The sequence below is a fragment of the Ictidomys tridecemlineatus genome, unplaced genomic scaffold (genome assembly GCF_052094955.1).
Source record: "Ictidomys tridecemlineatus isolate mIctTri1 unplaced genomic scaffold, mIctTri1.hap1 Scaffold_108, whole genome shotgun sequence".
In the NCBI taxonomy this organism is placed as follows: domain Eukaryota; kingdom Metazoa; phylum Chordata; class Mammalia; order Rodentia; family Sciuridae; genus Ictidomys; species Ictidomys tridecemlineatus.
The window spans coordinates 220,218-364,396 of NW_027521026.1; the positions used below are offsets into that span (position 1 = coordinate 220,218).

Consider the following 144,179-nt stretch of genomic DNA (forward strand, 5'->3'; position numbering starts at 1 on the left):
AACAAAAAGTAAAATCTTGTCTTTTCCACATATCCCATCTTCCTCTGCATTTTCATGCTCACCTGCTTATTTTAAGGTACATAGTAGCTTCTAATTTAAGATTTAGCTTAAATGTGGCCCTAGAACCATATTTAACATCTGCTTGTTTTTGAATAGCTTGCTTGTTACAAATATTTCTTACCTTTTTATAGAATCATAAAACAAATAAAAAAGACAAAACAAAGAATAAATACACCGCTATGATTATATGTAGCACATGAAGTGTATACATACTCTCTGATCCTAAGGGGGAAAATTGCCAACACTGACCTGATTTTTCTCTTTTAGAAAATTGTGTGTTTGTTTGTGTGTGTGTGTGTGTGTGTGTGTGTGTGTGTAATTCATAAAATATAACATGCTGCAAAATACAATTCACCCAATTTTATTTTGAAATAAATATTGATTTTAGAATGGAAACCATCAATTTTATCTATTATAGTTTTATTTCAAGCAAATAATTTTTTTCCTGTTGTTCTGACTAAATAAAGTTCCCTAAAAATGCATTTAATTTAATAAGAATCATATGAGATGATAAATTTTCTCAATTTCATATTTATGTGTAGAAGGATAACAAGGACAAAAACAAACAAAACCAACCAACCAAACAAAAACTCATCCAAAGAAACCCCAGGGTAAATAACAGTAGTTGGTATTTACACATGGGTTTCAGAAGGGTCTTTTGCATTTTGACACATCTCAGTAGATGAGACCATCCAAAACAAAGAGAGAGTTAAAACCAGTGAGTTTCTGAGAGCAGACTTCAAGAAACCCTTGCATTCTATTCATGGGAGGGAGAAAGAAGAGAAGAAGTTAACAGTTGATTGATCGTTTAATATTTACTGAGTAGTTGTAATCCTAGGAGACCTGGGATACTTTTGAACAAGTACTATATTTAATGAAAAGATTTTGAAATCCTCCACCAAACTCTGCCTCCTGCTTAGGGCCCCTGTGAGGTTCAGCAAGCTTAGGAAATAAACAGGTCTGTTCAGTTTTTCATTTTCGTTACTTTAATTTCCCATTCCTAAGAATGGAAGACAAGAATTGGAGAATAAACAGCAGAGATCTCTTTCTTAGTGTTAAATTAATCAAGATTCTTTTTAATTGTAAGACTCAAAAAAATAGCAATAGCTATTTTTATTTGGCTTCTATGTAGGCATTTAGGCATAGTGGCCTCTTGGTTATAAGTTAGGGATGAAAACAATAGTTATTTTCCTTTCTTTCTTGTAACCCCTTTTATTTTAAACAAAACATCCCCCTTTTCTTTCCCTGGAAGAGCCAGTAGAGATCTCAGAAGTAGAAGACTGAGTCACTCTTTAGAAAGCTGGGTAACAGTGATCTAGCAAAACCTACAGGCAGGGGTGGGTTTTAGAAGGACCAGCCACTTCCAATGGGTGACCTTCTTTGTTTCTTCGGCCTTCTCTCCCCTTCTGTCCTCTGGCAGAGGCAGCCAAACATTAGTCAGCCCTGGATCTTATTTTGCCTCTGGTTGACCCTGAAAAGAAAGATAAATTCAAGGGGGCCTTCCCCACCCTGCAGCAGAGACCTGAAACCAGCCTGTTTGGAGGCCCCAAGTTGTTCTTAAAATGCGCAAACAAGTAAGGATTCACCCTTGGCCTCAGGTTGCTGCACTGGGGCTGCCCCCCCACACTCTCCTTACAGGCAAATAAGCAGGCGGTGGCCATGCCAACTCTGCAGCCTGAGCCTGCCAGGCTGGCCCTCCCCATCATGGTCACCTACCTACCGGCTGACACTGAGCCAGTGCCATCCTCGCCCTGGCTTGGCTATCATCTTTTCCTTTCTGCCTGCTGCCCATCCTGAACTCTCCTCCCAGCAAACCTGGGGCTCTTCTAAACACGTCTCCATCCTACACTGGGGTTCCAGGCCCAGGCTGCCTTTCTGGACTCTTTTTTTTTTTGCTTTGTCACTGTCTCAGACAGCCCTACAGAGACAGGATGTTCTTCTCTAGCCTTCTTCTTGCTCTGGCTTGAGTCTTCCCAATGCAAAACTCCAGCCCTGTCAGTTGGCGATACACCTCTTGCTCCTTGTGGAATTGTGGTCTGATGGAATCACATTCTGAGTGGTGGCTGAGTGGAAAGTTCTAGCACCTCAAGCCCTTCTTCACACCCATAAACTCAGGACTTCACTTCTTCCCTGGGTTTGGCTTGGGAGGTGGTATGGGGGGAGGATCTGGAATGGCCCAAGTTCCAGCAGAGAGGGAGAGAAGGTTCTGGAAGACTTTCCAGCTAAGGGTGCTTGCTTACCTTCCTTCTCTCCCTATCCCTGACTCTTGGCAGGGTCTTTCCTCATTCCACTTTTGTGGGGGAGGATAATTAAAGGGATAATCCAGAGGGAGCCAAGCCTGCTCTACAAGGATGCACCATGGGGGGTGGGGGGTGCATAGACCCCTAATTTGTGGAGTTGATGCTGATTGTTGGAATTGTTTTGCAACCAGCTCTTTCTTCTTCTAGTTGGTCTGGGCATATTTTACTACTTTGTAATTTAACCTGTATCATTTTTCCCCCTCCTTGTGTTCCTGCCTCATCAGAGAATTGTAAGATTTTAGCCGTCTGGGAAATACTCACTGCAGAGTTTAGAGATGAGAACTCTGGGAACTCTGCCAACCCTTCCAGTTGTCTGACTTTGAACCCAGTGCTGGCAGTGAGAAGCTTGTTTATTTGAAGGCTGGGTTCTCATGAGCCCAAAGGAGTAGGTTGTAATTGTGTATCCAAAAAGATTTACTTTTTGCATACCCAATAGCATGACAACTGAAATAGTAATTTGACTTAAAGAACCATCTAGTGTTTTAAAGGAGTCCTTTAGGAATCTTAATACTGTGAAATCAGGTTTGTTCTTTCCCCTATGGTGGAGAAGGATGGGGGCTTTTCTTACCGATGGGCTGTGGCTAGGCTTCTCAGCGGCTGCCCCCAGGCAGGTTCTATCCCTCCTAAACATGAACATAATTTACTCTATTTCAGCTTGGCTGAAGAGGAAATGAAAACTGAACAGGAGGGGGTAGAGGGCATGGATATTTCTACTGGCTTCAAAGGTGAGTAAAATTCTTGCATTATCTATTTCTGCACAAAGGAAGGAATGGGGTTTCTTTTTATTGTTGGGGAGCCGTGAAGGGTGGCCCTCTAAGCTGGCATTGCAACAGTCCGTGAATTGTGAGATGTGGATCCTTTAATGGCTGAACCTAACTTCTGGAGAAATCTTCTCATTATCTTTCCCCTGCATGTATGCTTAGGTATACCTAATTGTCAGGAATTGTCCCGACATTAGGTTTTGGGCATGTGTTGGGCCTGGAGATGGGCAGCTGCTGCTGGCTTCCTGATTTTAGCAACAGGTTTCTTTGGGATCTCAGAAGTGGGATGAAGTTGGCCTGGTGCCTTGGGAAACGGTGGTCTTGGGTCAGAGATGAGAAGGAAGATCTGGGCTTTCTGGAATGCTGGGGGCAGTGTTTGCATTTAGAGCAAATCGTGGCACATTAGGGCACATCCAGTTTGTTTGCTCAGGGTGTGAGCGGACTTTTCCCGCTACCCATGGCTGAGGGATTGGTACTCCTGGGCTAGTCTGTGAGACTCACAGGCCTCTGCAGAGGGAGCAGGACCTCACTTCTTCCTCATTGTGCTTTTAGAAGTGAGCTGTTGAGTCCTTTTCATGTCTGGTTGATGAAAATGCTTGTCCCTAAACTTAATAGCTGTACCAGTGTTTTATTCCTTTAGCACCTCCCTGAGTGCCTGCTCTGCATGCAGGGAGGTGCGGAGGGGCTGTAGAGAGGGTGCTTACAGATTATTCCAGAAGGACATTCTCATCTGGCCAGAGGATCACAAGTGACTCCCTAAAGGCTCCTGAAACAACAACAACCAAAAAAAAAAATGATTTGAGGATTTGTATAAAGCAGCATGTCTGTCTGTCTGTCTGTCTGTCTGTCTGTCTCTCTCTCTCTCTCTCTCTCTCTCTCTCACACACACACACACACACACACACACACACACACACACACACACACAGAGACACACACACATACACACACACATATACATACACATACACTTATTTACTCATTTTTTGCAGTACTGGGGTGTGACCAGGGCCTTGTGCATGATAGACAAGCACTTGACCACTGAGCTGCACCCCAGCTCTTTTTATTTTGGGACAGGGTATTTGCTAAGCTGCCCATGCTGGCCTTGAACTTGGTGATCCTCCTGCCTCAGCTTCCCTAGGGACTGTGATGACAGGTCAGCATGGAATTTTGTGCCCAGCTGAGGCTCAGATCACCAGCAAGGCTGGGCTGGCTGGGGGTGGCCTGTGCTGGGGAGTAGGGAGAGTTTGAAACTCCTTCCTGTGCAGGGCCATCAGGTTCCATTGTTGGGGAGAGTCACGGAGTGCCTCATACAGAGGAAGTGCCTTCCCAGAGCCGTGTTTAGAGACAGTTGTGCCCCTCGCCTGCTTGTAGCTGGGTGCAGTGAGTCTAGAGAAGTGTGGTGGCCTTTGTCCTTGCTCTGCTGCTTGCTGTCTGTGTCTGACCTGCTGTTTTCTTATTGTGAAAGAGGTCCTGAGTTTGAAACTAAGGCTCCTTCTTCCCCCACAGCTATAAAACTGGCACTGTGTCTATGAAGTGCTTATGAAGGCTTGGCCCATACCTGGGGCCTTCTCTTGATGAATTCCTCTAATCTTTGTCTTTGTGGTGCAGGGCTTGTGCACGTTAGGCAGGTGCTTTGCCACTGAGCCTCACTGCAATCCCTTTGGTTTCTAATTAATTAATTATTATTTTTTTGTTTCAGGGATTAAATCAGGGGTACGCAAATAGTAAGCCACATTCTCCAGCCCTTTTTAATATTTTATTTGGAGACAGAGTCTCCCTGAGTTGCTTAGGGTCTCATTAAGTTGCTGAAGCTGGCTTTGAACTCGTGATCCTCTTGCCTCAGCCTCCCAAGCTGTTGGGATTTCAGGTGTGTGCCACTGCGCCCAGCTGATTTTTTTTCTTTTTGAGACAGGGTCTTGTTATGTTTGAGCTTGTGATCCTCCTGCCTCAGCTTCCCCGGAGGCTGGGGTTCTAGGCGAGCACTTTTGTGCTCAGCCACCAGTCTCCTTCTGAGGTGGGAGCTGTCATTTCCCCTTGCAGATGAGGAACCTGAGGCTCCAGATGGTGGGGTCTCCTGGGTGGTCAGCAGCACAGCAGGACTGAACTGAGACTGGCTCCAAAGAGGTCCCTCCATCCTGGATGTGCCTGCAGTGGCCCATGGACCCTCACGGTGACAGTCAGGGATCACCATCTAGACCAGGGCATTGCCCTGCTAAGTCCCCATCTGCCTGTGGAGATGCCTCTTCTGGTCCTGTAAGCGTGGAGACCTCTTCTCTTCGTCTCATGCCTGGATGCTCCTGACTCGTCATCAGGTGGCAGCCCCTCTTCTGCCTGAGTGACTGCTTCAGGTAATCATGGCCTCTCCCTGCTGGAGCTAGGAGGATGTTAAAAAGCATCTCTTTTTTGTTGGCCCCTCCACTGACCTGCCAGCACCCTTCATTCCAGTCTGAAGTCCCTATGCCCTGCCTCCTGGGACGGCCTTGCTCCCTTCCTCTTGTGACATCCTGTTCTCCTTGAGCCATTTCTCCCAACTCCACTCTAGCTCTCTGGCCTCCTTCTGTGCCTTCCTTGGGGCTTGTGTGCCCTCTGTCTGGAACACGCTGCCCTAGGACCTGGCTGCCTGTGTCTTGTTGCTTGGATCCATCCCCGAGGGTGACTTTTCTTGGTCGCCTGGTTTGAAAGAGTCAGTCCTTCATTTTCTGTTGTTTTTTGAAATAAGCTTTTTGCATTTTAGAGTCACTTTAGATTTCCAGGAAAGTTGTGGAGACAGTGCTGAGAATTCCCACATCACCCAGCCTGTGCACCCACCCCACCCCGCTCCTAGCATTCTGGGTGCAAAGCATTTGTCAGAATCTGAGTCGGAGTGGCATGTCATTACCAACAAAGCCTTTGCTGTGTTCAGATTTCCTTAGTTTAGCCACTGAGGCCCCTTTCTGTTCCAGGCTCCCATCCACCATACTTGGTTGTCTTATCTCCTCAGGCTTCCTTAATTGGAGAATGGTATTAGAAATCAAGATCTGGGGCTGGGGACATAGCTCAGTTGGTAGAGTGCTTGCCTCACATGCACAAGGCCCTGGGTTCAATCCCAGCACCAAAAAGAAAAAAAATCAAGATCTATGTGCTGGGCATGCTCACGATTCCTGGGTGTCTGTGCTTCTAGGTTCTCTGATTGACAGCAGGGAAACATTTACCTGTGTGGTCACCAGGGCATAGGCACCTGTCTGTCCATACTCCTGCATATCTGTACTAGCTAAATGTGAGACCATGAGATCCTGCACTTGACTCCATGCTTTCCTATTCCTGCACGGATCAGCTCTAGCCTCATCCCCTTAGTGGAAATCTCCCCCTTCAGCAGTGAGAAAGGTGGTTCCTGCTGTCTGCCCTTGGTGTACCATGTCCTGATGCACAGTTAACATGATCTGTGACATACAGCTTGATGAGTGACCAAGTGAACACTCGGGGCTATGACTCAGGTCAAGATAATCGAGCATAGTCAGCATCCAGATGTTTCCTTGATCGCTCTGATATTGCTCTCATACTGTATTTGTTGGTTTTTGTGCCAGAATGCGGATACCTTTTTTAGAAGGGCCTGGGCCTCCATGCTTACTCCTCCTCTCCCTTCAGGGGTCAGGAACCACAGAGGTTTCAAAAGCCAAACTCCTCCAGCCAGATTCCCTAGTTCTGGGTTGCCTCCTCCCTAGTTCAGTATTTATTCTTTGTTGCTCGGTTTCCCCACCTGGGGATGACAAGGATATAGGGTTAGTGCTGAGGTGAAGTTGCCCACCTGTAGAGTGCTCAGAGTGGAGCTGGGCTGTGGTGAGGGCTGAGGGGCTGGCCACGGTTGGAACAGGCTTGCAGAGGTGGGCGTGTCCAGGTGGGCCACCGGGGCAGGTTCTCCTCACTGTTCTGCTCTCCCTGCATCTTCAGCCTCTGGGAAGAGGATGTGCAGGGAGATGGGAAAACGGTATCCACACTGACCCCTGCTCAACAGGGAAGGATCATGTAGGGTGGCCCCACAGAGGGCTTGGGACCTCTGTCTAGACCTCAGTCCCGGGCACCGCCCTGCACCTGCCTGTCCTGGGGCCCCCAAGGCAGTGGGAGAGAGCTGCTCTGCCACTGTTTGGGATGAGCTCCCAGGTGCTCTGTACCTTGCTTGGATGGGGAGTCCCTGGAGGGGCTCACCTTGTTTTGAGAGCAACCTTCCTTTTTACTGGGTGTTTCTTGGAGGCTGTCCTTGGGTGTAGCTGAATGCTCTTTCTTGGGGAGGGTGGCTGTGGTGGTGGCTTTTGTGTCCAGGACACCTTTCTCACAGATACACTGGCACCAGGTGAGGTAGTGACACGTGTAGTGACCTGGGCTTGACTGGGTTGCTAAGACTTCAAGAACCCAAGTCTGTGTGCACAAAGGTGTCATTTGTTTTTTTGGTACCAGGGATTGAACCCAGGGGTGCTTACCAACCGAGCCTCATTGCCAGCTGTTGGTATTTTATTTAGAGACAGGGTCTCACTGAGCTGCTTAGAGCTGTGCTACACTAGGTGGCTGAGGCTGGCTTTGAACTTGGGATCCCTTCCCTCAGCTTCCTGAGCAGTGGGGACTTCAGGTGTGCACCACCGTGCTTAGCCAGTGGGATATTTGTAAAAGTGGAATAGGACAGCTGTGGAGCCTGATCTCTCTTTAGCTCCAGTTACCTCCGAGTCCGCAACACAGGGCTCCTGACTCAATGAACACTGGCTACTCCTCCAGCCTGCTTTTCTGTTTGGGAAAGTCAGTGCTTTGGTTCCACATGATACATCCCATCTGTGTTCTTTGGTTATGAGCCATGGAAGCCAGCTCTCGTTCATTTGGATAGGAAGATGGTCAGCAGGCTCCCAGGAAGGCCAGTGGTCCAGGTGGCTCTGGGGAGTGGAATCACTCTGTGCCTCTCAGGAACAAACTGAGTCTATGTGTCATGTGTCTGTCCTTTGGTTAGGGAAGGGACCCACCAACTCCGTCCCCTCCAGGAAAGAGAGAGTTCTCAAAAGAAGCAGAAAAGACCATAGAATCTTCCCCTTGGCATGTGGGGAAGCTGGCAGCAGTACTCTGCTGACAGTTAGAAAACAGGCCTGGGCCGTGCTCTACTTGGGAACCTTGGACACTGGTGATTGGCTCAGAATCCTTTCCTCCTTCTCCGATGTCTGCTCCTTACACCTTCTAGGTTATCTGACTGGATTTCCATCTGTGCCCTCTGCCCAGTGAGCTCACCTGTTAACCATGTCACCCTTCCCATTATGCCAGCCTTGGCATTTTTCAGAGTGTTAACTTCTCAGAAGACAAAGCTTTCAGGTTTTCAAGATGACACTGGACATTCCTGTCCAAGGAAGTGTCATCTGGTGTTTGCGGGACTCGTGTTTTGTGAGTACTTACTGGGCTCACAAAAAAATTTCAGATGACCACATTTGGTTCTATGACAAAGGCTTTGGTGTAGGTATGCTGTCCCCATTTTGCAGTGAAGGAAATCGAGGCTCCTATGAGCTGACAAGAGCGCTGTGGTCAGACTTTATCTTTGGCTTTAAGCCTTTCACTTAACCATGGACCATATCCAAGGGTTCTGAGTTAAATACGTGTAGGGCCCAGCAAGTAGTTAGTTAGGGGCATGTGGGATTCTGGGTGCTTCTGTGAACGGGGGTGCTTCCATTTCATTGTTGACCCCTAGGGATATGGCCTACCTGGTTTAGAAATGTGGTAAAAGAGAGAGGAGAGATGTAGTCTAGGTACAACAGCTTTTCAAAGACTGTGGATGAATTCAATGAAACATATCTTGAGACGGAAGTGGCCGAGGACTGTCAGTTTGCATTCTCTGTGTTGGATTGGTCACAGCAGAGTTCTTGCAGGACTTTGGGCACCCTATGTGTGAGTCAAGACAAGCCCCTGGAAGGTCTGGCTCTAGAAGCTTGAGGAGTTATGGGCATGGGTTGAATCCTGTCTCTGTACAGGAGGCACGGTTCTGCCATTCATCATCCAGCCATGCCTGCATTCACAGCACTGATTGTGGTATGCGTTTGCCAGGCTGACAAAGCTGAAAATATTTTTTAAAAAATGTCTGTGCAATGTCACCGGCACAAGGGAATGAGCCACTTGGAAAGGAGGCACAGATACAGCAGAAGCCCGAGATATTAAAATCCTGCACAGTACTATTGTTGCTGAGATCTGCCTGGGTAGGAGATGTATTCGGAGACAGGATGCTAGAGAATATACAATTATAGCAATTTGCTAACCAGCCCCAGACCTTAATTAGTACAGGATCCTCATTTTCATTGTTGTATGTGAATTAAGATTCTCACAGAGGGATTGTTTATGAGGATGGCTCCGATATAGAGACCTTCTGTCATTTTTCAAGGAAACTCTTTTAAGAAAATGAAACCTTAAACACTTTGTGTAGAAGTGCTGAGAATTTTTTTCTTTGAAGAAATGAGCATCTGTGATTTCAAGTCTACTTTGCCTTTTTTTTTTTACTTCTCCAAGTAGCAACATCTGTGAACTGTGCACTAGAGTGTATTTGTGAGTTAGATAACCACCAGATTGTTCCTCTCCCAACAAGATCTGAACTATCCTGGAACTTGGAAGATGCCTGACTAGAAGCTGGGACGTGGTCCACCCTCCCTGCACAGAGCCCCGTTGGTGACGCCTGGGTGACTTAATTTAGCTTTGGGATTCACTTGCAGAAACCCTGCACCTGCTCCACGTTTGAAGCCTGACCCTGGAACTTGTTTGTGGGACTATTACTACTCTGAGGGACTGTGGTCAGAAATAGACCCTTTTCAGCCTTAAAAAGAAGCCCCATCTCTTTCTCCCTCCCAATGCTTTGAGTAAACCCCAAGGGCCTCCGAGAGCTTTTAGAGATCCTGACATTTTTTCACTTGAAGTTTTGGTTAATGTTACGGTTGAGTGTTCTTTGTCTGAAATACTTGGGACCAGAAGCATTGTGGAGTTGGAAGTTTTCTCCTCCCCTTTCTCTCCTTGACGCCCCTCCCCACCCCACCATTTAAAGCTCTAGGAGAGGAAGAGTTCTGCCTGTTGTTTTGGTTCATCCTCTTAACTAGTACTGTGCCTGTTGTAGGTGGTGCACAATGAATCTTTATTTTGAATGAATGACTGAACTTTGTCTATCTGATGGATGGAACTTTGATCATTTTGGCTTGATTTCTAGCATAATTCAGTGACTGGAAATACTTCCCTGGCTCAGGTGTCTGTCCTGTGTGCTATACCTTGTGTCTTCTCTTTTTCCTCCAGGGACATGGGACTGTTAGACATGGCCCCTTCCCTCTGATTGCTTTCCTTCTTGACATACTGTTTCTGCTGGGCTCTTTCTAACACACAAATCCAGGTGTGTGTCCTGCTTTGTGTCTGAGGGCTGTTGCGGATTGGGTGGTGCAGAGGCAGACTCCTTGTTGGGTTGGGGATGCCCCGCAGGGCTCTGCAGATTGGCTGCCTGTGGTCCTGTGATTGCGCCCTTACTGAGCTGCCCTTCAGCTCCTTCCAGCTTCCTCTCTCTGAGGACAACTTCCCCTTGTCTTCCATATCCCTGGAGACACAGGCCCTCCCTCCTGAGCCCTTGATTCATACAATATCACTCTTGAAAGTGATTAAATGGTTCAGGAAGGGAATCTGTTTTGATCAGAAATTCTTAGACTCACTGAAGGTCTGAGAAGTTTCAACCTAGACTAAAGGAGGATTGAAAGGCAAGGCCATGTCCACCTCTCTAGTCCTTGAGTTCACTTTCCAAACCCTCCAGGCCAATGGGGGAGGGGCTTGCCTGCCAGCCTGTGGCCTGTTCTGGGTCTTTGTATCAAGCTCCTACTGCCCAATATGGCAGCCACAGGATGGCAGTGTGTGTTTGATTCACAGTTTGCAAAACCATACCTCTTTCCTGACCAGTCCTAGCCCCACTTCAAGTGCACAGCAGCACAGCGGGGCTGGAGGCCGCCATAGTGGACAGCACAGATGCAGAAGAGACCCAGATCAGGGCCTCCATTATAGCAAGCGCTGCATGGCTGCCCTCCTCTGTGGCTCCAGAGGTGAATGGGCTCATTGTGAACTGAGCTGGACTTGGAGGGGATGTACACAGCCTGGCCCATTGCCGGGTGAATACTCCACCTTGTGTTGAGTTGACATTTTCCTTGATGAGATCTCTCTTCCTATCTTCCAAAGTTGGCATTTCTTGCCCAGGTCCTGAGCAACTGCCTTTTGCCAGACCCCGGCATCGAGGTTCCTTAGGGGGTGTGGAGAGAGCCAGCTGCCCTCTCCTTGCCTCCTTCCATGCTTTGGGTGTGTTTCCTGTCCCTGCACCCAGGGGGCTAGGCCTGCTTCCAGTCCCTGCACCCCAGGGTCCAGCCCTTGCATCTCTTGACTGTGGGGTGGTCACTTCATAGTAGTTGCTGAGTATATGCCTTTTTCAATGAAGGGTGTCTTCCTTTACCAATTACAATAAAATCAGTGTAGATCTCCTTGAAACAAGTCACACTGCTCAGAGAAAAAGTGAAGACCCCTCTTTTGGCAGGTGACCATTGTTATCAATGGTGTGCTTGTATCTGGACTCCCCGCCCCATGTATAGAAAAACCTGTTCAGATACTAGGAGGCTGAACCTGAACCCCCACTCCATGTCCCCCAGTCCCACTTCTCTGGCCTTCACTTTTTCTCATTGACCTCTTGGCTGCATCTTCTCCCTGCCCTGTGAGCGGTTAACAGTGGAGACTGGCCACCAGGGAGTCGATAGTACCACCTGAGGGGCAGCCTTGGCAAGTGGTCTGTGTGGAATGGGGACCCTGCAGGGCCTGATTTGGTGACTTCACATCTGGTTTTTAAAATTTAGTTTCTACTTTTCTTTCTTTCTTGTTTTCTTTTGTGGTGCTGAGGATTGAACCCCAGGATCTCACACATGCTAGGCTGGTGTTGTATCACTGAGCAACACCCCTAGTCCTACTTTCTGCCAATTTTTAAAAATCAAATCAATTAATTATTTATCTGGGGTACTGGGGGTCTAACCCAGGGGTGCCTGACTGCTGAGCCAGGTCCCCAACCCTTTTTTTCTCAATAAGTTGCTGAGACTCTTGCCAAGATGCTGAGGCCGGCCTCCGTCAGCCACCTGAGTCTCTGGGATCACAGGCCTGTGCCACTGTGCCCAGCTGATAATTTAAAAATTTTAAAATAGTGATGTCCAGCTGTGAGGGATTCTGTTGGCCACCTCTGGCCCAGGCCTTGCTGGGGTTGCCCTGGCCTGAGTGCCAGTGGTAGCCATCCTGGATCACTGGTTCCCTTGTTACCCTAGTAGGGCTCTCCTTCCTTACCAGGCTGACCTGGTTTGTCACCTCCTCCTCCCCAGTGAGCCTAATTCCCTTTGTGGCACTTTAGTTTTTGGGGACCATCTTTCAAACCAGTGGCTATTTTTGTGGGGCCAAAAACAGTAGGCTATGAAGAGCAAGGGACTGTGTGGTAGGGTAGGTGGGCATCTGTGAAATCTGGACCAAGTCTGGGGCCACAGATGCTTCGCCAGGCTGAGGAGGCCCAGCGAAGGCTGAGGAGGCTGAGCAGAGGCAGGAAGGTTGACTCCTCGCGGGGCTGAGATGGGGTGACAGGCTTGAAAGGCAGCTTTGGCCTTGTCCTGGCTATAGGAGGCATCACCATGCAGGTGCAGAACTGAGAATCCCAGTGGCTGAGGACCTGGGGAGGTGTCCCCACAGAGAGGTTCAAGCTTAAAAGGCCCCTAAGACAAAGGATAAAGAGGCTGGGGCCTCCAGTGCCTGGGGTCTCCTGGCAGGGAGTTTGTTTTCCCCAGGGAAAGTCACTTCTCTTTTTTACTGCCCCTGATTCTCCAGAACAATAGCTCTCCCCAAGAGTGGGATGAGTGGGAAGTGGGGACCAGGAAGCCTCCCAAGTCCCCCACTTTGGTCTTCCAGTGGTGTGTCTGAGCACAGCCCTGACACATTCAGGGTATAAATCCTCCCTTAATCCCTTTCTTTTAGGGGGAAATGGGCCCGAATGGCCCTGAGCCTGTGGAGAGGGGAATTTCCTGTTTTCAGGTCCCCTTTGGGCTATTGACTCCACATTCCTGCTCTACTGGATTTGCTGAAGACATTCCTGAATGCTGGGGAAGACAACCTAGAGTGTCCAGGTGGCTGGTGCCCCTCTGGTCCTAACCTCATCATCCAGATGTGTTTGGGGGCACCTGGCCAGGTTGTGTGCCCAGCTGTGGACTGCAGCAAAGGACAGACATGCTGAGATGGAAGTCACAGTCAGGAGGAGACAGTCAGCCAGTGAACTGGCAAAGGAGGAGAATCACTTATTTTACTTATTTATTTTATTTTTGGTCCCAGAGATTGGACCTGTGGGTGTTGAACCACTGAGCCCAATCCCCAGCCCTTTGTGGTATTTTACTTAGAGACGGGGTCTCACTGAGTTGCTCTGGGCCTCACTAAATTGCTAAGACTGGCTTTGAATTTATAATCCTCCTGCCTCGGCCTCCCGAGCGCCTGGCAGAAAATAACTCAATAGTCCTCAGTGAGGGACGGCGACCCAGGGAATACGCCACAACTTCTGGATACTGCAATGAGGAGGCTGAGTCCAGGGTGGTCAGGGAAGACTTCTCTGGGGAGCTGATATTTGAGCCCAAAGCCGAAGTTGGCCAGTATGGAAAAGATTGCAAAGAACATTCTAGATAAAGGTGCCTCCATGTGCAAATGGCTTGTTTGAGCAGCAGAAAGGGGGCCACTGAGCTTGGAGTTGAGTGAATGAAGAACAGAGGGGTACAGGGCTGCACACTGGCAGTGCTGTAGGTCTTGATAAGAGGCTCTCAGAGGAGGACTGGAGCAGGATTCACCCTTCCTGGTCTTGTTGAGGCAAGCAGACCAGCCGGTGGTTGGATAGTAATGGGATTGGAAAATGGCAGCCAAGAAGGTTAGAATGAACGGGCAGAAGTGATGGAGAGGCAGGAGCACCCTTTGCTGAGCACCTTTTAGGTGCCAGGCACCCGACCTGTCATCCTAACCTGCCTCCCTCACTCTCTGCCTTCCTTCCCAGCACTGGGGATCAAATCCAGGGTCTTGCATGTTTCAGGCAAGCCCTCTATCCCTGTTCTTATTTTGAGACAGGGTCTTGCTAAGTTGCCCGGGCTGGCCTCCAACTTGCAGTCCTCCTGCCTGAGCCTCCTGATTTCCTGGGATCAGGCCTGAGACCCCACACTCCCTGCACCCTGGGAGGTGGAGGATTCTTAAAGTAGCTTCTCAATAAGCAGTAACTTATTGTATGAGCCCTGTACAAAAAGAAAATAGAGAAGTACTTCCCTTGCTATACCTTCCTCCCATACATAATCACACATTCCTGATGTTTCTTTTTAAATTTCTTTCTTTTTTTTTTGTCTAGAATGCAGTCAGTCATTTTCAATTTACTAGCCATGTTACCATGGGGCTCTTTTCCTCTGGGCCTCAGTTACTGTATCAATAAAGTGGGGTTTCTGAAAACCTACTGTCTTGCAAAATTGTGGTGAGCTGGAAATAAGTTGATTCTTATTTAGAAAATCCACCCCCCCCAGTAAGTGTTCAGCAGGAGGCAGCTGTTTGTTTCTGGCTGTCCTCCCTGGAGGGCAGGCCCTCCCCTGATGCTGGTGGCCTGGATATCTGGAAGTTGCTCAGTGACTATCTGTGAGTGACTGTTGCCATTGTTTTCTTCCCTTTGAAATGCAGGTGAAACGCTGGGTGTCCTCAGCCCAGGCCATTTGCAGCAGCAGGTGGCATGTTTACTCAGGGTTATGCCTCCTGCAGGCTCACTGGAAGGTCCTTGATACAGAGCTTCTCAGCACAGTGGACATTATGGACCTGATCAGTCTATCCTGGGGCCGTCCTGTGAGGTGTTTGGCAGAGTCCCTGGTCTCTGTCCACCACAGGCCAGTAGCAGCCCCTCTCTTTGTCTACCGTATCAATAAAATGGGGTTTCTGAAGGGTTTGGCAATTACCAAAATTATCTTCAGATGTTTCTGCTGGGGGGAACCAGTTGATGACCTCTGTTCCACACTGTTTTAACATCTGAGTCCCTTAAAGGTGGCCCTAGATGGATGTGTGGTTGGGGGAGAACTGCCCTGAGCTCCTGCTGTATACTGGATCCTGGGGATACAGGGTAGGAGCACCTGGCATGTCCTGAGTGTTCCATCAATCTGTTGTCCCCATTCACCACTTAAAGTGTCGGAGCATTCAGGGGCCCAGCACTTACTGAGTGTCCTAGGTTTTGGCAAACCCAGTGCGTGCCTGACCCCTCCTGCACCTAGGTCTTGTGGCTGCCTGGTTTCTGAGGGCTTTATGCCCTGATAGCACACAGATGTGTCTCTGCATCCCACCATGTGGCTGACCCGTGATGCTCTGTCTGCGTCACATTCCCCGTGGGTGGGCACTGCTGTGCATCCTGTCTTGGGCTCCCATGGCCACACTGCAGTGGCTGCCCTGGTGCCTGCTCTGAGCGCGCCTTGCCTGTAGGAGGTAGGAAGGGCATCTCAACATCGCCCCACTGGTGTCCCAGGGATGGGAAGCCTCCCTCCCTCCCTCCCTCCCTCCCTCCCTCCCTCCCTCCCTCGGCTCCATGAAATGTAGGCCATGTTCTGCATCTGAAATCTTCCCTTCCCCAGATGGGTTCCCTGAGTTCGCTGTGGAGTGCTGTCCCTTCTTCCTGGTCAGCATGCTCTTGTCTTCATTAAGGGGACTTTCCAGAGGCCTGCGGAATGCTGCCCAGTTCCCAGCGGCTCCTCGGCCTTCATCACCTCCTTTCTGAGGAGCCTTTCTTCCCTTTTCTTCTCACAGAACCACTTCTGGGCTTCAGCTGCAGCCGCCACAGAATTGCCTTTTTGTGTCTGAACAGGCCCTTGAGCCGCCATGGCTTGCACTGCCCCGTTTGAAAGCGTGGGGCACCTGAGCTTCCCAGAAGCCCGGCTGCACAGTGGGGGTGGGCACGGAGTCCTGCAGCCACGTGAATCAGGCAGATGGGTCTCTGCCAGCAGAGCCACAGCCTTGGGATGGCCTGAGGCAAACGGTTCCTCCTCATTGCCTGTGTGGTCTGCCTGAGGTGGCTGGCCGCCCTCTGTGCCATGTTGGAGTGGCCTCGAGGCCTGGCCTCTGAGGGTGGGGGGGTCAGTCCTTTCCTGAAGCAAGTTGGGCTCTGTCTCTTGATAAATTGCACCAAGTTGGTTCTCCAGCAGGAGATGCCTGGCCTGTGCTCTTGCCTCTTCCTCCCCCGGGGCCTCGATCCAGCTCCAAGGAGAAGTGAGGTTGCTCAGGCTGCTGAGCTGAATACAGAAGCCATTTGTAAACCAGTCCCCATCCCTGGGCAGAAGCAGGTCCAACTCTTGCATTCATACTGCCCTTTGATCCCATTTTGCCCTGTGGAGTGTGGAGTGGGGGAGGCTGTGCAGGGGCAGGGTCATTCCTCCCGCACCAGGATGGGCTTCTCCCTTCCAGGAAGCGCATCAGAACTCAAAGGCAATTTGAAGCAATTATTAAGACAACTGAAAGCACATTGAAAATACAAGGCACTGCCCGCTGTGCCCTTCCCCTCCTCACTCCTGGCCTGCAGAACAACTCAGACTCCTTGTGTTTATTCACCTTCACCTGAATAAATGGCTCTTTGGTGCAGTGCACTGAGGACTTGCAACTTGGCTGTGCTGCTGTCGAGAGTGATAAATCAGAGGTGAAGGCTCAGGGACATGAAGGCAAGCCTCTGCCCCAGATGGCCTGGTTGCAGAGAGGTGGTGGTGTCCTTGCCCCATCAGGTGACCTAATATGTCCAGGACCAGGGCTGGCCTGGTAACTGGTGACTCTTAGCCTGTCCTCTGCTTCTTCCTCCTCCCCCTGGGAGAGGCTGCCGAGGAGCTGGAAGCAGGAATATCTGCAAAGTAAGACTCTGTGTCTTTGGAAAAGGACAGGCCAGGCCCTCAGAGAAACCAGGCTTCCTCCATGGTGGGTAAGCGTGCCCTCCCTGATTCCTGTGCTCACTTTAGGTCGCGGTGCCCAAGTTGCTGGGGAAGTGACCCTCTTATCCCACTGCCTTGTTTTCCCTTTCACCCCATCTCCCGGTTCTGGGTGGGAAGCTCCTGTCACCGAGGGCGTCCTGGAGGATCCACGAGGGCCATGGAGGAGGCTGCTGTCCTCTGACCTGGCAGGCCCAGGGGGGTGGGCACCATGTTCCCCATGGGTTCCTGTGGCTCTGAGGCTGAGTCTGCCCCAGGTCTGTGGGGACTCATATGCTTCTGGAGGCTCAACATTCTTTTCTCTAAGGACAGTTTCACTCCCTGCCCCCATCCTTTGCCCTGATTCCTGCTCTCTGCCAGGAGGAAATTCTGGGCCTTTTTTTTTTTTATTAGTAGTTGCTCCTCGTGGAGGCCCCAAGGTTCCTGAAGTGGGAGGCTGGTTGGGTCCCTGCTCCATGTCCCAGGAGGGCAGCCATGCTCCAACTCGCTGCTTCTGGAAGGACAGGTGCGGGTGGTCCCGTTTGAGGCAGGCTGTGCGAGGGCCTGTGCAAGGGCCGTGGTCACTGAGAGCTGTCTGAGCCTTGGTGCGGCCTTCTCTGACCTATTCTGCTTCTGTTACCCAGAAATTCTGCATTTTTATGGTCTGATTGAAATGCAGAAATCCATCCTGGCTCATTCCACATTCCACATAGACTGGTGTCTTTGATAACTTTAAACTGTTTGATTTAACATGTGTTTTGGAGAAGGCATGCTCTGCTTTGGGGGCAGGGTGGTGGTGGGGAGGAGGAGGAAGAGGAGGAAGAGAAGGAGCAATGATTGAGATATTTCCTTAATTGAGCTCACTTTGTGCCCAGTCTTCTCCTGAAAGCTGAGCAAAATCAACTCATCTCCTTCTTTGGTGACTCTGCCCCTTATCTCTGTCTTACAGAACAGCCTAGAGAGGCTGAATCGCTTCCTCACAATCACACTGCTGGGGAGAGCAGAACTATGTTCTGGAGGCTGTTATTGCCAGAGAGCAGTTTCCTGACCGCCTGTCTTTGTCATCTATGACCTGGTGCCTCTACTCTGTAGGATGACTAGTTGTTCCAGTTTGCCCAGGGTACCCTGCTGCAGTGGTGGACATGCAATGGTGGACATGCTTTTCCCAGTTATCTTGCATGCAGGCCTCAGCAGGCTTGTGCAGATGTTAACACCCACAGAAACAGGAGGCCTGGGACTTGGAGCTTCAGCCCTTCCCCTGGAGGGAGGCAACGATTCCCTGTAATATGTGTCATTTCTGAGACCCAGGAGAGCATCCAGTGCTGAGTCAGGCCCTGGGCATGGGTGGGGATGAGGTGCCTGGTGTGGTCTGTCCGGGAGGCCTTGGTGGAGACAGGAAAGGGAGGGGAGGTGACCCTGGAGCCCCCAGCCTCTTTTGTAACACCAGGCAGGTTCTGATGCCACCGTTGGAAGATTTGAAGGTGAATGTGCTCCTGGGCGACTGTCATTGGAGAGAATGTTGTGCCACCTTTGCCCAGTTCCCGCAACACCTTGTGGGACCTTCCCTGTCCCCACAGCTGTTGGGGAAAAAACAAAAACAAAAGCAAAATAAGAGCCATGTGTTCAACCCTGGGCCCTAACTTAGGAAGTCCTCATGCTTGGAGCCAAGGATGAGGCCCTGCTGGGGCAAGGTCCTTTGGTGCCAGGGTTGGCAGCATGGGCCTCAGAGCCAGCACAACTGCCTGGGTTCAATTCCTAGCCTGTCACTCAGCAGCTGTGCTGTCTTGGACAAATGACCTGGAGGGAACCACAGGGAAGCATTTTAAATGGTGCCTTGTGCTTATTGCATGTGACAAAGTGAAAGGGTAAAGTTTCTAAGTTGCAAAGCCTGAGTTAAAAAGTGAAGAACCTGGTATTGTTAAGTTCCTCTGCTATACCCAGAACCTGAAATTCCTTAGGCAGTTAAGACAATGCCCTACTAGCCATTTAGTTGATTAATAGCCTAGGGCCCTGTGCAGCTTGTCACATAGGCATAGAGGGCCCGAACCAATCAGTTTGAATGTGTATCCCAGAATCATTACCCTACCCCTACCTGGCCCAGTTCACCCAGATGATCCCTCACAGGCCAGACCTACACGGAGGGCGGGTGGGGGCCCAGGGTTGCTGGTGGGCCAGCCCCATAGAGTCACCAGTCTCCCTAACCCAGAGAGGTGGCCAGAAAAACCCAGACCGAAAGAGAACCAAGAAACCCTTCAGATCAAAGGTGAACCCTTCCCCATGCCACAGTCCAAGTGACGGTTTGTCATCCTTTCAAGTTCGTGGATGAAATGTGCTTAGCAATATGGCCTCGTCAGAATTAAATCATTAAAGGAGAAAAAAGAAATTTACTCAGCCTTTTGGAAAAGCTCCCCGTGGCGGCTTCATTACTATGACAACAGCCAGATTTCTACCACCATCTTGTCACCAGCAGAGGCCTGGTCTCAGCTAAGGGCTTGCGTCAGAGCTGACCGCCATCTCCAACCTCTGAAGGGTGTGGGGTCCAGCGGATGTTTCCTGAGGTTTCTACCTCAAAGGCTTCACAGAAGGCCCTGCTCTTATGTGTCTGCTGATTGGAGGCTATTAAATTTCTGCCCCTTAGATATAGCCACTCAACTCTCATTAACTCTGGGGGGAATCGGGGCCTTTGTAAACACAGACAATTTTTTAAAATCATTTATTTATGTTTAAAAAAATATCTTTAGTTGTCCCTGAATACAATACCTTTATTTTGTTGGTTTAGTTTTATATGGTGCTGGGGATTGAACCCAGGGCCTTGCATAAACTAGGCAAGCACTCTAACACTTGAGCTACAACCCCAGCCCACAATTGGGGTTTATATGTTTTGCTGAGACTGGAAAGTTTGGAATACTCTTCAGTGTGGTGACCCTGGGCCAGACCTGTCCTTCCACAGTTCAGGACCCCAGTTTCCTCTTGGTATCCTGGTGGACTTGGGCAAACTTGCGTTGGGCGCTCTAAATGGTTGATGGGAATATTGATTTCTAGTGTTTTTCTGAATCTTTCCCATGGAATTAAAGGATTTTGAAGTCCCAGAAGGACTTTGAGATCTTCTGGCCCTGTGGTCTTGATCTCTAGGACACCTCTGAGAAGCCTGAGTAGGCTGTGGCAGCTCGGACCAGGGAGTAGTGTCTGTGTGCAGGACGTGCCTTGTGTTGGTGGTGTACTCCAGGGAAGAGCTTCTACTTGGGTCCCTTTCTTTCTTCCTTTCCCACTTTGCAGACCAGGCACTGAGGCCCTGAAAGGGAAAAACACTTCCTAGGGTTCTTTTTTATGTAGCCTCATTTTCCGGCCTGGTCACCTTGCCTGGCTCTGTTTGTGGAGCCCCATACCAGCCCCCGCAGGGTGATGGGAGGTGGAGGAGATGCCTCCCCAGGCCCGAGACCTCACAGTACCCCCCCCCACACCACCCAGAGCATCTCCTGGAAGGCCATTGAAGAGAATGGCTGGGCCCTGCCCCAGTGTTTCTAATCCTGTAGATCCAGAGCAGGGCCCCAAAATTGTCATTTCTAGTGTATTCTCAGGTGATTCTGCTGCTACTTCTGCTGGTTGCCATCACCCCAGGGGACCTCAGTCACAGAGATAACAGGGTGCCAGGGGGAGCTGGCACTGCTCCGGCCCCAGCAGCCATCTGAGCACTGGCTGAGCTAGTCTGATCACCAGACCCTGTGTGTCTGGGGACTGACGGAAATGAGTGGCAGAGTGCTGAGGTGGTCCTTGCAGTGAGGATGAGCCTTCCCTTCCAAAATCCTCTTGAGAAACATTGAAAACCTTCACTCCCTCTCCCACTGGTGAGCTTTTCTTCTCTCACAATGCACTTGAAAACACACCAAGCAAAGCCTTTGCCTTATTGCTCTCTATGTATGTGTTTTGTGTGGCTGGGATGGAACCCAGGGGTGCTTTGCCACTGAGCTGTACCCCAGCCCTTTTAATTTTATTTATTTATTTATTTATTTTGGTTCTGGGGATTGAACTTGGGGGGCACTTGACCACTGAGCCACATGCTCATCCCTGTTTTATTTAGAGACAGGTTTTCACTGAGTTTCTTAGTGCCTCACCTCACCATTGTTGAGGCTGGCTTTGAGCTCTCGATTCTCCTGTCTCAGCCTCCTGAGCCGCTAGGATTATATGCGTGTGCAACCGGGCCTGGCTCCTTTATATTTTTTGAGACAAGATCTTGCAAAGTTTGGAGGCTAACTTTGAACTTGTGATCCTCCTGCCTCAGCCTCCTGAGTCAATGGGATAACAGGTGTGCGCCACCACTCCTGGCTCAAAACACCTTCCTTAAACATTTATACTCTGACACTTGAGCAGAATTTGGGGGTGTACTAGAGTCACATAGCGCAAATCCCAAGTGCCTTCTGTGGTTCTCAATCCAGTCCCAAATTTATCCACCTGGGATGTTTTTATCCTGAATTGGGCCTCCTTCTTCATTCATCAGGGACTTTCTTTCTTTCTTTTAAATGTGTAACTGAACTTTGTAAATACTTTTAATTTCCCTTATTTTGATAAAGTCATTCAGGCACATAGTGAATACAATACACAGAGGTGTACAGTGAAAAATAATCTCTCTCCGCTCCCTACACATCTTCTTCCAAGGCGGCCACCTGTCCCCATTTAGAGTCCTGCTGTACTTTTGTGTTCATATGGGAGTCTTCTGAGGATGCACAAGCACCGATGTATAATCACATCCTTATGGGTCCCTTAATGTGCTGGATACCTGTTGCTTTTACAATGTGGCACCGAAGCTTGGCAATCTCAGTTCATGGGGAGGTGCCCTTTGAATCCTTTCTGTTTTGCAGTGCTAGGGAACATGCTAGGGTCTCGAACATCCCCGGCCTTTTAAAATTTTTACTTGGAGACAGGGTCTCACTAAGTTGTGGAAGCTGGTCTCGAACTTGCCATCCTCCTGCCTCAGCCTCCTGAGTCACTGGGGATGACAGGTGTGGGTCACGGCACCTGGCTGCCTGTTTTTTCAAAGGGCTGGAGCATTCCATTGTGTCTGAGGACTGGCTCTTCGTGGACACATAAGTTGTCCAGGTCTGGGCACAACACACAGTGGCTGAGTGGTATTCTCTTGTTCCTGCTCTGCTCCAGGAGGGGTCTGTGGAGCCAGGCAGTGTGGATAAAGTGAGTTTTCCCGTCAGACAGTGGAGCGGACCTTTCTGGGAAAGCCGTTTTCCCTGGGGATGGTCCCTATTCCCAGAGCCTGCCCCAGGTTCTGTCTTTTAGCTTTCTCACTAACTAGCTCCTGTGCCTTGGGGGCAACCCTTTGGGCTTTCTGGGCCTCCAATTGGTGTCTGTGGGATGCTTCCCCAGACCCTGGGCTCTTCATCCTCAGGACACCTGTGGTTAGTATTGAATTTCCTCTGCTGATCATTGGTTCTGAACTTTCTGGAAGCCTGGTGGTGAGGCAGGAGTGTCCACTCATTGTCAGGCCTTGTGCACTTGCTAGAGGTTGCCTGCCTTCCCAAACCAAAGGGAGACACTTGGAGGCCTTGCATATAGTGGTGTTGGACCCTGAAGGCAGGAGATGTGGTGCAGGGTGATTTGCGTGCTGAGATTTGCCCCGTGCTCAGCTGCAGGAGGAACATCTTTGGGGATTGTCATCTTCCCATATCTTACATCTTGCCCCAGCCCTGGTGTGCAGGATGCACTCTCCACTCTCCTGTGTCTGTAGCTTCTGCTCTTCAGGATGCCAGCTGTGCCAAACTGTGCCACTATTGTCCATAACCCAGGAGGCCACCTTGGGGCACGGGATGGACTCTGGTCCTTGCAGGTGAAGACTGAATGGATGGTGGTAGAAGGATACACTGAAATTCTGACTGGGAGGGAGGCTAGAAATGAGGGGCGTCTGGTAAGATGGGGGCTGGTACTTTTCAGGCGAGAATCAATAAGAACGTAATTTGTATTGATTTCTTGGGAGGAAGGTCTCAGAGTGCCCACTGCTGAAAGCTGGGAGAACTTTCCAATGGGCAATGTCATTCTTTTTACCCGTTCTGTTTTGTCATCTGTGAGCATACACAGCAGCTATCCTTTTCTGCACAGAGAAAGGTGCTGTCGTTGCCCTGGTGTGTGGCCTTGGTGACCTGCCTTTCATCGTTTCCTGATTGGCCATTTTTGTGGGTGTGGAAAAGAAGTTCTTGGGCATGTGAACAGCAGCAGGCGCCTATGTGACGCCTCCTAGGAGCTTGGTTGCAGCCTTGTCAACAGGGACACAGTTGGGAACAGTGATGAGTGTGCAAGGTGGAGACTCATTCTCACCCCAACGTGGGATTGTTGCTCAAATTTATCTCATGTCATCACGGCCTGTGGGCCCTGAACTTTTTTGTTTTGGCAACCAACCAAGATTTCATAAAAATATCACGTAGGAGTGGAGTGTGGTGGTTCATGCCTGTAATCCCAGCTCATTGGGAGGCTGAGGCAGGAGGATCACAAGGTCAAGGTCAGCCTGGGAAGACCCTGTCTCAAGATAAAATTTTTAAAAAGGGTTGGGGATGTAACTCAATGGCAGAGTGCTCCTGGGTTAAATCCATAGTACCCCCCCAAAAAAAATAGTCATGCACATCCTTGACCTTGGACAATAAAAAGGGCGGCAAGTATATTCTAGGAGGAGGAGTATACTTTCAAATGACCTTTAGTTTGGGGAAAAATGTACCACATCACACTCACCCTCCTATGGGATCCTTGCTACCCTGGTGCTTAAGAATGTGTGGTCTTATGTGTCTCTTTCAGATCCTGACTCTGCAGACAGAACAGCCCAGAAAAGAAAGTTCCCCCAGCCCCCCACATTCTTCTAATGGCCACTTGCTGCAGGACACCTCAACAAGCCCAATTAAAAAGAAAAAGAAGCCTGGCTTACTGAGCAACAGCAAGGAGCAGGTAAGGCCGTGCAGCAGGCTGCCAGTGGGCAACAGTGCTCTTTTCCTCAGAGCTGGGTTAGCATCTGTTTAGCAGGCTGCTCTGGTGCTGCCTGTCATTTGCATGTGTAGAAAGAGCAGCTCAGAGGGGCCTGTGTGAGGTTTCTAGCGGGTTCTCAGATCTGTTTGGAGACAGAGCAGTGATTCAGAGGAGATGAGGATATAGCTCTTGAGGGGCTGGGGCTTCTCCTTGGCTTCATGTTTCCATACTCTTAGGACTGTTTTCCCGGGTGGCCTGAGGATTTCCCCTGCTGACCAGTGCTGGGCGACACAGCTCCCTGGTGGTCTCGTTTTCTCATCTGTAAAATGAAGGGTATGGCCCCTCATAGAGGCATGGCTCAAGGGTCACCTCTCCTTCCCCTGAGCACAGGCTCCCCATCTCCTTGGCTGACAGGATTGTCAGAGGCTTGGGAAAACCTTTTCACCATCCTGGGTCTCATCTAGGGAACCTTCTGGCTTTAAAATTCTCTGGTGCAGCTTAGACATTCCAAATAGGGAACGTGAGAGCACTGTGGGCTCACTGGCAGAAGTGTCCACCCCTTTGTGGACTGTGCGGTCAAGGGGCCTTGAGTGGTTCTTGAGCAGCAGTTCCTGGTGACCAGCTCATCTGTTCTGTGCATTATCAGGCACTGGAGTGGGCCCTGGGGATGGAAGGTTGAATTAGACGATATTGCTGCCTTCAGGGGAAGAGCCCTAGCCACGTTAAGTGCCCGGGCCTGGGAGAGGCATGTGTCCAGCGCAAATCTATTTTCATTCTCAAAATTGTAGAGTGAACTGCCAACTCTGCCCTTGGCTCTGTGACTATGGGCACGTGGACCTCCATGGGTCTGGTTTCCTCTTTCATGGAATTGGGTATCCTGGCACTGCTGCTCAGGCCCCAGGGCTGTCATGGAAACTCACGGGACTAAAGGACAGGGCAAGAGCAGAAACAAAAAGTGCAGCTGGGCTCCATCGCCAGAGAATGATTTGACATGTACCCTAGACCCTGACGTCTGGTGTCAACCCATTCACATGTGGCTCATGAGCCCTCGAAATCGACCAGTGTCAGGGAGCAACTTGGTTTTTTCATTCTGTTTAAAGTGATGTGGCTGCCTGTGGCTGGTAGCTGCCTTGTCAGTTAGGGATCCTATTGAAGGAGGAGCAACTGGGGAGTCCCACGTGTGTTTTCAGGGGCACTTGGAAAAACTACTTGGGGAAATAAAAAGCGTTCATGATGATACCAAAGCAGCATTTGCCCCATGTCACCTGCCATTGCAAACATTTATGTCAGTCTGAATGTTTGTGCCAGGAAGGGCCATGTGCATCACCATTTTACAGTTGAAAACACAGAGATTGAATTGCTCCTTCTGTCCCAGAAGCTGGTGAGGACCCGCTACAGTTGCCCTGGAGCCACCTCAGAGCTATCAGAAAGAAAATGGTGGTCAGATAACCCTCAGCCCTTAATTAAACCACCAGTTTGGCTTCCTGAGCCAACACTCCCTTTCCAGTTCCCAGGGAGTCCTGAGAGCAGATGTCCTTCCTGGCCAGAAGCTGTCCTTTCCTGTCTCCTCCCTCTGCCCATGCACACCCATGCACACTCATGTACACTCACTGTGGGAGTCCCTACTGTTTTCTAAGGATTTGCTCACAGTTCTTTCCTCTGGAAGCTAATCCACTCGGGTATTTGCTGCTTTGCCTTCTTACCCTGTGTGAAGACCATTTCTGTGGCACAGAAACCTCATGACCAACTGATGTGTCTGTAAGTTGGTGTCCCCTGCTTTGGACCAGCAGACTCAGATCCTGGCTCTACAGACAGAACAGCCTGAGTGAGTGTTCAGGGCTATGTTGCCACAGGGTGGGAACTTGTGGATGCAGAAGGCACTCGGCCATGGACACAGCAGGGCCAGGTCGGGGGACACAGGGCCTGAGCACACTTCCTGTCCTCTCCAGTATCCACAGATAGGGGAGGTGCTCCTCTTAGACACGGGATCTTTCCAGTTCATGGCAGCTGGGGGAATCACCAGGTGGCCACATCAGTGGCTTTCTCTTTGAGCTTCAGTTTATGTCCTAAAATAGGGTTTTGGACTAAAACATCCTACGGTCCATTGCACGTTTTCATTTCTGATCCAAAACTCCAAGGCACAAAGGCCCAGAGACTTTTGTTAGCAAAGATGGAGTGACCTTCATTGAAACTGGAAGATGTCCCTGACCTTTGACCCTGTCATTCCGAACAGCATTTTTTTTTAAATGCTGGCAGAGTAGGGCCAATATTCTTCATGTGCAATCTCTGTTTTCCTCATAGGGAATTTATAAGAAATGATACTGGATACCTACTTTAAAAAAAATTTTTTTTAGAAGTACTTGGACACAATACCATTATTTCATTTACTTATTTTTATGTGGTCCCAGGGCCTCGCACATGCTAGATGAGAGCTCTACCGCTGAGCCCCAGCCTCAGCCCCTGGATACCTACCTTTCCTTTCCCTCCCCTTCCCCATATGTTGTTTTGACCAATATGTCATGATTTCTGTCAGTCACCAACCTCTGAGGATCATGAGATTTCAAATAAAAGCTTGCATTTCTGGGTTCTTATAAACACTAATTGTCTTAGCTGTTTGATTGGCTATGACAAAGCACCATGGGCTGGGTGACCTACCAACAGCAGGAATTTCTGGAGGCTGGAAGTCGAGATCAAGTGCCATCACAGTTGTGTTCTGTGATAGAGGTGTGATAGAGGGTGTCCTGTGGTAGAGGGTGAGGGCCTCTGGTATTCTCCTGGATAAGGCCCATTCATCAGTGCTCAGAGGCCCTGCCTTCTGGAAGATACCAACTTGGGACTTTTGAGGGAGACACAAAGATTTAGACTAAAGCACTTAGCAGAATCCAGCAACCCCAGGCTGAGTAGAATCTTCCCTGCAGACACTGAGCTGAGCTAGTGTCAGGCTGAGCTAATGTCAGCCTTCAGCGTACTCCACATCCCTCCCTATAGGGTCACAAGCAGTCAGCTCTGCTCATCCCTTTCATCTCTGGTGTGTGGGGGGGTGGGATTAACAGTTTTCTGACTTTTGACTTATGTCCATTTCTCCCCCCACCCCCTTGGTTTTTTTCTGTGTTCCAGTGTTCTGAAAGAAAGCCATTCTGGCCTTGTAAGAAAAGCAAACCATGCATTTCCATTTTTGATGGAGACCTGTTATTATCAAGAGCTGAGCCAAGTTTAAGTGCAGGCACTTTTTTTCTGTTTTTCATATATTGGGAGTTCAGGACTTTTAGAGGGAAGCTTTCTGTTTTTCTGTTTTTTTTCTTCTATGGTGGTACTTATCAGACCCAGGGCCTCCTGAAGGCTGAACTACTACCCCTGGGGATACAGCTCTTCTACTGAGCTGTATCCCCAGGGGGAATTTAAAGGAAAAAAAATATTATTATATTTTTGGTATTGGGGATTGAATCCAGGGATGTTGAACTGAGCCACACCATCCCTAGCCATTTTTAATATTTTCTTTAGAGACAGGGTCTCCATGAGTTTCTTAGGGCCTCGCTAAGTTGCTGAGGCTGGCTTTGAACTTGGGATCCTCCTGGTGGAGAACACTTGGCCCCAGGGTGGGAATTTAAGAAGACCTTTAAAATACTTTATATTGGGCTGGGGACGTAGCTCAGTGGTAGAGCTATTGCCTGCCATATAGGTGGGTTCCCTGGGTTCCCTCCCCACTACCAAGAACTTGTGTACGTTGTGCTCTTAACCGTGGGGATGACATTGGTGATGGTAGCACTGTGTTAATTCCATACATTCTATCCTCTCATTTGAACACAGCCCAATAATCCCGTGATGTTAGGTATCTCACCTTCATTTTACAGATGAGAAAACTGAGGCCCAGAGGTGGGGAGACCCGTCCAAGGTCATGCGGCTGTTTAGTGGTAGTTAAAATTTGTACCTACATATGCCAGGGCCGCATGGTGACTCTGAGACACTAGTGTTCAATCTGTGGCCTTTTAAAATGGGAGGGAGAAAGACCCTCATAATTATCCAATGACCTGCTAATGTTGTGGACAGTAGAGGAAGTGCAGCTAGCTCGACTGTTTAGCAGATGTGAAATGCTGTGATTTTCTTGTGTTGTTATTGATGTACTTGTTCAAATTCCTCTTGAGAATGCACATTTGTTTTGAAACCAAATCTGTCTTTCTTGCCTACATTTCAGTCATAACTAAGACATGGTCCGTTTTACTGTATGAAGCAGCCACTCACCACAGACCCTGTTGATGTTATACCACAGAATGGACGGATTGATTTCTATTGCTGGGTTTGTCACTGGGAAGGCCAAGTCCTTTGCTGTGAGCTCTGTCCCTGGGTTTATCACGCTAAGTGTCTGAGACTGACATCGGAACCAGAGGGGGACTGGTTTTGTCCTGAATGTGAGGTTAGTTCCCAACGAATGAATACATTACCTGCTTTGTTTCCTCTCTTCTCTTCCTTTGACTTACAAACTTTCTAATAATCCAGATAAGGGGAAAAAAAGATATTTCTTGCCTCCCACCCTTTCTGTCCTGGCCACCCCTCTTTTGGTCCAGCATCTGTCCCTGGCTGTGGTCCTGCAGCTCTTGGAGAAATGATCACATGGAATATTGTCTGGGTTCTTCTTCAGTCTTTGAATCATTTTGACATCTGCTACTACCTTTCTTCTTCTGGAATGCACATCTTACATGATAACTTTTGAACCGCTAACAGTTCACATGGTCTGAAACACTCTTGCACAGCTTCTCTTGGGTGTGCCGCCGACCTGGGATGCCCAGTTTGGGCCCTGTGTTATGGGTGGTGGCTGTGCCATCTGAGTCTTTCTTTCATACAACAAATATTTCTAACAGAGATGGGATAGTGCTCAGAAAAGTAGGCACAGATCACTTTCCTTTTAACAGAAAAGGACAAAAGTGAAAATAAAGTTAGAAATATTGAGTTTGAAGAAAGGTGCAAATTGAAGAGGGGGAGTAGGGAGTTCAGGAGCCACAGGGTGTTCCATTTTAAATGTCCAGGCCTGAAAGGCCCCCCCCCTGAGATTTGAGAAGTAGCTGATGGAGGTGGGCCCTGCCTCCCTCTGTGGGAACCTTCTGGGCAAAGGTGCAGCCTGGGCAGAGCAGGGGGACAGTGAAAGTAGCGTAGACTTCGTGGGTAGCCAAGAGCTGCTTGAAGCTATCCAGTCCCTGGACTTGCAGCATTCTTTGGCAGCATCTGTTCTTGGCAACTATGGACTAGGAGGCTCTTTCAAATGCTAAAAACAAGAGAATCATCTGAAAGTAATTTGGTGTAGAATGTCTTTTGGATCCCAAGGCACGTTGGCCTCAGATTGCACATGAAGATGTGTCTGGGGAGCCCTGGAGAGGCTGCCCACATGTTTTCTGTGGAAAAAGAAAACAAGACACAGATAGTGTCCCTGCAGCTACTTCTGTGCAGGGAAAGGAGGAAAATAGAAAATAGGTGAAAAGCAATCAGGCATCGAGTTGGTCTGGTGAAGACCCTGGGATGGCACTCTGCCTCTGAAATGGCTGGAAGGTGGCTGCTGGTTCCCTTGGTCACTCTTCCACGGAGACAGAGATGGGCTGGGTGTTGCCCACCCATGCCCGCCTGTGTTTGGAGCCAGATCTTGTTCTCCTACACCTAGAACAAGACCTGGACCCTCCACCAGTGTTCTTTGGTCCTAAGCGACTGTTCCCACTTGTTTTATCCCATTGCAGAACAAGTAGTGGTCCTCTAAGAGGAAGATTCTTCTGGCATCTCTTTGTCTAGCAAAAGGATTTTATCCTCATTCTCCAGCTGATTTACCCTGGCCTCAGGGTGAGCTTCCGTTCCTCAGTTCCTATGCAACAAAGGCTTCCTAAGGGCTTCATATAGCACTTCCAGGCAGTGCCAGTCGGGAAGTAGGAGCAGGGGGTGAGGGAGTGAGGGACAGTTGGGCATGTAACCCGAGTGTTCTCCTTGGGTGGAGCCCACAAACAAACTGCAATTCAAACAATCAGGACTTCTGCGTGCATGATCCACAGCCTGATTTTCTTCCAGGGTTGCCTGGTAAGGTAGGCTGCTGGCAAGACTTGCTATTCAGGCTCTGGTAGCCCAGAGATGAGATGCGTGCATCATGCAGCCTTTCTAACTTCCTAGTGACTCTTGGGTGGTCCTTCTCCTCAACAACCAACCAGACACATCTGAGAGTTCCCAAAGAAGTGAAGAGTGGAAACAGTCCAAATTATCCAAGAAAAATTATCCACGCTCCTTTTACAGATGGCTGAGGAACATTGCATGACTTAGGAGCGGATGCTATTTTTGTTGTTGCTGAGACATGGGCCTTCTGAATCCCCAAGATATGATATCACAGTCCCATTGCAGAATCTACTTTCCATGATTTCTGTCTCCTCTTTGATGGGACTTTCCCATGTGAAATGACATCTCTTGCCTTTGTGGACAGACAGGTAGATTCTGCCCTTTGGAAATGTGCCCATGAATCCCAAGTGAGTTCACATCAGTGCTGATGAACAATGGAGTCCTATTAATTATTAGTCTACTCCCACTCCCATGTTCTTCCTGCAGGGAGCCCTGTCTCTTGCCATCAGACAGTGCTGGGCCATGTTCCTGCACAATATCTCTGGTCTCAAGAGGCTCGAGATAAGCAGCTGATGAAAGTTCATCTTGGGGGGCTGGGGATGTGGCTCAAGCGGTAGTGCGCTCGCCTACCTTGCGTGCAGCCCGGGTTCGATCCTCAGCAGCACCACATACCAACAAAGATGTTGTGTCCGCCGAGAACTAAGAAAAAATAAATAAATGTTAAAATTCTCTCTCTCTGTCCCCCTCTCTCTCTCACTCTCTCTTTAAAAAAAAAAAAAAAAAAGAAAGTTCATCTTGGGAGGAGATCCCCCCCCCAAATGCATCGGTGACCTTCCCATTCACATCCCCTTCTTGAGAACCGAGGTTGGGATAAGGATGCTTTTCCAGATTCCCATCTCCCCCAACCTTCCCCAGATCCTGTCATCTGTCTGAGCTGGAGACACTTCCTTGTAAGGTAGTCAGTGGGCTGGTTGCTTTCTAATGTCTACCCACAGAATCAGTATATTTTGGTCTGGTAGATTGGAGTCCTTGCCAAGGGAAACATCTATTAACATTTAGATGGAAATCTCTTTTTATGTGTATGTTAAAAAAAGAAAAGAAAATAAAAAGTAGAAGGAGAAAAACCCATAGCTCTGTGATTTTCTTTTTTCTAACCAGATGTGTGTGTATGATTTTTGACTCATAGAAGATTACAGTAGCAGAGTGCATTGAGACCCAGAGCAAAGCCACGACAATGCTCACCATTGAACAGCTCTCCTACCTGCTCAAGTTTGCCATTAAAAAAATGAAACAGCCAGGGGTAAGAGGATTGGTCCACTGGTGTAAGCGTAAATGAAGATAAGACTCCGTTTAGTTCTGTTAGCAGCTTTCCAAGTTGCTCATTGGCTTTGCTTTTCAAATCCCTCTCCGGGCTCTTTGGACTTGTCTTGTGTGTTCCCATTTTAAATCTGTCAAGTAAACATCAGGTACGGTGCCATTCAGTGAGTTCTCTGTAGTGAGCTCTCCATGTCCCCAAGGTCAGGAAATAGCATGAGGTTCAGTAGTCAGTGGGGCCTTAAAGTCCGGATGGGTTGAGAAGTAGAACTTCACAGTCCCTTGGCCCTGAGGGCTGTGTGCTCCTTCCCTCAGCCTGGATGGAATTCTGCTTCAGGGAGAGGAGGACATCCCTGTTTATTTATAACTGAGGTCTAGTGTGGAACCAGGGGGATTTCCATAATGGGTGAGAATCTGGTTAGTTCCGTCAATTGTGAAATGAGTTCTGCTGAATAGCCTTTGCTACTTTTGGAAACTGTATGACAGCAAGGCTGCCAGGCTTGGCTGTGCCTTCACATGGCACCCTGCTGGGAGTGCCTGCCATACCCTAGGTGTGTCTGTTATTATTATGATAGTTTTCAGGAAAATGGCAGAGGAATGTCTTCTGTCAAAAATAATATGATGACACAATGGACATATTATGACTCTGTCTCCCTCCAGATGAATCTAAAGAAGCTTAAGGATGGGTCCCTCCTTTATGATTTGCTTTCTAAGTCAAGTAGCCGAGTATCTCACTGCATTTAGTGACCACTATGGTTTTGTTTCTTTAAACAAATAAAAGTTTTGCTTTGAGATATTCTGAAATTTGTTATGATGAAAAAATTTAAGATGTGCCAATTAGATATTGAATTAGTTACCTATTTATCTCTTGAATTAAATCTCAATTGATGGAAGCAAAACTGTGCTAGTAGCTTTAGTTTAGTTAAAAAACAAAAAATCTTGGGCCAGGGAAGGAGCTTGCCTAGTATGTGTGAGGCCCTGGGTTCAATCCTTGGAACCACAAGAAAAGAAAAAATCTTTTAATTTCTTTTTTTCTTTTTTCTTTCTTCTTTTTTTTTTTTTTTTTACTGTGGAGTGATTGAACGTGATGACTATTTACAAAAAGACAGAGTATTTAGATTTGTCAACTCTGTCAAGTTTTAAACCAAAGGACACATAGAAAAAAGCTTTTACTTTCTCACCCTGTTTGGTGTAAAGTCACCGATTTTGTTGAAATCTCTATTCTGGAACTCAGGGCCTGGCACACGCTAGGCAAGTGCCTTTCCCATGAGCCATACCCCTGCTCTGGAGCATTTTTTAAATTTACAGTGGTCAAACTTTCATTCTGTATTGAAGTGAACACAGGTGATTGCAAAAGGAAATCTGTCCCAATTCTTTGCTTGGGTATAATTTGGTATTTAATTAAATCTTTGGATTTAAAAAGAAAAAAAATGCTAAATAAATACTACCCAGCCATCTTGAGCTGAGTCAAGTTAGAGCTTAAGCAAATGGGTGAAGGTAAAGACTTTTTGCACACTTCTTGTACTGAAGGCAATTTGACCTCTGAAAACAGGAACAAAATCTCACTGTCTAAATTTCCCATCGTATCAGAAACATCTGTTGGCACCCAAAAGACTTTTTCTGATGTGTCATCTTTAGGTGGTGATGAATTCCTTTAGGTGTGGCCTAGCTCTAAAGTGACCCCTGGTGTGTTGGGACTCTCAGCCTCACTGGAAGGGGACAGAACCTGCTACTTGGGTGTATGTTGATAGTAAAGCAAATAACAAAACCCCAACCAGTTCATCTGGGCCCAGGATTATCAACATCCAGGCAGCCTGGGATGGTGGCCAGTGGAGCTGCCTATGGCCTCCTCCTGGCAGTTTCAGAGAGGTTCTCTTCAGCTTCTCGATCCCATGTTGGTTGGAGCATGGTCTTCCTGGCCTGTGCATGTGTACCTTTTCTCTTACAGACAAATGCATTCCAGAAGCCCATTTCCTTGGAACAGTATCCCGACTACACAGAATATATTATCCACCCCATGGACCTTTGTACACTGGAAAATGCTGGCCTCTGTCTCAGAGCCTCCTGTGTTGGCCCCAGGTGTGGAGATGCCAAGGCAGCTCCTCACTTCCAAGTTAGATCAGTTTTATTTGGAGAGAAGAACTCTTGGTCCTCTCACTTTGTTTCCTCTGTGACGTCCTTCCAGAGGATGAGGGTGTCCTGGGAGATGTGCTCCCTGCTCTTCTGGGAGTGATTCCAGCTTCTACTTGAAAGAGCCATACTTCTAGGAATTAGTGATTTGATCAATTTGCGCCTTATGTCCTCTTCTCTTTCTTTTGGAGGTGCTAATGAGAGCAGCAGGAAGGAAGAAGAGAACATTTAAGTCGCTAGGAAACCTCCAGATTGGCAATAAGGACGTGGTTTCTTAGAATCGGCTTCTCAGATGATAAGGCTATTTTGTTAATGCCTGAAGGTGTTTTTCCAAGTTCATGCTAAAATTCCATGGTGAAAATTATACTTGTAACACTTTAGATCATGCACACCACCATGGTGCTGATATCAATATGGGTAATGAAAAGTATCTATGAAGAGGACATATTGCTGGGTATGTTGGTGCACACCTGACATCCCAGTGACTCAGGTGGCTGAGGTAGGAGGATTGCAAATTCAAGGCCAGCCTCAGCAACTTAGTGAGACCCAGACTCAAAATGATATAAAAACTGAATAAAAGGACTGAGGATGTGGCTGAGTGGTAGAGTGCCCCTGGGTTCTTCCCTAATAGTCCCACCAAAGAAGAAGAGGATACATTTTTCATACTGTTGGCATAGCGTTGTGTGAAGTGGGGATAGTGATGTGTGCTTCCTTGAGTTTTCAGGAGGCTCATGTGAGACCTGTCTTTATAATAAATACAAATAGAGAAATCAACCTCTTCTAGGAAGGAACCTCTTAACAAATGACAGCTGCGTTAAGATGACAAAATTCAAGTTCCTGTGATGAATTCAGTGGTGAATTTTTTAAAATTGGTTCATAGATCTCCCAGGATCATGGGAAATGAGTGGATGAGCCTTAATCAATTTGGTGAGTGGTGGTGAGAGGATGGGGTGAGGAGCAAGTGGTTCTGCTGGGTGTGGAGCCACTTCTTTCTGTGCCCCGTGGCTTCTGTTCTTAGAACACTAAAAAGAAAATGTACGGCTGCACAGAGGCCTTCCTAGCTGACGCCAAGTGGATCTTGCACAACTGCATCATTTATAACGGGGGGGGGGGGGGGGGGCGGTGAGTGGCCGCGTGGTGCTTATAGAGGGCACCCCGTGCCTGGTGCGCCCTCTGCTGCCCCTTGCAAAGAACCCGGCTGCAGAGTGGAGCATCAGGCTTCAGGTGACCAAGGACACTGTGTGCACATGGCCGTGGCATGTGAACGAGGCCAGTGCGACCTGCATGGTAAGGCATGAGCTGATGTCCACTGCTCCATGATGCGTGGTTTGCACTCTGACGGTCATCTCAAAACTCCGTAATTGAACGGAGGTAGAAATGTCAGAGAAATGCACAGGATCATGAGCACGTTCAGTGACTTGAGCACGTTCAGTGACTTGGACGGGTGCAGGGCCACACCTCAGGTCAGGTGGAGGCTTTTCAGTCCATCTCCTGTTTCTGCTGGAGCTCCGCTCTCCCTCCGTGGCCTAGAGTTCCAGATGGACGGGTTGGGGGTGCTCTCAGTGTCAGGGCGCACATCCTGTGTTGGGATGTGGCATGACCGAGGATCATGCCTTTGTTGTTGCCAGGTGAACTTTCACCTGGTCAGTATGCCGCAGTCTGTCCCTTCCCCTGGTTATTGATGGATGATCCTGTGGTCTCTGTCTTTGGGTTTCATCTTTGGGTTGTTGTGGAGGAAGCTGCTGGGGACTCCTGTGTTGCCCGTGGTCTGGGCAGGTATGCCCGTGGCTCTTGGATGTCTGGTGCTGGACCATCGAGTGCGTCATCTTAGCTTCAGGAGCACTCTTGTCCCAGTGTGTGTGCACAAGGCTCATGTCAGTGTGCAAGGCATGTCAAGGCGGGCATGTGCTGTCCAGCTGCCCCACATCCTGGCCCTGCCTAGCTTTTTGAGCTGGCCGTTCTTGGGTAATGTGAAATGTCTCCTATGTCACCAGGGGTTTTGATTTGCCTTTTCCCCATGGCCAGGAACTGAGTCATCATTTCATGAACTTCACAGTAATTTGTGTGTTAGGGTGAACCCCCGCCCCCCGACTGTTCACTCAGAAGCTGGGCTGTTGCGCTCTGTGGCTTGCTGCCGGTGTCCTTGATGTGCTGGATCTAGTGATGACAGTTGTGTTCGTGGATTTGGAGGATGGAGCCTTCTGGCCAGAACTGAGGAGAATTTCCACTGATTTTCCTCTGGGCACCTTCCTTAAGTTTCTTTTCTGTCTGCCTCTGGCTGGGCAGGTCTCCCTGTCCTGCCCACCTGGTGCCCTGGTCTGCAGGTCAGCTTGTGCTTGTGCTGGGTGGTGCCTGCTGCTGACCCTCCACCTGCCTCTGCCTCCCTGGCCTTCCCTGTGACTCAGCCTCTTGTCCTCTAAGACTCCTTTCCTGAGGCCCCAGGCCATTGGAGGTCTCTCTCCTGGGCTCTCTACTGGATGGCTGCTGTGCCTACCCTTGCCCGGGATCCCACGCAGGTGGACTAGGCTGATCTGAGCTGAGCCTGAGCTCCTGAAGGTGTCTGACTATGGGCGGAGGTGGTCCTGGGTCTATCCTGAGATCTGGTGGGGATTGGCCAGTAGCAGGATGGTCCCAGGCCTACCTTGGGCCAGGCTCCCATGCTTGTCAGCGAGGCTAACCTGGGCTAGGGCTGGACTCTGGCAGGTGTCTACCAGTGGGCTGAATCAGTCCTGGGCTGAGCCTGAGCTCTGGAGGGGTCTGACAGTGGGCGGAGTCAGTACTGGGTGGAGCCTGAGCTCCTGAGGGAGTCTTGTGTGACTGGAAGCACCCAGGCTATCCTTTGCCTCACCTCACTTGCAGGTCAGGCAGTATGATCTCGGCTGAGCCTGAGTTCTGGAGGAGTTTGCTGCTGGGCGGATTCAGTCCTGGGCTGAGCCTGAGCTCCAGTGAGGGGTCTGGAGCTGGCGCGGATGTACCAGTGCTACGCTGTGCCTAGGCTCCCTTGCATGATGGCAAGGCCTATGTGGGTAGAGCTTGAATTCCTGTTTAGGTCTGCTGGCTGGCGGGATGGAACCTAGCCTAATGTGGGTTCCAGCTTCTGCAGAGGTTGCTGAGGTGGATCTGGGCCATGTATGACCTCTGGAGGGGATCTGCCAGTGGGTGGAGTCAGTCTTGGGCCTAGCCTGAGCTCTGGTGGCCTGGCGGTAGCAGGATGAACTCGGGCCTACCCTGTGCCCGGGCTCCTGTGCACATTGGCAAGGTAGATCTGGACCCATCCTGAGCTCTGGCCGGGGTCTCCCAGTGGCGGGAAGGACCCGGGCTTACCCTGCATTCTGGCTCCCGTTCAGGTCATTGAGGCTGTTGTGCTGATGGACTGAGCCCCCCCATGGGTGTCTGGCGGTGGGCCCAGGTGGTCCTGGGCTGAGCCTGAGTTCTGGTGGGAGCTGCCAGTGGGTGGAGGCAGGCCTGGGTTGAGCTTGAGCTCTGGTGAGGGTCTTATGATGGCGGGCGTATGGATCCGGGGCTACCCTGGGCCGGGGATCCCATGCATGCTGGCAAGGTGAATCTGGGCGGAGCCTGAGCTCTGGCTGGAGTCTGCAGGTGGCGGGAAGTACCAGGGTTTACTCTTTGCTCCTGCTCCTGCTCAGGTCCTGGATGCTGGTCTGGGTCTGGTCTGACACCCCATGGGTGTCTGGTAGTGGGTAGAGCTGGTTCTGGGCGATGCCTGAATTCCAGCGGGAGCTGCTAGTGAGTGGAGGCAGTCCTAGGTCAAGCCTGATCCCCAGCAGGGTCTGCGGGTGGGCACAGGCATTCCTGGCAGAGCCTGCAGGCTAGTATGGGGGGGTTCCACTGTGGCAGTATGGACCCAGGGCTACCCTGTGCTTGGGCTCCTGTGCAAGTGGGCGAGGCAGATCTGGGCAGAGCTTGAGCTCCAGCGGGGGTCTGTCGGTGGTGGGAAGGAACCGGGCCAACACTGGGCTCGGGCTTTGCTCAGGTTTTTGAGGTTGGTGGGTGTCTTCCAGTAGACAGACTTCGTCCTGGAGAAATCTGAGCTCCAGTGGTAGTTGCTGGTGGACGGAGGCAGTCCTGGGCCAAACCTAGGCACCAGTACCAGTCTCCTGGTTGACTGGATGGACTCGCGCTACCCTGAGGTCAGTGAGGCAGAACTGGGCAGAGCTGGAGGAGTTGGGGTACTGCCTGTGGCAGGATGCAACCAGTCCTATCCTTGCTAGCTCTCCTGTTCACATCCTCAAGATCTTGGAGGAGCCTGAGCTCCAGCGGGGGGTTGCTGGTGGAGGAAGGAGCCAGGCTTACCCTTCCATGTGTCTCCTGTGCAGGCAAGCCAGGAGGACTTCAGCAGAGCCAAGGTCAGCCGGGGGAGGGATGGAACCCAGCCTACCCTTGCCAGGGCTCTTGCACAAGTCATCAAGGCAGATCTGAGCCACATGTTAGCTCAGACAGGGGTCTGCCTATAGTTGGAGGCTGTCTTGTGTCTGGCCTGAGGTCTACTGGGGGCCTACTGGGGGCATTGGTCCCAGGCCTACCTTGGGCCAGGCTTCTGCATCTGTCAGCAAGGCTGATCTGGGTTGGGGCTTAACTTTAGCAACTGTTAGTGGGCGGAGTCAGTCTGAGCTCTGGTGCCAGTCTCATGGTGACTGAATGAATTTGGGCTCAGGCTCTGTCTCCTGCCAGGTCCTCCAGTTGGATCTGGGCAGAGCTAGAGTTCTGGTGGGGTTCTTCAGGTAGCAGGATGGAACCCAGCCTCCCCTTGCCCGGGCTCCTGTGCCTGTCAGCTAGGCTGATCTTGGCCATGGATGAGCTCTAGCAGGGCTCTGCCTTTGGGAGAAGGCGGTCCTGTGTCTGGCCTGAGCTCTGCTTGGGGCCTGCTTGTGGCAGTTGATCCCAGGCCTACTTTGGGCCAGATTGAGCTCTGTTAGGGGTCTGCTTGTGGCAGTTGGTCCCAAGACTACCTTGGCCAGGCTCCTGTGCCTGTCAGTGAGGCTGATCTGGACTGGGGCAGAATTTCTGCTACTGTCTGTCAGTGGGCAGAGTCAGTTGTGGTTGGAGTCTGAGCTCAGGTGCCAGTCTCTTGGTGCCTGAATGGACTTGGACTACCCTGGGCTTGGGCTCCGTCTCCTGCCATGTTGTCAAGTTAGATATGGGCAGAGCTGGAGCTCTGGTGGGGTTCTGCAGATGGCGGCATGGAACTGGGTCTCCCCATGCTGGGCTCTGGAGCAGGTCAGTGAGGTCAATCTGGGCCATGGATGAGCTCTGGCAGGTTTCTGCTTGTAGGCAGAGGCTGTCCTATGTCTAGCCTGAACACTGCTTGGGGCCTGTTTTTGGCAGTTGGTCCCAGGCCTGCTTTGGGCCAGGCTCCCACAACTATGGGAGAGGCTGATCTGGGCTGGGGATGAACTTCTAAGTCTGACTGCCAGGGGGCAGAGTTAGTCCTAGGCGGAGCCTAAGCTTGGGTGTCAGTCTCATGGTGACTGGATGAACTTGGGCTACCCTGGGGTGGAGTTCCATCTCCTGCCAGGTCATCGAGTTTGATCTGGGCAGAGCTGGAGCTCTGGTGGGGTTTTGCAGGTGGTGGTGTGGAACCAGGCCTCTCCTTGCTGTGGGTCCTTTGCAGGTCAGCAAGGCCGATCTGGGATGTGTATGAGCTCTGGTAGGGGCCTGCTGTGGGCTGAGTCAGTCCTGGGGCGAACCTGAGCTCAGGTGAAGGTCTGGTGGTGGCCATATATTCCCAGGGCTACCTTGTGCCCAGGCTCCTGTGCACATCTGCAAGGCTTATCTGGGGGGAGCCTTAGAATCTGGGGGGGGGGTCTGCTGGTGGCAGGAAGGACTGGGGACTACTCTGGGCTCCATTCAGGTCGTCAAGGCTGATCTAGGCTGTGATTGGCCACTGGGGAGTGTCTGTCTGTGGAAGTCTGTCCTGGTCCAAACCTGAGCTCTGGAGGGAGCTTCTTGTGGGTGGAGGCAGACCTGGGCATGACCTGAGCTTTGGCGCCAGTCTCACCATGAGTGGATGGATTCAGGCTACCCTGGGCCCCTTCTCCCGTGGAGGAGAAGGATGGATCTGGACTGGATCTGAGCTCCTACAGTGGTTTGCCAGTGGGAAGAGGCAGTCCTGGCCTGAGTCTCAGTTCCAGGGAGGGTCGGCCAATGTTGGGATGGATCCAGACCTACCTTTTCCCACACTCCATGGAGGTTGGTAAGGCTGATCTGGGCAGATCCTGAGCTTCAGTGCGTGTGTGCTGGTGTGTGAAGGTGGTCCTGGGCTGGACCTGAGTTAGGTGCAGTTCTCCTGGTTGAGGGATGCATGCAAGCCCACCCTGTGTCTGGCCGCCTGTGTAGGTCGGTGGGGTCAGATCTGGACTGTACATGAGCTCTGGCAGGTCTGCTTGTGGCAGGTGAGTGAAAGCAGTCCTGGGCTGGGCCTGAGCATCCCGCTGGTGGCAGGATGAAATCAGGCTACACTGGGCCCCAGCTGCAGTGCATCTGGGAAGAGCCTGAGCTCTGTAAGGTGTCTCTGGAACTTTATTTTATTCATTTGTTTGTATCTGGTACTGAGAATCTAAGCCAGTGCCTCACACCCAGCCCTATTTGCTTCTTCTTCACCTTTAATCATAATATCTTTTGGTTCTATATTATTTGTTCATGCATGCATTTGAATTTTAACAAGTTCTTATTATGTGATATCACCAGCAAAGCTTCCCAAGCTGGCCCCAGATCAGACCTTGATCCTCAGCAAGATTACATCCTACACATCCAAGACACCTCTTGCATAGGTTCAGAAGAGAGATGACTAAGACACGTTCCATGACTCCCAACTTTGGGGAAAAATTGTTTTGAAGAGGTAAAGGATGAGGGATCATCTGACAGATATCCTGAAAAATGCAGAGCAGATGTTTTTGAATAAGAATTCATATATTGATAAAGTTTTTTTATTTCCTTTTTGCTGGCGTTCATTTATTTTTTACCCACCGCTTTGGAAATTCGAGGCAAGCGCTTTGCCCCCTTTGCCATTGAGCCACTACCCAGCCCATTCATTCATTGTCAGTGTGGGAATACAATGCTGTTTTTGTTATCATGGCTCTGTAGTACAGTTTAAGCTATACTATTATGATATGTCTTACTTCACTCTTCATGCTAAGTATTGCTTTGGCTATTCTGCATCTCTTATTTTTTCACATGAATGTCTTGGTTGCTTTTTCTAGTTTTGTGAAGAATTGCTTTGGTATCTTTACATGAATTGCATTAAAATTTATGCCCAAGCACAAATTAGTTAAAACTATGAAAAAGAATCCCAGTTCACCATGAACAAAACTGGTCACTGGTATCTGTTGACCCAGCCACTATCTCCTCAGTGGTGGCTAAGCTGAGGTTACTCCTCACATTTTGGTGTTAAGGGTGTCTTAGAGTTGAGTCTACTCTGCATGTTGATGCTGAGGTCTAGGTTCAGGCATACTTTGTCACCACACAGCATGGGATACTTTTTTGGGGTTTTTAAACTTTTAATTTTGTCTGGAAATTTCTTTGGGTCCTTTAATCACTTTGCTTGATCAACATCTGTGTGCTAGGCACTATACGGTGTGGAGTACAGAGTGAATATGCCAAGTCCATGCTTCCATGGAACTTAATGAAGTTAGTAGGATAATTATAGCATCTATATCTACCTCAATGTTACTGTGAAACTTAGAAGACAATTTGTCTGTTAATAACTGCAGTGCTGAGGACTGTAATATTGTTGAGGAAATTTGTAGAAGATTTAATCAGGCACCACATTGTTTTTGTCTGGAAAGTCTGAGTAATGTAAAGTTGTTACTTTTTCTGTAATAAAAACAAACATTTAACACAGTTCATATCTGAAGCCTTTGAACTTCAGGGATTCCTGTGGGTTGCCTGTTTCCAGGTCAGATACAGAGTCCTGTGCTTACTCAGTACAGGTTTGGAGACCCTTGAAGCCTCTTCTATTACCATGAGAGCCAGTGCATCATAGTCAGCAGGCCAATTCCAAGTCTCCAGCTCACACAGATGACACATCAATGGTGCTGAAGTCCCCCCAATCAGTTCATCTCCTGCCTTCACACACTCCCTACCCACCATTTAGCTGGATGGACCCTGCTCCATAATGGGAATTTTCTAGCCTTTGCCTTAATTGTCCAGAGCTCTTGGAGAGGGTCCTGGACTTTCCTAATCCCCAGAACTTTCTCTGGGTCCTCTTCACATGTCCCCATAATTATTGGCTCTGAGTGTGCTTTGTGCAGATGGTGGTGTACTGCAAGCTCATACCACATTTATTTTGTGTCCTCTTCCTTATAGCACATAACAAGGTGCTGAGAGTTGGTCTGAAAAATGACCCAAAACTTCATGAACATACAGTTAGGAAAACCTAGGGGTTGGAGGCGATGATAGTCTGGAGAGAAACCAATTCCTCCTAGGGAAACACAGGCACAATCAAACTTCATCCTGCACACCAAATCCAAGTAATTCTGGATGGATTTCAGAGAGTTAAAAAAATGAAGGGAAAACAGAAGTAGAACATAAAATTGAATAGTTTTTCAATTTCTGCTTGGGATCCAGTTCTCACTGTCAGATCACATTGTGCTCTAGCTGGGGATCATGAATATATCACATGAAGTGAGAGATGTAGAAACACATCTGCAGTTACTTGTCTTGTTGTGACACATTTCCTTAGTCTTTTATGGGGAAAAATTACACATTTCCTTTAAATATTGCTCCTAATGAATGCTGTGCTAGGGCTGTTTTGCCTCAGCCAATAAATACCTGAGCTTTGTTCAGAGGGATCCAGATTTTTAGAAAAAGGCTAAGCAGCAGAGAGAGAGAGAGAGAGAGAGAGAGAGAGAGAGAGAGAGAGAGAGAGAGAGAGAGATCGAGATCAAATTAGTTGTCAGAATAGGACTCCACTGTGACAATAAATGCTGAGCAATCACTTCTGGTTCTGTGATTTAGTATCTGTGCTGCCTCTCCACCTGGTGGTCTTTAACTGATAAGCTGGCTTTTGACATTGGCCTGCATGAGGACACCACAGGTGAGGACTTGGGGATGGTGGAGAGCCTGGCTGGGTTGGACGATTGTGTGAGACACTATGGATGATGCATTAGACCAATGTGCTCGTGGGTAGGGTCAGGAGAAAGTGCTTTCTTCTTGACATATTGATAGAGGGAGGAAGTCTGAATTTTTCCTTAAGGCAATCCCCAGGTAATTTGTTGGATATTCAAGCTAGGTTTCAAACTCTATTCTTTCATGAGTTTGGAGGGGAAAACTAGTACTTACTATTCATCTCACTGGGTGTTAACTATCATATTGTGCACTGGTTAGTTTATAAAATATCACTGCATATCTCTCATTTTAATCAGATTTTAAGTATACACATGTAAGGTCCTCAATGTCAACAAACAAACAAAAAATAGAGAATGAGAACCTCCTTCATTTCTCTGCCCATAGGCCATTGTGCTGAATTTAATATCTGTTAAGGAGATATGCATTTCCATGTTTTTGAAACAATTATAGGTATATATTAACATACTTATACTTTTGGAAAGTCAAAATAAGGGAACTCTTCTCAGTTCTCTGAGGAATTTAGACTTAATTGATAAACCTCTGTGAACTATGTGTCTTTTTTTTTTTTACAAAGAGTATGCATGGCTTTTGTAATTGAAAAGCCATGAGACCAAGTAGAAAAAAATAATTGAAGTAGCCCAATTTTGTCCCTTTCAGGAGAGGATTCAGTCCATCGTCTCACTCCTTCCAGAAATGCTTTCTGCTGGGTTGTGAGTGTAGCTCTATGGTGGAGCTGCTATGAAACAGTGGTTGGCAAATAGTGGTTACAGTATAAATGCTTGTGTGAGTGAATGCAAAACTAACTACAACTCTAAAATGTGGATCTGGTGAATAAAGATAAGGAATTCTGCCAGGTAACCTGCAAGTAAGAGAGATTGTGTAAGGAAAGCGTCATGAAGCACAGGCTACATATTGATGCTAAGGATGCTTCAGAAATATTATTGGATCACTCCTTCATTGACTCATGCAAAATTAACTTTAATTGAGTGCATACAGTATGTTACTTGGTGCTGGGAAAACCAGGACAACTACCCCTGAAGGACAGGAGATTTTCTACCTCAGGGGCAAGTCTTGGGATAAAGGTCAAGGCAAGGTGTGGATCCCCATCTGAGCTACTCTTTTTTTTATTGGTTGTTCAAAACATTACAAAGCTCATGATATACCATTTTTCATACATTTGACTCAATTGGGTTATGAACTCCCATTTTTACCCCAAATACAAATTGCAGAATCACATTGGTTACACATTCACATTTTTACATAATGGCATATTAGTGACTGTTGTATTCTGCTACCTTTCCTATCCTCTACTATACCCCCTCCCCTCTCCTCCCATCTTCCCTCTCTACCTCCTCTGCTGTTGTTCAATTCTCTCCCTTGTTTCCCTCCCCCTTTCCCCTCACAACTTCTTATATGTAATTTTGTGTAACATTGAAGGTCTCCTACCATTTCCATATGCTTTCCCTTCTCTCTCCCTTTCTCTCCCACAAGTCGTCTTTGTTTAATGTTAATCTTTTCCTCATGCTCTTCTTCTCTGTTCTGTTCTTAGTTGCTCTCTTTATATCAAAGAAGACATTTGGTATTTGTTTTTTAAGGATTGGCTAGCTTTGCTTAGCATAATCTGCTCTAATGCCATCCATTTCACTGCAAATTCTACAAGTTTGTCAATTTTTTAGTGCGTAATACTCCATTGTGTATAGATGCCACATTTTTTTTTATCCATTCATCTATTGAAGGGCATCTAGGTTGGTTCCACAGACTAGCTATTGTGAATTGTGCCGCTATGATCATTGATGTGGCAGTATCCCTATAGTATGCTCTTTTAAGATCCTCAGGGAATAGTCTGAGAAGGGCGACAGCTGGGTCAAATGGTGGATCCATTCCCAGCTTTCACAGGAATCTCCATACTGCTTTCCAAATTGGCCTCACCAATTTGCAGTCCCACCAGCAGTGTACAAGTGTACCCTTTTCCCCACATCCTCGCCAGCACTATTGTTGTTTGACTTCATAATGGCTGCCCATCTTACTGTAGTGAGATGGTATCTTAGGGTGGTTTTGATTTGCATTTCTCTATTTGCTAGAGATGGTGAGCATTTTTTATGTACTTGTTGATTGATTTTATGTCCTCCTCTGAGAAGTGTCTGTTCAGGTCCTTGGCCCATTTGTTGATTGGGTTATTTGTTATCTTATTGTTTAATTTTTTGAGTTCTTTGTATATTCTGGATATTAGGGCTCTATCTGAAGTGTGAGGGGTAAAAATTTGTTCCCAGGATGTAGGCTCTCTATTTACCTCTTTTATTGTTTCTCTTGCTGAGAAAAAACCTTTTTAGTTTAAGTAAGTCCCATTTGTTTATTCTTGTAATTAACTCTTGGGCTATGGGCATCCTATTAAGGAATATGGAGCCGGACCTCACAGTATGTAGATCGTAGCCAACTTTTTCTTCTATCACACACAGTGTCTCTGATTTGATATCTAGCTCCTTGATCCATTTTGAGTTAACTTTTGTGCATGGGGAGAGAAAGGGATTCCGTTTCATTTTGTTGCATATGGATTTCCAGTTTTCCCAGCACCATTTGTTGAAGATGCTATCCTTACTCCATTGCATATTTTTAGCCCCTTAATCAAATATAAGAAAGTTGTAATTTTGTGGATTGGTTTCTGTGTCCTCTATTCTGTACCATTGGTCCACCTGCCTGTTTTGGTACCAGTACCATGCTGTTTTTGTTACTATTGCTTTGTAGTACAGTTTGAACTCTGGTTCACACTTCCTGCTTAGAATTGCTATACCTCCAGATTCACACTTCCTGCTTAGAATTGCTTTTGCTATTATTAGTGATGGTAGATGGAGCTAACAGAAAACGACCTACCATGTCAAGACATAAGGTCACTGAGTTTCCTTACACCTGCAATAAACAACTCACTTTAAATCTTTAAAAAATGCCATTTACAAAATTACTAAGAAATGGAACAGGTATAAATATAGCACACTATGTACAAAAGTATATCCACCAAAAGCTGTGAAATATTGTGGGAAGGAAATAAAATCTAAATAAATGAACAGATCACCTTTTTCATTATTTATAAACTAAATATTTTTAAGATGCCAATTCATCTTCACTTGGTCAATACAACATTCCAAATCAGACTTTCATTAACCTCTTTTATAGATTTTCACAAAATATTCAAAACGTAGAATAGCCTACACAATCCTGAATAACATATTTAAAGAAATAATACCTTCTCATTCCAGTGCTTATTATAAAGCCCCAAGAATTCAGGGTGAGCATAAGGAAATGATAGTGCATCAATAAATAGGAAAGAATACAGACTTCACACATAGACCCATGCAAAAAAAGTCAAAGGAGCAATAGCAAAGAGTGCTCATTTATTTTTTATTGATTGTTTTAAAAGAAAATCAATGAAAGTGGAATGCATTACAATTTTTTTCTTTTTAAAAATTTTAAATATTTGTTTTAATGTTTTTATTGTTTTTTAAGAGTAAATAACAGCGGAATGCATTCTTATTACATATACACATCAGAGTTTTTCACATTTCTGGTTGAATATAAAGTATATTGACATCAATTTGTGTCTTCACACATGCATTTTAGAGAATGACATCTATCACATTCCACCATCCTTGCTAATCTCCTGCCCCCTCCCTTTCCCTCCCACCCCTCTGCCCTATCTAGAATTCATCTATTCCTCCCATGCTCCCCCTCCCTACCCCACTAAGAGTCAGCCTGCTTATATCAGAGAAAACATTCAGCATTTTGGGGGGGATTGGCTAACTTCACTTAGCATTATCTTCTCCAATGTCATCCATTTACCTGCAAATGTCATGATTTTATTCACTTTTATTGCTGAGTAATATTCCATTGTGTATATATGCCTCATTTTTTTAATCCACTCATCCACTGAAGGGCATCTAGGTTGGCTCTACAGTTTAGCTATTGTGAATTGTGCTGCTATAAACATAGATTTTTATGTTTAGATGTGGCTGTGTCCTGTAGTATGCTGTTTTTAAGTCTTTTGGTATAGACCAAGGAGAGGGATAGGTGGATAAAATGGTAGTTCCATTCCCAGATTTCCAAGGAATCTCCATACTACTTTCCATATTGCTGCACCAATTTACAGTCCCATCAGCAGTGTATGAGTGTACCTTTTTCCCTACATCCTTGCCAATACTACTGTAGTTTGTCTTCATAATAGCTGCCATTCTGACTGGAGTGAGATGATATCTTAGAGTAGTTTTGATTTGCATTTCTCTAATTGCTAGAGATGATGAACATTTTTTCATATTTTTTTTATTTATTGTATATCCTCTTCTGAGAAGTGTTTGTTCAGGTTTTTGGCCCATTTGTTGATTGGGTTAATTTGTGTGTGTGTGTGTGTGTGTGTGTGTGTGTGTGTGTGTTTAGCTTTTTGAGTTCTTTATATACCCTAGAGATTAGTGCTCTATCTGATATATGAGGGGTAAAAATTTGTTCCAAGGATGTAGGCTCTCTGTTCACCTAACAGATTGTTTCTTTTGCTGAGAAGAAACTTTTTAGTAGCTACACTAATGAAGGAGAGAGAAAACTCAAATATCCAGCATACATGATGAAAAAGTTAATATCACAGCAGATACTACAGAAATACCAAGAAATTATTTTAAAAACTTATATCCAATAAAATAGAAGACATTAAAGGCATTGACAAATTTCTTAACTCATGAAATTTGCCCAGATTGAATCAGGAAGATATACACAATTTAAACAGACCAAGTGACGAAATAGAAGACACCATCAGAAGCTTACCAACCAAGAAAAATCCAGGACCAGATAGATACACAGCTGAGTTCTACAAGACCTTTAAAGAAGAACTAATACCAATACTCTACAATTTATTTTAGGAAATAGAAAAAGAGTAGCACTTCCAAACTCATTCTATGAGGCCAATATCACCCTGATCCCAAAACCAGACAAAGACATATCAAAGAAAGAAAACTTCAGACCAATATCTCTAATGAACATAGATGCAAAAATTCTCAATAAAATTCTGGCAAATTGAATACAAAAACATAGCAAAAGGATCGTGCACCATGATCAAGTGGGATTCATCCCAGGGTTTCAAGGTTGGTTCAACATAAGGAAATCAATAAATGTAATTCATCACATCAATAGACTCAAAGATAAGAATCATATGATCATCTCAATAGATGCAGAAAAAGCATTTGACAAAATATAGCACCCTTTATGTTCAAAACACTAGAAAAACTAGGGATAGAGGGGTGTATCTCATCATCATAAAGGCTATCTATGCTAAGCCTCAGGCCATCATCATTCTAAATAGAGAATAATTAAAGACACTCCCTCTACAAACTGGAACTAGACAGGGATGCCCTCTTTCACTGCTTCTATTCACTAAAACACAGGATACTTGCTTTGATGCATTTCCCCTTGCACTTTATAAAATTGTGACATTAAACACCTGTGTATCAATGTCCAACCATTTAGTGGAGATCCAACAGGGGGCAGCTGGGAACAACTCAACAGTGATCTCTGAGCTTTCTGTGCTGTGCCCTGGCTGCCAGCAGGGGGAACATGAACCCACCTTGGCAGTTTCAAGGACAGAGAGCCTGTTTCCCTCAGGAAGGGCGCCATTCATTGCAGCTGGGGAATGAATTGAGGGGAGCTCACTGGAGGAAAAAATCTCCTATATGCAGCATCGATGGAAGAGAAAGGAAGTTGGTAGAGGAGGGGGTTTGCTTGGCTTTTCCCTGATATTTGTTGACAGCCTGCAGAGAAGATCTCATTTCTTTGAATGTTCCATATTGAGTTACACTTTTCTTCCTGACATAAAATTTTATGAAAACTTATTTTACAGAAATATCAATCATTGCAGGGGTTAAAAGGCAGAAATCAACATGCTGTGTTTTTTTGTTTATTTGTTTTTTACAAATTCAATATGGATAGATCTTCCAAACAAAAGTTGAATAAAGAAACTACAGAGCTCAATAACACAATCAATAACTTAGACTTAACTGATATATATATATATATATATATATATATATATATATATATATATATATATAATATTTCAACCTGTATCAAGAGGATACACTTTCTTCTCAGCAGCACATGGATCCTTTTCTAAAATAGACCATATATAATGCCACAGGGAAACTCTTAGCAAATACAAAGGAGTATAGATATTACCATGCATTTTATCAGATGATAATGGAATGAAATTGGAAATCAATGACAAAATGAAAAATTAAAATTTCCCCATCACCTGGAGACTGAACAATATGCTACTGAATGAACTATATGTTACAGAAGACATCAAGGAAGAGATTAAAAAATTCTTAGAGGTAAATTAGAACATAGACACAACATATCAAAATCTCTGTGTCTTTAGGAAAACTCTTGACACAGATTCAGAAAGGGACCAACATATGCAGAAATTACAAAATTACAGGACCTGTGGTCAATGAGTTGGGATGATATCAAAAGCTTGGTCTTTATCTCCATTGCCAATCAAATAACAAGCACAAGGATTTGAGAAAAAGAAAAAAAGGTTTTCTTGACTTGCTAGCAAAGGAGGAACTTGGGACTGCTGCCCCAGAGGTTGTGATTTTCTCTGCCTGGAGTAATAGAGAGCTTTTAGAAGAGGAACACAAGGGTGAGGAATCCAGATATTATCAGTAGATATAAATCATTAGTGTCCATCAGGTGTCCTTGAGTGACTCATTGCTCTGGACCTCAGGTATAGAGTTCCTCCCTCCCTCCCTCCCTTCCTCCCTTCCTCCCTTCCTCCTGGACAGTGAAGGACAGCATAATTTAGTACAGGACAGGAACAATTTTGGTCTGTTTATCCTACTGATATGGAGTGTGAGAGGCAAAACAAGAAGAAAATGAAAAAGAAAACGTTTTACAATAAACTGTTTGTGGTTGAGCAGCAAAGTTTATACTCAAAGCATGAAGTAGACCCCTGTTACAGGGACAGGCCAGACCCAGCAAAATCATGTTGGAGCCCAAAGTAAAAAGGAAAGTGTGTGCTCATGTGTCCACCTGTCATTAACTTATATCATTTATTTTTCCTACAGCGTTAAAGTAGTTACAAATATCTTTAAAAACAAGTGCATTAAAACTCATGTTCCTTCAAGTTTAAGTATGTTATTTATAGAAAACCAATTTTCTTTTACTTTCCTGGATTTTATGGAAGCAACCTTTCAATAATGTGTTTAATATAACTTCTTTGTGTATCTGACTTTGAGAGCCACATTTAGTCCATCTTTTTGGTCAAAGAGGAGATAGCCTTATTTGTACTCAGTAGAGGAAAAGTATTATATGGGAAAATGAAATTCAAAAAGTCAAGCTGATTTCAAAGTATCTCAAAATAATTCACAACACCAAGGACACCGTAACTATTAACATATTATTCATACAGAGTCTCCTCTGTGGGAACATTTAGACATAGGTTTCATAACTGTGTCTGAATGGGATTTGGGTAAAACTTTATAACAATATTGGATGATGTTCTTACTTTACTGGTGTTATATATATTGATATGATCTTTTGTCTATTCTGACCTTTTTAAATTGCAATACTTTGTATAAAATTATACAAAATTAATCAGTTTTTTTCTCTATGTGAAATGAAAAATCAACTCTACTGGTTCCAGTAAAGAATCAATTTTTAACATGATTAAAGTCATTTGTAAAGACTTAAGTAAAATATCAGTTGAGACTTTTTGCACTTAAGTCTAATCCATTATAATCTAATGGAAATCTTAAAAAAAAAAACTGTTCCCAAATAAGTTCAAATATACCAGGTACAAATATGTAAGTACAAGGAGCTCACTAACTATGCTATTCCAAATAGATGAAGAGCAATATTGATTTTATACTATGGTTCTATGGAAATAAATTAAAACCTGTTCTTTCTCCCTATATGCTTGGATTCATAGGCAGTTAACAAAATTCTCCATTTCATTCACTTATTGACTAACTAGCTGGTTATAATGTCTCAAAATCCCACTCCTCCATAGTATTGTCTCTCCTTTTTTCAAGACCAGAATTTTCACCTTTTTTATTTTTTTAACAGAGGTTTCAAATCGATCACTGATGCCTTCCCCTGGGTTTTGAGTACTTTTCTCTTTGAGATTCTTTTTCATTATTCAGTTTATCCTCTCTGAAACATTTATTTCCTTCTGAATGAATTTTATGTAATTCTTGAAATTTATGCCACATATTTAAGGGAACTCCAGAAGGATACTCTGCACACGTATTTACATTTGGCTTTGTTTCAATTTTATTGTCCATCTCTTGGGAAATCTGAGAGTTTAGAAGTAATAGCCAAAGGGAAACTGGCCTTGTGGTTATGGAATTGACTTATCTGCAGTTAGTCTAATAGTGATGTAGAAATAAATAAAAGAGGAAATAAATAAATATACAGTGAGAAAATAGAGGAATAGAATGAAGTGTCCAATAAAGACAAGGAGTTCAAAGAAAGAATCACTGAGGAATTAATATTTAATCTGAAACTCAAATATAGTGAATTTGGTTTGAGAGGATGTACATAGACATCAGAGTGAAAATGAATTATTACATTAGTTATTGTAGTGCTCAAAGTGGAGATATCAATTATCTTTTAATTAGTTCTTTTTAGTTATACATAATAGTAGGATTCATTTTGACATAATTATAAAAGCATCCCTTATTTTTGACCTCTTTCAGAGCTGTGACCAAGGCCAAAATTGAACTCATTTATTGCCCTTACATTTCCATAGGACTCATTCAAACCCATCAGGGCAGGAGTAAAAAAAAAAATATTATAGGGATGTTCTTGTGCTAATGTACCCAAGGCATGTATTTCCTCTATGTCGCAAGCCAATTGAGGGCTATGTGTGGACTTTGTCTGCATTACAGTCTAGTGGATAGTAACATCTGGTGTCTGGGAACTTCCAGTGGACATTTCCTTTGTGTAAGACTTCCCAGAGATATTGTGAATTTCTATCCTTCTCTTCCATGTCCCACATGGCACCTGAGATGGGTGTTACCTGCCAAGATGCCAATCAACCTGATGAACTGCAGGGCAACATAAAGCAAGACTCTGCCCTTGAAACTTTATTCCTGCCTTTGATGTACCCCCCCCCACTGGAGCCATTTTCTTTGTGTAGCTCTAACACCTGTGTGGACTAAACCTATCAGGGCTCCACTTTTGAAAACATATTTCTGATTCTTTGTCTTTTGTACTTCACTAACTATTCTACACTTTAATTTCTCAGGTGGCTTACACCCTCCTCAGCAGGAAGAACAACTCCCCAAAAAGATGCTGGCCATTCCCCATGCCTGTACAATGAGTTTGTTTAGAAAAGCACTTGAGATGTTCCAATTCCCAGTCCCATAAGACAAAGCTTTTATTAAGTCACACAATGTCTTTAAGATTAATCCTAAATTATGGAGTACAGTGATGTCAGATTCTCAATATCCAGGAAGGTATGTTTGGGAATTTAGAACATTTATGTACAACAGCAGGACACAACCAAATAACCCCTGAACGCCAGAGAGACAGACCCCAAGCCTTTCCAACTTGTAGGAGTTTACACCCCATCCTCTGTCTTGGAAGTGTGCCTACACTCTTTGAGCTGGTGGCATAGTGACACAGAAGTTAAAGCCACATGATCAACATAATAAAACTTCAGTACTCATTCAGTTTATGTCCAAGTCACAGCTGCCACTACAATCACATAAAATAGGATCAGATTATTTAAATACACTTGTGGAAAAACAAAGACCATTGTTGCACTCCTCCAGTGGAAGCATATTGACCTTCTTTTCCTCATTGGACCTCTTGTATTTCCTTTGCCTTCTAGTGTAGCTTGAGAAATATGAAGTGGCCAGTAAAAGGCTCAGGAATGACTATAGACATCTATGACACTGCCTCATAGATGCTTGAAGAGTGGTCCTTCAGTTCTGCTGTGAATGGTTAATTATCAGGACCAGTGCAGACTGCTGTATGAAGGGCCTGCTTCATCCATAACTGCCTTAGGTCTTGGAGTTCTTCCATGGGTTTCCATCACAGGGTGCCATATTGGGACTCCGCCACATTGTCCCAAGCATAGTTTCAGGAAGCTATCACCAAGAAAAATAAAGAGATGGAAGTGTCCTCATTTACAGTTTAATATATACAGCTTAATGTAGGGCAGGTGGTGACTGATGTGCTCTTACTCTGTTTGCTCTAGTAGGAGTATATCTTCAGCACAAGTGTCCCAGATCCAAAAGAGCCATTCTGTTGTACTTTCTATAGCTTTTTGCCTAAACTTATTCCCCAGTTCTATCAGCAGAATATCATCTCTCATGAAAATATGCATGTGCTGGTGGGGAGGGGGCAGATCTTCACCCTTCTCTCCCAATGACCTTGGCTAATGTGTCTTGGCCTTTTCAGTTATGACTATAAACTCTCTGTCACTTGGCACTGACACCTAAATTGGCTCATCCAATCTGCTGCTGCTTCTTCAGAGATATCAGATTCACAAGTATCTCATTTATGGAAGTCCATTCCTGAACAGGTATTCCAAATTGAAAAATCTATGATAACCAGTCACCTCCCTTTCCCTTGAGTAATGAAAAGGGAGAGGAGAGGGCCCAAGTGCAGCCAGAGGAATCATGGTGGGTGAGGAGCAGGAGGAGGGTCACAGAGAGACAGATGGGCTGGGCAAAAAGTAAAGAGTATCACCATTTAAGCCTCTGGAGATGCAGGGAGACTTAATTGCCATGAATCCAATTCCTAAGACAAAGGAATGAAGACCTTGTAAGAGAGGACCCAGGTCTTCATTGCCTGAAACTCTATCTAGTATGTTGGTGATACTCTCCATTGAATTTTTAATTTGGCTTATTAATTCTTTCCTTTATGAGGATTTCTGACTCATTCTTCTTCAGGATCTCTATCTCCTTATTGAAATAGTCTACTACTTCTTGAATTTTCTCTCTGATTTCATTTCTTATGCCATCTTTTACTTGGTAGATTAGCTTAACCATGAATTTTATGAAGTCCATCTCTGACATTTCTTCCACTGTGGTGTCAATGGAGTCTATTGTCCACAGTTTCTGTGTTATTTGGGATCATTTGTTCCCTTGCTTTTTTATATTGTTGGCTTATTCATTCTTTCCTTTTGAGGATTTCTGACTCATTCTTCTTCAGGATCTCTATCTCCTTATTGAAACAGTCTACCCATCTATCTGGATGGGTCTGATGCTGTAGAGTTTTTACCTTATGAGTTTATAGTGTTCCTCTATGTCATTAGTACCTCACAGATTGGAGTGGGGGGATCCCAATCATAATAGTAATGTATGTAAACATTATGTAGCAGTAGACTAAATCCTTAGGTCCTATTTGGCTAGCTAATGTTAATTGGTACAATATGTAGATAGTGGGATGAGCAATTTCCATTAGTAAAAACCACAAATAATTATGCATTATATGTGGCTTAAAATCAAATAATAGGTGTTGTCTATGGTTTCCACCATATTAATTATTGCTATGACATTGATGGTAGGTGTAGTTGTTATGTATCTCAATTAGTTTTAACAAATATTAAAGATAGAGTTGAGTATGAGGAAAGAAGGAGAGAAAAGAGAGTCAAAAACTGTTTGCAATTTCAAAGGGTGGATAGGGCAGACACAGTGGTACTTAGGATATGTTGTTAATGAGAAAATGAAGAGAAAACAGAATAATTTAAAGGAGGAAAGAGAGATTGAAATATTGGTGTCAGAAATAGAAAAAAAGAGAATAGGAGATAAGGGAGACAGAGTAGTGGCAAAGTCGATACATAAATCAAAATCAGCTAATCAGAATTGCTAACCCTGAAAATACAGAACACGGGAAAATTACATCTTCAGGGGGAAAAAAAAAGAAAAATGAAAAAAAAAGGCTAGAAATGAGGAAAGAGAAACAAATATGAATGTATGTAAGAGTCCTGGATCATTCAGTACACAAACAAAACAAAAGCCCTTCACAGATGTAGAAATACAAATGGTCAACAAATATATGAAGGATATATAAAGTAATTTTCAATAACTATTAGTCAGAGAAATTAAAACTAAACTGAGATTTAATCTCACTCTATTCAGAATGGCAATTATCAAGAACACAAGCAACATTAAAAGTTGGTGAAAATGTGGAGAATAAGGTTCACTCACATTGCTGGTGAGAATGCAAATTGGTGTAACCACTCTGGAAAACAATAAGGATATTCCTCAGAAAACTTGGGATGGAACCATCATTTGACCCAGTTATCCAACTACTTAGGTTATACCCAAAGGAGTTGAAATCAGCATACTGCAGTGATACAGCCATATCAATGTTTACAGCTGCTCAATTCACAATTGCTAAGCTAACGAACCAAACCTGGTACCTTCATCAGATGAATGGATAAAGAAAATATGGTATATATACACAATAGAATATACTCGGCCAAAAGAAGAATGAAATTGTGGCATTTTCCAGCAAATGGATGGAAGTGGAAAATATCATGTTAAGTGAAATAAGCCAATTAAAAAAAACCCAAAATGCCAAATGTTTTCTCTCAGATATGTGGATGCTAACCCATGAAAAGAGAGGGTAGGAAAGGAAAGTATAGGGGTTGATTGGATTAAGGAAAAAAGAAATGAAGGGAAGGGAGAGGGTTGGTATAGGAAAGACAGTAGAATGAATTGGATTTATTTGCCTGTGCTTATATTGGAGTACATGGCCACTGTAACTTCACATCATGTACCACCAAAAGAATCATATCCAAATTGGAATGGGTTGCACTCCATGTATGTATAATACATCAAAATATACACTACTGTCATGGGTATCTAAAAATATCAAATAAGAAAGAAAAAAGAAGGGAGATCAGTGGAGTAGAAGAAGGAAATAGAGGATGAGGGAGAAAGACAGGAAAAGAAGCAACAGTCAAATGAAATTGACTGAATTATGCCATGTTCACATATGAATATACCATGATGAATTTCACCTTTGTATATGCCTACAAAGCACCATTTAATATAATAAATATGTTGAATACAAGTAGAGGAGGGGAAGTGGAACAGAGGGAGGGAGGAGGGACAGATAGAGTAAGCACTGAGGACTAAAGTGGAGCAAATTATTCTCCATGCGTGTATGATTTTTGTCAAAATGAGCCCCACTATTATTAATTATTGTGAATAACTATAATGCACTAATAAAAAATTTTTAAGATCGAAAACATTAAATGCTATGCTATGCAAGAAAAAAAAAGTAGGGGCCCACGTTTCTCCCATGAGCTACTTACTCCTTGGATGGCCATGCTGTCCCCAGTTGGCACAGTCCTGCTGCTGGTTGGTCGACTCTTTCTCAGGCTGATACAGAGGCAGCAGTACTCCCTGAGCCAACCCCAGGCTGCTCCACGCTGCCATGAAAGTGGGGAAAGAAATGCCTGAAAGAAGAAAATCTGTCCCACCCTCAAGGCTCCTAGGAGCAGAAAAGTAGTGCTGCTGAAAATCTTTCATCAGGCTGATTGGGGAGCTGTTGTCCAGGTATAGCTGCTAGAAGGAGGCCACAAAAAGGAATAGGCCCATGCCATGGCACCAAGGCTGCTGTGTTATGGTGGAGAGGGCCACCACCTCCTAAGCATTATTGTGTTTCTATGGAAGAAAACCAAGGCACCCTGCAGAAGAAGGTTCTGAATATGAAGAAGAGCTGGATCTCAGAGGATGAAGTGGAGGCCTTGCAGGGTAATAATCTGACTGTGGGAGCCTGCACCATCATTCAGACTGCCCCTTCTCCTCCACATCTGTGCATCTCCCAAGCCTGCTGCAGATGATGCTGTGGGTACCCACCCACTGTACAAGCAGTCTTCCAGTCTTCTACTGCCTCCCAGAGCAACTCTGGCCCATGCTCTAATGTGCATCATGGATCTAGGGATCTGCCATCCAGTGGCATGACATAAGCCCCTTGACTTTCATGTGGTAGGCACAGTGGGTGAAGGGACCAAGAGCACCTCTCTAACATTCCAGCAGCAGAGCAGTTACTCACCATCCCAAAATAGTCTGCCAGGTATAAATTTTCATTAATAAAATATTTTTCTAATTTGGTAATCAAGGTGGCTTTTGGAAATATTTTGCCTTCACAAATTTGACCTCAACATGATCACTTCTACAAAGCCCAAGTATCAGAAGAATCACCTATCATGAGCTGAACATTACTTTTCCTCCAAAAGACAAGTGGAGAATATTACTGATGACAGAAAGCATTCTGAATCCAAGGCCTGGCAGGGCCACTATAGGTATCTGACTGACCTCAGAGAAGATGTGGGGCTTCCTATGCTCTTAAAAAAATTCAAGGAAGTGAATGGAATCTGCAGGGAGGGGTGGGGCTGGTGGCAGCATGCCCTTAAATGAGGGAATGGCTCCCTCTCCTCAGAAGCCCAGGGGCAGCGGTTCAGGCTGTCGCCTTGTAGGAAGATGCCCCTAGATGTAAGGTAGAATCCAAGACCTGGAGGTGTCGCTGGAGGGGTGTGGCAGGATCTGAGTTGCCATGAGGTTGGGCTTTCAGCAGCACCCGCGCCACTCTTCCATGTCCTAGTAACCACTAAATGTCTTTCGTATCTCTCTTGATGCCCCTGAGGAGAGGGCTGGCGACACATATGCATTTGGTGCCCAAAACAGCGCCCTGGCCTGGCATCAGGAGCTTTTGGAACCGGCAGCCAAGACTGAAGATCACTGTGGGATCAGGCTGCAGTCCCACAGTTGGCATATGGTAGTCCCCATGGTGCCACACACCTGCGAGGAAGTGGAGAGTCCCCAGTAACTAAGAAGTGCAGGCCATCAGTGAAGAGTGGGCCTAGCCTTTTGCCCTGGGGACTTTCTCTTCACCAACCATTCTTCCCCACCAGATTCCTGCAAGCCCTTTCCTGTCCCCTGTTCTAGCCATTCATCCAAAGAACTGGACTCAATGTGCATTTGGGCAATGGAAGTTGGCGGTGTCCTAGCCCAGCTGCCTCCATCTCTTCACTCCTCTCTAGAATAGACCCCCCCACCACCACCACCAAGTGCTCTGAAAGGGCACTCTCCTCAACAAGTGCTGTCTCGGACCAACAGGCCCTCTCAGCTATTGCCCGCCCATTGGCCCGACCTGCCAGCCTCCAGCTCCTAGGCAGGATCACCCTGATGCCCCAGCATCTACCACTTCCCCAAGAAACCTGTAATTTTATGCATTGCTCATCTGGCTGCTACAGAGGCCCTCTCCTGCAAGTGGTGCACTTTTCTATGTGGATCCTCCCACCACCCTCCTATTGGGGACCACAGGGAAAAGCATGAACTGTCCACTGGTAACAAGCGAAGGTTCTGACCCTCCAGAACCTCAGGAACCTCCTCCCAAGCCTAGACCTTTTGTCCTGCCTTCACCACTGAAGCAGGTCCATCATGCTGTGCAGCTCAGGATTCTGGGTCACATACCTCCATTTTCCTTGGGAAAGCAAAGAGATGAGGGCCCAAGAAAACCAGAGGAACTGATGGCAGCAGCAGTGGAAGTGGTTGTGGTGGCACAGGACAGAAACTTGCAAGAGGAGGAGGAGAATTGAGGAAGAGGAAGAAAACAACAAATAGAAATGCAGGACAATTTGGAAATGGTGTCCCTAACAATGGAGGAGTAGCACCCTCCAAGCCTCTAGAGACTCAGAAGTGTCTTGCTGTGTGGAGGCTACTCCTGGGTCTGAAGAAAGAAACACCATACAAGAGAGGGACCAGGTGCCTCCAGTGAACTTCTGCTGAGGGCCATTGCCAAGTAGGAATGACGCATCGAAACTTCCTTGCCAGTGTACCCCATGTTAAATGGACTTGCCTTGGAAATTTGCTGTGATCTTGAATGTGTGTTTGAGAAAGATGACCCTGCTCAATGACCAGGGTGGATCCAGGATTAGGGTGTATCCTGCAGGTTTTAGGAAGTATCCGGGTTTAAGATAATTTGGGTTTAGGGCATTCCCGGTTTAAGACAATAGGGGTTTTAGGGAAGTTGGAGGTTGAAGATTATTGCTGCTGGGATTAGGGTGTTCCTGCTGCTTGTTCCCCTTGAGTTCTCATGAGATTCAAATGGGATTTGGAAAAAAGCTTCCTGGAGTAGGTGAATTGTGCGGGCAGATTTTAGATTTCCCCAGAACATGTTTGTAGAGGCCGGTGTGAGTTCGGGAATAAAGAATTGCTGTTTGAATCTACAAAGCTGTGAGTGGCTCGTGATTCAGTGCCAAGCCAAGACATTGGCAAACTTCTCTGACAGCCATGCTGCCCCAGGTAGCACAGCTCTGTTGCAGGTGTGCTGACTTTGGTGCAGCCTGACGCAGAGGCAGCAGTTCTCCCTGAGCAGCCCCAGTCTGCTCCGTGCCTCCAGAGAAGTGGGTAAAGTAAGGTTTGGATGAAGACCTTCTGCCCTGTTTTCTAGGCTCCCAGGAATCTGGAGAGGGGTGGAGGGGAAAGTCTTCAACTAACCCATTAGTGAGATATCTTCCACTCATTGCTGCTAGCAGGAAGCCTCCCAATAGAAACAGGCCCCCACAAATGACCCTGTAGCTACCACTGCCAGTGGCATTGAGGTGAGCTGCCACCTCAATGTTCCTATGGAGGAAGACTTAGGACCCTGCAGAAGAAGTTTCGGTCTCCAGAAAGAGCAGTATCATGGAGGATGACATGGAGGCCTTGGTGGGTAAGACAGACTGCAATGGCCTACACCACCACTCTGAATTCTTTCTCCCCACTTGTGGCCCCTGCAGGGACTTTAGATCCATGGTTCCACCCACTGATGCCTCCCAGGTCCCAGCTATTCTTGCCACCACCAATGGGCAAACCAGGCTTCTTCCCCTGATCCTGTCTGCCTACCTTCCCTCAAACCAATTATTGAGGAAGAGGTTGTCTTTGTCTTCTCCTGCTACCCTCTTGATCTCTTGAGGCCCAGTCCCAGTGTGGGTGCCCTTGCTGGTGAGTATCAACACTCTACTCACTTGGCAAGAGCTGCCACACACCGCATTTCCCTCCTCCCCATACCTCATATCCTGGAGTCTTTCCCTTCAACCTGCCTCCTGAGAATGAAATCCCCAACCATCAAGTGTGTGGATTTTCCTCCTTCTCTTTTTTCATTCCCAGATCTTCTTTAATCCCTTCCACCAGCAAACCTGTTAGCATTGGCCAGCCTTCTAACTCTGGCAAGGAAATCTGTCACCTCTAGAGCCAAAGCATCTGTACACCTGATGCAGCAGCCAACTGTCCATCTGAGATCCCTGCCATGGACACTATACCCTCTTCTATAGCAGTGATTGTAATAATTGTCCCAGGCTTAAATAAGCAGCTCTTGCCATGCCCCCAGGTTCATAATCCTATGCATCATAGGCAGGTGGAAAATGGACCATTCTCTACCAGACCACCTACTTTTAGGGTCTCCTTTCCCAGATCCTATGGAAAGTATAAAGTATACTCCTTTGTTCCACACATCACTCTTAAACCCACATCTGAAAACCATCATGAGGAACTAAGGAGAGCCTCTCTACAACACCCCTCTCTGCTCATGTTATTCCAAGCTATGGATCATGCAGTGGATGCATTCCTAGATGACAGAGACTCTATATGATCAACATAAGTCTGTCATCGATGGTGCTATGGATTCCACCCATCTATCCAAGGCTGTCATCTTCCAGTCCCTTCTTGTCTCCCAGAACAACTACAGCCCATTCAACAGGTTGCTCGCTGGTTATGGAACCTCCCACCCAGTGGCAGCATTGCCTCTCTCCCTTCATCTACAAGTTGACGTGTATAGCTGGTGCAGGGACCCAGCTCTACTCTCCAGCATCCTAGTAGTGCTGAAACCACCCATCAGCTCCCCCCCCCGCACACACACACATTATACATACTAAGGATTACAACTAGGGCTGCTGGTGGCAGTGACTGACTGCACAACTCTTTCTCTTTGTGCAACACAGAAGCCCAGCCCCTGCTGTGGGCAAAAGCTTTCTTGCAGGTAACAGCTGAGTGACAGCACAATGCAGCCAGGACCTGTGGGTACCACATCACTGGAAGCCATTTTGCATACTAGCCCACAACCTGACAACCCAGGTGTTATGCACATGGGCATAGCTAATAGGTCGGACTTGGGACATGCCAGCAGGATGACAAGCTCCAGAGAAAGCACTTCAATCTTTGCTAGCACAATTCCTGGCCCAGTGGGGTTCATGGGAACTGGGACTCCTAAAGGTGGAGGGAACTATGGGTTTAGCATAACCACATCAGCATCTAGGTCTGATTCTGGACCCCACTTGCAACCAGGGTGGATCTAAGGCAGACCAGTGTGAAGCACAGAGGAGAACTTTGTGGATTCTCAGCTTGACCCTCCTGGCTTGTCAGCTACCTTGGCTGATGGAAGCTCTGGTCCATTTTCCCTGGCCTTGTACCTGGTCAGGGTGTCCTCTGCTAGTGACAGGGGCTTCCTTTTCCTCACCTGTTTTCCTCAGTAGCCATCCCCTTTCCCCAGTGATGTGCATACAATCCTCTTTTTCTAGTTCATCTGTCTCTGTTCATGCAACTTTCTAGTTCTTTGACTAAATGGTAGAGAAAGAAGTGGCATGTGTGGGTGGCAATATGTGGACCCCAAAATTGCACAAGAATCTGGTCCCAAGGAAAAGTAAATGTAGCAGCCACCTTTATGGAAGTCTGTGGGAAGACACTAGAGGAATGCCAACTAACAAACACAATGTCTGTATTCTTAAGTGATATCCTTTGGTCCAAACTCTACTGCCCCTAATTTTTTAAAGACACAGTAAACAGATATATAATTTGTTGATGGGATTGCTAATTAGTGCATCTTTTCTGGAAGAAGTATAGAGCTTCCTAAAAAAACTTGGAAGGAACAACCATATCAACCAGCTCTCCCACTCTTTGATGTATAACCAAAGGAACTAAAATCAGCATACTGCAGGGTTCAAGCACAACATATTTATAGGACTACTACCATTAGTGAGCTATGGAACCAACCTAGGTGCCTGTGAACAAATCAATTGATAAGGAAATATGATATATGTGTGTGTGTATATATATACACACACACACACACACACACACACACACACTCACACACACTTTATACATGCTATGGATTATTACTCAGCCATAAATAAGAATGAAACTATGGCATTTTCAGTAAATGGTTGGAACTAGAGGTCATCTTGCTAAGTGAAAAAAGTTGAACCAAAAGTTGGTTCACAAGCTGAACCAAAGTAAGGAGAAAAGAGAAGAAAAGAAAAATTGTGTGTTGGAGAGTGTTCCATGAAAATAGAAGAGATATCAGTGAAACAGAGGATGAGGATTGAGGGGAGGGAAGAGGAATGAGAGAAGAACAGTGGAATGATTCTGACCAAACTTACTATGTACACATATTAATACTCCACAGTGAATATCACTTTCATTCAAATCCACAAGGTACTAAAAATGATAAATAAACCAAAGAAACATCAATAAAATACAGGAAAGGGATCATAGGAGAGAAGGAGTATAAGAAAAGAAAAATACTGTGAACTGAATTGGCTCAAGTTATATTCCATGGTTGTGCAGTTATATCAAGTAAACAATTCCTCATGCTCCTTCCTGTGGCCTGCCCTCCATCTTTGTCCAACGCTACACCTCCACATCCCCAGGGTGCTGTGCATCTGATCTCCATGACTACAGATGTGTCAATACTTTTTAAAATGTATGAAAATGAGTATAAACAAAGTGGTCTTTTTGTATTCCTTCAACAATCATGATTTTGAGAGAAAGACCATGTTTTTGTTTGTGTCAGTGACCTTTGCGTGTGTTTTTCTGTATAGTATTCCATTGTAGGAGTGTACCAAGGCAAGTTGATCACTGAGCTATTCGTGGATATCTATGTTGTGATTTTCAGTTAGTAAATGTAAAGCAAATGTGAATGTCTCTTGAAAGATATTATAAGAATATACAAAGGAATACAAGCCTATGTCATAAGCTAGAAGTAGGTTTTAATTTTAAGTGGCTGGATTTTCTGCTCTCAGAGGGATTGTACCAAGCCACTAATGGTGCAGAAGTGTTTTATTTCCTACACTTTCTCACCAACATTTTGTACAGTCAGACATTTAAGAATTAGCCCTTCAACTGCTATGCTATTGTGTCCTCTTGTAGTCTCAAATTTTATTATGATAATAATTTGATTATGATAAGTAAATTTTCATGTGATTATTTGATGTGTGTATGACTTTCTTAATGATATATCTTTTCAAAGTATTTTGCCACTGCTTTCTATTTTATTTTAATTTTCTAACATTTGGGCTTGGATTGTTTCATATGGTATAGAATATTTTTATATGATTTGCAAACATTTCTATCAATCTCTGTCCTGCTCTTTCATTCATACAGAGATACCTTCAAATATCTCTTTGTCTGTCCTCTACACAGGTGGCTGGGGGAGAGGCATGAGGGTCGGGGAAAAGCATGCAGAAGAGTCTGGATCATGCTGAAGAAAGGAGCCAGGCAGGCTAAGCAAGTTTAGGGCTGGCTACTTTGAATTAGGAATGCAGGCGATGACTGCAAGTCTGAGTCCAGTTATCTGGCACCTGCATGATGTGACCAGGGCATGATGTGTCTTGAAGGTAATAGCCCTAGAGGCATGGTTGAGATGGAGGTTTTGGACTATATTTTGGTCAGCTTTTTCATTGCTATGACCAAAAGACCTGACAAAAACAATTTTAGAGAAGGAAAAGTTTATTTCGGTCTCACAGTTTCAGAGGTCTCAGTCCATAGAGGGCCCTGACTTCACTGCTCTGTACCCTAGGTAAGGCAGAACACCATGGTAAAAGAGGTGTCATGGAGGGGAGTGGCTCAAGACCTGGCCACCAGGAAGCAGAGATAGGCTAAGCTCAGCTCAAAGAATATGTACCCCCCAGGTGTGCGCCCAGTGACCCAACTCATCCAGCTGCAACTACTGCCTACATTACCCCCTTACCTCTTCCCAGTGGACTATTGCATGATTAGGTTGAAGCTCTTATAACCCAGTCATTTCACCTCTCAACTTTCTCGCATTGTCTTACACCTGAGCCTTTCATGTCTAAACCCAACAGATTCCTTGGTGTGCCTATGAAAGGCACACTACAGGCAAGTAGAAGCTTTACCACCTCGAGAAATTGGCTAGACTTTGGAGGGGCAGATTCTCTAAGAGCCCAGATGTCAAAACATCAGGAAGAAACATGGCTAATCCAGGCTTCTCTCCTGTGCCTGTCCCTAATGTCACTTTCCTGCCTGGTCTCCCAGAAGCTGCTCTCTCCAATGTGCATGAACCCTACCCTCAACTCACCTATAAAACCCTGACTTCTGCAAGCTCCTTGTCTGGATTCGCCTTTTCTGGTCCTGGAGCCTCCTGGCATTTTGGTTCACCCTACATGGATCCCGCAGCTGTGGCACCTTCTGTAAACTCCCACACACCTCAGAGAGGGACCCAGACTCAGCTGCCTTTCTGCATGAACACTCAGAGCAGCCTCCATGTCTTTGCTGTAGCTCAGGGAGCACTGGAAGCAGCACTCAGCCAAACTACCAGCCTCAAGATGCCACAGTCACCTCTGCCTTGGGGACCCTCCTTGGCTGTTTCTAGGGACAAACATTTCAGTCTAGCGTCTGCCTTTCCCTTCAGGTCCCACCCTCCATTCTACTGACCCACTCCCCACATCTTCTGAGTGTCTCCTTTACTTCTGGAACAATCAGGATCTGGGCCCATCTTATTCTTTCCCTTCCTTGGCCCTGGAATCAGCCCTCTGTTCAAGAAGGCTGTTTGCTTTTTGTAGAAAATAGCATTTGGAAGCCAAGATGTGGGGTGGAGGTTGCAGATGTGCTCACTGATATTGGAGTATTAATGCTTGAACCTGCTCAGTGGAAAGAGCCAGAGAATACATATAAAATACACAGTTATGTGGTATATAATTATATATAGCAATGTAGCATTCTAACATATGCAACAATACAGAATTGTAACAATTTTAGTATGTTTATGTATATTAGATGTTTTGTGAATTTTTATTATTTATTTATTTATATGTGGTGCTGAGGCCCAAACCCAGTGTCTCACACATGCTAGGCGAGCTCTCTACCACTGAGCCACAATCCCAGCCTCTATTTTGTGAATTATTAAAATATAGTTCTACATGTTTATATTTATATAGTCATCTACACAGACACTGGGAAAGTTTTCCATTCTGGTCAAACCATTCAAGATGCATCCCAGCTTTCTAATTTTCTGAACACACAGCTCCCTTATCCAAGGGCGAGTACCCTGGCTTCCATTGTTCTCACTGGGCTCTCTCTCATGCACCACCTCTCCCAGGATCCTGCCTGGGTCCCATCTCTGCCACCCTTCCTGCTCAGGTGCTCTCACCCTGCTGGGGCGCCCATGATCTGCTCCATGTGGCTGAGCTCCTGCCTGGACCTTGCTGTGAGCCATCTCACAGTTTTAGAACTTGAGTGTCCAAAAGGGAAAACAAGAGAACGAGGTGGAGGAAGAGGAGTTCTGTTCCATATTCCTCATGTCATTACTGTGATGTGGCTTATTTATTTCATGTCTTTTTTATTGTCCGTCTCTCTCAACTAGAACATAAACTTTGCAAAACCAGTCACTTTTTCCTGTCGTTGCTGAGAATTCTCCTACCAGGAGAGCTGATGGCCAGTATCTGTTTCTCTTAAGATCTACAATGGAAGATGAAAGTAAATTAAGGCACTTGTTTTTCTTTGAATTAGTGAGATTTAAGTCTCTATGATTAAGCAGATAGCAATCAGTTTGATTTCACATTTCACTCAAACAGGCTGTTTTTGACTTGCAAAAAGCTAACACTATTATATTGCAACTTTGGAGTTACTTCCACCACAATAAAAAATGCTTGTATTTCTTGGTATTTAATGATAATAATGTGCCACTCAAAAATTTAAGAGTATCTTACCTATAATATCCCCCAAAAGATTACTCAGTCATATAGATTCAGTCAATATAATATTCAGTCAATATAATATTAAGCCAACTGAAGATTTATTATTTTTACAATTATGGTATCCAATTAATTTTTTTCTCATCCATGAAACATACATATTGCCATTTTGACAGGATTGTACCAAAGAAAAACTGGTATAAATAGAAAATTTTTTTTCTACCTGTCAGGGAGATGAGTCACATAATTCATTATGTGGAAGATGTTGGTTTGTTTATTTTCCCATTTGTGGTGTGTTTGCTTCCAGAGGGAAAAGCTTTTGACTTGGAGACATTCAGCATGCAGCAGCATGTCCCATGTGATATGCCAGTTGCTAAGGTAACTGCATTTTCCTGAAAATACCAAGCTTAACAGGAGCCTGAATCATCAGTGGGCAATTTTCTGCTATTACATTCACTGAAATTTTCTTTAGCCTTCAAACAAACACAAAATGTTCAGGTAATTCTGGATCCTTTCTTTGACCCTCCTTCTCTGTTTTTTTGACATTCAAAAGCACAGACACAGTACCGTCTATTAAACAAGAGACCTATAATGACCTAAGGAATTGTAAAACATAAAACATCAGGTTCTACTAATTAATAATACATGATAATTTAATCTGGATTGGACAGATCTCTGAATAAGAATTTGCTAAGCAAAGAAGCAGAAGAAATTGAGTTGCAGGGCACCTAAGAAGTTAAACTATTAATTTCAACTTTAAACTACTTTGCAAGCATATCTATCTCCAATAATCTGTGAACTTTTTCTTTGAAAGAGAACTTTAAAACATGGAATCTTTACTTCAGAACATCTTATTAAAAATAGTATAACACTGTGTTCCTACTGTGCATATGTATTATATTCACTTGAAAGTAATTAATATGAAAATCTATTTCCCCAGTAGTTCACATATTTCCTGATTTAGACTCTTCATTCCACCAATTAGCAATTTTTTAAAAAAAATATGACTATTATTGAACAAAGCAACTTAATAAACCACATGAAATTTTACAGGTTTGGTGACACTTCATGAAATTCATATAATCACACATCAATGATTGTTTTCTTCTGGATAAAAGTGTACTTTAAAATTCTAAATGTATTTTTCTCTTCTCTTTTTTTTAAATTTCCTAAATATTTTTCATCACAAAATTCAACTTCACTTTGAAACTGCAGATACATATTTTCTGAATCAACTTATTTTAGGAGATGGCAATCACATTTTATAAAGGAAATATTACTTAGAGACACACTCAAAACTGATATAATGACATAGAAAACCAAGTCAGAGATTCACAGTATCTGTAGGACCAGCCTCTGCTCCTCTCTGCAGTGAGCCCAAGGACTACCTGGCAAAAATCATTTTTCTTCAATGCACTGAGGTTTATGATAATGTCTATATTTTAGGGTTCCAAGAAAGTCAATCGAACAAACTCTACAAGGAAATCAACATAGTGCTTAACTTATAATGTATCGACGGCTATTATTTCTGTTGTCATTATTAAATACACTGGAACGCTAAGCTGATTTAAAAATGCTTTGGTGAGTTCCAGATAATATGGTGGATGTAGTCTTTGGAACTAGGGCACTGTGGATCTCATCGAAAGCTCTTTTAGCTTCCTAGGGATGCAGACTTCACCTGGGAGTACTCCACAGGTATCTGTTTTTGAAAGCTTGATATCAGGGTTATAAGGAAACACAGGCTCTGACTAGTGAGGTTTGAGGGTGAGGCTTGACCTTCCCATGATTGACAAGACTTCCCAGTCTAAGTCAGCTTATGAAAACTCCCACGTCGTGGTCAACAGGGGAACACTGGAACACAGGTTGACATTTTCTTGATGACTCAGGCTGCTCCTGTGACCCTTGTGTGAAGTGCTGCCATCCAGCCTGCTCAGGGGATTTCTGAAATGCCCGGGGCCAGTTTTCTCTGGACAGCTGTGGTTTTCTGTTCTGTGTTTTCTTGGACTCCTTCCTCACAGTCAGCTGTCACTTCTGTGCCTTTAGCAGATTTGACCTTGTCTCTGAGTCATGCAGAAAGAAACCGGGTTCCCAAGGGGGAAGAAAGGCTCAAGCCAGCAAACCAGTGACAGTAAGTTCTCACCCAGAGTTCAACCAGCTGGACCTAGGAGAACCACTCGGCTCCTCCTGCAGATTTTGTGCTTGGAGGTTGGAGGGTGCTCCAACTCTATCAACACTAATTGAGACAGCTCACAACACAGTTGGGGTCCCTGGTGATGTGGATGTAAATGCTCTTCTAGTGCTGAGGAGCATTTCACTTGGTAGGATTCTGGGGTGCCTGTCTGGTCACTCTCAGAGCCTGAAATAGGGGTGAGTCATACGTGTTGTGTATCAGTTCATCTGGTGACTCAGATCTGCTCTCTAGAGCAACTTTTCACCTGCTTTTCTTCAGATAGCAATTTATTTTTTCTTTGCACTGGGGATTGACCCACGGTCTCCTGCATGCTAGGCCAGCGCTCCATGGCTGAGCTAGTCCATGCCTTCAGGTAGTAATTTAATGGGTATTTCAATTGCACACAAGGTCTCTGCATCTTGGCTTATGCTGTGCAGTCTGATGCAGGAATTAATATAAACTTCCTTTCAAACATCTCCTGATAAAGGGAACGTATGGTTTATTGATTAGACTACTTGTCACTTGAAAATACCGCACACTAAGTTCAGTTGCCTCTCAACACTGGAAAGCTTTTTCTGTTCAGATGTGCAGCAGTTTTCTTCTGAGTTTTCTTTCCCTTTTTTTTGTCAACACTACCCCTAATTTATCTGTATTACTCACCTTATTTTTTATATTATCACATTATTTTTGATAAAAAAGATATCATTTAGTTCACTTAATATTTTATTTATTTCAATATCTTCAGAGCCTAGTTACTTATTTCAACCTACACCCATTATGTTTTCTTGTCAGTCCTTTGGTAGATTAGAGGCTAGCAGAATGCATGGCACCTGGAGTTGTTCGTTATATGTTTGGCAGAGACCATGAGAATGAGGGTATCAGGCCCAGGAACTTGAGGTTCTTTCATTGCTATTGTGATTTTTTGCTAGTCCATCAGCTTATTCACTTATATTTTGTAGTTGGTTTGAAGTTTTCCAGGAAAATATGGCTACAACTTTCCCCTGACTACTAAGTCATGACAAGGTCATCATCTGATTGTGAACAGTTCTACATGGAGGGAAAATTACTATTGTCTCTGGCACCAGGAGATGACTATGTAGTGTTCCCCGCCACTTATGCTAGTGCAGCACATGCTCAGGATACCTTTTCTGAGATAACCACATTGTTTCTCCAACTATGAAAACCTCTGTTCTGAAGATATTCCTGGTGGCGTTCACAGCATGTTGATTATGTAACTTAAACTTTGAATTGTGAAACTGCTCTCTTTCAAGTCATGGAAGTCCTCAGTGTTTTCCTCACTTATTCATCAGAGAAATGACTGGAAAAAATGTGTAGATTTAGAGAATGATAGATATTAAAAGAAACTCTCCCTGTTGCTTGCTAGTTCACATCATGGATCAAAATTTAAGATCCATATCTGGGTCTATTCTAACACATGTGGCATCTTCTTCCCAACTATGTTGCTTAAAAACACTCTTGTTAGATGATCACTAGGAACAGTGCTAAGAAAACACATATAAATACCATGTCTATATATCAAGAGAGTGTGTGAGCATGAGGCAGAGTACTTCCTGGGAGCCAGGAAGGCAGTGGAAAGAGGCTTAATTCAGATATTTAGCGATGGAGTATTTTATGCAGTTCCTAGTGCATGCTGGAAGACATATCCCATATCTTGACCCCTGGAACTTGTGAATTTGACCGTAAGTGACTAAGAAAAAGGGGTCCTATTAAATACAATGCAATGTGATTCAATTAAATGTACGTTAAACTAACGGTGCACGTGGTTGGGTAAAGAACCCCGAGATGGGGTGATTATTCTGGATTACATGGGTGGAACCCATATAGTCACTAGTGTCCTTAAAAAAGAGAGACAGAGGGAGGTTTCAAACATTAGAGGGGCCATGAGGACAGCGCAGAGGGAGCCTTGAAGACACTGGCCTTGGAGGTTGGAGAGCCGAGGCCACCAACTAAAGAACACCACAGCCTGCAGAACTGGGAGAGGCAGGAGTTGGACTCTCCCCCAGAGCTCTAGAGGGAGCACAGCTCTGCCCGCACGTTGATTCTGCCCAGCCATACTGATGGCAGAGTCTGGCCTCCAGACCTGGGATACAACAGCCTTCTGTCACCACCGTGCTTGTGACAATGTGTTACAGCAGTGCCATCAAGAAAATAAAAGGCACAGATATGTCTTCATGGTCTGTATGACTCTGAAAAGTAGTGGAGGTAGTCACACCCACTAACCTCCTCCTGCGATGCAGACACTGTGTACATTGTGTCTTCTCACATCCATCATTTCTGCCTGACAAGCAGCCTCAGTGGAGTAATGGCCTTCACCTTGGCATAGACGTCAGCTGATGGTATTGCTTAGACTTCATAATGTAGTGGTTTGGGTTTCACCTTGAGTGAGAGATGCATGATTAGTTAATAATAATGATAGCCTTTGTCTCAGATGACATAGGTTTTTCCAGTTTTTCTTTTATATTCAAAGTAGATTTACTTAATAAGCTTCCAGTTAACTTAGCCTGTGAGCATAGATCACTCAAAGGCTAGCAGCACTCTGTCAGGAACAAACACAAGGGAAGATCTGAAGATCAGACTCTTGTCTGTGTGGATCAACAAGCTGAGAGAGAAAAAAACAGTCATTTCCCAGGGAGGAAAGATGCAGTCAACAGAAAGCCAGGGTCACCATTCACTGCCACCAGGTGACCAACAGCTGCTGGCCCCTAAGTGCTTGGGAAAAGGCAGAATTGGTCACAAATAATCCTTAGAGAGCAATGCACCAACACTGGAAGTCAGGAAGAGACACAGCAGAGAGTAAGATACTGTGACTGGCAGGTGTCACCCGTCTCTGTCAAGTCCCACCCCACCAGGCCTCAGTACCGCTCTGACTTCCCTTCTGAAGATACCTGTCCCAGGGACAGTCATCACAGGATTCTGAGGCAGGAGAAGTAGAAATGATTTTCTTAGTGGCTAAAAACAGTGTTCGAGGGAGGAGAGGTATTTTATCACCTCTTTCTCTCCACCCTGATGGAAGGCTCACCCTCTCCCCATTCATGACACTACCCAATCCTATTGCTTCCCTTCCCCCAGGGTCCTCCCATATCGGTCTGCTTTCTCTTGGAATCAGCATTTCCTTCACAGACTGACCCAAGGACAGGGGTGGCGAGCCCTTTCTCCGGGGCAGAAGTTGGACGTGCACATTATGGGCCCCCAGCTTTCCCTTTCCTTTTAGCCTGCAGGACTCACCGTCAGGAGTGACGTGGATCCAGCTCCTCAGGGACCCACAGGCAGGACCCACCTGCCCTCCACTTTACCTTTGTGTGTTACCTAGGATTCCTCTCTTATTTTCTCTACCGTGTCTGGAAATCTGGGAGGTAGAATGGACTCTCCTACTTTGTTTAATTTATCTCTGGCACACTGTACTATCTCTGTAAATACCAGGTTGGTCACAGGAAAAGTCACCTGTCTTCGTTTCACCTTCAAAGCCCATGAATAAGGCCTGGACAGACTGAAACACCTGGGCGAAGGGAAGGAACAAGATCCAAGGCAGGCCAAACAGACCCTCCCAAGAACGTGAACCTTGGACAGATCTCATGACGACTGAGCAAACCCTGGCACTTGTTGGATTCAGGGACAACACTGTTAACTGCCCTGGTTCCAGCCTCCGATTTTAATACATTCTTTGTTTTGCTGAAGTTAGCAAAGTCCATTTGTCTTACTTATCATCAAAATTTTAATTAATTCACCTAACTTGCAGATTGTTAGGAAAAATTAAATAGGACACTGAATATAACAAAGCATTCAGCACAGTCCCTTCCACAAGCACCCAGTGAGTGTAAACTACACATATAATTAAGGACAGTAGTGAACATTACACCAGAATAAGTACCAGAGCTTAAAGTCATAAAGCAATGATCCCAGGCCTAGTCATAAAGCTGATTGTGATTCCTGCCCCAAGAGGATTGTTGATGGTTTTAAATGGCTGTTGCTTGAGTTCCTGTTAAATATGAGGGTTCTGTCTTGTGGTGTTCACTTCCCATGCTAGGACTCATTGTACCTACTCTTTCTCATTAGATAAACAAGGATAATGTGCTCAAATTAATCCAGTTGGAATTAATCACATTAATTTGCTGGAAAAATAACAAATTTGGGGTACATTTCTAAAGACTCCATCTCACCATTAACCATTTCCCTTAAGAGATTAATAACATCAGGTGACGGTCCAGCTCCTCTGACCATCTGGGCTCAGCACTAATGGCTGCTGACAGGTTCTTTCTGTTGCATTTTTAAGTTCAGCATTTTAAGAACCAGCAGTTTGTTCTCTATTATTTGTGATTCAGTTCACACTTATTCCATAAAGAGAATTCAAACAAAGAGATTCAGAAAAACTATCAAGGAGATACAATACCAGGGCATGTCCATATGCTTTAATTATAAAGTAAATTTAGGTTTAAAAGTTAAGTATTTCTAGATAAACTTAATTAAAAACAGATAAAGCAATTAAGTAGAAGAAATAGAATTCCAGGATTTGCCTCCTGGGTAATCGGTGGAATGGAAGAAAGACTAAAGTCTCTTCTGCCCAGACTCAGCAGGTGTGTCCCACTTTACAAACCAATTAGCAAACATTTTAAGAGGGACCTTTGTGTTCAGTCATTGATATGGATGTTATAGAAGTTGCACGAGATGTGTGAAAGAAGCCAAAAAATATACTCAAAGGATTAGTTGAAGATCCAACTTCACCACCAAATAAAATGTTACATTTGCTACTTCTTAGCTGAAAAATGGAGTGGGGGTCATGGTTCAACCTCTCCTCTGGGGATGCTGGAGCTTGGTCAATAACTAAAAATTATTCATTACAATCAGTTGAAGAAATGAGAAGTGAAGATGTCAGTCAGCTTTCTGTCGCATGACAGAGTACCAAAAAGTTTAGCTTGACTTGTGGTTTCAGAGGTTTTGGTCCATAGGTACTTGGACCCATGGCTTTGGCTGATGGCCAGGCAGAAAATCATGATGGCTGGGAAGCAAAGCGTAGGAGGAGCCAAGTCCCAGCACCCCCTTCGAGGACACGCCACAGTGGCTGAGCTTCCAGCAAGTCCCACCTCTGAAGGCTTCACACACTCCAATAGCACCAGAGGCTGGTGTCCAACCTTCAGCGCGTGGACCTTTGAGGGGCATTTAAGATCCAAACCACCACAATGAGCTTACACATTAACTCATGGAAGTCATTAGCAAATAGAAGGTAACGTTTTATTAGTACAAGCCGGTGGGAGGGACTGCTTCTGGAATTGCACAGTCTGGAGCAGAGACTTACTGAGCTGATACAACTTTAACCAAGTGTCTACTACCTCTATAAGTGTCATCATTTCGAATCATGTTGGGTATATTGTCCTCCAACCCACACCAGATCTATCAGAAAATCCTTTAGCTTTAATGTCCAAGCCACTCACATCTGTCCACGCTGCACTACCTTCACTGTAAGACCCCAAGCCCAGGTTCCAAAATCTCCCGCCTGGACAAGAGAGCATCCGCCCAGCTGGTCCACTTTGGCACCAACTTTGGCACTTTTTGTCGTGATTCTCACTGTGGCCAGTGACTGTTGGAAACACAAATCTTATTTAAACAGTCTCCTCTTCCCAACCCTCTAGTAGATTCTCAAGTGTTTTGAGTGAAGTTGAGTAGCTTATCCGGGGCCTGGGATCTACAGGGCCTGACTGCCCCGTGTGCTGTTCTCCCTCCATTCCCAGTTCCAGCCCTCTCCTCATCAGACAAGTCCTGACATCAGGAGCCCTGCGGGCTATTCCCACTGCCTAGGGTCTTGAATTCTACCTCACAGCAGCGATAAAAGCACTGATATAAAAATTATCTCCTGGACAATTGCAAATGGCCAAAGAGGAGCTGAGAATGCAACATAAGAATACCAACATCACTCAGGCTGTCTTGGTTGGCTTGGGCTGCTCAGAGCTGACTTGCCTGGATGGCTGAGAAACCATCATCCTTGGAGGCTGAGAAGCCCAAAGTTGAGGCTCTGGCAGATTCTGCCCCTTGCTCACCCTCCTTCCTGAGTCACAGACACTGCCTATTCACGTGAAAGGCCCCAGAGAGCTCTCTGTGGCCTCTTTATGAAGGCACTAATCCCATCCATGGGACTCTGCGCTCACGAGCTGGTCACCTCCCACAGGCTCCATCTCCTGATACTGTCACTCTGCAGGGGGTAGGGACAGAGACATTAGGTCTACAGCACTGGGCAGGGTGAGTCTATGAAATGCCAAACACAAAACCCTGACTAGAAAGAGAGATTACAAAGTGAAGAACACAGAAATAAAAGAGCTTCTGTTCATCAGCAGAGATCACTAATAATGACAGTCCCACATGGCCATACTGTGTGCTCTGTATTTGTGCAGTCCTCCAGGTAATGTCTTCCTACATACACACGAACACACACACACACACACACACACACACACACACACACTCATATACACGAGCACTCACACACACAGGAGCACTCACACACACACTCACACACACGAGCACTCATACACACACACACACACGGACATACACACACACATAAGCACTCACACAGGCTGCTCACTTGAAGGCGCCAGCTACTTGGGGTGCCATGAAGAGAGATGTCATGGGCCAGCTCAGGCCCAAGTTCCCTGAGGAGGAAGGGGAGCTTCCTGTTGGAGGATCAGGCAGGAAGATGCGGTTGGGTGCAGGGAAGCCAGCGGGGAGCCAGAAAGTCAAGGCCAGTGCAGGGCCCAGTCTCTGTAGCATGTGGTGACTGTGCTCCAAGGCACATGGCCATCTAGTCCCGTGGGGTAGACTGTTTGAAGGAACCCAGCCTCTTTTTTCTTGATATTCTCTTCAGTGTGTGCTTCTTACTGTAAAATCTCATTTTAAGAAGTTAAATCATGAGAGAGAAGAAGACAACTAAGAAGGGGGAGGAAGAGGAGGGTGGGGGAGAGGAAGAGGAGAAGAGAAGGAGGAGAAGGAGTAGGAAGTAGTTGAAGTTGTTACCAGGGCACGGTGGCACATGCCTGTAATCCCAGGGGCTGGGGAGGATGAGTCCAGATGATTACAAGTTCAAAGCGAGCCTCAGCAATTTAGCGAGGCCTGAGCAACTAACTCAGTGCGACCCTGCCTCTAAATAAAATATATAAAAGGGCTCGGGGTGAGGCTCAGTGGCTCAATGCCCCCGGGTTCAATCCCCAGTATGAAAAAAAAAAAAATCAAGCAAACAAAAAAATACAAAAAAACCCAGAAGTATTACATGATTAGACCCAGTTTTACATTTTTTTCTATTGGATTGAATAGAACCAAATCACAGTCTTATAAAATCTGATTAAGCTAGTAGGACATAACAGCACCACAGTGCTGCCCTAACATGATTGCTCACTAGTTCAAGATTTGTAATCAGTAGTACATATTAGAGGGAACAGCTAATAGTTTAGAGTTAAGCAAGTTAACCATGAAAGAATTCCTTGAATTTCTGGCAAACTTTAGCAAAGAAGGACTCCATAATTTCACAATCAATCGGGACCTCTCCCTATAAAATAATAAAAAAGGAGAACAAAATGTTATACCATATAAGGTTATCTCTCCCTCAAGGCAAGAATGTAACTCTTGAATGTAACCACTGGAAACAAACCCATCTTAGTTTCTAAATATCTTGACTCTCAGCTTTAAAACAAAAGCAACTCATTGTTGTAAATATTTAGCCAGTGGTTATTAAATAGACCAGCTCAGCGTGACTCTTCCAGCTGGAGCAGAACAGATTTCTTGCTGCTCATGTTACTGTATAAACGTTCTTCAAATAAGGCTGAGAGGCACGTCCCTGGCTCTTTGCCCTTTGAAGGCCCTGTGGGGTCCCAGCTAAAGAGACATTCATAGGGAAGGTTCAGCTCATCTCCATCACCTGAGTTTTCACTTATGGGACTCAACAAAGAGGAATGTTCCTTTCCCATGGTGACAAGACGTGCAGGTGTTATGTGACTAGCCATGCTCACAGGGGTGCCTCCAGGAGCACCCCGCCAGCTTGCTGGAGCTTAGTGCCCGTGTGCAGTGTGACTTCTCTGTCACGTGCAGTGATGAACACTGTCTTCTAAATACCTTCCTTCAGTTTTGCTTCTAAAAATTTTCTCATGGTTCTGAAGGCTGGAAAGTTCACAGTGAAGTCTGATCAGATTCGGTTTCTGGGGCCACTCTCCCTTCCTGGCTGGCATGTGTCCTCACATGGTGGGGAGGAAGTGAGGTTGGCAGAGGACTTCATATGTGTAGTCCTATATGTAACAAAGTTACCAGACGTCTGATTAATATTAAAGTTATCGAACTCTCCTGCTCATAAAAATCCCATCTCAGACACTAGGTAAAATATAAGGGGTGGCCAGGCATGGCTGCTCATGTCTGTGATCGCATCTCCTTAGGGGTCTGAGGCAGGAGGATTGCAAGTTTGAAACCAGTCTGGGAAACATAGCAAGATTCTATATTAAAATTAATTAGGGGCTGGGGATGTGGCTCAAGCGGTAGAGCGCTCGCCTGGCATGCGTGCGGCCCCGGGTTCGATCCTCAGCACCACATACAGACAAAGATGTTGTGTCTGCCAAATACCAAAAAATAAATATTAAAAAAAATTCTCTCTATCTCTTCCTCTCTCTCATTCTTTCTCACTCTTTAAAAAAAATAAAATAAATAAAATTAATTAATTGATTGATTAACTAAAAAGGGCCAGGATGTATTTCAGTGCGAGAGCATGAACCTACCATGAATGAGGCTCACTCCCCAGCACTGAAAAAAAAATACATGTACACACACACACACACACACACACACACACACACACACACGTGTGTCAGATTTTTGTCACTCTGATATTGGCACCCAACAACAACAACTTAGAAAAGGTCATGGTTTCAGAGGACTCCTTCCATGGAAGGCCAGCTCCATTGTTCTGTCTGGTCTGAGGTGAGGCAGAATATCACAGTGCAAGAATAGGCAGCAGAGACCTGGGCAGGGCAGCTGGGAAACAGAGGGAGACGGGAGTGGGGAGAAGATAAGCCCTTCCAGAGCACACCAACAGTGACCACGTCCTCCAAGGAGGTCCCACATCCCTGGAGTCCATTCAGCTACCAGTGGATTCATCCACTGATGAAGTCAGAGCCCTCCTGAGCCAACCACTGTTGAAAAGCCCCACCTCTGCACCTTGGGACTTGGGGGACCACGCTTTCAACATCAGACCTGGGTGGGGGGCATTCCAGGTCCAAGCCATAAAATATATGTATCTTCAAGACTAATGAAATTGGTGGATAATTATGCCTTATTATTATCCAAATTTCTCATGTGAATTTCCAATTTAAAAAAAAACATTTTTATGTTTTTTCAATTATACTTGTTTTTTTCTTCTTAAAATTATCCAAACATATAATTATTGCATTTGTTGTTCTTTTTCTCTCTGTTCATGTTGAATAATCAAGCTATCTTTGTTCTGTTCTCCTTCCCAAGAACTTTCATTTTGAAAACTTTTCAAACTTTCATCAATTAAATGAAATTTTGATTAAGACCAGGCCCCTTAAGAAACAACTACTCTTTCCTCTCCTGTGATGTATGGCCATTCAGAGAACTGTCAAGTCTTCCAAGCACCTGAGGATATGGTGAACACATTTTCAGTTGTCAGTCATTTAACTTTATTCATTGAGAAATGGAAGAAGGCAGAAATAGTTGCCATGTGAAGTCAATATCTCAGCAAGGAGAAGAGCTTGATTTCCACTCCACCACTAGCGTGTCAGTGCTTCTCACCTGGGCATGTTGTCCTGGCCTATGAGACGGGGAACGTTCAATGGGCTGAACACAGCTTCTTGCTACTAGCTCGGGAGGAACTCCCAGGACAGAAGTGCACCTGAAGTGTGTGTGAAGCAGCTCCCAGTTCAAGACCGTCCCTCATCCCCTCTGCTGCAGCAAAATAACTGGGGGGTGATGAGCAACTTGTGTACATTGATACAGCAGGATTGGGAGCCAATTATTGTAGGACAGAGGGGTATATATACATTCCACACAGCTTATCTTAAATAACATAAACTAGATACAGCAGTCAACCAATAAGGAATCTCCACACTTAATGGCTCACTGGCGTTACTTCACAAACCACTCCCTCTGGCAAAATGCCAGGTGCCATCCTTACTTGTTTACAGACCCTAACACCCTCATTCTCAAGTATAACAGGTGGCCACCTTCCACCAGGGTTGGCATCCCACGGAGAACCTTCATCTCAGTAGAAAGAAGATGCAGTAAGAAAAGAAGACGGAGCTTGCTGATGGCTACCTCGTTCCACACTGTGCCCAGAGACTTCCATTGACATGACTGAGTCCTCTCGGGACTCTTGAAGAGGTCCTGTGTATGCAAGCCTGAAGTCTCTCTGCCTGCCCTGGCTGTGGATGAGCACACCCAGGGTTCCTCTGCAGCACAAGGATCTTAGTCAGTGTTGGGGTACGAAGCCCCTAAGAGCAGCAAACACCTACAAACACCTGCAGAGACAAGACTCTTCTCCTTGGACTGTGTGTGACTCAATTTGTCAAAGAACAAAGGAGAAGGCCAGGGGGCTGTCTGTGTGCCCACTTTTGGGCACTGTGCTCTTAGGCACACCCCACTGTTCCTGCAGGTAGGCAGCATCTAGCTTGCTTGCCCAGAAAGGAGCTTCCTAAGCAGTGGTGACAACTGTCCCTTCCCCAATTCCTAATCATACTCTATATTCCATAAGCCATGCTTGCTCTTTGGGGAAAGGGGCTGTAAAATCTTACACCTTAGCACAGGACCAGATAGGTGCACCATTTGCCAAATATTTAATTAGTCAATGAAATTTAAAAGAAAATCTAACATGATATTAAAATAAATATATAATTATGACTGGATCAAGAAAGAGGTAATGATATTTAAGAGATAATGAAACTTTAATACATAAAACATACAGAAAAACAACCAACCTTATCTGGCAAATATGAAACACAAAACAAATAAGTATAAATTAAAACATCAGAACTATCTTAAAAATCTTCAATAATAATTCCGTTATTGGTGAAGATGCAGTAAAAGGTATGGTTTTGTGTTATCATTGGCATTTTAATTGGTAGGGTCCTTCAGGGAAGCAATGTGATAATAAGAATCAAGAACAATAAAAACTATAAATAGTGTCATCTGCTTAACTGCATATCTGGGTATTGGCCCAAGCAATAATGAAAAAATTGAAAGTTCCAAAATATATTAATAGCAATACTATTTTTTAAACGGAAAAATGTAAGCAACTTAGTGTCCATATATAAAAATAGCTAAGTTATTTCGGGAATGGTAGAATATTAAAATACAGGCAGCCACTGAAGAAGAGAAATATGGAATTTATATATAAATTTTTGTAAAAAATTCTTTTGCTAGAAAGTATCTGTGCGCTATTATTTAAACTAAGAAAAGAGAGGTCAAAGCTGTGTTCACATTGAGATGACAATTATGTGACTATGAAGCCTGCTTATTGCCAGAGTCTAGAAGTGTTTAGGGAGAGATGAGAACAGTTGATTTTGTTAGTTGCCATGACAGTGAGAGAAGTATCTCTTTCCTTAAGTTAGGCGCAGATTGTTACAAAGTAAATTCAAATATCAGGAACACCTTCAGGAAAGAGGGGAAGCTTCCTGGTGTTCTTGTCAGCACACTTAAGAGGATGGCTACAGATATGCCACACACTTGGGACCCTGCTCTGGCAGGACAGTTGGGGAGCATATACCAGGAGCCCAGGCTCTGTCCTGGCTCCACCACTGTGGCCTAGGTCATGTCTTCCTGCTCTTCACATGGCCAAGGTGAGAAATGAGAGGGTCTGACGAAGAGCCCTAAGGAAGTCCAATGTCAGTGGGTTCTTGCTGTTCCAGTTAGGCTAGTGTCTAGGCTGCAGTGGCCCTCTGAAGGCAGCATGGCTGTGTTCTTTATTTTTTGTAGGAAAGTGAAATGACTAGGTAAAAACCATCTGTCATGCAGTTATGATTGTGATTCCTGAACTGTGAGGATGTCACCAAGGAAAGAAAGACCTAACTGAAAGCATTTATGCCATCCCCAGGAGCTCAAAATGATGTGGAGACTTGCAAATCTGGCAGACACCTGGGTGAATACGGTAGATGAATTACTGAATTCACTCTGCAAAGGACCAAAGCCCGGTGAGATGGGGACTGCTCATTTGTTCTCCCTCCTTCATGAAGCAAGACATTGGTATTGAAATTAGATTTAAGCCAGAGCAATTGGATTCGTGCCTCTCAGGGCTGCTTAGCATAGGTCAAAAAGATGCACCTTTCACCACCAAGAGCATTAAGCTTAACTAGAATATATATTCATAGCTTGAGTCAAGCCTATGTGTGAATTTCAACACAGAAATATTCTCTGATTAAGCTAATAGCATCATATAGCCTAAAAATAGACATCTTTTTGTTTTCTTTTTAGTCATATCCTGGTTAAAATTTTATTTTCTTTCTTCTGAAATATATGATAACTGGAATGATTAATTGGTAATTGTTTGAAAATACACCAACAAACATGCACTTGATAATTTGTATGCATACCTCGGTATGGTGGGACACACACATACACACATACCTCAAATAGAGCAGTTTTGAAAGGAACGAAGGAGACCAGGAATGAAATAGTTCCTGAAAAACTTTACCAAGTTTCCATTTTATGTCATATTCATGTTAAATGAAGTAAAAATTGATCACTATCTTTAGCTAAATAAGTTTGGATGAAATACAACCAACTTTTAAAATATGTGTTCTAACTGAGAGATGAAAGACAAAGATTCTTTTCATTAATTTTAGGTACCCAATACGCTGGAGAACAAGTCAGAGCTTAACATGATTACACTCTGTGCTACAAAGCAGAGATGATTAATGCCTTTTAAAATTTTATATTAACTTGAAATCATTGCAAGAATCACAGTTCTTCACTGGAATCTTAAAGTATTTGCTCAGTGTCATTGTGAATGACCTTTAGCAAGTGATTTTTTGGCAACACTATATTTAGATATCACCTTAGTAATTACACATCTTGATACCTTTTTCAGAGAAAATGATTTAAAATGCTATACTTATTGCCATACACATAAATAATCTAATTTTCTGTTTTCCTATCTAGTCTACTTATAATTAATTTAAATTCCTACGTGAACTTGGTGAATTATGGCTTTCTATAATTTGTCATTAAGCAGACTTACTGTGCATTTGATTTTACTGTCCATCAGCACATACTTCACATGGCTCCTTTACAAGTCAGTACCACTCCTGTGGAATTGACACAATGTGTTCCTCGATTGAGATAGCCCATCACCATAAAGTTAATCTTTCACAGTGTGCAACTGGGTGGTTTTTATACTTTACAAGACTGGAGAATGGTCACTATGTGATTCCAGAATGTTGTCACCCTGAAAAGAAACCACAAGTCAATGAGCAGTTATTCCTTACCTCCCTGTCCCCTGGTTCCTAACCACTGATAATCTGCTGTGTTATGGTCTTACCCATTCCAAAAATTTCATCTAGATCTTATCATGCAATGGGCAGTGTTTGGTGTCTGGCTCCTTCCCCGTGGGATGATGTTTTCTAGGTGTATTGCAACCCATGCTGGCCCCCACTCCTTCATGGCTGAATCCAACCCCTGTGTGTGAATAGACCACATTTTCTTTATTGATTCATTGGTTGTGGACATGGAACACTTCCTTTATTACGACTGTCGATTGAGCTGCGGTTGGCATTCTCTGTTTTGATGTCAGCCTGTTTTCAGTCTCTGGGGTGCGTGCTAAGTGGGGCAGTTGGCACGTGGCTCCTGTGTTTTCCTGAGGACAACCTGCTGTTCCCAAAGCAGGTGCTCCAGTTTGCATTTCTATTACCAGTGGATGAGGGTCTCATTTTTCTGCATACTCATCAACCGTTGGTACTTGTCTGTCTTTTTGTTTAAGTTGTATTTTTAGTTACAATAACATTAGGATTCATTTTGACATAATTATAAAAGCATGGAATATAATTTTCTCTGATTCAGTCCCTAGAACTTGCATTTTTGTTTTTTTTCTTTCTTTTTTAAAGAGAGAGTGAGAATGAGAGAGAGAGTGAGAATTTTTTAATATTCATTTTTTAATTTTCGGTGGACACAACATCTTTGTATGTGGTGCTGAGGATCGAACCCAGGCCGCACGCATGCCAGACGAGCTCGCTAATTCTTGAGCCACATCCCCAGCCCCCCAGAACTTGCATTTTCCCTCTCCTCCTCCCACCCCTAGTTCTATTCCCTCTACTTTTCTGATCTTCTGCTCTTTACTTATTTGCTTTCTTTTTTTTAAATTAGTGTCTTGTGGCTGTACCTGATGTCGAGTCACTGTGGTAGATTCATATATGTACACAGGAAAGTGAGGTCAGATTCATTCCTCTGCTATTCCCTTATCCCTCCCTTCCTCCCTCCCCTTTAATACCCTTTCTCTAGTCCATGGATCTTTCTTGTATTTTGATAGAATCTCATCCCCCATTTCTTTTCTTTTTCCTCCCTTATTTTGGTCTGGCTTTCACATATCAGAGAAAACATTCAACCTTTGACTTTCTGGGTCTGGCTTATCTCCCCCAGCATGATGGTCTCTAGTTCTGTCCATTTACTGGCAAATGCCATGATTTCATTCTTTTTTATGGCTGAGTAACATCCCACTGTATGTATGTATCATATTTTCTTTATCAGTTCCTCTATTGACGGACAACTAGGTTGGTTCTACAGCTTGGCCATTCTGAATTATGCTGCTCATAAATGTTGATGTGTCTGGTTTTTCTAGATTATAGCCATACATTATGTAAATAAAAATGCATTTCATTATGGTTTTAACTTCCATTTTTCTAATGGCTAATCATAGTGAGCATCTTTTTCTGGGTTTATCAACTATTTATATAGTTCCTTTGGAGAAATATCTATTTAAGTTATTTGGCTATTTTAAGAATTGGCTTATCTCTGCATTGCTTGGTTGTAAGAGTTGTTTATATATCTGGATGTCAGATCTTTATCATCTGATGTGAAAACAGTCTTCTCGCATTCTTGGGTGTTCTTTTCACTTTTTGGAGAGCATCACTTGAAGCATAACATTTTAAATTTTGATTATGCTCATTTTATTTTTTAACCTGCAAATTCTGTTTTAAGAGTCACATCTAAGAAACTATTACCAAGTCAAAGATAAAAAACAAGGTTTACTTCTCCATTTTCTTCTAAGGGTTTGATAGTTTTAACTACTTTAGATTTTGATCCATTTTAAGTTAATTTTTGTACATGGCCACAGATGAAGTCCAGCTTCCTTGTTTTGATTGTGGCTATTTGATTGTTCTATGATCATTTATTGAAAAGATGCTTTTTTCCATTGTATGATTTCAGCATTCTTGTTAAAAATCAATTGCCCATAAATGTTTGGTTTATGCCGTGTCTCCTTTCTTCTTCATTGTTCTACATTCCTATTATGTTAGTACTGCATAATCTACTATTGCTTACTGTTGCTTTGCAGTAACTTTTGAATCTCCAAATTTGTCCTCCTTTTGAAAGATGATTTTGACCATTCTGAGTCTTTTGCTCTTTGATCTGAATTTCTCCAAAAATGTCACCTGGATTTTGCTATTTTAGAAGTGATAGGTTTTCCAATACAGGAACATGAAATGTCTTTTCATTCATTTATACTTCTTTAATTTTTTTCAATGATATTTGGTAGTTTTGAATGTACAAATTTGGTGTTTCTTTTGTTTCATGTATTCTTAAGTAATAGTTTTGATATCATGGTAAATGAAATTATGTTCCCAAATTTCTCTTCTGGATAATTCATTGCTAGCATAAAGAAATACCATTGATTTGCTTTGTACTTTTCTTGTATCCTGCAACCTTGTTGAATTCACTTATCTTGTACCATTTTCTGCATAGAAGATAATGTCATGTGTAATTAGAGATTGATTTACTTCCTCTCCAATCTAGATAGCTTTTATTTATTTTTCTTGCCTAATTTCCCTGGCCAGTTCTTCTAGCACAATGTTAAATAAAAATGGTGAAGAGTGGACATCCTGTCCTCTTCCTGACTTTAGGGGGAAGGATTCACTCTTATGTGTGATCCTTTTCTTAGGTCTTTTATTAAGTTGAGGAAGTTCTAATTTATTCCCAGTTTCAGTGTTTTTATCATGAAGCAGTTGCAAGTACTCATGTAGCACTTAACATTCTCCAAAGGTTCCCAGGTGCTTTCCAGGATGAATTTCAAATAGCCTAATGCAAAATTCTTCCTACTCTGATGCAGGACTGTGCAGTCATATGACTCTGCACCTCTTCCCTTACAATCCATAGACCAGTCATGAAGAAATCCTAACCATTCCCCAAATGGATCATACCTGCTCTCTGGCTCTGCATAGGCTGTTACCTCTGTGTCAAACACATTTATTTTAGTTAATGTAAAACTCCTACTGATCTCTTCATATGCAACACAGGTGTCAGACTTTTTTCATTAGATCTCACCCTGTAGCTCCTGAGCATTTTTTTCCCTGTATGTACGCTCTCTCCTCTCCGTGGCACTCAGATAATATGCCCCATTGTCTTCCCCAGGAGACTAGGGACCTTGTGATATAAGTGATACTTTCTTCTTTTATTCTCACTGTCAGTCATGCCCAACATTATAGTGTAGGTTCCTAAGTGAAAGTAGTGACTCCTAATTTTGTTCTCATGAGAGATGGCATCTGGGTAATGAGCAGACAGAAGTTCATTCCAGGAGAGCCCAACCTTTTTCTGCTTGCTTGTTTTAATCACCAGTTGGCCCAGAGAAGGTCAGTTCACACTTTCATCATTCATGAATAATTAACAGGCCTTTGACCCATATCCAAACCACAAAATTGGGAGTTGTTTTCAAATACATATCACAAATTCAATTATTAGAGCATAATATTTTGAAAATTAGCTTCAACAGATAACACAAATTGTTAAGCACTGCCAACAAGAGGGAAGATACCTGTATTAATTTTCTAAAAAAACAGTTATGGACCTTAAAGATAGAGAACTTGAATTCAAGAACCAAATTTCATATTACCATTTTTCTTTTAATTTTGTTTGAAATTAGAAACTCTTTCCATCAAAATAATTAGAAATTCCCAATTCACAGTCATAAGCACCACAAGTTTTATGAGCCCCTGAAATTGCTGTATATAGTTAGATCAAATGAAATTATAGTGAAATTTGTCACCACACACTAATTCTCAGTACCATGTAAGAAGCTAGGATACAAATATATTCCACTGAAGGATATACAAGTTGGAAATATAATAAAACAGAGCCCTCTCACAAATTTCCTGGTGTATTGCAACAGTAAGTAAGTTTTAAAATATGCCAATACTATGATCTCTTTCCTCCTGTGACAAGGGACCAATCCAACATTGATGACACAGTGTTTAAATAACTCAGGGAGCATAGTCAAGGCTGAAGCTTGTATTTCCTCCATTAAGTGATTGATGATTCTGGGTAAGGCTAAGTCCAGAAAATGATAGTGGCTATGATCTGGGCTCCTGGTTTGACTGAGTTAGAATGTGAACTCCATTTTTTTCTCTTCATGACTCCCAATAATTAACTTAACCTCATCTTATGAATGGGAGTAACAGTAATTTCCACTCCACTGTAGGTTATGTGGACTAACTGAGGTGAAAATGTGTAATAGGCTCAGATTAGTGCCCTGAACTTGGGACAGACGCACCAGCAGGGTGGCTGAGCAGAGAGGAGTTGGAGAAGGAATACCTGAGCCCTTCCTCTCAATCTCCGCCTCCTGCCTATGATCCCCACTGGCCAAGGCCAGGAGCAAACCAAACAGGAATCTCAGGTTTGTCTTGGAATTCTACCTCCTTGACATCCATAACACTTGGTTCACGCTTGCTGAACGCTGGCATTGTGCTCGCTTCTTTACTGTTAAATGCATTTCTTTCTCTTATCCATAAATTCCCTGAGGTAGGGACACAACTGACTCTCAGTAGAGTCTTAGTAAATGTTTTAATTGATTAAATACCATAAGAAAGATACACACTCAGGTACAGAGGAATTAAAGGAGGGAGAGGTAAGCTGTTGGAAGTGGTGATATTTGAGATGGACATCTCATTAAAGATAGTGAGATTTTTCCTTTTACTTTTTTCACTATGACTAGATTTCTAAGGTATTTTTCATATAAGAAATACTGTATAAATATATTTTCTTTGTAGGAAAAAAAGCATTCAAGGAATATGTAAGCATATAACATAAATAATAAAATTTCCTTTTATCAGACTATCCAAATTCTACTCTTTTCATTTAAACTAACCAAGTTTATTTATTAATTTTACCCAAATCTTTGTTTATATATTTAACATGCAAGTGTTTTGGACCATGGGTGTATAAATATTCAATTATATAATGTACATTCTTATTTTATACAATTTGGTTCATAATTTCTGTTGCGATGTTCTGTGACGAATTTTTCAGTAGAACGTATATCTTAGGGATGGTTCTACCATGTAAACAGTGCTGCAATAAACATTTTTATCTGACTCTTATGCACATTGAATACTCTTTTTTTTTTCATAAAATAGCCTAAGAATGAAACTGTTAGATTGAAATTTATGCACATTGTAAATAGTGGCAGAACAGGAAAATTTTTAAAGTAATTTCTGTGCTTATAATTTTTCTATCAAATTGTAATGCAAATTCCTAGGTAATTGAAGGTCTCAAGTGGCCCAAGCTCTCTCTACAGAGCAGGCCTGAGACTCCAGCCAAATGCAGGAAGGAAGGGGATTGGTAGTTCTGATGATCTCTATGTATCAACAGTTCCCTTCTCTGAAGGACTTAATACCCACTTGAGTTTCAGAATTGCCATATCAGGGAGGCCCAAAGAAAAGATGAAGGAGGAGAAAGCAAAAGAAAGAAGCATGAAAATGAAAATCATCCATGGCAGAGGGAATATTGACCTAGACAAGTAAGGGTGCCCATGTAGGCCAAGAGCCATGCTGAGCCCTGGACAGGGGTACAACGGGCTGAGAGAGTGCTTACAGGAGCACAGGAAAGAGCTCAGCTACAGGTGACTGTCCGCATTGGCCTCCCCAGAGAAAGAGCTGGGCCTGGGTGCAGGGGCTGTGCTGAGGGCCTGAGCCTCAGGACAACCTCTGGGGAACGGGGACCGGGAGGGTGGGTTTTTGGGTAAAACCCAGTGCTGTAGAGACTCACAGAGGGTTCTGGATCTGGGCTACAGCACTGCCCTGTTGGCCTTGCAGGGAGGCTGGAGGGGAGGCTGCCACATCCCTGTTGGAGGCACGGGCCAGCCACAGGTTACCTGGGGAAGGGCAGCTACCTTCAGCTAGGAGCAGTCCTCTTGACTGGTACCTGGGCCCAGTGGGGGCACACCACAGTGGCACATCACAGCAAAACCACTCACCTCATATCCTGGAAGTGAAAGAGAGAAAGAAAGAAAGAAGGTTTAGGTCCTGCCATTAATTTGAAGACATGTTCCCGTAATGACCTAAGACCTTCACCAGGGTCCAACTGTTCAAGGTTCTACTCTCTCCCAACAGCACCAAGCAGGGGACTACCCCCAGCACTGGCCTTGGGGACATAGTCAAAGCCAAATGGCCACAGATATGAACATTGTCCCCTTACTCAGGTCACCCATGATGTACATGATGCTCAGAGCTGCTTGTTTCTGCATGCTCATTCTGCCTGTTAAGAACATGAAACTTTTAAAGAGAATGGGGATGATACCCATTGCTGTGAGCAACACCACTTTTACACATACTTCTCCGTGAACTTGCACATATCAATTCAGAGATGATTTTTATTAGTTCCCCAGAAACCTTCTGAAATTTAAAGGAAGCCACAGAATCATACTTTTTACTTGGCCTCTGGTTAACAAAAAGAATCATTTCAAAACCATGACTATTTTAAGTTCAAGGTTGAAACATAAGCCAACATTTGTTATCACTGTTTTTCTACAAGCAAAATTATTTAGCTTTTTCCCCAATGACTTCTTTATTTCTCACAATGTGTTTGGGTAGTCTTTTTTTTTTCTCAAAGAACAGTAAACACATGCCTGATTTATATACTGCATTGTTTGGCTGAGGCTGTGGTCCAACACTGGGGAGGGAATGCATCACTCCCCATTGAGAACCTAGGTGTTCCAGAAGCAGATCAGGCAAAAGTCTGCTCCTACTAGAAGAGTACAATGGTGCATCCTGAGAAATTTGTTTTTTCAGTGTGGTGGTCGTTGCAAGAAAAAGCAACTATTACCTGGAATAAAACTTGCTCTTCTGTGGAAAATGCATATTCAACTTTTGCATCTACAGGAGCTGGCAAAGAGCCACTCTGGGTTTTATTTTGGCTTGAAATCTCTTTGGTCCACATTCATCATAAGAAAGATGTCATTAGACAACAAATGGCCTCAAGGGGTGATTTTGTCTAAGACCACCCAAAATGGTGTCACCAACAGTGCACGTATAGGTTGAGAAAATGAGAAAGAAACAGGATGCAATTTCTTCCACTCCTAATTGGAAATGCAAAATTCAAGCCCAGCCACGACCTCTGGACATTGGCACATGCCAGGCCTTAGTCCTAAATTGACTCAAATGAAACAACAGCATCATACATAAACATACAAAAGCACTCAATTCACTTTCTTGCAGAAATGTATCTTTCTCCAAATTTGATCTAATGTGTTCACAACCATTGATTACAGAAATTTAGTTGTACCCGCTCATGTACTTCAGTATAAAAATATATTAAGACAACTTCATTGCATGTAGAAAATACATAAATTTATTACATTTATACCCAAATCAAATGTTTCTGAAGTGTATGGAGTTGGAATGTGAAGCTCACCAAAAGGAATATTACTAATAACACCTCAGCCATAAAATTGATTGTAGCAGTTCTCAGAAGGGATTTCACAGAAGGTGAGCACAGTGGTACCTAGAACTGGCCCTCTAGCAACAAGTTCCATGTTGAAGAGGAGGTACCTGCCAGGGAGGTGTCTGTGCACCCAGGTGCCAATGTTTTTCTGACATAAATAGCATTCTGAGAAAAGCATTATTTGTTGTTGGTGTATCATTAGCCATACTTACTGTTTATTTTTATTATCATAATATATTCCTTCACGCTACAAATTCTTGGAGAATAGTCTTATTGATTTGCCACTTTGTAATTAGATAATTAGACATGCATAATGCTATATTAAGTATGATCTCTGTGCCTGCTTTTGTTTTGAACTGTATGTTGCTTTTACCCTGGATTGTCATATAAGCATGTAATTCTTCTTGTGTCTTTTACCTTTTGGGTCTATAATTTTTTTCTTGTTCTATTTCAGTCTGTATTTTATTATAAGTTATAATGGAAATAATACTGCTGATGTGGTCCCAAGCCTTTTAGGTATGAAAATATGTGTTTACATTTATTTTTAGGGAACACTCACTTCAGATTCTTTTTCCTCCAGTATTATCTAAGCAACAATTTCACAGATTTTTCTGAAGGTGAATTGGCCACAGAAATATATCATTTTCATCAGGAGCCTTTAACTAGATTGCTAGTTAAGATGCAAGAGCCAAGTGGAGTGAGCAGCAAGCACACCTTTGCTGCTGGGGCCTGTCCTCTCTTGCTCCTCCTGTCCCCTTGGCCATGCAGCTCAGCCACCTAGACTACATGCAGGTCCTAGCTCCTCAGCGCAGGGTGCTATCCTCTTTCCTTCCCCATGTCACAGTGGCTCCTCTCTGGCCTCTGTGTCTTTCCTGTCCCTCTTCTCCAGTGTGGGCTCAGTACAGAAGCAAAGCAACCTTCAAAAAACTTGTCAGGTCACATCATTCCTCTGCCCAGAACCCTCCCATGGTCACCCCTCTCTCTCTCAGAGCAGAAAGCAAAGTCCCACAATGAGCACTCAGATGCTTTGCAACTCCCAGCCTCTTCCCCTGACTCTCGCCTTGCTCTGATGACCTCAGTAACACACATTGGTTCTCCCCCTGTTGGCTGAATGCACCAATGCCCTAGTTCCTGTGCTTGCACCTCCTTACCTGAAATCCTTCCTCTGAATAAATGCATGCTCTTTCCTTCTCTGTTCACTGATCTCTGCTCACTAATATCTGCTTTCATTTTCCCTTTTGAGTGATCCATTCCCAGGTCACTGTATGAAAAACCAAACAGCAACTCCACCAAGTCCCCCCAGGCAGCTCATCCTTCCCCATCTGCCCCCATCCTTCCCCACATTCCCCAGTGTCAGTGGACATGGAACAGTTAATAGAATACCCTCTCTGTCCTCTCCACAAAGACATCTTCATGAGGCCAAGACTTTGTTTTCTTCTTTGTTATTTCCCCAGTGCCACGAACAATGCTGAAGCCTAGAATATAGACCTTGGTGCCTTAGGACTGTACACCAAGTGGGAGGATAAACACCTTCTTTGTAGCAAGACTTCTTGATTGTTTAGCTATTATTTCCCCAATTGCCGTAGAAAATAGGATCTGGTTTTGCCATCTTCTCCACTGACTTCTTAACTCTAAGATATTTCTCAATTGAAAGATCAACCCCAAACAGCAGTGAAACAATGTGCTAACAGGAGGCACAGGATGATGTTACTGTCTCTTGTCAGTGGGGTTAGAAGGTACTTAGGTCTGGTGGGAAGAACCTCCTGAGAAGTAAACACTGCACACCTGCCTGGGGAGCCTGAGGGTGTGCTCGGTTCCTCATCTGTCTAACCAAGATGCCTAACTCCTGCCTTGCCAGCATTCCTATCTTTTAGTGCTAGGCTGGAATTGCAGAAGCACAAGGTAAGGCCAGAACGGAGGTCAGCTTGAGGGCGCTGTGCACCAAGCAGGTACTTATGGTGTACCTCTCCACAGGGATTCCCTTTAAGTATTTGCTCAACAGAACTAAAGATGAGGCTGGATATCTTGTCGGAGAGGAAACTAAGAAAGGAGCTGATGGAGGCTCTGCTCTCATGCACTGTGACCAAACGCACAACCCACACCACCACTGGGCAGAATGGAAGCTTTGTGTTTGTGTTTCGGCAGGATTTTCAGCAAGGTCTCTTGGTTTTACCTGTCAACCTTGAAGTAGCTTCATAAAATAGTCCTTTCAAGGTCATATCCTATTCCCTCAGAGAGGGGCTGTCTATATACTGCTTCTCAGAAAGGGGACTGTAATTGCTCTGTACTCCTGTAGACTGGTGCCCCGGGCAAGGGCCCAGCAGGCTCAGTCTCCACGCTGATCTTGACCTGTCCAAGTTCTCACAGCTCCACCTGCTATTGCTTAGGGAAGGGTAAAATGTTATTCCCATGCAATCAATTAAGTCCAGTCTTTCAGCTTCACTGCATTTGAAGTAATAGCAATTTTTATTATTATCATGGACAGAACTCAAGCTTCAAAAGAGAAAGACATTAACTGGTGTGCTATCTTTAATAGAAATTGAAATTAACATTAAAATGAAGGAAAATTGTTTAAGGATTGGTTCCTACTAAGCTTCTATAGTTGGTTTTATTTTGTGTTGATTTACTTTCCCAGCAGGTCCTAAATGGCCTCAGGGAGCTGCTGTCTGGGGTCTGGCCTGGGGTCTGGGGGCTGTGTCCTGGGGGGAGGTCAGTGCTGGTAGAAGCACACATAGCAAAGCAGCAAGGACAGTGGGCCCTCTTAGATACACAAAGATCAAAGTCAAAGCCAAGGTAAAATCCCCTGTAAACCTTGGTAGGCTTATTAATGGGATATATTTTAGTTTCAAAACATCATTTCCAAGTGAACCTGGATAGTGGGGAGGTTGGGACATGGCTCTGTCTCCCAGCAGAAGGCTGATGTCTATTTATGGCTTTCTAGTCATGAAAGAGCAGAGCCTATATTTATAATCTTTTTTCTCTCTCTCTGTTCCTTAAGCAAAGACAAAGAGAGAAAATTCAGGAAGAGTGGCTTGAGTGATGGACCCATCAGGACCAGGTCTTTGTGTCCAGTACTGATCAGAGTGTGAAGATAGGGTCCTGGGATTCTTCAGATAATTCTAAGCCACCCTCGAGGGTCTCTGTGCAAACGCGGGGCACAGCGTCCCCAGCCTCTCCCCAGCTCCCTTCTAAGGTGAAGCTCTTCCTGCTAGCATGGACCTGGGGACCCCAGTCTGCCCTTCCCTTCTGCTCAGGATTTAAACAAGGCGTCTTCTTGTTGTGGCGGAAAACCCAGCATGAATCACATCTGGGCCACTGCAGGGTCCGGAGTCCCGCTTCCACTGCCCCTTCCGTGCCCGGTCCTCCCCACCGGACCCCGATTGCCAGCACTCAGACCTCGGCAGACAGGGCAGCCACGTCCTACCACCCCTCTTCATCCGGGATCCATTTTGGTGGATGATTCACTCTCCCATGAGTTGCATTTTCTTGTTGAGGGATGTTTACTGGTCAGGTTGGCAGACATCGCGACACTGACCCTCAGGTGTCCAGCGAGTTTCTGCTCCTGGTCGTTCTTGGCTTTGTTCTGCCCCTGGTTTCTTGGGAGCAGTCTGATTCTTGGGTCCCCCTTATTTTCAGCTTTGCTAGGTGGGGGGATAATACTTTTCCCAGTGACAGGCGAGTTTCGCTGAGACCACTGGGCACCCCTGGAGTGAGCACTTGCCTGGGCTGGCTGTCCCAGGGAGGGCTGCGCTGTTCCAGGTGGTCTGAGTGCTGGGCGCTCTAGTCGCCGCTTGGACTTGCTCCTGTGTTGGTCAGCAGTCTATGGAGCTCCAGGGCCCTCTGTAGATTTCTGGAGTTTTCTCTCCCTCCGGCTCTCGGTTCCCTGGTTCCGTCCCCCAAGGGCACACACCGGGGCTGCCCCTGCGTCTCCTCCAGCAGCCAAACCCGGGGCCTGCCTGGATCTCCTCGCCCTGGCTGCCTCCTCCAGGCCACAGAGGACCCGAGGTATTCCTGGATTCTGAGGCACCACTGTCCTCAGGGCCACATGCCCAGTGTCTTGTTCTGTATGTCACACATCATTTTGTGTTTGGTCATTGCAGGCAGCTGGGTGAATCTGATTTCCTTCCCTCTTCCTTCAGGGGTCTTTGGGGCTATATTTTGAAATGAATGTCCAGCTCTGGTCCGGCCTGTGGGCTGACTTCCTCTGACCCTCCTCCTCTGAACCCCACCTCCCACCTGCCCAAACACCTTGGCTCCTCTGGGACTTGACACTACTCTGTGCCATTTGGGCACTTGCCACATACCTGTCTGTCACTTTTCAAATGTATGTAGATCTTACCCTGTTTTTTAAACAAAAATATACATTAAATATCTTCATGAATAGAAAATACTATCACATTTTACCACAGATAGTTCTCTCTTTATATATCTGTATATATAATAGTACACAATCATTTATATATATATATATATATATATATATATATATATATATATATATATATTAAGAGATTGCAGACCAACCCTGTGCACTTACTTCCAGTTTCTGCTGAATCCTTGCTTAAAAAAAGAAAAAAAAAAACAGTTAAAGGATTAAAAAGGTATTGGCACAGAAATAAGAAATTGATACTGATAGAAAGGCAGACACAGAACAACGCAAGACAATGGAGGTCCCCCAGAAATACACCCACATCAATCCCTTCAATTCATTTTTGACAAAGGAGTCAAAGTCATTTAACAGAGGAAAGATAGGCTTTTCAGTCAATTGGACAACTGGACCATCATTCGAAAAATAATAATAATGATCTTAACTGGCACTTCACACTCAAAAAAAAAGGTTATGGACTTTAGTGTGAGACTTAAAACTTCTAGAAAAGAACACAGGAGAAAAATTCATCAAAATCTCAGAAAAGCTAAGAGTTCTTACAGTTCACGCCAGAAGCATGATCTGTAAAAGGGTAAACTGATACACTGGACCTCCCTGAAATTGAAACTTGCGTTTGGCAAGAGACTCCACCGCAAGGGTGAGAAGACAAATTACAGACCAGAACAAAATATTTTCAGATCGCAGATCCAGCCAAGGCCTTGCATGTAGAATATTAATCTCAATATGCAACGTGAAAAAACAAGTGATTTAATTAGAAAATCAGCAAAAGACATGCACAGGCATTTCACCAAAGAAGACACATGGGTGACAAACACATAAAACCAGTTTGACATCATTAGCATTGAGAGACATGCAAAGGCAAACTGGAAGGAGCCATCAGCACACACCCGTGGCTACACAGAAAATGTGCTGGGGAAAAACAAGTGCTGCTAAGGTGCAGAGACATGGAGCTGCCTCTGCATTGGTTACAGAAACATGCAGAGGGACTGTCACTAGGTAAAGCAGTTTGGCAGCTCCCATCAGAACTAAAAAAGGACTTGCCACCTGACCCAGCCATTATACCCTCGGGCATAATGCATCCCAGAGAAATGAACATTTATTTTCACACAAGAATTGCCTCACAAACATGCATAGGAACTTTACTAGTGGTATCCCCAAACTGCCAACTAAACTGTTATGTAAAAGGATGAATGATTGATCCAACTGTGCTACATCCACCACGGAATGCTACTCAGCAACAGAAAGAAATGAACCGTGACACATGCAACAGGTCACATGCAGCCTCAGGTAAATTATGCTGAATAAAAAGAGGCCAAGCTCAAAGTGACACAGACCGGGTGACTCCACATAGAATATCATGAAATGACTTGACTGTGGAGAAGGATAGCGACTGCTATCAGGGTTGCGGATGGGATGGAGAAGGGATGAGAGTGGCTATCCTGGGTGACTAGAGTCTTGTGATGGTGCTGTGGTGTACTTCATCACAGTGGTTATACAGCCTCTAGACTCGAATATAATGCATAGGTACACACGCAAATAAGTGCACGCCCAACTGGCAAAATCTGAATAAGCCCTGTAGATTATACAAATGAGAGTTTCTTGGTATTGAAATTATACTATATTTGTAGATGACATTCACATTAGGGAGTCTGGGGAAAACATGCACAGAAATATACTTCCTTGTAGATTTCTGTGCAACCTCCTATTAATATACGATTACTAGTAAATTTAAGAAGACATTGTCACGTTGACACATAAGAACATAAGAACAGACAGAGGTCCAACTATGTCCAGGAGGCTGGGCCCTGAGGCTGTGCGTGCACTCTGCCAGATCAGAGCTGAGGCCCAATCTGGCAGAGCTGGGTGGCAGGCCATGTCCTCTGGACTGAGGCTGCAGAAACATCACTGTGGACCCAGGTGACAATTCAGTCCTCACAGACCCAAAACTCAAGTGTGTGCCACAGACTCAGGCTTGAAGGTTCCACCTGGTGTCAGGCCAGTTCCCTGGGAGCCAGGCTCTAGCCCCATGCCAGGGGACCCAGGTGCAAGACTAATGCTATTGCCTGCCTCAGCATCTGCAGGCTCTGGCCCCGCCAGTGCAGCCCCTGTGGACTCAGGGTTCAGGCAAGCTCCCACAGAGGTGGGCTCCAAGGCCTCCTCTTGAGGACCAAGCTGTTAGAGTCTGTAAACAAGTCAGGATGGCGCCTGGCATTTTGCCAGAGGGAGTGGTTTGTGAAGTAATGCCAGTGAGCCATTAAGTGTGGAGATTCCTTATTGGTTGACTGCTGTATCTAGTTTATGTTAATTAAGATAAGCTGTGTGGAATGTGTATATACCCCTCCTGTCCTACAATAAACGGCTCCCACTCATGCTGTATCAATGTACACAAGTTGCTCATCACCCTCTGGTTATTTTGCTGCAACCGGACTGCGGCACCAAGCTCCAAGCAAACCCTGTGGCTCTGACCAGGTCTGTTGCCATGGAGCAAGGCTCTCGGCCCAACCCTGAGGACTTCAGAGCTAGCCTGCCTACCTGTCCACTTAAGCATTAAATTTTTTTAACAGAATGAAGGGCGAAACTGTATTTAATCTCAGTAGACACAATCCCACAATCTTTTAACAAAATCCAACATCCTTTGATAATAATAACTTTGAACAAACTGGGTATAGAAGAAATGTACCTCCATCACCACGATGAAGGTCCTACAGGTCAAGCCCCTAGCCAATGTCATTCTCTATGGTAAAAAGTTGAAAGTTTTTCCTCTAAGATCAGGAACAAAATGACCAGTCTTGTATTCAACATGATACTGGAAGTCTTATTCAGAAAAATTGGACAAGAAAAAGAAAGAAAAGGCATCCGAATTGGAAAAGACAACTAAGTTGTCCCATTTGCAAACAAAATCATCTTAATACAGAAAACCCTAATAACCCCACCCAAATCTATCAGAACTGATAGATTAAGTCAGTGAAGTTGCAGGGTATATAATCAACAAGCTCAAACCATAGTGTTTTTATATACTAATAAGGAACTACCAGAAAAAGAAATGAAAAATCTAATTTTCAATAGCTACCAATACTTAGGAATAAGTGTAGCCAAAGAGGCGAAAGACCTATACATGAAAACTGTAAGACATTACTGAAAGAAATTGGAACAGACACAAATAAATAAAAAGAAATCTCACTCTTGTGGATTAGAAGAATTAATATTAAAATGTCCATGCTATGGGCTGGGGTTGGGGCTCAGCGGTAGAACGCTTACCTTGCATGTGCAAGGCCCTGGGTTTGATTCTCAGCACCACATAAAAATAAATAAATAAAACAAAGGTATTGTGTCCATCTACAACTAAAAAATAAGTCCTTTTTAAAATGCCCATGCTACCTGAAGAAATCCACAGAAAGCTATAGATTTACTGCAGTTCTTATGAAAATTCTAATAGTCCATTTAACATAAATTTTAAAAATCCTAAAAATTTGTAGGAAGTCAGCAATGATCCCGAACTGTCAAAGAAATCATGAGCAAAAATCTAGAGGAATCACTGTTCCTGACTTCAATATACACTGTGGTCATCAAAACAGCATGGTACCAGCCTAAAAACAGACACACAGGACAATGGAGCAGAATCGAAAGCGCAGAAGCAAATGCATGTCTTTACATTCACTTGATCTGCAATGAAGTTGCCAAGAACATGAGATGGGGGAAGGACAGTTTATAAGAAATGATGTGGGGCAGCTGGATATTCACATGCAGAAAACCCTGTCTCCCTTGTAGGGCAGGGAAATGGGATCCACTGTGACTAAAGTGACTTGGACATATAAACATGTTTGATGGTCTAAACTGAAGCAAGAAACACACATCCATAGGAGGCAGCTGTTCTTACAAAACAACCAAACTTGAAACGAAAATGGAACTCCAGAGAAGAGTTGGAGGATCTGAAGTATTTGAGCCTTTGGAGTAGTACTGCCTGGTGTCTGGCAGATCTGGGAGATAAATTTCAAAAAAGAATCGGTGATTAATAGGTAAATAGGTTTTAAAATAATGAAGGAGTCATAGCAAGTAAGAATGAAAATCTAATAAACATACTCTGTTATTTCATGAATGTACCATATTTACATAGTAAAGATAAGGTAAAGATTGGCTTCTCCTTGGCCACAGTTGGAAGAAAGGAGGAGCAAGTTTAGGTCAGACAGCCTAAATCTTGTCCCTCTCAATAGCTCAGAGCTGCCATAGCTGGGAGCTGGGGTTGTAGCTGGGGGGGGGGGGAGTGCATGCCTAGCACGCCCAAGACCCTGGGTTTATTTACCTTCAATAAAATCTCTACAATCCTGTTGGGAATTTGCCCTCTTACACAGAAAGGTAGCATGTTGCACAAAAAATATGTGTATATTTTTACTTGTTAATAATAATAATGAATTAATTTAATAAAAAGAAACATAAATTATCCCCCTTTCCTGCTTTATTTTTCATGAATTGAATTCTGTGATAGATCCCTAAGAAAGGGTGAATAGAATGTAAGGCTTTTAAAATTATTTCACATGTAAATATGTCTTCATTCAATTCTGACAGTTGAGTGATACATTGTCTGGATATAAAATTATAGGCTGAAAGTAATTTTCCATCAGAATTGTTAGCACAATTGTGGCACTATCTTTTGAATTTCACTGTCCAAGTCAGGTTAGTATATATTTTTTTAAAAAAAAAATCTACATTTTTCACTCCAGGTCTTTGGAAACTTTATCATAAAATGCATTTGTATGACTGTTTTATTACATTAATTTTGCTGGGCTTTCAGTGAGGTCTTTCAACTTAAACACCTTTTGTGTTTGGAAATATTTTTATTCCATTTCTTTGATTTTTTTCCTCTCCTGTTTCTTTTTTTTAATTGATTAATTTAATTTTTAAATACACAACAATAGTGGAATGCATTACAAACTCCTGTTTCCTTTTTCTCTTCTGTGTCTACATTTTTTTTTTGTTTTGTTTGATGTCAAACCACCTAAATTCATCAAATTTTTGTATGTACTTGTCCTGATTTTCCACCTAAGACATTTTGGCTGTTGCATATTTTCCTGACCTTATTATATTTGGACTGTATATGAATTTATAAAATCTTTTCTTTCTCTGCTTTTTGAAAATTGTTTCCTTCTTTTGTTTTATAGATGTGTCATTAACTATCTATTCTAACTAGTTCACATTTTTATTGGCACTGATTTGTTTTAGTCTCTGTCCTGAGAAAGTCTCTCCCCCATGTACCGCCCCTCCAGTGGACACGTCCCTCTGCGACAGAAGTGAGCAAGGCATCTCAGAACGTCTGTGGGGTGGGTGGGACCTGGGGTAGGAGTCAAGATTCCACAGTTGACTTCACTTTGGGAACACGTCTACACGCCAGGAAACTCCTAAATATCTAGATAAATTTTACCTGGGACCTTTCATTTTTTTTCCCACAGACCATCTTTTAATTTCCTTTTAGAAAAAGATAAACAAGTCAACAAGTGCTCCAGAAACAGGGCAGGGAAGGGTGATGGGTGGTGCAGGGAAACCGTGGGGGCAACTCATCACCCTGTTTTCATCCTAGGGTGCATGTTCAATGGTCACTGATCCTGAATCAACCTCTTCTTTCTCTTGGTACCAGCCTGCAGCGAGCAGGTAGGCTTTTAAACTGACTCCCACTTTGCCTGTTCCCTGGGTCCTCCAGAGCCTCTGGGGGCCTGGGGTGAGCGTCTCCCCTCCGTCCTTCTCTGGCCTGTTCTGCTGGGCCTTTACTCCTGTGGCACTCAGCCCTCTCCATTTCATTCTGCTTTCTGCACATTTACTATAATAACTTTTATGTCATATTTTCTGTTCTCTGATTTCATTTTTTTATAGTTATGTTTTTCTTTTTTTAATTTAATTTACTTTAATTTAATTTTTATTGATTGTTCACAACATTACAAAGCTCTTGACATATCATATTTCATACATTAGATTCAAGTGGGTTATGAACTCCCAATTTTTACCCCAAATGCAGATTGCAGAATCACATCGGTTACACATCCACAATTTTACATAATGCCCTATTAGTAACTGTTGTATTCTGCTACCTTGCCTATCCCCTACTATCCCTCCTCCCCTTCCCTCACATCTTCTCTCTCTACCCCATCTACTGTAATTCATTTCTCTCCTTGTTTATTTTCCCATTCCCCTCACAACCTCTTATATGTAATTTTGTATAGCAATGAGGGTCTCCCTCCATTTCCATGCAATTTCCCTTTTCTCTCCCTTTCCCTCCCATCTCATGTCTCTGTTTAATGTTAATCTTTTCTTCCTGCTCTTCCTCCCTGCTCTGTTCATAGTTGCTATCATTATATCAAAGAAGACATTTGGTATTTGTTTTTTAGGGATTGGCTAGCTTCACTAAGCATAATCTGCTCTAGTGCCATCCATTTCTTGTGAATTTCATGATTTTGTCATTTTTTTGTGCTGCGTAATACTCCATGGTGTATAAATGCCACATTTTTTTTATCCATTCATCTATGGAAGGGCATCTGGGTTGGTTCCACAGTCTAGCTATTGTGAATTGTGCTGCTATGAACATCGATGTGGCAGTATCCCTGTAGTATGCTCTTTTAAGGTCTTCAGGGAATAGTCCGAGAAGGGCAATAGCTGGGTCAAATGGTGGTTCCATTCCCAGCTTTCCCAGGAATCTCCATACTGCTTTTCAAATTGGCCGCACCAATTTGCGGTCCCACCAGCAATGTACAAGTGTACCCTTTTCCCCACATCCTCGCCAGCACTTATTGTTGTTTGACTTCATAATGGCTGCCCATCTTACTGTAGTGAGATGGTATCTTAGGGTGGTTTTGATTTGCATTTCTCTGACTGCTAGAGATGGTGAGCATTTTTTCATGTACTTGTTGATTGATTGTATATCCTCCTCTGAGAAGTGTCTGTTCAGGTCCTTGGACCATTTGTTGATTGGGTTATTTGTTATCTATAGTTATGTTTTTCATCTTGAAGCCATTTCTGTAGATTTTAGGAGGGAGAAGAGATGATCACCCATGGCCACCTTCACATTAAACCCGAGTCAGGAGACACATTTTTCAATATTACTAGATATACAGGCTACACTCTCAGGGGTCATTTCGTGGTCCGCAGATGATACTAGGTGTAGGTTAACCTCTAATTCTGCATTCCCTTCACCATGTGCACCAGAGGAACACTGATGCAAAATGAATGTGAGAATCTGATGGGAAATCCTCATTCCCAGAAAGTTAAGAAAATTCCTAGTCACATGGAACGTGAGTGCGGAGTCCCTGTGGGGCAGTCCAGAGCCTTTGGCAGGATCTGGGTAACCAAGGGGCTGAACCGCTGTTACCAGATTCCCACTATTACCAAGCCATTTCCTATAGTTTCTATCAGAAGCCAGAACTTCCTAATAAGCTGGTTTCGGTCCTCATTTGCATAACTAGTCATGGCCTCACTTACTAAGGAAGGTGTCATTTATGGTGCATATTCCAAAACAGAGTACCTTAACTGCTGAAAATAGTAAATCAGCATGGAATTGTAGAGAGTCTTCATAATAAGAATGTCCTATCTCTGCTCTTCCATAGGGCAGAGGAAGCAAACGTCAAGTTAAATTGTCTGTAGCATCAATGAAAGGAACTTGCAAAGCAGGAAGAAATTTATGTAGACTCTTTAATTAATGTAGCATTAAAAATCAAAACTATTGAAATATGGAAAATTATTTTCATCATCAATAAACTTGCTAGATTTGTATCTCTTTCTTGTGAGAAGTATATCCCATTAGATGTTTTGCTTCAAAATAAGATAGCAATCTTCATATTTTTCATCTTCTCTAACAGAACTATATCGCTTTTCTTGAAAGAAAAATTAATGTATATGACTCATAGTTTACTTTATGATTAATAAGGTTCCAGGGAAAATATTTGTATGTACGATTTGTGATCCAAGAAAAAAATCTAGCAGAAAGCTGTATTGTGAACTGCTTGGAAGGAGTGTAATACTGCTGAATTCTCTATAATGGATTTGAAATGCATTAGCTTAAGAACTCATAAGAGAATTAAGGCGATACATCCACAAAACCTACAGAAGGAGAGAGGGGGAGGTCGTGGGGAATCAAAGCCATGTACAAATGCCAGAGAAAGCGCTTTCAATGGGAAGCTGTGAGCGGCACTCAGCTGAGGTTCAGCCAGGGCCTCTGCCAACAGGAGAGGGGCACTGCTGGCACAGAGGGTTCACAGCCCTCCTCCTGAGCTCCTGCACTCGCAGTCTCTGTCGGCCACCACAACACACCCTCTGGATTACCATCCAAGATTTCTTCATCTCGAAAACCTAAATCCATCACTCTGGTACAAATGCTACTCAGGTCTAAGGGAACATTTCCTGGGGAGTTTCTGAGAAAGAACTTTTCTTCCTGATAAGAGAAAATGGCTCTAAGAGACAATATTCTTTGCTGTGCCACTCAACCTTTTATCTCCCCCATTTAAACAGAATTGAGATGAGATGATTAGAGCTACTACAGCCATGACAATCCCACGAGGGGAATGCCTAGAGACTGGCCTTCATCCCCCATATATAATTAAGCTGCTGGATCAAAGTCAAGAGCTGTTTGCTATAAACTCTGTCAGAAACAAAATTACTAATCATTTAAACCCCCTTTGCCTGTGCTGTCTTCAACATGTGTACTAAATACACCTTTGGGTCACCTTGCTCTACCACTGTGGTCACCACCCCATTCTGGAGCCGTAGATGCAGGCTTGACACTCTGGACAAGTGTCTTGTTGTGTCCTATTTGTGTACCTGGGCCCAGCAGCACCTCACATCTGAACACCCTCTTCTCCCTTCCTTTGCCTGACGAACTTCTACTCACCTTTCATTTAATGAGCTTTTGCTTTTAAAATGTCTTCTATTTCATCACTGTTGCTGAGGGCCATTGCCAAGTAGGAATGACACATCGATATTTCCTTGCTAGCGTACCCCATGTTAAATGGACTCGCCTTGGAAATTTGCTGTGACCTTGCATGTGTGTTTGAGAAAGGTGACCCTGCTCAAAGACCAGGGTGGATCCGGGTTTAGAGATGATTAGGTTTGAGGAAGCTTCCCGCTCCTTGAGTTTAAGGCATTCCCGGTTTAAGACAATAGGGGTTTTAGGGAAGTTGGAGGTTGGAGATTATTGCTGCTGGGATTAGGGTGTTCCTGCTGTTTGTTCCCATTGAGTTCTCATGGGATCAAAATGGGATTTGGGAAAAAGCCTCGTGGAGTAGGTGAATTGTGCGGGCAGATTTAGATTTCCCCTGAACCTGTGTGGAGGTGGCTGTGAGTTCGGGAATAAAGAATTGCTGTTTGAATCTACAAGGTGTGTGGTGGCTCGTGATTTCAGCGCCAAGCCCAGACATCGGCACTCTGTCTTGAAATGTCTTTCTACTCTGAAATGTGTGGTGATGCTTTTCTGCCACCAACATCCCTTTACCACTGACCTCACCCTTGGCTGCATCCACTCTAATCTGAATAGAAAAGCTCCTCACCCTTTTTAAATGGCAAATAATTTTTTTAATTAAAAATAAATTTTGTGTTCTGTTTAGTTATACATGACAGTAGAGTATATTTTGACAAATCATACATACCTGGAGTATAACTCTCCATTCTGGTGGTTGAGCATGACGCAGAGTTACACTGGTCATGTGTTCATAATAAACCTAGGGAAGCTATGTCTGATTCATTCTACTGTCTTTCCTACTCCCACCTCCCTCCCTTCCTTCTACTATATCCTGTTAAATCCACTGAACCTCCAGTCCCCCTTCCCTATTGTGAGTCAGCATCCACTTATCAGAGAGAACTTTTGACATTTGGTCTTTTGGGATTGGTTTATTTCACTTAACATGTTAGTCTCCAGTTCCATCCATTTCTGGCAAATGCCATAATTTCATCCTTTAAGGCCAAGTAATATTCCATTGTGTATATTTACCACATTTTCTTTAATCATTCATCTGTTTAAGGGCATCTAAGTTGTTTCCATAGTAGCTACTGTGAATTGAGCTTTTTTAAACATTAATGTGGCTGCATCACTGTAGTATGCTGATTTTAAGTCCTTTGGGTATATACTGAGGAGTGGAATACCTGGGTCAAATGGTGGTTGCATTCCCAATTTTCTAAGGAATCTCCATACTGCTTTCCATATTGGTTGCAACAATTTCAGTCCCACCAGCAATGTAAGAGTGTGCCTTTTTCCCACATCCTCGACAACATTTATTGATTGTTGCTTATATTTTTAATAACTGCCATTCTGACTGGAGTGAGATGAAATCTCACTATCATTTTAATTTGCATTTCTCTAATTGCTAGAGATGTTGAATGTTTTTTCATGTATATGTTGACCATTCATATTTCTTATTTGTGAAGTGTCTGCTCACTTCCTTTGCCCATTTATTTATTGAGTTATTCATTTCTTGGTGTTGAGTTTTTTGAGTTCTTGTATATCCTGGAGATTAATGCTCTGAGGTTCAGGTAGCAAAGATTTTCTCTCATTCTGTAGGCTCTCTCTTCACATTCTTGATTGTTTCCTTTGCTGTGAAGACACTTTTTACTTTGATACCATCCCATTTATTCAGTCTTGATTTTACTTTATGCACTTTAGGAGTCTTGTTGAGGAAGTCAGTTTCTAAGCCAACATGATGAAAATTTTGGCCTACTTCTTCTTCTAGTAGGTACCTGGTCTCTGGTCTAATGTCTAGGTCCTTGATGTACTTTGAGTTGCATTTTGTGCGGGATGAGAGATGGGGTCTAATAATATTTTTTTTAGATATGGATTTCAGTTTTCCCAGCATCATTTGTTGAAGAGGCTATCTTTTCTCCAATGTATGTTTATGGTGCATTTGTCTAGTATGAGATAACTGTATTTCTGTGAGTTTGTCTCTGTATCTTCTATTCTGTACCATTGGTCTTCAGGTCTGTTTGGGTATCAATACCATGTTGTTTTTGGTGCTATATCTCTGTAGTATAATTTATGTTCTGGTATTGTGATGCCTCCTGCTTCACTTTTCTCACTGAGGGTTGCTTTGGCTACTCTGGGTCTCTTATTTTTCCAAATGATCATTAATTAATTTTTCTATATCTATGAAAAACCTTAATAGGAACTGCATTAAATCTGTATATACTTTTGGTAGTATGGCCATTTTGACAATATTATTTCTGCCTATTCAAGAACATGAGAGAACTTTCCAACTTCTAAGGTCTTCCTCAATTCCTTAGTAGTTTTCATTGTGGAGGTCTCTCACCTCTTTTGTTAGACTGATTACCAAACATTTTTTTGAGGCTATTGTAAATGGGATAGTTTTCCTAATTTCTTTCAGTTGATTCATCACTGATGTATAGAAATGCAATTGACTTGTGGGTGTTAACTTTATATCCTGTTACTTGGCTGAATTCATTTATGAATCCTAGAAGTTTTCTAGTGGAGTATTTTGGGTTCTCTAAGTATAGAATCATTCCATTGGTAAGTAGGGATAGTTTGAGTTCTTTTTTTTTCTTTCTATTTGTATCCCTTTAATTTCTTTCTCCTGTCTAATGGCTCTGGATAGAGTTTCCAGGACTGTATTGAATCAAAATGGTGAAAGAGGACATCCCTGTCTCATTCCAGTTTTTAGAGGGAATGCTTTCAGTTTTTCTCCATGTAGAATGATGCTGGCCTGGGGCTTAGCATAGTTAGTCCTTACAGTGTTGAGGTATGTTCCTCATATCCCTAGTTTTTCTAGTGTTTTAAGCATGAAGGGGTGCTGTATTTTTTTCTACATCTACTGAGATGCTCATGTGATTCTTGTCTTTAAGTCTATTGATGTGATGAATTACATTGATTTCCTTATTGAGCCAGCCCTGCGTCCCTGGGACCCTACTCGACTATGATGCATGTCTTTTTAACATGGTTCTGTATGTGATTTGAGTGTTCTTTCCTTGTGCTCAGGCCATGCTCAGCTCCATCATTTGGTCAAGCACACTGAGTGCGTCCAGGGCTGGCCCTCACCACCAGTGCTGCCCAGTACCTTTGCATGCTTAGCTGTTTTCTGCCCTTCAGGTTTCTGGTTGCATCTTCTAGGATGCACTTTGAATTCAAGGGGGGGGGTGGGCTCCTCTCCTGCAGTGCTGTATCCTCTACTCTAGATCCAGTAGGTTCACAATGACTGTTTCAAAGTGAAAGCCCTGAGCTCTGTGCTTTAGATGAGAAGCTCTTTACCATCAACTGTGCCACACCAGTTGCTTCTGTAGCTTCATGAATCCAACTAAGCAACTCAGGCTGCTTGAGCAACAAACAGAAGGCCCCACGGACTATGCATGGCTGGCTGGCTTCGTGGACAGCTGGCTGATCAATCCTACCAACCCTCCCCACCCTGCTGAAAAGCATTTGCTTATTTCCAGGAAAGAATTTGCTTCTGGTTAACAAGTGGCAGTCCTTTGCAAAGTAGGTTAATATATTTGTAAATTTACGACTTAACTTTAAACAATCATAAGAGCACACAGTACCTGTAAGCAGTGCCAGGCAGACTTGAATCCCAGGACCTATAAGTCAGAAACCTGAGAGATCAGGTTGCTCATGTTTCCATATTTTGACTGAAAGGTCTATGACAACATCCATCTTGCAGCTGGGGTTCTTCACTAGTAGAGACATGGGTGTATTATTTGGAATTTTATATTCAGTCTTTAGACAGTGGGAGTTTAGAAAAGGAACTAGGAAATAATAATAGGAAGTTCTGTTTGTGTTCAGAGTAAATCTAACACTATCAAGTTATTTATATAATTAATGTTGAAAACTGCTGTAAATTAAACAACAAAGATTCAAATTTATACAGATTACACTCCACAAGCACAGAAGGAAAACAATCCCTCCAAACATTTGCACAGACAGAGGAGCCACAAGACACCAGGAATTCCTCAGCATTTTCCTCTTTGACCCACATCCTCTTTCCCTTTCTAAAAACGCTTCCTTAAATGTCCTGTTGTGACCACAAGGACAATGGCTTGGACACCCGTGTGTGCTTCAAGATAGAACTTGAATCCATGCAATCCCCATTAGTTGGAAAGACAAGCTGACCCTGGTGAAGTGCTTCGCTGACCTACAGTGTGCCTTGAAATCACTAAGATGTGACGTTGGGGAAGCTGGAGAAACACGAAGCCCTGGGCTGGGGCAGTCAGAGGGTCCGAGGTGGACGGCAGCCTGGGGCTGGGAAGAGGCCGAGCGCTGGGTGAGATGTGGGGACCAGGGTGAGTGCTACCTACCTGGTGAGGCCAAGGGCGGACACAGGCCACTACAGGAAGGGCGGTGTGTTCCAGCTCCCACGTCAGGACACAGAAGAGCCATCTCAGAGTCACCTTTGGACAGGTATATCGGGTCCTCAGGGGAGCACTGAACAGCCTGCTTGCTGAGGCTCCTGTGTCCCACTAGCGAGAGGCCATCAGGAGCAGGTAGATTTTGGGAGGTCATTTTGCATTAGTGTCCCCTCTCGGCTTTAAACATCCACACCAAGCACCTTTCGGCTGTGTTTTCTTGGAGAAGAAACTTCTGGGATTCGTCTGATGATCAGCCTTCTGTGTCAGGACAAAGAAGAGCGAGAGGACCCCTTTCCATCCCTCCTGTCCTCCTGTCCCTCCTGTGCCACTGGAGAGAGGACCATTGGGTCCTCCTGAAGGCCTGGGGCTGGAAGGAAGCTGCAGGGCAGACCATTCCCCAGGTCACGGCCCAGGTCAAGGACCTCACGGGATAATTCCTTTGACCTGCTATTGTATTCAGTACAAGAACACCGTTAGTTCATTAGTAAGGGTTACCCTGTATAAAAATCAGGGAGGAAAAAGCCTAAATCTCAAACTGGAGAAAAATATTAAAAATAAAATGGAAACATATGCAAGCATCTGCAAAGGTATTTGCAGTTAGCCATGAAAATCTGGACTTATGAACTTGGAGGCCTGCATTGAACTGTTTATAGCTGTAAGTATTGTACCTTAGAGGTCACTAGAGAACACAGGAGGAGCTTGAAATGCAGACAAACATCACAATAATGAGTCACATTTTCATTGGCCCTCCAGATTATGTTGTGCTTATATTATAAATCATACCCAGGCCTCACTGTAATGCATTTTGGGTATGAAATGCTGGGCAAAGAACTTGGTTTTTCAAATATTTATAAATACATGACATATTTCTTACATGGTATTTTATTCAATGAGCATCCTTTTTGTTTTCCTTTATAAGGTAAGATGAATTTGAATTGCTACAATATGTATTTATATCAGAAATTTATGCTTCTTAGTATACATGTTCATGGAAGTTTGTATTTAGTTCACTTTGATCATAAAATGACAGTATCTCTTAAAAGAGAATTTACAATCTTAGTTGCACAATCATGACATTTAAAGGCATGGAAAATACAAACAATAATAAATGCTGGCAAGGATGTCGTGGAAAAAGTACATTTGTACACTGTTGGCGGGCTGTAATTTAGTACCACCACTATGGAGATCAGTATGAAGAGTCCTTGAAAGACGAGACATGGAACCCTCATGCAATCCAGACACCACTCCATGTATTTATCCTAAAGAATTCAAGTCATCTTACTGCAGAGACACATGCACACCCCTGTTGACAGCAGCACAATTCACAATAGCCAGACTCAACTAAGGTGTCCAACAATGGATGAATTCTATGCTTCCTAACCCATGCCCCCTCCCCTCCCTTTCTTCTCCTCTACCTAAAGTAGCTGTATTCTTCCCTAGCCCCACCCCATTATATATTAGCATCATCATATCAGAGATGATATTTGGCCTTTGGTTTGGGGGGGGATTGGCTTATTTTGCTTAGCATGATATTCTCCAACTCCATCCATTTACCCGCAAATGCCATAATTTCATTCTTATTTGTATCTCAGTAATATTCCACTGCGCATATATATATATATATATATATATATATATATATATCTCACAGTTTCTTTATGCTTTCATCTGTTGAAGGGCACCTACTTTGGTTTCATAGTTTAGCTATTGTGAATTGAACTGTTATAAACATTAATGTGGCTGAGTCGCTGTAGTATGCTGATTTTAAGTCCTTTGTGTATAAACCTAGGAGTGTATAAACCTAGCTGGGTCAAATGGTGGTTCCATTTCAAGTTTTCTGAGGAATCTCCATGCTTCTTTCAAGATTGGTGGCTCCAATTTGCAGTCCCACCAGCAGTGTATGAGTGTACCTTTCCCCCTACATCCTTGCCAACATTTATTCTTGCTTGTATTCTTGATTGTTGCCATTGTGACTGGAGTGAGATGGAATCTTTGTGTCATTTTGATTTGTATTTCTCTAATTAAGAAGAGTCTTTGGGCTGGGATTGTGGCTCAGCGGTAGAGCACTTGCTTAGCAAGGGCGGGACCACCTGGGTTTGATTCTCAGCATCACATTAAAAAAAAGAAGAAGAAGAAAGGCATTTCTCTCTCTCTCTCTCTCTCTCTCTCTCTCTCTCTCTCTCTCTCTCTCTCTCTCTCTCTCTCTCTCCTTTAAAAAAAAAAGAAGAATCTTCCTGGAAATGTGTTAGACCAAAGAAGCTGCTAAGGTAATGATACCATAATGAAAACTTAAAATACCAAGTTGATCCAATAGAAGAAAATACTCTACCCACAGGAATCTCTTCAGTTCCAAAATGCTAAAGGCCACACACTCCGTCACACAGCATTACCACTACAGCATGAGGACATTTTGTCCTCTGTAGCAGGGGTTAGCACACTAGTATTCGAGGACAGAATCCTGTCAGCTGCCTGTTTTGATGGATGGCATTTTGCAGGAGCACAGTCCTTTCCATCTGTAGTGCACTGGCTGCTTTTGTGCCATTATGGCAGAGTCCAGTACCTGCGACAGAGACCATCTGGGGGGGGGCTAAGCTCAAATATTTGCTGTCGGGATCTTTGCAGAAGTAGCTTGGTGGCTTTCTGCACTAGAGGAATAAGGATACGGGAAAGCAGGGCAAATGCTCTTAATTCTATTTCTTTTTTTCCCCCATTTTTCCTGAATCCTTTTTTTCTTCAATTGTAGAACAGAACAATTCAAACTTTTAGTTTATTACCAAGGAAATCTCACTGAAGAATCCAAAAGAAATGAATCAGCATTGTCTTGGGACAGCTATAGTTTCTTCTACCTTTACACCTTAGATAAAATTGAATAATAGGTGGTAGCATTTGTCTTGCTCTGATTATAGACAGACCAGTTCCTATTTGGCTCCTCTTAATCACTTCTAATGACTGCTGCTTTGCCACACAGGAATCACCCCCACAACAGGTCAGAGAAATGCATATCCTCCTCTTATCACATACAATTAATGCATCATGTGCATGTAAACAATTATTTTCATAATGATATACAGAATATAGCAAAAGCAAAAACGGGATCCATCATTATTGTGATTAAACAAAATAAAGATGAATGTACAAAACAAAATGGAAGTATAAGTGGCCAATATTTTTAAAATATAAGTTTTTCTAGTGCATTACTAGCCCAGTCATCCATTTTGCAAATCCTCAAAAGTATACTTTCCAGAAAGAGTTCTGTGTAAATCAGGAGAGTAAAGGAGGAGGAGGTTAAGGCTTAGGGAAAGCAAAGCTAAATGCATGTTCCTTCTGTAGGGTTTCTCAGAGCATTTATACAAAACTACTCATTGTTAATTGCAGAGAAAAAATAGAGTATGCTTTCAAAATATTATTTATTTTGTTCACCCATTCAAGAAGTATCATTTGAGGGCCTGCCCTTTGTCCAGCACTTGTCAGGTACCCTGACCAGAGCATTTCAAAAGCTTCAAAGGCTATGGAAGATCAAAGATACTGTGGGCATTTAGGGAGTTTTGGAAAGAATGCATGAAAGGAAGGCAGTCTGAAGAATGAGCGAAATCATAATATGTGGAGTCACCTGGAGACAGACATTCTAATAGCTGAAAATATATGACCACAGACACCTATGCAAGTTAATATGTGTTTATTGACTTTAAAAAATTCCATGGAATGGGATCATTGAAATAGCAGGGTGCAACCTCCGCTTTGAGGATCACATGATATTAGTTTGCACACATGAATAGATTCTCCCGTGCACACACATGCACCGCAAGTCACAGAATCAGGCTTAATGTTTTGGTGTCTCAGTCAGGCTATCATTAATCTGCTAAATATTAACCAAACTGTTACTTGAATTTTGTTTCTTTCTTGCTTTTCCAATTTTTAATTGGATTTATGGCTCTTTCTTCTGCATTTGATGGACTTATCCGTGTCTTTGATCTGTTATTCTGGAGTTGCACCCCAGAGTACCCTTTTCACTTGTTCTAAGCATCAAACAAGGAAAAGTAGAACATAACAATTTCATTCTCAAATATTGGCTGAATTTAATATATGAATTGTGAGACAGGTGTTTTTGTGGGTTTTCTGTTGTTAGTTTCATGATTTATCCAAACTGGAGAGTCAGTGGTGTATGTTTAATGTGCCATTATGTATAAGGAAGAGTTGCTATACCATTAATCTGTCATGCTGAGCAATTTCAAAGGATTAAAGTGAAATATATCCAGTATTTAACAATGTTTAACACACAGTGTTTCCCTTGGGACCTCTCCAAACACTTAACCGACTGCCAAACTGATGTGCTTCCTTGGATATATGGTGGAAGATTCCGAGGACATGGTTCACGAGCAGGAGCTTGCTGTTATTTAGCACAAACCAATGAAGTTAAGAATTATCACCATTGTGCTGTATCATTGGGTTGTTGGCAATTATAGGATATGACACAGGGAGCGAGTGAGCTCTACTGAACAGAGAGCCAGAAAGAGGGACTTTCAGATACTTTGTGACTGTGAATTGTGAGGTGTTCTGTTTTCAAGATGTCCTCACCTGTCTTTGGCTGTTGTGGGGATGGGGGGGCCAAGTATTTTGGGCATGCTCAGGGAGCCGATTGGGCATGCCTGGGTTACATGTTTATCTGGCAAGCAGAATCTTAGCACATAGGAAGAGGCTGGAGTTGTTAGGCAGATGAATAAGACAAGAGCCCCTCTGCAAAGATTTCTGCTTTAGAAGTTAAAAATTCAAGTGTGTTTCCAGACCTAACTGTTGGGTCTGGGAAATCCAGAAATGCAGGTGATATTCTAAGTTACCAATGGCTGCCCTCAGAATTCATGTGTGGAAGAAAAGCAAGCTTAGCACCAGAGCTGTGAGCCCTCTGTTGGGAACTTTGTTCTTGATGGTGACTAAGCAGTTCACCAGGTAGTCCAAGAACACCCAGGTCCTCCTGGCAGGAGAAGCCTGCAAAGGCAGAGATGAGGAACAGTAGGACATAAGATTGCAGAGAGCCTGGGAGGCAGGCAGCAGCTGGGTTGCGATGGCCATTCCAGCTTCTGTCCTGACATCCCTAGAGGATGTTATTTTATTAAGTGAGAATTTTAGAAAGTAAACTGAAAATAAAGGTGATTTTGGCAATAGGGTGAGGGATGGGTGAGAGGTAGAGAAAAGCCCTTGAAGAATACCCTTCTATTTCTCCAATAAGAACCCAGGAATGGTTCAGACCAGCAAGAAACAGGGCAATGAAGATGAGTGGATTCAGTGTGAAGAGGACCTTGCCATCCTCATGGTCCACACTTTCCTACATCTCTGCCCAGTCCCACCCAGTCTCTCTCTATGCCATCTCCTTATTGTCTTCCATACCATTTAGCTCTTGTTGGTATTGTGATATTTATTTGCTGTATTTATCATTGGCATTTGAAAATTTGCTGCCCCATGTCCCACATCATTTTGTGAAATGACAGTGTGTCTAAATTACTAAGCAAATGTCTGGTCAAGTGATCATGAGGCATGATTTTCATCTTGCCAGGAACCCATGATGTGACAGGACATCTCCCAGGAGCACCCACCCTGGAGAAGGAAAGTTTTCCTCCCTGAAGTGGGTGCCATAAACAGGGAAGAGCACTATGGAATGTCATGCCTGGCTTGAGGGGCAAGTTTTGCCCCCCAAATCATAACTTTGGTCTCATGAGCTTATAGTCAGGTTACATGAATGAGGCTCTGTGACAGACACTCCTGAGACTCTCATGCCTTCTCACCCCCTTTGGACCATATGGAAAAAAGGATGTGTTCAGAGCTGTGTGAGGGGAGGGGAGCAGTGGTTGGCAATGTGAGGGAGAGCAAAGCTTGGCCTACAGACAACACAGTGGGGAAAATGTGCTTGGGTGGTTCTTGGCTACAGTGAACCTGGGGTCAATCATCTGTAATGAGGAAGCAGCTTGTGTGCAGACCTCGCTCACTTAATTAGATCAACAGAGGAGACACCTGTGCAAGTCTGCCCAGGTTGATAATTATCTTTCCCCCTTTTTTTCTGGTAACTTGCTATTTGGGGTGATAGGCTTCACTGAGCCATACTCCATGCTTTTGTTGTTGTTGTTGGCTTGTTTGTTTATTTAGGGTCTGTATTTAGAGCCTCTCTTCCCTCCTGTGTGGGGCTCTTGCTGCTCCTCAGAGGGCACAGCCTTGGTCATGCTCATTGCCTTCTGGTAGGACAATGGGGTAAGCAGTGCTCTTCCACTGCCTAGTACTTGAAGTCTCTGCTAAGCAGTCTAAAATTCAAATTCTGGCCTTGCAAATCAATCTACAGATATTGCTTCAGAGTTTCTTCAAGCATGGCATGTGTGCCCTTCTGGTACATAACATGAGACTTAGTGGGACTTAAAACAAGTAGCTATCAGGTTGTTTTTAATGTACCTCAGGAAATGATGTATTTAGTGCAAGGAGCCCATTCCTCATGAATGCATTTTATTGGGGGCTTAGCTGCATGGGCAAAACTGAGCTATTACTGGTCATTCCCAAACTGTGACCTGGAGGGACAGGAACAGGTGGTGTCTGTGAAAATTATGATCCTACAGCAAGTGACTTCCTACCAGGATTGTTGGAGAGATGGAGAGACTGAGGGTATGAATCACCAGCAGTGTTCCTCCTGCTCTCATTTGAAAGCATTCAAAGCTCCACTGGACTGTCTTTCCCAGTGGAAATGAAAGTTGTTTATGAAGCGAAGACATAGCAGAGCCTGTGACCATGCCACACAGATAACCAAACTTTGGGAGACTTGGCTTGAGACGCCATTGGCTCAAACCTCACAGGAACTTAAATCTCCATTATTTTTGTTACTTTACAAACACATATTGTGCTGCCAGGTGCTAGAGCTGCACAGATGATTAAGGCCTGACTCTTAGCCTCAGTGGTCACAATTGAGAAATGCTCCGTTAAAGCTGTATGCAAACTAATATGGGGACAGGAGCGTCATGGCTGACAAGTAGTAGTGACTTCCTGGAGCAGGTGTTTTGGGGGCTGTATCTCAAGGGATGGTAGGAGCATGCAAGTCCTTTACAGTAAGAATCCCTGTAATTTCACCCTGGGGGGCTACTTCTCAGGCCAGCCCACACCAGAATTGTAGCCAGGATTCAACCAGCAATTGCCATGCTAGAAAGGAAAGAGTCAATCAAGGGGTGGATTCTAGTGACTAACTGGGCCACCAAGGCTTGCCCTAGCACCAGGCTTTCCTCTCTGACCTTGGTTGGGTGCTGGTTTCCTAGACCTCCCCCAAATCTTCACCATGTGAGAATGGGTGTCCAGACTTCTCTTGGCAGCAGAACATGAGTCTTGCCTCTTCCAGGTGTTCAGCATGGACCTTTCTATGAATTGTAGTAGGCGGTGGGAGGCTACTTTTCTCCTTTTCCTAAGATCTCAGAGATAAAAATTCTTAGCTTCTGATTTTTACAAGTTAAGTTTACAGTTCACACCATTTACACATTTATACCATTCTTTTTGTAAAACTTTATCTTCTTTAAAAAATTATTTTTCATTGTGGTACACATCTGTAAACCCAGTGGCTTGAGAGACTGACGCAGGAGGATCACAAGTTCAAAGGTAGCCTTAGCAACTTAGAAGACCTTGTCTCAGAATAAAAAATGAAAAAAAAAACATGTGTGGGGATGTGGTTGAGCACTCCTGGGTTCAATCCCTAATATCTCCTCGCTAAAAGTAGTTTCATAACAAGTTTGAAAAACACACATAATTCTATCCTTCAGTATTCCTCTACTCTCTGAGACTATGCTAATCCTGCAAAATATTTGTCTTTTATATGAAGTATTTATAAACACCATAAAGACTTAAGCTCATGGTCCCAACACCTGTGCATGTGGCACATGGCACCTACGCTCCCAAGATACTCCCCAGAAGCCTGTACCCTGGTTACAACTGTGCAGGATTCTGGCAACACCATGTACTTCTGGGCTCATCAGGTGCACACTCTGTCCTTCCAGGCATGTGAAGCATAGGACTATTATAAAAACCTGTAAGTGCTGGTGGTACATTTTATGTCTTCCCTGTGAATGGATAAAGTGCTTAAATGAAGACATCTCATAGATAAGTACATGATAAGGTTTGCACCAAAATCATAACCTTGGGCTTTGGTTGCTGGCAGAGTCTTGATAAGGGGCACCATTTTGGTAGTGCTTGTCTAAAAATGTAGAATTGAACTTTGCTGAATACAATTTGGGCAGGGATTTCTTTAGAAGAAAAACACTGGCTTTTTGTCCATTTTTTTCCTCTGTAGAGGTGGTTCAGCAGTGGGGGATGAGGGACAGAGAGTCTCTTTCAGCAGGAGATGTTATGGGCATCTCAAATTAAGGTAAGCAGCAGCCCCTTGTTTGGATGGACTGAATGTAGCCAGCAAGCCCTGGGCATCTCCTAAGCACAGAGAGTGCACATGTGATTCCATCTAGATAAAATTCTAGAGAATGCAGAGCAGTGTACAGTAGAAAAATCTCATCAGCAGTTACATGGAGCCAGGAACTCAGTGAGTGATGGATGGAAAAGAGGCATTCTGGGCGACATTAATGTTCTGAGTGTAGGGTGGATTCATAGATATACACAGTATCAAATTCACAGACCTGTACCCTTTAAATATATGCATCATATTAATTATACATTAATTATAAATTATATCTCAGAAAAGTTGGTTAAAAGATCCCATGTGTGCATTAACCTTTTCCCATTAGCCTATGGTCCTCTAAAGCCAAGGCCACGTCTTCCTTGTGTGGGCTGCACCAAGGTAACAAAGCATTGCACCCAGGAGTCCTCTGACACAGAGCCCCAGTGTGAACACACAGTCTGCATCTCCCAGCTGTGATCACTGGAGAAGCAGCCTAACCTGAGCCTCAGTTTTCCCATCCATAACATCGGGACACAACACCTAATATACATAATATTTGGAGATTGTAATTGGTATGATTCTAGGTAAACTTTGAAAACAATTGTTATGCAATAAAAATACATGATAGGTATTATTATTCGTTTTTTTATTATTTGGCAAAAATTCAAGGTAAAATAAATAGTTTCGAATCTATTGTACCTTAGAGTCAACTTTGCTAAACAGTAATACATAAAAAGTGTTCAGATTTCAATTGAGTAGGTTTTTTTTTGTTGTTGTTGTCTTGATATGAAATTTCAATATATTCTGTGAATTTTGTGAGAAACATACTACCTGATTCTGTAGTGTTCTTTCCTTCTAACTTAGGGGCATACTTCTAAAGTTTAGAAGGTGTCATAAGGAGGAAGTTTAATGCACAATCTCCCGTTTCAAACTGTTGGGTCAACGGTTTGGCAAACACAGAGCATGGGTAATACAGATGATATTCCTGCTGCTCTCCTGAATAGAAAATGAAGATGATTATGTGTTCTCTGAACCACTGTGTAGAGAGTACACACACCCATCCCATAGGCTTTAATCTCAATCCTAGAAACAGCCTGTTCTATTAGATTCTGTTTTCTTTACCCAGGAGACAATTCAGAAGTATTAAGTGAGTTGCTTGATGCTGCCCACTACCGTGAGCCAGAGTCAGGATTAAAAAACCCTGTCCTAATGGAATGAGCCTCCTGATCCGTGCTGTACTGCCCTTCCCTGATCTGGTCTTCTCTGCAAGAGATAAAAGAAGAAGGCAGTGTCCATCCCCATGGACCTCCTCAGCTGGGGAGTGTGTGTGGGACAAGTGACTCAAAGTTTTCACTGCAGTGTACATCTCCACCAATGACCAAAAATATCTCAGGTTGTTGCTTTTGGGGTTACAAATTCCCTAAGATTCCTTAAGATGATACTGATATTGTGAAGTGGAAATGCCAAAGGTCCTTCTCTGTGACTGGGATGAAGGTGAGAGTTTGGTTTTAATCAATGGTCAACTACTGCATCCAGAAACATGACTGCTGGGTAGTGGAAGCCACCACTTCCTCCTCATGGACTACATTTGTAATGGTACCATTTTGCTGAGGAAGGTGTTAACACGTCTCATAAGACTGGAGGTTTTCTGTGGGAGTGGAAGTTTGTATTTCCGGTATCATTCTTGAGCCATTCACCTGATGATCCTTAGCAGGCAGGTGGGGCCCTGGTTTGAGACTTGGAGGAGAGGTCTGAGCTTCAGCTCCAGATCCAGGTGAAGAGGGGATGAAGGGAAGTGTCAGGTTCTAGTTAGTGGCTTGTCAAACTGGCTGTGTGGAGGCATCACTGGTTGAGTTGTGAGCCTTGCCATATGTCCCAGCCTGACACAGACTTTTAAGAAAACAGCTCTGCCAATTTTAACCAAGACTAATTTTTGGACTTTTGACTTCTGGCACTTCAAGATAATAAACTTATTTTAAGCTTTAAAAGAATTAGTCAGTGAGGCTGGGGTTGTGGCTCAGTGGTAGATCACTTGTCTAGCACATGCAGGGTGATAGGTTTGATCCTCAGAACCACATAAAAATAAATAAAATAAAGCCATTGTGTCCAACTGCAAATTAAAAAGTGAAAAATTGTAATCTGTGACCTTTATCCAATTATGTCATATTGCTAGCCTCAGTTCCTTCCTCTGAAAAATGAGAACATGTCTCCTTTGCAGTTTTTTGATTGTGTTGTGAATTGGTGGTTTATTTCTTGATGTCTCTTCATGACATGATGTCTACTCTTTCTTTTTTGCTCATCTATACATTTTCCTGTTGGGCCAGTAGAGCAAAGCAGTAACACTTTATTTGCTTATCCTGAAGATGAAAATTGAAATGGAGCCTTATATTGCCTAAGTCTGAATCTGTGAATGGATCAATTAAAGGGTTGCCTCCAAATGCTGAGTCAAAAGACCAGGCTAAAGTGTTACATTCTTACCACTATTCTGCAAAATTATAGTTTAATGGGCAAAAATAATTGCATCTATGTCTCTAGCACATTTCATGAGTGCTTTGCCTCATGGATTTACCAGGATTTTAATCTAGTGCAAATCTCTTTTGGTTTTTCAGAAGATCCTCTTTATGGCTTGAGTTAAATATGTTTTTATGTAACAAAAACCTTTTGTGAATCTTCTAATATGGTGCCAGAGTGAAATAAATTCCACCTGGGGTTTGATTACTGGTGGTTTAAGTTAATGGGAAAAGGTAAGGAGAAGAAAAACCACATTGCAAGGTTATGTGACTTTATTAAATTATGTTTACAGGTTTACTTGTCACAATTTTGTATCAAAATATTTTTTATGGCATCTGTTTATCAGTATTTGCAACTAATTAGTGCCTGCAAATTTCCTTTTATGGGAATCATGTTCTTGTGGTCATACTGGTGTCTAATAAATCAGAGCTGTCACAGCTCACATGATTTTCTGTTCTTAGGTTTTATTTGTATTTTTCTGGCTGGTGCATCTCCTTTTCTCTCTCCTTCCCACAGGTTTCCAACAATGGTGACTTCAATTTTTGTGAATGGGAAGAAAATGAAGAGTAAAGTGGCAAGGCCTTGGTTGTGACTCAGTGGTAGAGCACTTGCCTAGCATGCATGAGGCACTGGGTTCGATTCCCAGCACCACATAAAAATAAACAAACAAAATAAGCTGTGTCCATCTACAATTTTAAAAATAATAAAAAAGTAAAGTGGACACAATAGTGAATTTCATTCACCAGCAACCTGGGAGGTGGAGGTCATTGTCTCTTGCAGATTGTGATCTCAGACACAGAGCTGAGCCAGATCAAGGGCTAGAGGATTTTGGTGGCTTCCACAGTGGTGGGTGCTTGAGGTTCAGATAAATCTGACTTGGGACTCACTCACACTTTAATATTTACATCTCCTAGATTAGTTGTGGGGATGCAGTGAGATGACAGATGCAGCTGGCATGAGATCTGGCATTGACTATAGCTGTTTTCCATCCCCATATTATTCCTGTTCATTCTTGTGTTCCTCTTTTGCAGTCCCCCTGCTAGTGGATGTTAACCATTTTTTTATGGACACAGTGCAGAGATTAAGAGTATGAGCACTGGAATGAGGCTTCATTCACTTTAAATGGTTTTCCCACTTAAAGTTCTGTGAACTTGTGGCTTCACCTGTCCATTCTTTAGTTTATTTGTATAAATTGAGAATAATAAATAATATTATTGAAAAACTATCCCATTAATTCAATGACATGATGCATACTTCAGTAGATAGAATTCTAAAGATGAACTGCTTGCTCTCTAAGAATCGCATCTCCTGCTTCACCAAACACTGATCAGATAGTGTGATGAGGGGACTTCACAGAAAGAGCTACAAACAACTTATTGATCTTATGAAGACTACCCTCATGGTCCAGACCAATCAGATAAACTATTTTAGAGTAGAACATTCTTCCTAGCCTCACGGACATACCATCCAGCACATGGCCCACAGGCTTGGTCTGAGAGTGTCCTTGGCTTCTTCCACTTCATTTACTTAGTTACTCACATCCATTGTATGTGACACCAGTGTTGGTGTGCAACAGATTGGACAGGCTTAAAAGTCATCCTTCAGCCTGGAGACAGGGGAAGCCCTGGAATAGTTGTCCTGTCACTACACAGCAACTGGGTGTTTCCTACAGCAAGACATTAGGAACAGCAACTCTTTCTAGCTCATTCACAGCACTCAAGACTGCTTCTTCTACACTCACACTGCCATGAAGTATATCAACACTAGCCTTCTGAAGACAGAAATTGGCAGTGATAGAGAAAACTTGCATATCTTTCTCTTTGACAATACTTTTCCAATAAGTCCCAGAAATTCATGGTATTTATTAAGTTCATCTTGGATAACCTCTGGAAATAGGAAAACTTCCTCTGAAATCTGATAAGGAGCTAGGGAAGTAGCTCAGTGGTGAGTCTGCACATAGCATGCAGAAGGACCTTGAATTTGACCCCAACAGCAGTAAATATTTTAAATATTTATTAAAAATTTAATTTTAAGAAACTTCCCATTATGGTACTATCCAAAGGGAAACAAAAGATTATACTGGATCCCCCATCTGGCCCCAGAACATGACTCATAGGATTCAAAGCCAACCTCACAGGTGCTACAGACACAGGAAGTGGGTCAGATTCCACTTTCCACCTCCATCTCCCTCCCACACAGGCAGGTCTACTCCTGATTTCCAAAAGCTTTCTCATCAATAAAAAGTCATGAGGCCAGGGCCATGAACAAAGAGCTTGTAGATGCGCTGGTCTATCCCCTGTTGCTGCTTACTAATTGTGTCCTCATTGCAAAATCCCAGCACACCTTGGGGTTTCTATTTTCTCTTCTATAAAATGCAAATCACCTTTACCCAAAGTCCTTAGGAGGATGGCAGAGCACATTGAATGCAAAATCCTGCCACTAGGGACAGCACACAGTGGTCACCAGGACCATCCCTTTGAGCTGTTGACCCACCACTGACAGCAGCTCCCTGAGCTGAGGTGTGAGGGACTGGGCCTGAATTCAACCAGGTTGACCAACTTCTGAAATGTGTGACTTGGACAACTCACAAGTTGTCTCTTGGTGACAATTTCTCTTCTATTACATATGATTCTGCTCATGCCAGAGTCTAGGTGTGATACTCAGAAAAGGTCAGAAATCGTAGAATAAGAAGGAGCTATTCTTATCAGATTATATCTCTGCCCTTATCCACACTCAGGGCCTGGAGAGCTTAGCTACCACCTCTTGATTTATACCAATCAGTGGCCAGCAAGATTGATATCACTGCTGGATCCACCAAGACCTGAACTTCTCTGGCCTTCTCTGCTTCAGTCACCACTTAGCAGTTGCCGCTGCCTGAGGATGTGGCTTTTAATCTATGGCTATTGAGCAGTGATGGCTCATGAGCTGGTGGGTCAGGAGCCCTGCCTCTCATCTTGCCACCTCTCACCAAGTGTCCAAGGAAAGTCTTCAGAGGTGTTTTCAAGCTTCCCCACACCTTTTGTACCCCTAACCAACAATTTCTCTACAATGTGCCAAATATGCTTTCTCTACCCAGGACAACAGGCTTCTGTGTCAGTCTCTAGCCACAAATGACAGTGGATCTAAAGGAATTCCTGACTGCACCCATCACAACCCCACTGTCAAGATGGTCTTAAAAAAATGTGCAGGTGATTCCTATCACTGCAGCCTCTCAAAACAAAGGTGTCCGTTTGCAGAATTCAACTAACCTTTAAAGCCTCCTGAGTCCCCTGGGCCTTGGACAATAGACATGATAGATAAAGCTGATTCTGATATCAGTGGGCAGAGGAAGTGAGAAAAGTGAGTGGCTGGCACCTAGATAGCCTTCAGCCTCCATCAAAGTGTAACTATGACCTCAGGGAGGGAGATCCTGGGCACCAGGGAGAAACACCTGTCTGGCAAAAAATGCTAAGACTCAACCCCATAAGTTATAGCCCAAAGGTGGTCTACTGGGTACCTACAAGGGCACTGCCTTCTGTAGGGTCAATGTCAAACAGCCTGCTTGTAAGGCTGAATCTCCTGCCTGAAGAAACTCCTTCCCAATTCCAGGTACTGCAATCAAAGCCCTCATTGAACTTGAGGGCATAGAGGTGGGATGGAAGTGAAATCCCCAAAAATCAGGGCCTTGAGGTGCCCTAGAGAACAACCACAACCCAGAGATATGGAATGAGGTGAGGGCCTGGGATCAGGGCTCAATGCCCTAGATTCCAAGGCCATTCAAACTCTCTGCATCTTAGATACTCAAGGTGCTGCCAGGAAATCGGTTAGAACAGCCTAAGAAAAAGAAGATCCACCAAGGGATCCAGATGTCAAGTTCTTCCCTTCTTCAAACTTTTCTCCCCACTAGATTGCAGGTAGAAAGCTGCTCATTGCTAATCACTTAAAGTTATTTCTTTGTTTCAGAAACTGCTCTTTAGTAAAGGTCCAGAAAAAACAACTTAAACCAATCAAGATATACAGCTCTTCTTTTAAGTGATCTGGGGTAAACTTTGCTCACTCTAACTCATTATAATATTAAATTATCTGCCCTAAATGAAGTGCATCTGCCATTTGTTTGGTTTGGTACTGGGAATAGAAGACAGGGGCGCTTTAACACTGAGCTACATTTTGTGGTACATATTTCTCAGAACAAAGGAAAGAGAATATGATGCCATCCTATCATTGTGAACCCTCTGGAAATCAGTTTTGAACATTCTTGCTATTTTGTAGTTTAGAAATAGGATTCCCAAACAGGAATGTGTATTACCTTATATGAAGACAAAGGCTAGTATGTAAAAGAAAACTAACCAGAATATATAAGGGATCACTCCCTACACTAAATGCTCAGCCTTTGGATAATAATTCACTGAGGCTGGATGCACACAAATAAACACTGCTTCCTATTGAATACTCTGGTGTCCATTTTCTCTGTGTGAGAATTCCATGCAACATTTTATTCTGTTTTCTTTGATCCAAAAAATCACTTATCTTATCCTTCTCATTGGTATATATTTATAATGACCAGGTTGCTTAGAAGTATTTACATCCTATGATAAGTGAAAAGAACCTCTGAAAAAAGATTTTGATGACTCTTAAATAAATAGTAGTCTACAAAAACCGACATGAAAACCCACTCAAGTTTTAAGATCTTTCTTTTTAGAAACATTACATATGCTGTAGTACTTAAAAATAACTTATCAAAACTGATGTGTGCCCATGTTTGCACTCTTCTAAAATTACTTTTAAAATAGTCTAACACAAGAGGTTTTCTATGGCAATAATTCACATGGCTTCTATAGAAAATGTCAACAGGCCTGGAGATGTAGCTAAGTGCTAGAGAGCTTGCCCAGCATGTACTAGGCCTTGAAATTTAACCACCAAAAGTGCAAGAAAAGGAACAGGAGAAGGAAGGAAGGAAGGAAGGAAGGAAGGAAGGAAGGAAGGAAGGAAGGAAGGAAGGAAGGAAGGAAAGAAAAAGGGGACAGGAGGGGAGGAAAAGGAATGAGTCATTAAAACAAAAGGATAAGTTGTACAAATATAAATATATGATGTATTATCTCTTTAAAATTTTACAGAGCTTTAGAATTTTAGTGACATCAAAGTGGGTGATATTATGACTGTACAGAATGGCACATAATAAGTTCTGCCTTGACCTGGCTGAAGCCAAACCAAAGGGTGGGTGACCTGGAGAAGATTTCTCTCTGGTTGATTGAGATAGGCTGGAACCTGTGATGCTACCAGATTCACAGCATAGTGAAGGGGCCAAGACTTCTCTGAAGGCAGCTTGAATGTGCTAGGCCCCTGGGAACCCATGACCAGGGCTCCCCATGCCCATGCTCCCTCACCTACTCACTGGTTCACAATGGTCTGCTCTATTGCCTGTTGCAGGTTTCTTCCTGACCAAAGGCCTGAGTGTTCACAGCCAGTTTTGGTGTGCCTGAGCATACTGTGGTTGTGGATGGAATAGCCAAAGTAGCTTTAGTGTGAAGGAGAGGCAACAGCTGCCCTTCAGCCCTACTTGGTGTGGTCCTGGAAGAAGTAAGCAGGATTGTGGTCTGCCTTGTTTGCAGACATGGAAACACACCCTAGTCCTTATGGCTGTCCATGGGAGTTGGTGATATGTACAGCTATTGGATTTTCTGTTGTTCTCTTGTTTTTGTGGAGAAGTTATCAGTCTGTGAGAAGCAGGTGTTACATGAAAAGAAAAGGAAAAAAGCTTGCTCTAAAACTTTCTGGACTAATTGAAGAAAAATATGAACTACTTGAAAAAGTTAGCCTTGTCCAAAGAGAGGATAAAGGCTTAGAGTCATCTTTAAAGGATGCCATTTTAGAGAAGGTGTCAATAAAAGCAGAAAATTTGGAGACAGTAGGTCTGGCATTGGTTCTGATCACAAATCATCACAAGTTCCCAGGTGCTGCTACTGCTGTTGGTCCATGACCAAATTCCAAGTAGCAAAACCCTAGGGCACCTTGCAGCACAGGAACCCAATGACCATAATGCAGTCAGCCATCATTCCCTGGGTGATAGGAGGGACCCTAGAAAGGCTTCCTCTCTCCTTTTGAATTTGCTGAATGACCCAAGGCAAATCACTACAAGAAGCTGTGACAAGAACACCACCTAAGAAGCTGCGGGGTCACTCACTGTCCAGCTAGGATCAGGAGGATTTCTATGGCTGATCAGCTGCTGCCTTGAACAGGGTTCGGGAATCAGCCTGAGCAGCTGGTTAAGGAATAGGATTAATTTGGAAGGTTTTATATAAATAGATCTGAATCTGAAAGAAGATTGTTCCCTCATTAAAATGCAGAGGAGATGACTGGGGTAGTGGCTCAGTGGTAGAGCCCTCGCCTAGCATGCTTGAGGCACTGGATTCAATCCTCAGGAATATATAAAATACATAAATGAAAAATAAAGACATTGTGTCCATTTACAACTAATTTTTTTAAAAAAGCAGAAGATAGACTGTAGTAGGGAAGGATGACTATATAGATTCTATACAGTTTATTTTCCACTTCAGTTTCTCCAACTGTAGAAAAATTATGAGCTGTTTTCCATAGTCTTCCCAATAATATAAATTCAAAGTTTGAATCCTATTCCTCAATGCCTGTAGCTCCTTTCAAACCTAGACTTGGAACAATGAAATACTATCACTGTTAAGATACAATCAATTTTCATCTTTCCCAACAAAATAAATGTAAGCAATAACTATATGCTGTATTATTGGGTTTATTTCTAAATTTCTCTTATTAAAATTGCTAGAATGACACCTGAAGAATTGACTCAGCACTGCCCACATCATTTTTATCAACAGAACTCAACAATTCAAGCAGAAACACAAATAATTTCTTTAGGGTGACATAATTTGCTCCTAAAACATCTGTAAGTGGCAAAATAAGCCACTTGGAATTTTTATGGATTATCAACACACAAAGAAGAGCACCAAAATGTTCAACCAGAGTGAAGTGGAGAAGCGCCAATGTTCCACCACAGAATCAATGCAAGCCTCACATTCCAGGCCTGGTCTGAACAATCTGGAAAATCTCAAAGAACCAAGTTTTTAATTATGTAAATTCCGTTTGTATTACCAAAATATTAACTGCAAATCAAAAGAATTGCTGCAAGAATCTAAAAGAAAATAAACACACATCTGAAAGCAAAGTCTTCACAGAACTTACAAGACTTTTTATGTGCACCTACACTGCTTAAGAATGTTTTCATGAAACACATTGGCACTGAGATGAAGTATCAAGTTTGTGAACTGTCTACCTCAGAATTCACTGTAAATATTATAAAAACGTATAAAGAAGTTTTCCAAAATGTAGTTTTATGTAACTTATTTCATTTAATGTAATTTATTTCACTTACTTCAAAAATAATCAGCCAATGTAGTACTCTAGTTTTCCACTCCCATTTAAAGAATGAAACATAAAGTCTCTCTTTCATTTACAAACAGGTAAGCATAACAAATAAACATTCTATGACATTAAAAGATTATTTCATAGATGTGGAATTTGCTTTTGACTTCAGCTGAAATAAAAAGTAGCCTGTCTGATGTATTATTCACTTTGTTATCAAATACCATTTAAGGATTTATCATAAATTGACATGTCTTGTACTATTTTTCAGTAACTATGACAAACAGCATGAATTCTGATGAAAAAACAAGTCTGTTTCAAAGGCAATTACAACACTGTTAGGTAGAGAAACATCATTTGATAAGAGAACACAGACCAAATACATATGATCAAAGGGGAGAGTCTGAAAGGAATACACAGAGGGAAATTTTTACATTGACAGAATAAGAAATAAATCTGTTTGGACAAAGACAAAGGCTGATCCCAATACACAAGTCAAAAATAGGACTTTTTTCCCTCTTAACAAAAATTAAGAGATCAAAAATACACATATACACACACATTCCCTGTGCTCTTTCTTTTGTCTGTAAGGATAAACTGTAAACTCTCTTGATGTTTCCTGTTTTCAACCTTCCAACATTCCTCTTCCTGACCTTCATGAAGAGCGAAGAAGAGAAATGGGAATAGCACAGATCCAAATTTAGTGTGATTCACTCTCTTTAATAACACCTGGAGTAAACTAGTACAATGCACTTCAAAAATATTAGTAGGAACCAACAAACTTCCTCTATATGAAATTATGCTGCATGACTACATATTTAAGGGTATAAAAATATGTAATTGACCATCATTGCTGAACATATGAATTGGGTGGGAGAATTGGTATTGGCTTTTGGTAGTGGACAGTCCTATTGCCAATTTTTAAGATATATCTGGCTCCAAAAGAAAACACAAAAGTTGTAAGTTTGTATAGATGTATGTGGAACTTTTTGTTGCTAGAGGAGGAAGTATGGGAGAGGGGTGGAGTAGCAGAGGAGTTGATTTATTTTTCAAGTTCACAAAGAGAAGAGCTGTCAACTGCACACATGCCAATGCCCAAAGAGCAGCCCAACCTGCCTCTTTCCATTTGGGCAGACCAGACACAAATGACATCTCACAATCTAGGAAAATCAGCAGTCAGATATAAGGGAACTAGGGAGAGGAAAACCAGTCTCAGAAATGTGCAGTTACATATCATTACTAGTGATTAGAACTTGGAGTTTGAAGGCATGGAGGCACCAAGGATGCTGGCCAATCAAAACCAGAAAAGTAAAAGGCAAACCTTAAAACAAACAAGCTACAGTGACTCTCCCTAATAGGAAATAATCATAAGAGCAATTAATTTTGTGTCAGAGATAACAAGGAGTCAGGAACAAGGGAAGTGGCACTGCTTAAATGAGTTGCAAGGTTCTCAGGGATCAGCATTGGGATGAGCCAGGAACTGGCATCTAAGGCTGATCTTGAGCTGCATTTCCAGACTTGCATCACACTAAAGAGACAATAGTCCCTCTCTAGGTCATTGAGAAGACTGCATCTAAAAGCTGCATTTTATTCTTCACACAAAGCTGAAAAAGCTGGATCAACAGTTGAAAAAAAGGCCAAAGAAGTGATTTAATTTTTTTCCATAGTTATAATAATAGGAAAATTTGCCATGAACCTTCTACAGGCTTAACTCATATACAGATCTATATGTATATACTATTGGCAAATCCTGTGAGAATTGCATTTGTTAGGACTGTACATTCTGTGTTTTGCCACTAAAGAAAATCCAGTCATATTAGCTAAATCACTTAGAACTGAAGGTCTAAGAATCTGGTTGTTCATTTGAGAAATCTAACCTGCAGGTATTAGAAAAGCACATCTGCATTTTGTGCTGGAGGAAGTTTAATATTTACTTGTTCATGAAAGGATTAATAACACTTTTAAAAAGTTTCTTTACAAAAAAGTGTCCATCAGCTGTTGGGGCATTAAGTTACAACTCTTGAATACATGTGAGTTTAATCATATAACTGGTAGAGTTCAAACTTTCAATTAACACACTACATACCCATTCAAGTTAGGCTCTCCGTGGAGGGACAAACAGTGTGCATAAATCAATGTTCTCTCCAATTTGCCTGCATATAATGAGTCACATATAATGAGTCACATCAAGCATGGTTCCAAACATGGTATTGAATAATGATGCATGCAGTAATGCTTAGTCCAAAGAGAATTTAATTAAACCACCGGATCACTTATTGCATAGCGCTGTTGCCCTCTATGCCCATCACATATATACATGGCTTTCCTTCTGCATGCTATCATTTCATAACCGCTGCCTGGGTGGACAATACATGCTGCCACTTGATCAGACTCAGGTTGTGGTCTTACTCCTTTTCTACTGGGGGGGGGGATGGAAAGTAAATAAATGATGGCTCTGGAAAACAATGTGAATTTATTTCCAGGAAACCAGGTAGCCACAACAATGAGAGAAATTGTCAAGGACAAAATAAGTTCTTTCTCTGTATCCTGCAGGCTCAGCCAGGAGTGTGGCTGTCACTTTTCCCTTCTTCACCATCAGCTCTTGGCCACTGCTGCATTTCCATCTGCACCTGGAACCAAGGCAGTAGATGCACCCACCAGCCAAACTGAGCTGGGTGGGCTAGCCAGAAAACCTGTCATAATCAGTGGGAGGCAGAGAAGCGCCCTGGAGCCCACTCCCCAGCGTCCACCTGGTGAAATTTCAGAGCCCCCACCCCCCTGAGGAGAGAAGGATAGAAGCAACCAACCTATAGAAAGAATAACAAAACTGGAAGAGAACAGAGGATGGGTCCAGGAAAACAGAGGTCATAGACTCATTTGAATGACTTTCCTTAGAACCCAAAGGGCTAATATGAAAGACCACTCTCATCCCTCTTTTAGGGTTCCCCAGTGAAGAGTAGTTGTTTAGAGCCACCATCAAGCAGGCTGGCTCTGAGAGGTGCAGAGCCAGCTTCTCCTTGGCTTTGCAGAAGAGCGGGCTCCCACTGGTGGCTCAGGATCCTGGGACTGGGCGCCCAGACCTGGCTGCACAGGACAATTCTGCAGAGATCCTTAGAATCAAAACATCTTAAAAGACTCTGCCAACAAGCACATATTCCAAGCAGTGCCCTAACCCACAGGACCAACCCAGGAGCAATGCAGCGCTGGGAGAGGAGAATGAGGACTAGGGGAGAGATGGGGAAGTAGTTGGACAAGAGTCAAGGAAGGTTATTCCCAGGACAAAAAGCACCGACAAAGAGCGCCAAGCGTTTCTGACAATAGCTTCCCTGAGAATTTTGGGAACACTCTGGTGGCAGACAGCAACAAGCCAGCACCGCGAGCAACAGAGCAGTTGTCCCCAGAAACCTAACTATTCTTTCTTTCTCTCTTCCCCACTAACCTAGTGCAGCCTGCGCTGGACACCAAGGCCACTAGTTCCCCCAGAAAAAGCAATGTCTCCATACACTGTTCCCTGAGAGAGCCTCAGGGAAGAACACTGGGTCGCAAAGACCAAAGTTACCTGCGCCAAGTGGAGCCCAGCTCAGTGTCCCGCGTCCCATGTGGCACAAACTCCAGGTCATCTCTTCTTCTACCCTGTGACCACCTCACCGCAGAGGGCCACGAAATTTCCCCAAATCCTTGCTCTCCGCCCAGACAAGGAGCCAGCTCCACATCGCACAATCCTGGGGCTGGGGTCATTCGTCGGGGCTCCGGACGCCCAACCCACCCGCAAGCCACCAGGGACACTCAGCTGCTGAGAACTGGCCTTGGTCCGGCCCCAGAGGTGACCAAAGGGAGAGGAGCAAGAGCGCAACAAAAGCAGGCAGTGCCGCCACCGCCTCTGCCAAATCCCTGTGGAGTTTAGGAGGCTTTTTCAAGCAGCTTTGCAAAGAGCTGCAGAGGGGTGGCTGTGGAATCCACCAGGGAGTAGCAAGCTGGGCCTCCCAGGCTCAGGGAGGAGCCTCCACAGCTGCCCGCCAACCCTCTTTCCTCTTCACAGAAACCAAGCTACTTTGGGGCCCAAAGGGTCTTCTGTGCCTCTGGCTGGCCACAGCCAGAGCTCTGCTGGCTCCGCAGAGGCTGCTCCTTAGTATTGAGTTACTTTGCTTCGGGAGGAGCGGAGGCGGAGCTTCGGGAGGAGCGGAGGCGGAGCCTCGAGCGACATCACCCTGTGGACTCAGAAGGCTTCCAAGAAAGGCGGGCCCGGGCTCGGGCACGGGCTCGGGCTCCGTCTCCGGCTCTGGCTCTGACTCTGGCTCCGGCTCCGGCTCCTGTTGGGGCTAGGGCTGGGGCTCAAACTCCGGTTGGGGCTTGGGCTCAGCTCGTGTTGAGTCTCGGGCTCGGGCTCGGGCTCGGACTCGGGCTCGGCTGGGGCTCCGCTCGGGCTCGGACTAGGCTCGGGCTCGGGCTTGACTCGTGCTCGGGCTCGCCTCGGGCTCGGGCTCGGGCTCGGGCTTGGTTCGGCTCGGGCTCGGCTCGGGCTTGGCTCGGGCTCGGGCTCTGCCTCTGGCTTGGGCTCCTGTTGGGGCTCGGGCTCGGGCTCAAATGCCGGTTGGGGCTTGGGCTCTGGCTCAGGCTGGGGTTTGGACTCCAGCTTGATCTGGAGCTCCTGCTCCTGCTCGGCTGGGGCTCGGGCTCGGGCTTGGGCTCTGCACCGCCGCCTTCTGAAGGAAAGAGGCACAACAGCATTGGCTGGGTGCTCAGTGCCCAGCGCCACTTGCTGCCTTTGTTGGCCGCCTAAGCCTCACCATCCGCAGCCACTCAGAGGTAGCAAGCAAGAAAGAGGATGCGGCACAGCTCACTGCCCTGCTCCAGAAGATGGAGTTTGAGAGGAGAGTTTGCCAACAGTGTGGCCGGACTACAAAGGTTGAGCACAGGGGACAGACCACAGCCGCTGGAGGAGAGGTGTCTGGGGGTTATGTCCCCAAGGCGGCGGTCCCACCAGAGCATTTGCCAATGGGCATTACATTATCATTCCTAGGAAGAAAGGGAGCTGTAGACGCAACCCCTAAGGCAATATCGATCTACAGGGAAATTTAGTTCCTTATTTATCCAATAAGGAGTAAGACACTCCACCCCCATAGAAAACTTGTTCCTTTTTCGAATAATAAATAAAACTTGGACCAGAATAAATGTTCGGTAACTTTCCAGGGTGAACGGCTGGCGTGTCTCCTTTCTGGTTTACTTGTCATTGGCCAAATATTTGAATTTACTTTCTGCTTCACTGACTTCCCTGCTTGTTCTGAGACCTTCTGGCCTTTTCCCACTTCTCTATCACCTAAGAATTGCATCAGGACTCGGTGTATTCTTTCCTTTCATACAGGTCTAATGGAGTAGAAAAGATTTTTGGATTTTTAAAAATATATTGTAGCTATTTAAGATGTAAGTATTTAAGAAAGCGACTTTAGCCCAACAATGAAAACAGCGTTGTATGGACCGATCTGTAGGAAAGTAAAGCTACGACAGTGAAGTATTTTACTCCTTTGGCAGCTTGGAATAATTTTGCCATATACCACCCTGACTTGCTTCTGTGGTAAGAACGTATGGTACATACTATTATATGTAGCAGCTCGCAAAAATAGGTATGATCACAATGGAATCATTAAAACTTACTCAGAATTTTTGTGTCATATGTAATTTCTAACAATAGTTTGTTGATTGACATATGTCAGACACCTTAAGGTATGCATCCTTGTTGAGTTAGCCTTTTTAAATCAAGACAATGTGAATTTCAATATATACCATTCATAGGACTTACCTAGCCACATATTTCTTTAATCAAATATATGCTATTAATGACAAGGCTTAGAACAAAGCCTAGAAATATAAATGAAAATAAATACCACATGTATATACAGACATGTTGCTTACATGTATATTATACATACATGTAAGGAAGAACGGACTTCTTTAAAAATCTGATTAGAGCACAAGTGTGATTAAACAGCATGTTGAGTTGTGTGGCTTGATCATTCAGCACACCTATCAGACCACTATCAGTTCAATTCAGCATAGTTAAGTTTATCTTAGGGTACAATGTAGATGTTTTAACACATATAACTTTGAGCACACTGTCATCATTCCCATATCTTAAATTTAGAAACTTTCCTAGGTTACAGGTAACCAAAAACTGAAAGACATATATTTTCTTTTTAGGGACTTAGCAGATCTTTGTACCATTTAGCAACAATTTGCCACAGTAAAAACAAACAAAACCCTACTATCTGTGTACTAATTCATTTGTACCTCTATACTTGCAAGAAAGATGAAATTTACTGCTATGTCATTTGTTTGTTTAAAAACACAAACAGCTTCTTTAAAGATGAACATGATGCCACAGTTCTTACTTGTCCATTCCTTGGGACAATTGAGAGGTTTTATTTCACTTTCTCTATCATAGAAATAACAACAATAAAAAGTAATGTGTAGAGAGTGCTTACTATATTATTAGGCACTGTCTTGGGACATACAATTCTGATTTCAGGCAACAATCCCTTGGCATAGTATAATTATTCTCACTTGACAAAGGAGGAAATAAGGAACTGACTCCAGGACACCTATACAAGTGAGAAGTAGAGGAGGGAAAGGAAGAGAAAGAGGGAAATTCTCAAAGGGAATTAGCAAACTAACAATGATGTCTTCTCAATTAAAATTTGAACAAGTCAGTCCTTTTGTCCTTGGGGTCCTTAAGTAATGCTGGCCCATAGGAGTTAAAATCATTTGAATGAAGATCATGTGTTTCTTCCATATACCAAAGTGTCTGGCAAATTTTAGAAATTTATTAAGTTTGTGTTTATTTGAAAGACTAAAAGAATATACCAATCAATAGATCAATTAAAATTTTTCTATAACTTTGAGAAATGACTTCATAACTTACATTAAAATCACTAATAACATTTAATTTAGTAGGCAGAATATTCTAGGGACATATTCCAAAATATGAAAATAATAATATAAATATCCAGTAAATAGGTATATTTGTGAGCACTATATGAGAGAATAACTCATGATCACTACAAATGAAAATCATGAAGAAAGTAAATTGTGAAATGGAAGAATGATTATGATAGAATGCTGGGTAAAAAAGAACACAGAATTTTAGTGTAGGAAGATGTAACTTCTAGAGAAGGATGGAAGTGTACAACAATATATTAATATGTGTATTAAAGTAATTAGCAGTAGAGATGGAATTACAAATCTTTATATCTACCATTCTGTTTTCCTATTTGTGTGGCCTGTTTAGTAATAGCCTTTTAAAAGAGCACAGATTTACATTCTTACAGAGTTACTACATAGTAACTCCAGTCAGCAACTTAAACCTGCACTTGTCAAAAAAAAGTTTTTTTCTAGAATCTAATTGTACCACATTTTAACATGTGTAATTGAAAAATAAGGTCTTAAGATCAACTTAAGAGAACTCTGAACTGAGCCAAGGTAGCTAGATTTCTTTACTATAGAAACTTTCCCTTACCTACCAGTATGGGATTATGCACTGGAAATCTATTTGAAAGGAAAAGAACACAACATATCTCAAAGTTGTAGACAACAGAACACTAATAAACAAGTGTGTTAGTCAGCTTTCTGTTGCTGAGATAATCAACCTATAAGGAGAAAAGATAATCTGGCTCATGGTTAAAGAGGTTGCAGTCCATGATCAGTTGGCCTCATTGCCTCAGGACCTATGGAGAAACAGTACATCAGTGGAAAGTACATGCTGAGAGAACTGTAGAACTCATGGCAGCCAAGAGAGGAAGGCTGAGGTCCCAATATTCCCTTTGTGGACACAACCCAGTGGCCTACCTTGCTACCCCAGTTCCCCACCTTAAGGTCCCACCACTTCCAATAGAACCGTAGGTTGAGGACCAAATCTCACCAGATGAATTTTTGGTTGACATTTAAGATCCCATCTGTGACAAGGATATCACTCAGGACTAGAGTTACAGGAAAGAAAATATGGGAAGCCTTCCCTTCAACAACAATTAGTATCTTTATATCTCAATTTCCTGCAGAGAAAAATGAGATTCCTGAATCTGATTTTTCAGAGGATTGAATGAGAGATGTGTTTTTCTTGGAGATGTAAACTTGGCAACAGATGTGAGTATGAAATAGTTGCTTAAAAGTAAATGTAATTTTCTTCACTGAAGGGTTATATGCACAAACCTGTGCTCAGCAGAAGCAAGGTTTTATTTACCCAATGACAGTGTGAGTGTACAAGCAACATGCATTTATAAGCAAATAGATAATTCTCAGCATATTAATAGGAACTAATTAGTTCTATTATGCTTTTCAGTTTGTTTAGCATATTCACCCATGTGATTTCAATCTAGCTTCACTCCAGTCCTGGGAATCAGGAAAGTCAAGTAGTGTTATTAATTCCACTTAACTGATGAAGAAAGCCACAGCTCAGAGTGATTAAAATACTTGCCCAAGGTTATGCAGCTTGATAATCCTAAAACTGTAACTCTGACTTGGGTTTTCTGGCTCTACACCTCATTCCCCACCCCAATTCCTATGTACTTAGTTCTCCTATTCAATGCCAATTCATTAGGCAAAGCCCCTTGGATTGGATATGGAAATTCAGGTCTATTTTATATTTGAAATGTGAAAGAAAAAAAACACTAAATTAAAAACAGTTTCCTATGGTAAAATTCTTTCAAGTGTTTGTGTGTTGTCATAGAGTGCCCAGGAAAGAGAATATAATGGAGAATTTCTGACAATAAAGCCCTTGGATAGATCAGGAAGATCCAGAAAGGAGACAAGGAGTTTGTTACACCCTTGGAAGCTGTTGTTCTGGAAGTGTGTTGGCCTGGTGGACTAGAGGAAACCCTAATCCCTTGCCATTTACTACTTAGATCTCACCACCAGTCTCTAGAAAGTAGAGGAATATTGAAGGCAATGTGCCTGTGTCTCTAAGGAAATTCTCTTCTCTAGGCAATTTTGGATCAGATGAAAAGCAATACACTATATACAAAACCAGATTTATTTTGTGAGCCCCTTGAACCCTTTAAAATATCCATAAATGGGGATTATTTCAGAAACAAGTGTCAAGAAAATGCATGCTCTAAATATTTTATCAAGGGAAGGAAAAAAAAATGTGAGCAGCTTGAGAGCTCAATTTGGAGAAGCAATTTGAGTGTTGCCAATTTGGAAGAGCAATTTGCCTACAGATGTGCTCAAAGCCATAGCCAAGTAGGAATGATGCATGGCATTTCCCTACTTGGCTATGGCTTTCAGCACAGATGGACATGATTAACAAACTTGGGGTGTTAACAAAAGAAGCCAATCATAAAAGTGTGAATTGGATTGAGGTAGAGGAATGGGAAAGTGACAGTCACTTGCAGAGCTGATATACTCTCACTTGAGAGCTTTCCCCATTTTTAGAATGTTTAGTCCAGTGATATTACTAAGAGATTTAGTTTTGAGGGAAAAAAGAATGTTTGACTTTACACTAACCTACTATGAATTTGCTAAATTATTTTTCTATGACATTACATCATACTTTATTCTCTCTTTATACCAGTGAGTATTTTTCCATACCCCCTTCCCACCAAATGTATTTTGATTTTCCAGATACACTAGATGGAAAAAAAAGGGGTATAAAAGGCACCTGCTATACAGCATCCCATTGAACCCTATTTAAATTCTTCAGGTTTGAATGTGTGCATTATCCTGAGATATTTTGTGTTTGTTATTTCAGAAAAGCCAGGAAGGAGGATGTCTTAAAACTAATTAAATAGACCATGCATTCAATAATACATTTTGTGGGGTTAAGAGCTCCTATGCAAAGTTGCAGCCTAAGGAGAATTAACACAGCTGAATAAGAATGTCTCTAATGATTAGGCTTCTTTCTTCCTCCCACTTATTTCTAAATCCCAAGAAGAGTTGATAAATGGGCAGAGAGGGATAAAGGAGAGAGTGGCAGAAAGCAACCAGCATTGGGGTTTGAGGTCTACAGGGACTAAGGATTGTTGCTCCTTTCAGAGACCTCATCGATAAACTGTTCCTTCATTGTATTAAGTGAAATCCATTATCTTCTGTGGTTCACATCAGAATAAATTTTATATTCCAATTTCATATTTTGGTAGCAGAACCTGACAAGCCAGATTCCAAATTGTCCTCATTAGAAGTGATGGAAAGGGAATAAGCAGAGTGAAGATATTTGTCACCTATCCCTGCTTGAGAATGACAGAAATTAATTACTCCTTCATCTGTGTCTTCACAGCAGTTGGTACCTCAATTGTGCCTATTGTTGTTGCATTTATTCCTAATTCTTTTTTTCATGTCATTCTCACTGTCCCCCACACTCACCATTAGATGGTAACTTATCCTCTTGGAAATATATGGTCCTGTGCTCTCTCACCTACCCCTCAGTGCCCTGTATACATTATGTGTAGGAAGGAAGGGAGAAGCAGGGAAGGAGGGAAGATGCCGGCAAGAAATACTGCATTAGGGATTTGGTTAGTGTCAAGGGTGGGACTGGAGGCTGAAAAATGGATGAGCTGGGGGGGGTGAATGGATTTGAGGGTTTTTCAGTGGGAAAAAATGGGAGACAATAATGTTAGACCAAATGCAAAATCTGATTTCAAATGCACTTGCATTTTTCTGTGATTATTGCTGAGAGTTTTGCAGAGTCGGCTGTTTCAATTTGTATTGAAGTAGATGGGGCCAACTTTTCAATTTATTCCACTGCTAAATAATTAATCTGCCACTTGGGATTTTAGTAAACTGACCAGGAGTTGCATTACTAGTGTACAAAATAGCTCTGTGATGGGTCTTGTCACTTTCCAATTCAGGTTTCATATTTCTTTGAGAAACCATACTTTGAATCTGAATCATATAATTGCTCTTTAATAAAGAAGTAAATTACAATAATTTAAATAACATTTTAAATATCTCACCTGGCTTCCTTAAACATATAAATTTTCTGTGATTTATAGATTCTGTATCAAATATAATTCTTCCTAATTTCTTTCTCTTACAGAAACTTAGCTTGCAGAATATCATATGAAGTAAACTTTAAAAAGCTAGGAGAATCTTGTGATTTAAAGATGAATAGAATAGACATCTGAGAGCCTTCATAATGCTGAAACTACTCTTCACTCCCTTGTTAGTCAACAATTATCTGTATAATGGCTAGTTAATAAGCTATGCTTGAGGACCCACTGAAAATCCTAGACAAGGTATCTGTGACTTGGCATTTGTAATCCAAAAATATTAAGAAAACAGGAAGGCCCAAACTCTTGATTTATTCTATGAATGCATAAAATATTCTATTCATCTAAAAAAGTTTTGCCTTTTGGTCAGTAGACTTAGCCCTTGAAATCAGTATATTAAGATAGAATAAAGAAATCAAAAGTGAAGGAAACGCATGCAGAAAGGTAGATGTCATCCAACTTTGTGACATGGAACTAACTCGTGCATCAGTGCTTGATAGAACAAAAGTGAGAACAAGGTTGTGTGGAAATCCAGTCTGGCTCTTGAATGTTCAGTCACCTTCTTGGTCGTGGTAATGGAAGCTGTAACAAGGGTTGGATCAGAGTGAAAACTCCATACCCACCCTCCATTCCCTGAGCAGGGATGGTCTTTGTTTACTGAACAAGAAGGAAGCAGCTGAGGTGGAGAGATTGTCTGGGCTTACAAACAGTAGTCTAGAAGGTGACTAACACTACCATGAGAGGAATATGCATCCATGTTGCATCCTCCTGTTCCCATTCACAGAAGCCACACAGGGCGGCACATATATCTGGCTTGTTTAGTTCTTGATCTCAGATGGAGATTCTCTTTCACAGAAGTCAGCCACTGCAGGACTTGGGTGGTCTCCATGTGGAACACATCTCCACTTTGAATCCGTTATGACTTTGGGGAAGTTTGAGTTCCCTGATGGGCCAGTCCAGGTGGTGAGTTCATTCCTGTGGCAAAGGAGGTGGGGCCTGCAAATGAGGAGGAGTAGAAAAATCAGAGTAAGAAAGACACTTCCAGAGAAAAGAACATTTTGTTCCTAATATTTTCTATTTAGTGATTCCATCTTGTCCTCTGTCAGAGCTAGCTGCTCAGGTATATTTATTCATAGTTCAAAGCTAGTTGACGGCAAGTATCAACAAATACTCTCAAGCCTTAGCCTAATTAAAAATGGTTAGCTGAGTCAAGATCCTTCAAGGAGATGATGAGAGGAACAGAAACCAAGGTCAGCATCTTATTAAACCCTTGTTTCTTTCAGACCTTTTCAAAAATTGAATTTGATATTTTTCAGTAATTTAGGGGGAATTGAACTTCACTGAACTTTCTTTAAGTGAAGGGACGGGGTTAGTGCTGAAGATGAAATCAGAAATGGAAGGCACAGGGTTAGTGTTTAAGAGGAAATCAGATATTTTGAAATATCTGACGCCTAATGGAACTATAGTTTGAATAACATTCACAATAATAAATTTAAATTTATTCTCAGAAAAGTCATAAAATTTGGAAAGAATGTGTTCATATAGTTTTTTTTTTCGGCATTGCTAAGTACAAACAGGACTCAAATCTTGCATTTTGAATTGTATTACAATTTGTTAGTTCCTTTTAAATGTACTTTTCATACTAATTTTAAATAATCGGTGAAAATATCTCTTCTTTGCATTTTTTGCTCTATGTTTATGCCATGATTAATTTCAACTACTTATTTCATTGTCAGGGTCCTACAAGATAGTTGGCACACATGGTTACCAAATGGATGGTAGCATATTTTGAATGCCTAATTACAAACTCTTCATAAAGCAGTTTATAAGCCTCTTTTCAGCAAGTCCATGTTGTAAAGTTTGTTGAGTATACAGGTTAATCATTATGGATTTGGAATCAGATTTGAAATCACCTCTGCTGTTTCTTACCACTGAGTGTCTTTGGAAGAAAAGTAATGAAGCTTCCCTCCATAAAGCTCAGTTTATGAACCTGTAAAATGGGACTCATAATATCTAGTTCAGAGAATTGTGAAACTTACATAACATGATGTGATGTTTTGCAGAGTGTATGACACTATAGAGGCTCCATGTAATAGAAAAACTCTTGACAACATAGTTATTTTTATACTACAATATGTACATATTGCTCTTCCAAGAACAAAGAACTGGACATTACCATTCGAAGAATAATCAATCCTTCTTAAGTACTCAGATTCAAAATAAAAACTGTTGCAGAGTGGATGTAAAAGAGCAATGTCCTTATTCCCTTGGTGCTGCAGTACTCTGCTTTCAACCTGAGATGGGCTGAGTTCTCTGCTGCTTGGTATTGATCCTTGCCAAGGACAACTGGGTGTCGGTTTAGGTCACTGCCACAACATGTTCCCAACTGTTCAACAGTCAGGTACAGTGGTCCACAGGCTCAACTGACAATCACCAATCACCCTGTCACACAGCCAGGTAGTCAAGCCAGCTGTTGTCACCCCTTTGCATCCCTGGTATGGATGGGTTATGGCAGTTGCTGCCGCTCCTGCATCCCTAATAGGACTCTTGCCCACAACTTTGGGACTATGTCATCTATGAAAAGCTTGTCCCACCACAGTGCCAATTGCTGATTCTACTAGACCATGATTCAGTCCCTGCTGGTGTCTTGGTTTCCCTGAGGACTCTGCATGACCACTGCAACTGTTAAGGGCACTAAGGACGTTTGCTAGACCACAAGTGGCATGGTAAGTGTCCAGTACAGCACCAAGCACAATGAATGCACACAATAGGTGTTCTATAACTGTTTCGTTAGCTGAATTAAGGAAGAAAATGCACACTTAAAGGCTCAGTTCTTGGTTGCTGGTAGGTCAAAAATAAAAACTGAGTTTCAAGAGAAATAAATATTAAAGTCCTCCTTGGAGACATTCATAATCTATCTGTAGAAAGCGAATAATCCAACTTAGAAACATAAAACACAGAGTGACAAAGAGTTAGCCTAAGTACAAAATGAAGAGATGGACAAAGGAGCTTTAGGTGTGAGCTGGCATTGTTAGGGAAAGCTTCAGGAAGCAAGGACCTAACAGGTGGCCTGAGTCAACTGGAAGGCAGCCAAACCAGGGGTTATTATTGATCCTCTGGTGCTTCTGCCTCCAGGCACAACTGTCACAGCTCCAGGGATTCTCCCCGCCCCCCCCTCCACTGGAAGCCCATCCCAGGGACCTGTGGGGCCACACTCGCTCACGCGCCCAACCGCCCAACCGCCGCCCCTACCCAGCTTGAGAGCGCCCCCTGGCGGTAGGCCGGCCTGGGTGGGCGGGGCACCCAGCTCCCATCAGCCCGCACCACAGGGACCAACTGTCAGTTGGTCACAGTCGCCGCGCACCATCCCCACCATCAGTGGGCCCGAATGGCGCCTCCAATAAGCAACTCTCCTGCCGCCCTCAGGATGGCCTGGAGCCCGCGCCGCGTCCCGGGAAGCCGGAGGCGACCGAAGTTCTCGGGGCGGCGGCCAACTTCGTGGAAAGGGCGGCCTCAGCGCGTCCGCTTTTGCACAGCTGCCTGCCACGGGCTGAGCGCAGGGTCAGGCCCGCGGACGCCACGCCAGGGGGAGCCCGGGCACCACTAGAGCGCGACCTGAGTGGCGCCACTCTCCCGCCAGGTACTGCCTCAAGCTCTCTCAGCGGGAGCGGGCGCTGCGGAGGAGCAGGGCGGACAGTAGGCGCCCTGCCGGCGGGATCTGCACCTGCATCTGGGGCCTTGGTTCTGTAGGCAATGCAGTGAGTCGCGTGCACGCCATCCAGCCAAAGGGAGCACAAGACACAGCACCTATTTCAAGAATATTAAAGCTCTCATAGAGAGACGATTTATACAATAGAAGCAGATGGAGATACAAGGAAGACAAATGATCATGAAACATTGAAAGAGAACAGCGGGGAGTTGACAGGACCCCACAAGCCAGGAGGAGTGGTAAGTTGTTGTCATCAAATTGTACAGTGCATTTATTATGTTTTAACCCATTGGTAAATTCACCATCCCAGGTTGATTAGCAGGGCTTTAGCTGTAGAAGCCAAGGCTCTCCTTCTCATGCACTACTGATCCATGCCTTTACCTTTCTTTGTCCACCATAGATCATGTCCCAACAGCAACTCTATCTCTGGCTGTTTTTCAGCCACCTCCAACCACTTCAGCCCTGTGTCCATACACTGCTGCCTGAGAAAATCTTCAACCAGACCCATTTACTGACACTTACTCTATGTTCTTTTAGAACATCCTGTGGATCTCACTGAAGAGCTTCAAAATTAGAGGCATAGATTCCTGAAACTCCAAGTGGAAGAGGCTTTGTTCTGATTGCACTGTCTTGTTGGAAGGCCTCCAATTGCACAGAACCCAGTCAGAGCCTGGCAACAGAAGTCAGCAAGAAGATGCTGTCCACACAGCATGGGCTCAGAGGTAGGAGCAATGTCAGAGCCACTCTGTACCCACCCTGTGTTTATGTCTCTGTTTCGTATGTGTTGGATCCCGAAGAGCATCTTTGTTTTCAGAGTGAATTGGATGACCCACTAGACAGTCACACTGAAGGTAGGACACTATAGAAGCAGGTCTGTATAACAGCTGGAGGGCACTGCTTCTTTTGAACCTGGGGATGGAGTCTGAGTGGAAGGATCTTTATATTTTTCATATCTTAATGACCTGTGTCAAGAGATCTGATGCCATGACTTGGAGTGTGCTGTGTTTGTAACCACGTTTTCTAGCCTTACATGGAAAGTTGACCATTGTCAGGAGAAGAGCTCATTCTCTCCTTATCACCTAAACATCCTGTGACTTGATGTGACATAGTGAAGAAGAAATCTCATCATCAGACAGAAAGCCAGACAGAAACCAGGGTTTTTCTGTGCTCAGAGTGTGCTTCTGAGGTCACTCTCCCAATGACCTTAGGCCTCCCTCTTGGCCTCACCTCTTACAGGATCCACCCCTTCTCAATACTGCCCCCCTGAGGATCCCAACACATGGACCTAGGAGGACAACCACATCCAAACCTCAGAAGGGACTGCTGTGGTGGTCTCAAACATTCACTCGCACCCCCAAATCAGCATGACAGTCTGTTCTCCTTGTTTGAGTCAGTTTGAGATTGGGAGTGGGACTTAGTTCTGAGGGTTGAGATGAAAGGGAAAGTCTGCTGGGGAAATCTCCGATAAAGGTATAGTCACAGGAGCTGAACCAAAAGTGAAATATGGCAGATTGAGAAAATCTTCACATCCAACCACAACTCCTTTAACATGCTAGGAAAAGGAATTTTGTTTTACTTTCTTCTTTCTCTCTTCTTAAAAAAATTCATTTTTTTAGCTATATATGGCAGTAGAACCTATTTGATGTATTTGTACAATCACAGAATATATTGCATTTTTATCCCAGTCTTGTGGATGTACACAATGCTGAGATTCACTGTGGTATATTCACATATGTACAAGGAAAGTTATGTCAGATTCATTCCACTGTCTTTCCTATTCCTATCCCTTCTAACTGCCTTTCATTCTCCTTTGTCGAATCCACTGAACTTTCATGGCCCACCCCCACCTACCCATTGTGTGTTAGCATCCACATGTTAGAATATTCAACCTCTGTTTTTTTGGGATTGGCTTATTTCAGTTAGTACGATAGTCTCCAGATCCATTCATTTACCAGCAAATGTTATAAAGTCATTCTTCTTTGTGCTGAGTAATATTCCATTATGTATATATAACACATTTTCTTTATCCATTCATCTGTTGATGGGTACCTAGGTTGGTTCCATACCTTAGCTATTGTGAATTGAGCTTCTGTGAACATTGATGTGGCTATGTCACTGAGGTTGACTGATTTTATCCTGTGGATATATACTAAGGAGTGGGATAACAGGGTCAAATGGTGTTTCCATTCCTAGTTTTTAAAGGAATCTTCAATTGGTCCAGTGTAGTTGCATCAATTTGCAGTCCCATTTATGGTCACTTGTATTCATACACACACACACACACACACACACACACACACACATATCTGGGAATTTTATATATATATATATATATATATATAATATAAAACATATCTGAGAATATTGATACATAAGTTTATCTGCTCCCAAATTTTAAAATGTATTTATCTTGTTTGTATCCACTCACTTCTAGAAATGTACCTGGGATGATGGGTGAGCTAAGATTTGTGTGAATCTGTTATGAGAAAGCAAGATGAGGTGGTACTCAGAGGCCTACACAGTTTGCCAAACTAGGAAAAATGAAAGCATCTGATAAGCTGAGGAACCTTTTAGGTTATTGTGTAACGAATATGGTCCCAAATTTGCAAACAGAAGCTAAAAGAGTTAAGCTAAAAGTGCCTTACCCACATTCATATTAATGTGAAATTGCAAAAAACCCAGCAGTGTTATGAGCGAAATCACATAATGCAAGGAGGAAAGGCATAGGAAGTCACATCACACTGCATTTTAAATGTCCACTCTCTTCTCTTGAATGCAGTGAGGAAAATATTTCACATTGGCCAAGAGAGATGTCTAGGGAGAGCTGAGATTCTTTTTAATGTAGTTTCTTGTTTATAAAAAGAAATGTAATGGAGTAATAATATAATCTTTACATAATAAAATCTCAGGGTATCCTATTTTTTGAATAATGCATCTCCTCATCTTTTCTCCTCATCTTTTTATTTCTCTCTTTCATTAGAGTTAATCACACAAAAAGCTTTCAGGCTGCTGCTGCTAATTGAAATCTAGAGATGGCAAGTTTTTTTGTTTATTGTTGTTGTTTTGCTTTTTGTTAGCCTTCTATGTGCCTATATTAGCAGCTATACAGTAGAGGAATGCAAGACTCATTGCAAAACAAGTTATTTGTGATTCACATGTATGAACAATATTTAGTAACATGCTAGTTTTCATTTTTATCTTTCAATAGCACTAAGAATGAGGCACATTGAAATCTTGCTCACAGCCTTCCAGCATGGAGACCCATTTATATTCTGGACCTTAACTTCAGTCGTAGGAGAACTCTAACCAACACATTTAGGGACCTCCAATCAGGAAGGTGCCTCCTTGCATTTTCTAGTTTTCCTTAAACAGAGTTGCCAAAAGAAGGGGCCTCCACGATATCCTTCCATGCTGTTGAACACAAGATGCAATGCAGAGGATATTCGGTGTGTTTGGTTGTCAACCTGAACATGTCCTAGTTATTGTGCCTTGTCTTAGTTTGACGTATCACTTTCTCTGCTGCTGCCTTCCCTTCAGGCTCTCTAGCCCATGTTGACAAAGACACAGTCAACCCCTACTCTTCATAATGCCACATCACATCAACAACACTTAGCAGAATGCCTTGAACAGAGCAGCAACACACTAAATAGATCATACACATATGAATAAATGAAGAGGATTAAAAATTCCTAGCAAAAACGCCAGGCTGTAAATCTTGTTGTCTGGTGTAGATCATCATGGCTTAATGATCTACTTCCAGATACAAAGAGAAGGAATATGAATGAAGCTATCTGAAAAGGGGCTATTAGGCAGTACAGCATATCTTTGTTCTTTCAAGTCAGCTTAATTCCCTGGGTTTAGATTGAAACATTATTCATGATACTCCTAAATTCAACCAGAATCTACAGGATAATTAGAGCTTTAAACTATTTTTTCCTCTTCTTCAATCAGAAATTATATTATTATTATTATCTGTCAAACATATTTCCTTCCTCCTACCCAAACATGCAAATTAAATGCAGAGTCTGAAGACAGTCAATCAAGGCAAGGGTTGTAGAGGGAGGTGGTATTTTTGGCAAGTTATATTATGAAGAATGAGAGGCACTGTGGGAAAGTTTTATGCCTATGGTTCTTAAAGAAGTATTCATTTTCAGTATGTCATTCACTAGTCAACTCTGATCAAAGAAAAATATATTCCCCCCCAAATCCACCTGCTACTCTGACAGCCTTTTATTTAATATGACAACAGAACCACCTGTCTGAGTTTTCTGTTTTATATTTTGCATAATATAAATCATTTCTAGAATGTGCCATATGACAATTGGGGATGGATGGCATTAGAGCAATCTGATTTCTATGTGTTGCTTTCTTTATCCCCAGGGCATATTTTGCATTTATATCCTGCAAATAACAGGAGATATGTTTCAACTCCCCACATTTATTTTTCCCCAAGCACATTCATAGACTCTTGTTCAGTGCTTCTTGTCAAGAACGTTGAAAATTCCCCTTTCACAGAATAGGTGTGTGGGAATCATTGACAGAGCTATCAGAGTTCTTAGTTTTCAACTTGGGTCTTTGTTAAGTCAGAGGGGGAGGAAAAGAAAGCTCTTTGGGTTCGTTATGATTTAATCTCCTCACTTTCCTTAATGAACATAAAATAAACATAGCTGATGAGTGGGTTGGTCTTGGCATTTCTTCGATATGTGTAGAAGATACATGTGTACATTCACACACATACACACACATTATAAAATGACAAAGGGAAGAGAAAGGAGGAGTACTTGCCAACCTATTCAATTCATAATTA

General features: G+C 43.6%; 1 long non-coding RNA gene across 4 annotated transcripts; it reads left to right on the forward strand.

Annotated features, from left to right (window-relative positions):
- Positions 1-16,881: 16,881 nt before the first annotated feature.
- LOC144372465 (uncharacterized) lies at positions 16,882-117,879 on the forward strand. Of its 4 annotated transcripts, XR_013432468.1 has the most exons (5): positions 16,882-17,095; positions 23,875-24,021; positions 28,232-28,450; positions 114,710-114,784; positions 117,836-117,879. It is a non-coding gene; the product is annotated as an uncharacterized LOC144372465 (long non-coding RNA). The 4 variants fall into 4 exon arrangements; XR_013432467.1 differs by lacking the exon at positions 114,710-114,784 and having other exon boundaries at positions 16,886-17,095; XR_013432466.1 differs by lacking the exons at positions 114,710-114,784; positions 117,836-117,879 and adding an exon at positions 31,307-31,439 and having other exon boundaries at positions 16,886-17,095.
- Positions 117,880-144,179: the final 26,300 nt, after the last annotated feature.